This window comes from Akebia trifoliata, chromosome 5, assembly GCF_017979445.1.
Source record: "Akebia trifoliata isolate Shusen 1 chromosome 5, ASM1797944v1, whole genome shotgun sequence".
Lineage (NCBI taxonomy): Eukaryota > Viridiplantae > Streptophyta > Magnoliopsida > Ranunculales > Lardizabalaceae > Akebia > Akebia trifoliata.
The window spans coordinates 30,549,356-30,677,924 of NC_141379.1; the positions used below are offsets into that span (position 1 = coordinate 30,549,356).

Sequence of the window (128,569 nt, forward strand, 5' to 3'; positions counted from 1 at the left end):
TAGAAAATCAGGATCTTCTGGCTTTGTCAAGACAATCATTTTCATAAAATTTATAGATACATGTTTTGTCTTATATGAATTAAAATTTTCGAATTTGATTGATTTTTTGTGAGGATAATATCTATGGTGAGGATTATCATCACAAAAAAAATCAACCCATTACAAAACTTCGAACCCCATCAAAAGTGATTTACAAATTGGAGAATCGTGAATTATTGATTTTTACCATTAATTTGTAAATCATTTTTGATGGGATTAGAAGTTTCATATTGACTCGAAAAAATTCAAACTTTTAAAACTTTTAATCCATATAAGACAAATGTTAATTTCTAGCGATGGCTATAGAATGGGATCTTATCTATATATATATATGTACATATAAAAACATGATTTGATATGACAAACCAATTAAGGATGGTAAAAGCCTTCATTATCAACCAATACTCGATCAGATTCCTTCATATAACTAAAGGTCCAAAGGTCTGATTACGCCACTATCAAGATGCCATTCAATGACTTGAGGTTCTACTATGTGAACAACTTGGCATTTAATGAATTATGTGATCAACATCATAGAGGAGCGTGTCTTCCCATGTTACAAATCCATCACACCTAGTTTGGAATAAATGTTTCCATGCTTGATCCACGATTTGTTATAAAGTGGGTTGAGATGGGGAATTGAAATTTTTTTTTTATTGGGTGTTGAATGACTATTGGGCATAAAAAAAATCAATCGTATGATAGGGTCAATATGATCTTTCTAATTCTATAGATCAAACTTCTATTAATTGGTCAATGTCATTCAAATTCTAAACTCTGGGTTCATCTCTACTGTCTCATATGGAGATTTTCTCAACATAGAAAGTGGTGTGCCATACTACATATGACCAAAACTCTAGTGGTGTGGCAATATCAGTTCTCAAAATTAAAGTGATTGATAATATCGAAATTGTAGGATTTGGACAAATTTCATTGCAAATTAAAATTTAAGTAAGACAATAAAAATTAGGGTTTCAAATCCTTGATGAAAATGCTACGTTTAAGCGTTTTTGTGCTGGTCCGTCCAAATGTATTCCCAACTTCGATCTGTCTGTAGGTCCGAAAGAGTGTGCCACGTGGCTCTAATTGTCTGTATTTAATTTAAATTTTAAATTTCCTCCTTTATTTTCTAGTGTTTTTAGGACATTAACGTTAATCCTTTGTTTTTAGACAGAGAGAAAGAAGTCCTCTTCTCTCAACGTATTTTATTATTCTTTCCTTTTGCCCTTCTTTAGCTTTGCTGTCTTTTCGACCCCAATCTCTCTCTCTCTCTCTGCTCGCCTTCTGACCGAGGGAAGAAAACGGCGTCCAGAAGCCATTAGTAGCGAACGAGACCAGCTCTCTGTCCGTCGTCACTGGTATCTCCATTCGATCTCAAACGCCCACTTTTCCCTTATTTTATCTTCGCATGTATTCGTTTTCCGCTTCGATTGGTATTGGTTAGGGTTTATGGATTTATTTATGTGATTGGATGGATTTTTAGCCCTTATTCGATGTGGGTTTCACGGGAATTTGTATTCTTCAAATGGGTTTTCTGTCTTGGCTTCTGGGGGATTGTATTTCTTCTCTCTTCATTTAAAAAATACATGCTTTTTGATCGTAGTTATTGGTGGATTTCTGTTTCTAATTGTGGATTTTCTGATGCAAAATGGGTGTTTTATTTGGTATAAAAGAGATTTCATTTGAGAAATTTAGATGGTTCTATTGGGGTTGTGATTTCATTGATCGAATTTGGGGATTTTTGAAGAACTTGTTTGTAATCTGGTGAGTCAGGTGAAGGAGTGTGTGAGGGAAAATTGGAGGAGGAGAAGGAAATGGCTGGGAGTGTGAGTGAAGATTATGGGGTTGGGAGGTCGTCGACGATGGAGGGGATTTCAAGTGGACAGCGTTGCCAGTCCAGAGAAGCTCTGGCAGAATGGCGGTCCAGCGAACAAGTGGAGAATGGTACCCCTTCCACTTCTCCGCCTTTTTGGGACACTGACGATGATGATGACTGCAATGATTGTGGTAAGCTATGCTTTCTGTTTCCCCATCAAATTGTAAATTTTGATTATATTTTTATCTGTTTCACATTTACCACAAAATAAAATTAGGAAAAAAGGAAAGACAGATCGAAAAAAAAGTGGCATAGAAGTGGGTCTGAGTGTCTTTTTTTTTTTTTTGATCTCATCGGGTAATTGAAAGGACTTGCATTTTGAAAATTGTTTCAATAACTTGGTCCACAAGAGTTTCTGCTGATATTGTGCTTGATTCTCTACTTGTGTATTGCAACTAAGATTGCAACTATCTTAACTGCATATATGAACATATTAAGATGCATGTCTCCTTCAGGTGAGTCGTGAGGTTTTTTTTTTTCTTTCTCCAATTTAGTTTCAATTAGAAATGAAAAAAAAAGGTACTCAAAGAAGTCTCGCTTGAGTGTTTGGGAGGCAAAGACTGCATGGTTCACGTGGTTGGTGTGGAAGTAACAGGACATGTTATTAAGAAAGAAAAACAGGAGTGAGGAGTGGGAGAATGTTGCTCGGGCCTAGGGTTTGTTAACGTGTAAATATGATAGAATGTGTAATTTTCTTTTGGTTTTAGTAAAGCAGGTAGGTGTACCTCATCGGGGACAACTATTGAAAACTCAAAAAGGAGATTTTTTTATATGGTTAAGTATGAAGGTTAGTTTTGGAAAAAAGAAGAGCTTTTTAAAGATGAAACATACTGTAGATTGTGCTTTACAATGAATGGAAGAACGTGAACCTGCAGTTTGGCTTTGTTGTCATTTTGGATATCGCTGTTCGTACCTGTTCTACTGCTTTGCAGTCAAGTACTGCAACGCTCCTTCTTCATTACCCTTTTGCAAGTACCATTTGGTCCTATTTCTTCTTGCTTTTCCCTATATATATATGTATGTATTTCTTTATCAAAAAAATTTATGTATGTATTTCCTGGTATTGGTATGCTTTAAGTGTTAAAGCTAGAATCTTAAGGAACATCTTGCCGTTCACAATTTTTCGGGGCATCTAGAAAGAGAGAAATGCAGGAGAGAAAATGCAAATATTTGTAAAAGATTAATCGATGAACATGCACATCGAGTACATTCTCTTATAACATTTATACAAAAAGGTGGATGCTCCTTTAATGCAACCACCCTTTGAAGAGAGTGATACGTGGTTAGGTATGATTGATTGCAATTAAATAGATTAAATTTTTTTTTTTTATTGGTTTAAGTGCGAAGATGGGATTTTGATCAAAGTTGATGCAAGATGATGAGGGGAGATAAGAAAATTTGGGGAATTAGGAATATTGGTTTAGAATTGGATTATGGATTTGGGTAGGATAGGGTAATTTAATTATGATCTTGTACAAGTATGACCAGAATCCCAATGAAAATGGTTAAAGGCTTGTAAGGTAAGGAAAAATGGTTAAAGGCTTGTAGGGTAAGGAAATGATTAAAGGTTAAGAGAATGGAGAATGGAGAATGGAGAAAGGATTAAGGGTTGAGGTTTGTAAGTTTTAAGAATCAAGAAAGGGATTTCAAGAATCAAGAATTAAGAAAGGGGTTTCAAGAAATAAGACTTCAAGAATTAAGAATCAAGAATTCAAGATTTCTTGAAAACAATCAAGAAAACAAAATTTTGGTTTGGATTCTTGAAAGGATTAAAGGGTTTTTGATGGGTTCTTGATTTTTCACAAATAAAAAAAGAAGATAGATGATAAGAATAAAATTAAAGAAAAGAAAAAAAAATGATATTTACCTTGGAATCACTCTAATGATTTCCATGACATTAACCATGTTGAATGCACCAACATTCAAAAGAAAACAAAAACTTCTTGTTTATTCCATTTATTCTTTTTGTAAATAAACCCTAATACAATCTATAAATAAAAAAAAATCAACCAAGAATCCTACTAAAATTAAAATACCTAATATTTGTAACTTTCTCTCTCCTAAAATTTTATCCCTAATAAACTTAGTTAAAACACATCCTAGAGTTACCAAATTGTCCTTATAGTAAGCCCATGGGCCAATAAAACATGAAAATAAGCCCCCAAAAACATGAAACTGAAGCCCCTAAAACAATTAAAAAAAAAAAAAACTAATCTAAAATAATCTCGACGATAAATCTGGACCTAATTAAGTGAAAACCTAAATAATTACAAAATTTTCATCGGAACTGTTGACTATTGACTTGATTTGTGTTCCGCATTAAAAGCATTGTCGTTTATTTGGTTCAAGGCTTGTGAGGAATTGAAGAGGTGTCTATAATAGTTTGAGTTTGCCATTGTAATCCTTTTGTGTTCACCTATCGGGACCCTCCTTTTTGTGCATATCTTGTTTGTGAGCTTTGTTCATTGGTTGGTCATCTGGATCTTTGTTGACCTTGCCTTTGCATGTACAATTTTTTTTGGTATTAAAGAAATTTGACTTTATTCTTAAAAAAAGGTTTTTGTAATTCTTTACAAATAACTAGATTGGGAGGATGTTCAGACCTAATATTGATTGTGCTATTAAAGAATAATAAGCTTTATTGACTTTTTTAGACTATGCCTTCAACCGTTCCTAGTTAAACACTTTGTGCTTGTTATTTCATCAACTTATCAATGTTATTGTGTTAAAATGCGTTTTTGTGAGCTGATTTCACTTTTATGCAGGGCCAAAACCTTCTGACCTATATGGAAAGTATACATGGAAGATAGAGAACTTTTCACAAATTAGCAAAAAAGAACTTAGAAGCAGTGTATTTGAGATTGGAGGGTACAAATGGTATGGGTCTCTCTATTTCTAGTTTATAATACATCTCCTTTTCTTCAACTTGGTATTATTTTATTATTATCATGCATGTAATAAATATGCATATGTATGTATGTATCTGCATATATATATATATGGGAGCGGTTCGGCAGCCCTAAAGTTTGCCAAGTTTGGTGCCAAACATTTTTTGTAAATCACTTTTGATGGGGTTAGAAGTTTTGGAATAGGCTGATTTTTTGTGAGGATGATCTCTACGGTGAAGAGATCATCCTCACAAAAAATCAGCTCATTTTGAAACTTCTAACCCTAGTTTACAAGTTGAAGAATCGTGGACCGTCCAATTTTTGTAAATCACTTTTGATGGGGTTAGAAGTTTTGGAATAGGCTGATTTTTGGTGAGGATGATCTCCTCATCATAGAGATCATCCTCACAAAAAATCAGCTCATTCCAAAGCTTCTAACCCATATTTTGAAAAATGTTTGGCACCAAACTTGGCAAACTCTAGGGCTGCTGAACCATCCCCTATATATATATATATGAATGGATGTATATATGTATGAATGTATTTACATCATGCGTGCGTTTTTATTTATATAATTCACTGTAGTTAAAAGCTTTACCTATGCATTGCCTTTAGTGTTCTCCTTGCCTATTCCGGATCCCGAGAGCTCAGGCCCAGCCCCTAGTTAGTTGCTAAGTGCTAGGCGTTAAAAGAGTTGGCCTAGTTGTTGCATGCAACTTAAGTATAGTGTATCTTTTGCTTATAAAAGAAGTATAGCGTATCTTTTACACACAAGTAAAATTCTTATAAGATGAATTATAAATAGCTTCTGTAGTTATTTTCAGCCCATTTCTCTCCATTCACATTTTACAACGCTAGGTAAATTTTTATCTTCTTTATTTGAAGATAAGATGAACTGTGTGCAATAAAAAGTTGGTCATCCTTCTTTAAGCAGAATTTAAAAATGGGGTATTTCGGTATTTTTTTGGTAGTCTCTCATAGAAGACCACTGTCTAGGGGGCATGCCATCAAGTTTAGAGCACAAAGGATACATCAAACTCAAATATTCACTAAAGTGCGGACGGGTATGTCTAAAATATTTGAGGAAGAGTATGTCATCGAATTGTTTGGTAAGAGCATTAGAAGAAGTGGAAGTGGAAGTGGAGGAAGAAGAAAAAGTACTGGTTCAATACTCCTTTCTCTCTCTCTCCCCTCCCTATGGAGCTTTTTCCTTCTCAGCCGTTTGATTGATGGCGTGCATCAAGTTTTCTAACCTCAAGGAAGTTTGAGGCTTTCCATCAAACATACAAATGTGATGAGAGAAAAAACACCAGTGTCCTAGTGCTCGATATTGATATAGTAGAAGTCGACATTGGTTTTATAGGAGTCTATTTTTCTTTAAAATCCCAAAAAGTATCCTGCTGTCTTAGCTATTCCTTTGATGGAGAGCCTCAAATGTCGTTTGAGGCTAATATGTTCCTTTTTGAGGTTCTCCATCAAACTTATCTCTGAGATGAGAGGAAAGACACGGGTTTCCCAGAGTGATTAGTACATAGTTTCTTAGGATCCGTTTTTATTTGTAATCTCTAAGAGTATCCTCCTATCTCACTTGTTTGTTTGGTGAAGTGCATATTTATCATTGATTTTTTGAAATCTCTAGGAATGTCTTCGATTTCAACCATTCATTTGATGGAGTGCATATATATCATTATTTTGCTTTTTTTTTTCTGCGCGACCTTTACTACAACATTTTTTTCCACTTAAGCCGCACCTAGACCTAGGCCTCATGGGGTCCACTACCTAGGCCCTGCGTAGTGCTTTTAATAATTTCTCTCTCTCTCCCTCTCCCTCTTTCTTCTCTTATTTTTTTGTTCTTTTTTCTTTCTCTTCATTCTTTTTTCTCTCCTCTTCTATCCCTCTTTTTGTTTTGTTTTCTAGAGAGGGATCGTGTTTGTGCAACAAAGAAACAATCCTTTCCCTCATATATTTTCTATTTTAGGAGATGGATTGTATATGTTCATTATTGTACAATCTTTTTCTTTCTGTTTTTATTTTTTCACCCCTCTTTCTTCTTCAATTTATTGCTATTTTTTGATTGGTTTGTTTATTTAATTCCTCTTACTATCCAAAGAAAATAAGATTATGGTGGAATATGTTTTTATGTACATTTGTTTTGTTCATGGCATTCAACGAAAAAATATTTTTTCATAGTAATTGATGATTAGGCTACATAATTGTTCATCCCTTTTGATTGTATGACATAATCTACAGTTATGTGCTTTATTACTCTTTCCTTCAATTTTTTCCCATATCAAGCTTTTTCGTTAATTTTATGATATAAATTAAAGTAGTAGTGAATATGTTATAGATTATCATGTGGACTTTGATAGATGTTGCCAAGCATTTTTTTTACTTCACTGATGACAAAGGAACCCTAACCTTAATTTTACCAAGTGGTGGGGTGTACTGTCGACATTTTGATATCTTTATGGTTTTATTCTAGGTTTGTATGCTTTATTGTTGTTTTTTAGATAATTAATTCATTAGTATATTGAGGTTTTGCTTTATGTATGCATGGGAATGCATATACTTCTGATGCCAATGGGTATACTTTTTATGCATGGTGACAAGTGTAGATAACATCAAGGTTTGCTGTGCTAGTTACCTTTAGTTAAAATCTTATTGAAATTAATTTTCAGGTATATTTTAATCTACCCCCAAGGATGTGATGTCTGCAACCACCTCTCTTTGTTTCTTTGCGTTGCTAATCATGACAAACTTCTTCCAGGTTTTATAAATTTAACGATATTCAATCACTCTATGCGTTCAATATTCATGGTTCTCCATAATTAACATCTAATTTATTTTTTGATATAATTATAGTTGACATCATTAATCTTTCTTTTGTTTCTAACCATTCACAGGTTGGAGCCATTTTGCCCAGTTTACAATAGCTGTGGTGAATAAAGATCCAAAGAAATCTAAATATTCTGGTTAGTTGGTTATGCCCAGTTTTAGGTGCTGTAATGATTTTTTTTTTGGGGTAGGATAGGTTTATTTTGAAGGTGGTGGGTTCTTGATCCCAGGTCTGTGGTATCACTGTATTTAGATTTTACCACCTCAGCTAGTTTTGGTGGAGTTCCTTCTCTGTAATGCTTTTGGTTGTAATGCAGTTAATGGAAGTTTTGCAGATACATTGCACCGGTTCTGGAAGAAAGAGCATGATTGGGGTTGGAAAAAATTTATGGAGCTATCAAAAGTGTTAGATGGGTTTATCGTTGACGATACTCTTGTTATAAAGGCCCAAGTCCAAGTAATCAGGTGTCCCTTTATTTTCATTCTTATATTGATATTTACCCATTGTTTATGTTTCATATGTTCACTAAACAATGTGATCATTGTCGATATTTTTGTCCTACTTCTCTTACCTCCTTTTTGTCTTCAAAAGTTTAATGTTACTCTTTGGGGATTGCATTCTTCATTAGTGAACCCCGCCCTGCCCCTAATTTTTTCGCTGTTGGTACGCTCCTCTTTTTTTGTGCTGGTACGTGATTTGTTTTGATTTTCCATTATTCTATCATTTTGAACTCCTGATGTTTTGCTTGATCGAGGATAAAATTTAGAACTTGGAAGTTCTTTCCATTATTTTGTGGATTTGCACATAAGCATAGTCGCAAAAGATGACCCTTTGAAATTGTGTTTTACACCTTTGGCTAATAAAATGAGTACAAATGCATTTTTACGTTTTAAGCACTTTTTTTATTATTAACGTTTTAATCACATTTCTTTCAACAACAAAAAAAAAAAAAACATTTTTTTTGTGGGATAGGTGATTCATAAATATAGTTTAATATTGGATTTGATGTTATTTTTTTTTCTTGATAGTGTGTCATTTTGCTCAAAAGATATGTTATCAGGCATAAATATTCAATATATATGTATATATTGCTTACAATTATATCGAATACTAAGAACAAATGTCCAATGTATATAAATAATATTTTTCCATGGATGATGAAAATAGATGAATAATGATAATTGGCATGGGTTGCAATAGTGAACTATAATGATTAAAGCTGAGGTATCATGTTTCTCTTTCTGGTGGACACTTATCTTCTTTTGCAGAGCCCTTTGCAATCCATGTATATAATATAACTTGTAAGTTGAGAGTCATCTCCTTGAATCTTAAGTTATTATGGATACCTGGACTTCAGTGAATATGGTTTTACTTTCTATTTACAAGTAGAAGACTCTGCCTTGTCCAAACTATTTGGTGTGGCTGCATGTACCCTTTTGCAATTTTATTCTTTCCAGTGGCATATCTTATGTAGTGAAAAATCTCATCAAATGTTTCTATTTCTGCAAGTTTTGGATGTACACCTCAATGTGTTTCTTCCATTTCCTTTTGATACTTCTTTTCATCTTCTGATCTTTTACCGTGAAGTTAATCTTAGATTGATTGTCTAGTGGTTCCACAATTCATATCAAGGCATGAGCTTTATGCAAATAGCTTTCTAGTGCGCTGCCGGATGTGCAGCCAACTAGATATGACCTGATTTCCTTTTTGTTGATAAATAAATATGAATATATTAATAAGGGGATGATCTCAATGATTTATACACTTCATGTAGGTCAAAACATTCTACCAAGGATTCTTATAACATAAAAACTAACTTACATTTGAATAAAAGAGCCTTTATTTGTAAAACTTTAGCTTGCACTAACTCTTCTTTCTAAGAGACCATTTCATCTTTTGTCTTTTCTTTTCATAACCCCTGACAGACTCTGAAGGGCAGGTCACCATATCACCCTGTATCTAGAAGGAAACTACTGTATGCTTTGTATTTAATAGCAGACATGCCATTATTAAGTTTCGGGTTGATAATTGGATTTTGTGCTGACCCTGTTATGTAGACTTTTGTTTTTAACCACTGATTAGAGCTTGAGTGAGAACACTTGGTCTGTCAACTCTTATTTTATTTTATTTTTGATCGATGTCAACTCTTATTTTATGATTCCTTAGATTTATTATTACTATTTTACTGTATGGTTTTGCTCTTGAAATTGGTCATTAACTAATTCTCTTTTTTTGGGGGTATTAAAGAGAGAAATCGCACCGTCCTTTTCGTTGCCTTGATTGCCAGTATAGGAGAGAACTAGTTCGTGTATATTTAACAAATGTTGAGCAACTTTGCCGGCGTTTTGTTGAAGAGAGAAGAGGCAAGCTTGGGAAGTTGATCGAGGACAAAGTGAGATGGTCAAGGTAGTTTCTGTTTCATCTCCTGTCCAGTTTTTATAATTTATAAATTTCTAATCCTACTGGATTTATGGTATTTAGGAAAGGCATCTTGTAGTTGTTGGACAATTAATAGGAGCATCTCTTATATCAACCAGATTTTAACACGAGGATTGTGGGATCCATGATTTGGAACTGACGAGTCATTTATGTTACCTGATTATGGATGTGGGTGTTAGTCATGATATGATCCCAAGCATTGGTAGAATCCTATATCTTAGGCTGGCTCTTGGACATGACTATATTAAAATTTCTTTTAACATTAAGTCATTTTTTTTTCCTTGGTTCACTGCAGCCTTCTTTTGAATATTGTGGTTTAAAGGGGTATTTTTTGAGGGGTCTGTTTTTAAGTTGGATCTTATGTGTTTGTGGTAGGTTGCAATCAGTTGGTCCTTTCCTTCTTCAATTTTAAGAAAATTATACTTATAAAAAAAAAAATGAATCAATATTTTGTCTTTAAAAAATATTCTTTTAAATCTTACCTTTTTTTTGTTGACATAGATTCCATGCATCTACTTCTGTTATGCCATGTCCATATATGGTGCCAATTGATGGGGCTTTGTAGCAAAGACACAAGCATGCTTTTTGGCGTACGACTCTGACACGAAGTGTCAGATATATCAATCCCACAATCCTATACATTAGCATGTCTGAAAAGTTTATTGCATGCCGCCTAAAGATACTTTAGTTCATATTTGGATATTGGCTTATATCTGACACCTCAATATGATGTGTTGTCAAATGTGGAGAATTCGTGGAAATTGATTTCACATGGACTCGGGCTTTTGACGGGTCCGGTTAGATTCGGAGATTGTTTAACTTGATAGCTTGTTTCCTACCAAATTGTACCTCTTTCTGTTATTGCTTGCTTTGCATTGCCACTAGTCACCCAGTCCAACTTAGGTTTTTGTCTCTCTGGTCAGTAAGTTTTTGTTAACAATAACCAATTATTACTTGTCATGGCTGCAGTTTCCGTGCTTTTTGGTTAGGAGTGGACCAAATGGCTAGGCGTCGCATATCCAGGGAGAAAATTGATGTGATCTTGAAAGTAGTTGTGAAACAATTTTTTATAGAGAAGGAAGTCACATCTACTTTGGTAATGGATTCTCTGTACAGTGGTCTGAAGGCTCTTGAATGCCAGAGTAAGAGCGAGAAAGGGAGAGCAGAATTATTGGACACTTACGAAACACCAGCTCCTGTTGTTCAGATTGAGAAAGACATGTTTGTATTAGCTGACGATGTTTTACTACTACTTGAGAGAGCTTCCCTGGAACCGTTGCCTCCAAAGGATGAGAAGGGTCCTCAGAATCGTACCAAGGTAAGCAGTGGTACCATTGTTAGAGATCTTCAAGAAGTTTTTGACATATATTTGCTGGGTTGAGTTGTTTTCATCCCTATCTCATGTTTCTGCATTCTTGTGTCCTTTTATCAATACATTCCTACTTTAATTTGTATCCTATTCTATGTTGCTTTTTCTGAAAGATTTCTGTGGGTGTGTGCATACGGATGATTTTCATAACCTGAGCAAGGACCACACTCCGTTTTTTTTTCTTAGATTACGACTTATGGGAGCTGCAATGTTAATTGGACTAGTGGCATGAATTAATCGCCAAAAATAACCTCTGAGAATATAAGCATGTAACACTTCCTTGGTGTATATTTTTGTTAAGTCACTTCTTGATTTTTGATCAATTATTTAACCTAATATAAATAAAACTTAGAAAAAAAATATAATTATAAAGGAAGAAAGAAATTAAAGTGGTTATTTGGAAAATATTCAATCATAATCAATTGTTGCTTACTTGCTCGGTATTCATTTCTATTTTTCATCTTAAGATTTTTTTTTATTTTCTTACTTTTGTTGGATGTTTCTATAAGTTTATTTTATTGTAGAATGGATTTGGACAATATTTTGATGGTTGTCCTTTGTGAAGTTTGTTTATAATATGGTTATATTAGCTTAATTGCTAAATTGTAAATATTTTTATTCTATATTGCGCTGTAAATTGTCAAAGTTGCTTAAGCCTCACTTAGGTGATGAGCCACCGGATGCGATTCCTACTATTGCCTATTGTGTGCAAGTCCCAATTAATTACTACACTGATGGAGAAGAAGTGGATTACACTCTTATTTTCCTTCTTTTAAAAAAAAAAAAAAAAACTAAGAAACCCTTTGGAGCTTTTGTGCAGTGTGCACATTCACACTGTAGATTGAAAAGCAGGTTTTAGCTGTAAACATATTTATGCTGTTTTTCATATAACCTAGGTTTTTCATCTTTACACTTCTATTAACTCTACAATATGAGTTTCCTTAAGATTTTATATTTTAAAATATATTACCTTATCCTCCTTTGGTTTCTCTGAAACTTTTACCTTTCAAATGTAGGATGGAAGCTCTGGAGAAGACTTCAACAAGGATTCCATTGAACGTGATGAGAGGCGGCTTACAGAGCTGGGTCGGAGGACTGTAGAAATTTTTGCCCTTGCTCATATTTTTAGGTAATTTACTTGCCACATGTGTTTCTACCTCCTGAACTAAACATTGTCACTTTTCTAGTGGAACTGCAAATTCTGTACTTTTTGAGTATGGAGTATATCACTATGATGAAATCTAAGGTTTCGCCTTAAAAACCAGATCCTCCCTACTCTAGGCCCTGTAAGCAAGCTATGCCACTGAACCTTGATAAACATGTAGGAGCTTAGGCAGCTGCCTGCAATAACAATGCTGTCTAAGTGATTAAAAAAATGGATAAACACTTGTCTATCTCCATTATTAATACATCTAATCATGAAACTTCTTAGTTCTAGGGGGATTGATATATTTATTCTGTTGGCTTTGTTGATGCTAATTAGCGACAACCACTCAACTAAATAGAGATTCACAAGCTACCTTTTTATTTTTTGGCTGAACGAGTAAGGTTGCCTTTGACTTTGAGTTTGGGAAAATTAGGTAGGAAAATCTTTTATAGAGGCAGATAACATTTATGATTGCAGAAAAAATGTATCTCATTGCAGACGTTGCATATTACTTGCAATTTTGTTCATTTCCTTGGAATTAATGGGATTAAACGATCTTGCAATCCTATAACTGAACATTTTTTAGTTAAATTATATGGTAATCATGCGATTTATAGTATTTCAGCCTTCTATTTGACATGTAACAAGGTGATTTTCAATATATTTTCGTTGGTTGTTTTTTCTATTCCTTTTCTCTAACTACCCCAACTTATCACTTTCATGTTGTAGCAATAAAATTGAAGTTGCATACCAGGAGGCTGTTTCTTTGAAAAGGCAAGAAGAGCTCATACGGGAAGAAGAGGCAGCAGGGCAAGCTGAAAGTGAGCAAAAAGCAAGACGAGCAGCAGTTGAAAAGGAAAAACGAACTAAGAAAAAACAGGTTTAATATTCTTAATTAATTTTTCCTATTATTTTTGTGAATCATTTTTCGTTTTCATCTTCTATGCTTGATTTGTCGATCATGGTTAACACAAATGGAACTCTAGGGAGCCATTTTAGAGGCCAAGGGATTTAAAATAACCAAGAGTATGTGTAGTGCAACTTTAGTAATGGCACCCACGGAGAGGAATTGTCAGTTGAAAATGATGGTTTGGGAGTCCTCCAAAATGACCATTTTTGTAATCACTGTTTTATGATACACAAGGAACTGTAGGAGGACGTGCCTATAGAACTAGAGTTAGAGTTGGATGGTTAAAATGGAGGTGTGCTTTTAGAGGGCAATGTGATCAATGTATCCCCATCATATTTAAAGGAAAATTCTATAAGATGGCAATAGAATCAATTATGCATTCAGCTTATTGTTAGGCGATCAAGAAACAACTATTTTAGTCGATTGAGCATAGCAGGGATGGATGATTGGAAAGATTAAAAAAAATATGAAGATAGAAATGATTGCATTTGTGAACATATAGGAGTAACCTCTATTGATAAGTTAAGAGAAAGTTGATTGAGATGGTTTGGTCATGTGTAACGAGAGACGGTTACAACCTGAGCTAGAAGGAACGTGTTAGTTGAATGTTCTATAAGGTTTATGTTCTTACTTGTTTGCTTATTCATAGCCCATTTATCAATTGTTATTATTTATAAATCCAGGAAATGGGGTGAAGATTCTTAGCTTTTTTGTTAAACAAAGATCTTCAGTTCACATCTTTCTTTTGAACTCTTATTCCACTTTACTTTTCCTTCATTCTTCTCCAGAATAAACAGAGGCGGAGCAACCGCAAAGGAAAAGACAAAGGAAGTGATGAGAAGTTTGATGTAGCAGTACAAGACGAGCAGCGACATGAGAGTGCTCCTGATGAGAGAACCATAGAGGAATTCTCTGTGAAGCAGGCACTTTACGTGCTTGATAAGCCTGATACACTGGAAGATGTGTCGGACGTGTCATTTACAGGAGATGATGTTGAAAGACTTCGGCCTGATTTGGAAGACAGAGATGAGAGTCCTGTCAATTGGGATACGGATACATCAGAAGTTCATACCACCACAGAAGCCAGTAACAGTGAGTTGAGCGAACTACCTATACAAAATGGACGCGCTGAGAAGAAGAGCACTTCCATAATGGATGACAGCTCTTCAACATGTTCTACCGATTCGGTTCCGTCAGTAGTGATGAATGGTCCCTACAAAGGAAACTCTTTGCCTAACTACCGAAGCCAAGCATCATCGATCAGGTAATAATATCAAGCCTTATTTTTATTTTATGCTACTTGGCTAGAAAGTTAGTATGTATTTGAGCTTTGCATTAATTTTGTAGAGGAAAGAACCAGCGAGTTGAAGAGAGACGCGATCGAACTGGTTGGGCCCTTGAAATGGATAATCAACAATCTGAGCCTGTGATTGATGTAGGACGTGTACATGATGTGTCTGGAACTTGTAGAGCGGTTGGACCTCAATCAGAGGCCGATGTTCTCTGCTTGAAGGATCGAATACAATGGCTTGAGCAGCATTTGGTTGAGAAGGTGGAACGAGCATTCTCTCTTTTTCTTTATTTTCTAACAAAAAAAATATTTGGGACTAAAGATTACAGTCGGATGTAGGGAATTTTTTTTGTTTTTAATAGATAAAGATAATTCATATATAAAAAACGGAGGTCGAGAAGACCAACCAAATGATGGGCAAGCCGCTGAAAAAGACAAAAGAAATTACCCCATATCCACATTACAAACCCTCTCCCACCTAACTAAGAAGTCTTCAAAGAAAATACCCCTAAACTCTTTAAACCTTTTGCACCAAAAAAATAGCAACACTAAAACCTCCATAACCACCTCGTGCTCTTCCTTTGCTTTATTCTCGAACACACATTGATTTCTCTCCTTCCAAATCGACCAACATACTGCAAAAGGAATTAAATCCCAAAGAGTCTGCTTTGCGTTGGTGAAATACCTCCCCCAGTGGAGCCAACTCTCCACCAAAATCTTGACCAAGTTAGGCAAACACCCCACCACCCCAAATAAATTAAGAAAGTGGTATAAACTAATGATCATGGTCTTGCCCAGCACAAGGCACAATCAATTTATTTATTTTTCCTTTTTTTTTTTTTTTTTCTTATGTGCTAATTGCAAGGTTGCACGTACAATTCAGAACTCAGTTGCTCTTTTATTGTGTCGTCGTGTTGGATATGGGTCTGATTTGAAATATTTTACAGTTTCTGATACCTTATGGATTTCTTACTGAGAGAGCCTGTCCACGTGTTCTTTGAGGAGTTAGACATCTAGGGTTGCTGATGATAACGTTTCTGATACCTATGTGTACCATTTTGTACGAGGCATGCACATTTTTATTTTTAAAACTTTCAGGTGTTCAACTTTTGTTGAGCGTCTAGATGATGCAAGTCTTTCATCCCTAGAGGTTGGGTGTCCTCTATTTTGTTCTCTTTCAACGCGATCTTCCAGAGATGGTATGGGATTGACTAATGTCAAGAAATTGTCCAAGATCCAGACCAAACATTTTTTTTTCTTCACACCTTGAGGAATTTTGATTATTCTTTTTTCCCCATTTAGAATCTTGCATCACTTTTCAAAGGTCAAATTTTTATGGTATTTTGTTTTTTTATTGGTTCTAGAAGGATTGCATGATATACACATATCTAGCAACTCTCAAACTTCCTTAGGCGTTCCCATTTTGATCTGATGGGCTGTTCCTTGTCTCAGGAGGAAGAAGTTGTTACATTGCAAAAGAAGCTGGTCAAAGATCAGGTCAATGTTGAAAGACCCTCCAAGCAAAGGACAGAATCTGAAGCATCATCCCCTCAGAGCAGTCCCAAAAATCTGCCCTCAAACATGCAGCCAAAGCCTATGGCTGAGTCATTTCCAGTTAAGGAAACATCTTCAAACAGCCCTCGAAAAATGGAGAAAGTGGTTCCACCAAGAACTCCATCACCACAAATTCCTTGCACCACCAAACAGGATACTCATAAACCTGCAACTTCACCAAAGCCTGCGTTTACACCTGTCGAAAAGCCGACACCTCATCGAGTGCCCTTGATGTCAAGGTCCTCAAGCGCTCTTCTCGTTCCTGGTCCCAAGACTACTACTACTACGACTGTGGTTTCCATGGTTCAAACAGCACCATTTGTAGCACAGTCGTCAAGTGCAGCTCTACGACTGGGAACTGAACTGTCTCCAGCTACCCAGAGTTATGCTCCGCAGTCCTACAGAAATGCCATAATGGGAAAAACTATGGGTGCAAGCCCAGCTGGTTTCACTAGTTCTCCAAGTTCTGCCGTAAGTTCATCTCGCACACATTCTCAATCCCCTTCTGCCTTGGTATCTTCGTTGATGCTTGCACCTCAGAGCTCTGCAAGGAATGATCAAAGCTTAGTTGGGTCAGACTTTACTTTTGGTTCTGTTACTCCTGAAATTCTTCAGAATCAGCCTCATTGGCTAGAGTGGCCCCAACAAGATGCCAACAGCATGCAGAATCTTGATTTCTATGGTTCTTGTAGTAGTGGGTCCCGAGCGTTCTCAGCTGATGAGTTATCAGCCGGTGTGTCAGCTAACGTTCCGGTGCGTCAAACACAAGGGGTGGTGTCACCTGATGAGTTCCCACACCTTGATATAATCAACTACCTTCTTGATGAGGAGCACAGCATGGGCAAGACAGCAGCAGTTAAGGCGAATTCGGTCTTGAGTCCCAACAATGAGCACCACACACTCAACCGGCAATTTTCTTTGCCAGTAGATATTGGTATGTCAGCTGATGTGGGCCCTTCAATCGACGGTTGCAGGTTTGATCACGTGGAGAGCTACACTGATGATAGGATGCATCGAGTTTATGGCTCTTCCAATAATGGGCCTTTTGATGGGTATAGGGATGTGGTTCCACTAGTTGGTCCTTCTGGCTATGTAAATGGGCAGATTGATGGGGTGATTCGGAACCAGTGGTTGATGGATGGTGTTGATCTTTCTTTGCTTAGCATGCAAAGTAGCAGCGGTGATGGGTATCTATATCAGCTGCCCGAGTATTCCCATCCTACGTGTGGGGTGAATGGTTATACTGGTTTTCGGCCTTCAAATGGACACTACTAAGGAGTCATCATGATGGAGTTCAACATTCTATGAATAGGTCTTCATCTGTCAAAATAATGTATTTGAGGAAATTGTTAGTCTGAGCTTTGGAATTGGGGTTGTAATCCTTTGATAAGAAAAATGCTTTTATGAAGAGTGAATTCTGCTGTTGGTTCCACAGTTTGATTTGCTTGCATGTGTTCTTTGGTGGAAGTTAAAAATAGTAGATTTAGCTGGGACTAACCAAGAAAAGGTGTTCGGAAGCTCATGTGCGCCATTAGTTGAGTATAAATTAACCTAAACTACCCTATTGTTCTACATTTTTGACATTTGAGTGGTAGGTTTTAGGGATTGAAAACCAACACTCAAGGTGGCATTTCAATGTACTACAAATCTGCTCTAATTATGTTCAAATTTTGTTCCATCAGCACTTTTTTCAGGCTAGATGTCATCTCATTAGGTCGGTTCTTAGTCTAAGCAATCTTTTAGAAATGTTGTTCTCATTAGAAGTCACCTCAAGATTGGACCTCATATATTGCACACCCTGACTGAAAGTGTATGGGAACCATAGGTGTTTTCCTCGAGTTACGAGTGAAAAAGCATCTATGGTTCTTCATGTCAAGATGTGCTATACGAGTTCCAATCTTGAGGTCACTCCAGCCTGACTCTTGTGAAAATTGACTCAATACTGGCCTGAACTATTTTCTAAAACTTTCAAAAAGACGATTATAGATGAACTTGGTGATGAATAATGGTTCTGATGCACCAGTTGCAGCAGCAGCAATTCCAGGTTCTGGATCTGGCAGTGCGACCACTGCCACTAACCAAAAATTATTTCATTACAAGGGTTTAATACTTGTCGATCCAATTAAGTTATTTGCTACAAGGGGTAAGAGTTTTTTTTTTTTTTTTGCTAAATCAAAAGTTTTATTAAAAAAGAGCACCTTGTACAACAGGGGTAAGATTTACACTTAATTATATGCAGCAGATCAAGTTGTTTTAATGAATAACAGTCCTTTCAGATGAAACTAATATAATGCTCATTTAAAGATTAAGTGGGTATTTCATTTGTATTGTTTTTGACTCTTAATGATGAAATGAGTGTTACGGGTATTGTAAGAAATGAGTGGAATTGGGAAATGTAGCTCCAATAGGCCATAATTTGTAAGGAAAGTTGATTGAGATGGTTTGGAGATTCGCAACATAATCTGATTACAAACTCACTTAAAAAGAATTTGCAACTCAGAGGCTCTAAAAGAGTAAGAGGAAGATCCTGACAACCATGGATTGAGGTAGTGAGAGTAGATATGGCCACTAAAGGTGACAACTTAGCTATGTGGGTAAAGGCTTGTGGTGTATTGATCCTGAAACTTAGGTTCAAACCTCATTGAATCCACATTCACGTTGACTATTAACCACCCCTTACTCATATTCGAAACAAAATTTAATCATAACTTGTGATTAGTAAATGGAAAAGAATAAAAAAGACCCACAAACCATGGAGCAATTTGTGCCAAAACTCAGGAAATGAACGTGTACATAAGCAAGCTAATCACACAGTTCAGGTGAACAAGAAGTGACATGATCTAAAAATTCAAAATACCGTACATTTGAAATTTACAAATCCTTGAACTCAGAACAATTTACTCTTTATAGTACTACATCCTAATAGGAAGGTAAACGAATGAATTACCAGGAAATATTCCAACAGCCTATAGTTTACATCTAAGAGAAAATAATGCATCAATGGGGGAAGAAATCCATGACCCATGGAAGCTAAAAAAATGATTCATTTTTACAACATATAGAGGGAGAAAGCTGTTATCTCAATGTGAGAGGGCATTCCCCTTTTGTAGCACCCAATTATTACAAAAAGGAAGCAAATGAAACAGCTGTAATCCAAGGGAGAACATTGGTTGGCCCCAAGTCATCCAACGAAGTGGAGGCTCTATTGTGTAGTAAAGAATGTTGCCAAACAAGAATGTGATTCTACAGAACCCGAAGATAACTACATTGAGAAATGCATGCAGAAAGAGATACCGGAAAGCAACCTTTCCACATGAATGTAATGTGAGAGAAGTCTTTATTACTCAGCACGTGGCAACAAGAACATGAAGCCTGAATTCTCACGAATGAGCGGCGGTGGCTCAATGTCGGAGATATCAATCTGTTCCATCGACTTTGATATATCATCCACTGAAAATGGTATGCTGCACCATGGATGTCAGGAATGAGTTGGTAATTACCATATAGTTGAATTACATAAACTGTAAATAAAAGGGTAATTTTGAAGTCCCTCCGCGTTTGTTGAAAATTAGAGATACCTCCCCAGGTTATTGAACTGATGGCATACCCCAATACCAGTCTTCCGTGAGAGACCAATAAAAATAACCACAATACCCTCATCTTCAACTTCTGGCCAAAAACACTTGATTTTATCCCCAAAACCCCATTGTGTTCACCTCTCCAACCTCTAGAGTAAATTTTCTATAGTCTTCAATATCTTCCCAAAAACCCATACTCTTGTATCTCTCCAAAAGACCTAGGTTGCTCTCGAGGTTTGAAAAGTTGAAGGAGACGGAATTTTGTGGTTGAAGATGAGGTAAAGTTTTTTTACCGAGGCCGAATAGGTTGGAGTTTGGATTTTTGGGGGAAATTAATGGGTTTGGCAAGAGGTTGAAGATGAGGGCATTTAAGTCATCTTTAGTTAGTCTTTCATGAAAGACCAAAGCCAAAAGTGTATGTCATCAGTTTGGAAACTCAGGTGTCTATCTAATTTTCACCACAACCAGGACATGTACCTCAAAATTACCCTAAATAAAATGAAAAAGGTAACAGAACACAAAATCAGATGATTGAATCTTATGTCCAACCTTGAGTCGTCATCTAATAGAAAAGAATTGCTGACGGCATTGTTTGAATCTTCAGTCATCAACACCCTCATGTTCGATATGACCTAGTCAGAGATATCATATAGCAAAACTTACAATAATTAGGTGCTCTATATACTGAGATCTCAACAATTATCATACCCCATTATGACGATGATGATGAACCAAAATGGCATCCATAATAACTTACATCCGAGGACAGACTATGTGTTCCGTACTTGTCATCCCAGTACATTGTACTGATCCGGTATAGCTGTTGTATACTGAGCACCTATTGGAGAAGTGAAGCTGGGTGAGATCCAAGGAATTGCATGGCAAAATCAAAAAAATAAACTAACTTGGAATGGCTAACAATGCCAATTACCGGGCATAGGTCATGACTTATTTCGTCTAATGTCTTCTTTGGCTTCTGATGTATGACCTGGAACATAGAATCAAATACATGAAGAGAATTTCAACAATTTTTCCAACTTTTGGACAACATTAAAATGACAACTTTTCCAGGTTTTCTATATTTGAGAAGACGTACTGCGCTCTTCTGATGCTAATGAATATAACAAGTAATTGATGAAGGGCATTGAGAAGAACAGAGAAAAAAAAGATACCAAGAATCCGATAGCCTGTCTGATATGCTTGAGCTCATCCCAAGCTGAACCTGCGTACTGCATTTTTGTTTTCTGGTTTACTCAGCAAAACTAGAAAAAATGTAAGAACAATGAGTCAAATCACGAATCTCACTAAAATGAAGGTACCTCATCTGTTGCATTATAGCACCAAAGTTCCAGTTCAGCCAAACCGGCCTTGACATATTCACCATTACTAAACGAACAACACTCTCGCCTCAATAGAAGGCTGGAACCATAAGGAAGTATTAGTTTTTTTTTTATAGGTGGTACAAGTCTCCAAAAGCATTGGTGGACTATAGACACCATACCTGTTGAACAATTGCACGTTGATGAAAGAAAATATTTGTGTAAACACCTTACGGACTAAAAATGGGGGTACCTGAGAACAGAAAAGTACATAAAAATATATTTGCTGAATGATAATGAAATAAAACAAAAATAAGTCTCTTATTATGTTCAGCCGATTGGTTAAGGGGAGCAGAGCACAAGTCAGTAACTTTGTCTGAGCTAAGTACCTAGTAGACTCAAAGACCGTTAAGAACAAAGAAAATGAAAAACATAAAGGAGAAACCCAAAAAAAAAAAAAAAAAAAAAGATATTCCACTAACATGATTGTTTTTCAATGTGTGTAAGAAATTTCCAAGACTCTTCACAATTCCTTGCCAGTGACCAATCAAAGCTTGCTGGGCTGCAACACTTGCAGATGAACGGGGTGGTCCCTTAACTAAGCTTGCTCTTGATGTTCTTGGTGCCTACACCATCCAATTCAATACATGCACAATGGAAAGGAAGAAAAAACAGTGATCAAGAATGCGAGATAACATAAACATTACTCCTGCCAATGAAATGTCACTCTTTAAGTACATAAATTAAGAGATCGGATACCTGGATGCACAACCCAAGCAATGGGGAGATCTCTTTCTTCAGATTATCTCGGATCATTCCATAAATCTTTTCTACATATGCTGTAAGTTGCTGTTTGAAAAGTAAAGCAGGGTATTTGGCTTCAACTTGGCGCAAGGAATCTGCTCCACCAATCAACCCTCCATTGACAAAAGAAAGATTAACGCCTTGTGGAGCTCCTCGAAAACTCTAAAGAAAAAAACGAAGGTTTAACGTGGAATTTTAAGATGTTTTTTCATTCACATCATAAAAATTTCAGCAACAAAAAAAGAAACTCTTGCTTACCTGTGTCATCCTCCCAAATAGAGTAGCTGATGACGATCGACGGCGTTGTGGAGCCATGCCAGCTGCACCGCTTGCTTTTAGTGTGCGCTGAAGTAGCAACAACAATGTCGAGGCATTGGACAACCAATATGCTAAGACTTCATTGTTCTCCGGAGTCTTCAATCCATGAAATAACATTTGAATTCAAAAGTTGACTCCATATGGTAAAAGAAAAAGAGTATTTTAGAAATACCCCCTGTTAAATTGGTGATATTAGGTTTACCACCTTACAAAATGCAAGATTAGGTTTACCCTCCTTTGATTGTAAGTCATTGTGTGTCTTGATTTAATGGTGAAATTTTTATTTTTATTTCAAAATGCTCTTCAAATACTTAGATTACTAAATCAAAATTTGGAAAAAATAAATAAAACATTTCACCGTTAAATCATCAAGAAAAAGCAATGTTGACTTATGGTCAAGGAGGGGGTAAACCTAATATCACCAATTTAACAGGGGGTGTTTCTAAAATACCCAAAGAAAAACTTTAAAACACCATTTTAGAATGGTAGATAGTTCAAACAAACCTCAATAGCATGGCCAATTGTCTGAATAATCCGGTCAAAAACACTGGTACGCTCAACTTCGAATGATCTCCACTGGAGAAGGCATTTGTATATGATACATGCAGCAATTGGTCTGCTCCCTGTGAAGCCCAGATGTTGAGCGATACACCTAATGAGCAAGTCTTGATTCTCCTGCTGTTTCTCATTTAGTGATTTCTGTGGTTTCTCCTCTACCTCAGAAAGTTCCCTTGTGGTTGATGAAGCACTGTGTGGATCCTAACACATTTTCGGAGATGATCACAGGAGATAAAGTCAAAAGAAAGAAAGAAAGAAAGAAAGAAACACAATTTGATAGCAGAATATAATTGATGGTCCACGATTCTTCAACTTGTAAATTTGGGTCGGCAGTTTCAGAATGGGCTGATTTTTTGTGAGGATGATCTCCTCACTATAGAGACCATCCTCACAAAAAAATAGCCCATTCCGAAACTTATAACCCATATAGGATGAAACATGTTGGCAAAATGTTTGGCCCTCGAACGCCCCCCCCATATATATATAGATTGCTATAATTCTGAGAAAAATTCAACTCACTGCAGCTGTCTTCGTATCACCACCCACAATATGACCACCCTCATTAATCCGCTGTCAATTATCAGACAATACGAGCATCACCTAAAGCATCTGTGAGGTAAAAACACTTCAACTCATAATCCAACAACAATGATTATATTAGTACCTGAATACTTGATTTAGAGCGTCCTGAGAGGAACTTGTTATTGGGTGCCAAGGACAAAGCCTGCTGACGAAGAACTTGATTCTCTGATTCTAAGTTGGAAAGCTTCTCCTCGAGCCTATTTGAAAATACATGATATTAAAATAACAACGCCAGATAATGGAGAAGAGTGGCACCGACCATTTTCAAGTATAAAGATGCAAATGATGGCTCATTATTAGAGGGCCTCTTCTGACCTGTTTTTCTGAGGCTTAGCAACAACATAAATCTTGAAGCAAACATGCATGTCAGTGTTGGATATGGACATAACCATCCAGAAGAAAAACCAAGGGAATGCATGAACCTCAATATGCCGTAATATTTAATATAAATACAAAATAAGTATAAACATCTTAAAAATGTAAAATAAATAGTCCCAAAACAAGATAGAGAATCCTAGTTATAGTATTTTACCTATTTAGGAGCAGCTGCATGTTCAATCTTAAAATTTATTCTGAAATTAGTTCTCTTGTTTGATTTTCAAATACCAATTATTGTACTTATATCCTTAATAATATTTTTATTCCTTTACTTGTAGCCACATTTGTATGTGTTTAAAATCTAAGTCTACGTATCATAGTAGCTAAAGATTTAAAAGATATAGTTGTAGATGTTAGAAGAATAGATGATTGACAGTTAGATATAGCACTTGTAATACGGAAAGAGACAATTAACATACATAGTGTTTATGCACTCTGAGATGGATTTGAATAAATTATTGATGAACAACTCTAGCCAGACATAGCATACTTATTCTTATGCACCCCAAGCTGGATTAGAATAAGATATTAACAAACAATTCTAGCTAGACATAGTATACATGTTCACAAATATTTAAATGGAGAGAGGATATGCAAAATTGAGTAGAGGAACAAAATTTTCAGCTGACCCCAAATTCTTGGAGAAGATTTGATGATGACGATCAGATACCTTTGGATACGTGGTCAATTTCTCTCTTCAATTAATGGATGTGAGAAGCTTCACTATGTTATTTTACTTGTTTTAATGTTATTAGAGCATCAAGTTACTTCAAGTTGTTGTAAAATTTGTGATAAGTTGGTCCCATGCAATTAGGAATTTAGGATGGCTCTCATGTTACCCACAAGTAATGGATTGGGTAAGAGATATGCAAACCATGATCCAGTGGAAGTCCGCAAAAACCAAATCACTTCAGTGCCAGTCATCAACAACATCAAGCTATGCATGGCCTCGGTTGAAGACATATTAGACTGTTTCCTATTTTTTCCGCTTCCATGAGATAGGTAACTTAGAAGTAGACATGCAGAAACTGCTAACTGAACAATGTGAATCAAGCCAGCTGACCAGCTGGCATTGGGATAACTTAAAGCCTAGACTCGTACATACACATTAATCGTGACATAAGGTTTTAATTTGAAATAAAAGACTGTCTTCAATTTCCTAAATTAAGACCATATGTTGGAGACTTGAATAAAAACTAGAAAAGGAAAAAAAACGATGTCCAGTTAAGATGGCATATATTTAGGATTAATCCTAAACGAACACATAGGATTTGATAAAACTTATTTCAATCAACCCTATATAAAGTTAAAATTTTTTGCTGGAAGCCTGCACCATATCTGTATTTTGGCTAGAACTTATGTAAATATCACAGACATGTGACGGTGTCCGACACAGATACAAGGAATCTAACATGGTGCCTTCAAGAAACATGAAAGGCTGACACATCCATACATGTATTAGAATATTAATAATTTAGCTACATTTTACTGGCAGATACTAAAAATTGATGATAAGGGAAAAAATATGAATAGTAAAAGAAACATTTCCATACACCACAGAGCTGTCCAAGAAATTTAATTAGATTTCTAATATCAAACAACTACAGTTAAGCTTAGGAATTCAATAAATTAGTGTATAGATGATTGAACATACCATACCTCTTTTAGAAATCGTTTTTAATAGAAAAATCATTAGTATAAGGGTTTACACAATCTTACATGTCACGATGTGTAGACAAGAAGACACATTTTAATTTGTTTTCGACACGGCAAAAAGAAACCCCCCTAAAAGTACCATGTTGTTGTGATTGAGATTAGAACAATAAGGTATGCCTTGATTTGTGAAATCTTGGGCACGTTGGATTGAAGATTTCAAATGGTGCCAAATTACAGGCATCCAGATACTTTTTGACAGAGAAAACTAGCGCCATAAACATGGGGAAAGTATTGGACTGCTTCACCCTTAGCTCATCAACCATGGATTCCTTATGAACACATCTGCCCAACAACCTGTCTAGACTAAAGAATGAATAAACATAGAATCTAAAGGAGAGAAAGAGACACTGAATATTAGCAAGTGGATTAACTCTATCAGGTAGAACTAAGAGTTAGTTTAAACAGGAAAGGCTTACCAAAGGTAGATGAGAACAATGCAAAGCTGATGAAAGGGCACTAGATTGTGTTGCTTTATGCAGACCTTCCACTGGTACTGGTGTAGGAGGGGGAATGACATCTTTTTCTGCAGTGATAGATTTGCAAGGGCAGTGTAGTACATGGAAATTCGATAACATTGGAAAAACAACACAAACAGAATGGTTGCAATGTTTTAACCTATTAAAATTGTTGTAACTATTTGTTCTTTAGATATATAACATGCCCATGAGAATGAAGAGTGAACTAAGAACCTCATTTTCCTGCCCTATATACAAGGAAAAATCACTTGGTGGATTGTTCAAAATACTCACACATTTTGTTGTGGCCAATGAAATTTGAAATTACATGCAAATGGACGAGACACAGAATGATTAACTCAGAAACATGGACACAGGGTGACATACTCTCATGAATGGGTGGAGAAATTTGATGAATAAAATCTATAAACGTAGCAATGTTGCCCTAAAGAAAGCCAAGTAATTGAGTCAACCAAGAGTGCGAATAGTTTCCACCACATCGAGATTTTTAAAATTTTTTTTGGTAGATGTTAGACAAGAACATTGAGAAACATTTCCTTCGGAAAAAAGGAATTGTTTAGAGTAAACTAATAATACACTCCCTTACAATTAGCTTGTGTTGCTTACTTTCTTGTTAAATAAAAATGCACCATTTCCTTGTTTTCCCCCCTCAAGAACATGAGATTTTGAGTTCCATATGTAATGCATGAAATCATCTTCCAAAAGAAAAAATATATATGGATCTTCTTCTCTAAAATCAAAAGTGCATGGCCCCAGACATTCACTATGAATCAAGTCAAAAGGTGCATTAGGTAGAGGAACTCAAAGAAAATGGTAAATAAGAAATCTTTCCAAGTAAGAAGGTCCTATAAGCAATATAATGAATATTTTTAATACCAATCTATCCATTAACAATGCAAAATGTAGAATGTGGGTATCCTAGCCTACTAATGCCAAAGATTGTATATTTCAAAAGATTAGCATCTAAGCTAGAATAAGAGACAAAACAACCACTACAACAAATTAAAGGAGCAAAATCCATCAGAAAAAGTCGTCGAATGCCCCCTCCCGATCACTTTCCCAATTATCAGGTCCTGCACAATGCAACCATCACGAGAAAATAACATAATACAGTTATTGTCAACAAGTTGTCTTACTGAAAGAAGACCTATGAAAACTTAAAACATAATCAACATCACCTAAGGCAATGGAAAGATATGGAGAAATAGACAAAGAAACTGCAAAAAACGATGACATGGGAAGTTTCTCACTATTGAAAGTGAGATTATTTTTACCACAACAGGATCTCACTTGGGTTGGACTTCGATGATGAGTAGTAAACTATCATGTTCACTAATCATAGGACTAGGTGCACCCAAGTCTGAATACCAACTGAGAATGACACCATGAGAACTAGACTGACCTGAATTATGGGTTGGTGAAAGATCCTGAACTATCTGGCGAAGAGCATCAGGAGTGAGGGAAGAGACATTCGTTGGAGTTGGAACCAAAGTTTGAAAAGTGAAGGTAGCATCAACCCGATCATCTATATCAAGAGGCCCTAAAGTTGAATTCGAGTTTGTTGAGGTACACAGTAACATTTTCAGCTCTGAAACTTGGTTTGAGAAGCACTGAATCATTCTGAGATACACTAAATAATATACTATATTAGTCAGGTGACATGATGAGAATTTTCATGACATTTATTTGGGTATACTTGTAACTTTTTAATAAAATTAGAAAAGGTGGCCGAATAGTATGATCAAAACATGTTAAAAGGCTATGAATCTTGATCAAGGATGCTTGCTTCTTGGTTACAAAATTGTATTAGTGACATTATTTTTCCATATGGATAAGGATTCACTATGGGTGTGAAAACAATATTTAGAGCCCCCCTACGTTATTCCTTTTTCTTGCCCCATTATTTATTTTTATTTATGATAAATAGTCAATTTGATCCATCTTAAGTGTACTAAAGATGGGGTTGCCCCGGCCTTTGAGACTTTTCATAAGATGGTATGGACACATTTTCATGCCCATGTTTATGCCTTAAGATCCCAAAATGGGGAAGCATGAAACCTGAGATTTAACAACTACCTCCAGAAAATGAGACTGAATCCAAACAACCTACCTCTAAACTTGACAATCTATTGGCATCACACATGTCTTATTATTTGGAAGAAGGCATTAAAAACCAAGTCTATTCTTATTTCATTCTATTTGATCAATGCAGGCATACAAAGGTTCTAGGAGCAAATCGCCTACATAAATCTTGAAACGTAACATATGTACCTTTCTTATCCATCCTAGAGAGCTTGGCTATAAGTTTTCGTTCAACTACTCATCTTAGAGTTGTGCACTATTCAGCATGTTATTCACCAAATTTGTGATCTTCGTTCTACTAATCCTCTTTATCTGTCAGCATAGTCAAATGCAGATATGAATGGTCATCGTGGTTCTATCGGATGGGTATGGTTGTCTCAATGATCAAAGTTCACAATCTCAGTTATATAGTTGAATCATGTCTTTGTACTGGTAATCATTTTTATTATTATGAGGAAATTCTGTACATTTTTTTAATCATTCTTTCGATGCAAAAGAGTGATCATTATTTGTGAGCTAACTGAAGATTCTAGGCTGCCCCATACAAGAACGTAATACAAACCATAAACTAGAAATTCTGGCCCAGAAGCATTCTTATTAGGTTGGGCATGTGCTTGAGGATAATTGACTGAAGGTTTAATCATAGATTCGATAGACTAAAGAAGGGTTTTCAATGGTTTAAATTACTGTACCAGCCTATGTAATAATGACGCAACATAGATAGAGTTTCTTGGTTTGTCCAAGATATCGGCATGTCCTAACACATATCCTAACATGATGGGCAGTGTCACTCTTTATGTAAGGTTTCTAGAAATTGATAAATTAAAGAGGCCAATGTGTTCCATCCACCTTATTACATAATTGGGTTTTAAAAACCAACCATAATTCTTAATCAGTCTTCCCCCCCTCATGAATCTACTTATATTTATTAAATTATGGGATATTTCTATGGTATACAGATGTTTTCTTTTACTTTCCATATATTTACCTCCACATTTTTATTTTAAAAACCTTCAGCTTTACATTATGAAGAAAAACTAGAATTACAATACATGTGCTCGGACATGCCACTGTTTTGAGCTTCTCAAGGGAGTTAGTGCTTTTGCTTGTTTTTGTCATTGTTGCAAAGGTATTGTCTTATATTACCTACTCTAGAGCTAGCAATAATTACACTTGGTTAAGAAATTCAGGGATGAACTGATCAAATTATATTATATTTAACACCTCCAAAAATGAAGCTTGGTTAACCTGGAAACTGTGTAATCAAGATTTTCCCAAGCTTCACCTAGGAAAATCTCCGCCTAGGCAGGACTCTGAGTTCCTAAAACAAGGCTCGGACAGGCACTAGTACAAAAGTGTTTGCCTAGGCACGATGCCATTTTCAAGTGCCTAGTCTGGACATACAAAATCAGTGACATTTGTGCATATGCATAAGAGAACCCAAACATATATATACAGGTCTCACTATAAAATTTTATCAAAATTTAGTTCATTTCAGTCATTCAAATAGGAATATGAAGTCAAAACATTTTCAATTTATGCACCTTAATAACAAAGAAATAAATAATCTAAGTTACCATATTAAAATTTCCTGAAACAAACTATTGCCTAGATTTTGTCTTGGTCACTTCCTTGCACGAGGGACCCCTGTTGCATGGGTATCCCCCAATGTTATTTTTTTTTTTGGGAATGATTTTGCATCACTCTGCTAGAAGGGTGAAATACCCGTGTCAAACAGGTGTCAAATTACAATACTGCATAGAATCTAGAGAGAGACTTCCAGAATTTTTCTCTCTCTAGATTTTTTTCATTCCATATTTCAAGATATTGTGCATTATATCATTTCCATATGGAATTCTTTATTGTACAGATATGTTTTTATTCTCCTTCCATAGGTATGATACATATCGTAAGATTTCTCGTCACATAACCTATTATTATCTAAAATATAATGCCTAGCCCATGAAGGTTATATTACCTGCTAAAAGATTCCTGAAGTTGATGAACTTTTCCTTCTGCTTCTTCTAACTTCTTACGTCTTTCTTCATTTGATTCTCGAACTTCAGCACATTTCTTTTCAGAATCGTCTGCTCTTTGTTTTTCTGACTGCAACAAGGCCTGTTCATAAAGCCGATGTCAATGCTAACCAAATCAGGTGGCAGGAATCTCAAAAAGTATCTTTTGATAGAGATAACATATGCCAACACATATAGCAAGCTAAATATCCCACTCATGATTCACAAACTTGTACATTGCATGTGAATCCACTAACAACTCACACATGTCAGATTTCAGCTTCATCTTTATCCGGCGTAAAATCATCGAACCAACATGGGGAAGTAACATGCTTGATAGAATGCAATATAAATCCGAACGCAACCATGAATTATTTTCAAAACTTCCAATCCATCCCATATCATAATTGTATAAAATCTAGTTAGGTTTATGCTGATCAGATTTAAGAAGATGAACATAATCACTCCAGGATGTTAAAATATCACTTTCTGAAGTATCTTTTGGCCCAATGTGCAGCCTGACAATACTAATTCAAAGGAAATAGAAAATCAATCGATCCCATTTCGCCAAAACATTGTTTGGCCCTCATTTTGGGTGCATCCAAACATGCATCTAGGCCATATTGATATCTACCTTTAACATTTCTGTTATGAGAATAAAAAATTAGTAGAACTTGAGGAGTGACAGTGTACTTGATATTTAAGATGCAATATGTGAAGAGATTTCTCCAATTGGCAAAGCACTGAGCACCGAATTTCCAGGTAACAAATATCTTGAAGATGGGAAATGCAGGTACCATTTATAAGATTAAAAAGAATTACCTTCAAACTTTCCACTTCTTCTGTTAGAGAATCAATCTTTTCAGTGTCTTGGACAAGAACAGGGGTTTCTTTGATAACTGGAGGTGCTTCTTCAATGGCCTTCCGTGCAGACTCTCGCTCCCTGATAATCAATGCATTCGTTTCATCAACTTTGTTTTGCATAGCTTGTAGAGAGTTCTGCAACTTTGTTATCTCCTGTCCTTTTGCTTCCTCCAAGTCAGTCTGCATATTTGGCTTAAAACTTGGGTAAAAGCTAATACACATCAAGCATTAAATTTGAACATATAAGTTCTTTTGAATTAACAAGATAAGAATAAGGAGCTAAGAAGAGGAAGGAAAAAAAAAGTTGACATAATAATGAATAATCGAAGGCTGTGCAACTAAAAACAAATGATATCTACTTGAATGAAGAAATAGCCCATCCAAAATTGGTGGAGTAGCACAACAAATGGTGTGGTGTATGCCAATCATAGATCTGAGTTTCTTGCAGACAAAGAATACATCGAATACAAGTAATATCATGCATATAGGAAAATGCTAATCTACATATCATTTACATTACCCTTAAACGTTTTTCCAACTGCAAACGCCATGTGAGGTCCTCTACATGTTTTTCGAGCTTATCCTTTGCTTCTTTGAGAGCACCTGTTTCTCTTGCAGCCTGCACAATATCATAAATGCATAAAAATATTCAGAGATGATAGCCAATGATGAAGATATCAAATGAGTTTAATTCATAAAGTTTGGCTAATAACAAAATTGGATGCATCTTCATATAAGCTACTTATTGGGGGCTTGAGATATGATAAATGGATATTACAAAATGTCATACCCATGTCCACACAATGTGACACTGATAGTGGTTATGGATACCGCATGGAGACTTCTATGATACTTTTTTTTTTCTCATTTCTTAATTGTAATATATTATTTGTTGGTTAATTTCTTACAACGTTGATATCAACTTCAATAACAAATGTATAGGAATAGGGTCCTGGTGCAACCGTATGTCACCATAAAACAAGAATTCACGGGCAGGTTAACATTTTTTGGTTCATGGTTGCCCCTCCAGAATTGACTGGATTGTTTTGCAGTTGCTTGTTTGCCCTCCGTTGCTTGCAAATGTTTGAGAATCCCACAACTGCCAGCATTCATTATAAATGCAGTGGCAACTTTTGCAATTTTGCAGTGATTTACTAGCGTATGAAGCAGAGCTATATTGTATTGTCAAATCTTATGTAATAGACATAGTAATATTAAAGTTCCATTATAATTGACATGAAGAAAAACTAAGAAATGATGCCCCGCTTGATAAAAATAAAAAAATTGCTGGATGGTATCAAAATATATGGTGGGTTGCTGTATGTGTATTTATGTCCTTGATTTAGAGAAATGAACAGTTGTATCCCCTTCTTCTTTTTTGGATCAATAATATTTTTTTTATATATAATAAAAGCGAAGTATAAATATAAGGGAAAGGAAGGAAAAGTGAAAAAGAAAAAGAACATCACAATGGCCTCACTGAATCACTATATGGACCCTCTTAGATAAGAGCCTTTTGGGCTAGGGCATCTGCCTTTGCATTGCTGTTCTCATAAACCAAGGAAAAGGAGATGTACATGGTCAAGGTCAATTTTTTTATTACATGACCTAAATCTCCACATCCTTTTATTCCTTAGGCAAAGTGAGTAATTTTGTACATTAAATAGGAATGGAGTGAGTAAATGGTTTGATGAAAATCAATGGCATTCTTCAGAATATAAATTACGTGCTAGAACAGTGCTAACACCAGGTCACCGATACTTACCATTTTGAGCTTCCTAAGCTCCCTCTTGGCAATCCGTCCCCTCCATCTGCATTGAGAAACGACTGTTGCCCACTTGAGCTTCTTATGGTATGAGGATGCTCTATGACAACGCCATAATGTCTAGTAATATTTTTTTTTAAGAAAATAGAAAATCTTTGAGAACATAGCAAACAATAAAGTGTTTCTCCTAAGTAGAATAAAATAGTGTCAAGTTACTAACCTGAATAATGATGGCCACTTTAGTTTGCTTCCTAAGTCTAAACTCACTGAGAGCAGCCATTGCTCTTAAACCAGTCTGCAAGACAAGAACTGAGAGCCAGAGCTGGGTATAAGCCTTTCTGGTTAGGTATCTTCGCAAATTCTTTTGAATTTTAACAGTAGCTGCCTCCCTCCTCATGTGTCCATACAGTTTGCAAGCCAGTCTTCCTACACGTGATATAAAAAAAAAGTAAGAGAAAGAGTACCAAGCAATCAATAAATGCCCAAGAATACTTCTCCACTTAAAAATTCCAAAATTGCATTCCAATGAGTGGATGAGTCAAGAAATTCAAGGAATGTGCCAAAATAAGAAGTTGTTTCAGATGGAGTCACCTCTCCATAAAGATTGGACATGAATTGTAGATTTCCTTAATGCAATAAACTGTTGCCGAGCAATGTGTGTTCGTATTTTCCGCTGAATAGTTTTGGCCGCATTACCAAGTACCTCCGCTCTTCGTGCATCTAATTCAGCCATCTGACCAGCTCTAAGAAAAACCTTTGTTTGGCCTATCTGCAAAAATCATTTGGTGGACCCATTTTCAAAGATTAATATAAAAAATGTGTACTCCATGTTCGTATTAATTGAAGGCACACAACAACTTGATTAGAAATAATTACACAGAAGTGAATGGAAGATGCATGGGTGCTAGCAAAACCTGTTCGAAGCCTAGTAAACATATAACTTTGGACCAATTGGCCATCAAATTACCTGAAACCCAGTAAGCCCCTTTTTCTCTAGAATCTTCTTGCATGCAACTTTTTCATCATAGCTGTTAAGAAATGCAATACATTCAGAAAAGAGAATAACCAATCTAAAGTCAAATATGCATACCCCAAGAAGAACTCCATATAGACAATGTGTTAAAAACTAAAATATGTCAAAATCTTTCTACTTCATTTAGGGTAAATCTAAATGAGGGCACTTACTTTCCTTCCAGAACCTCTGGGGCTAGGATACCAAAACGATTTAGGAATTCAAAGAATGTTCGGCGAGTAGGGTATCCAGCACAACTGATTCTGATTGCCTCTAGAACACCCTACACCAATTATTGTTTCTAATGAACATAGGAGGCACAAACAGCAAACGGTTACCCGCTTGTATAAATTGGATTAAGAGTGCTTGATTTTCAAATTGTACTCACACCACAGCGCAATTGTTGCATGATGTTGACATTCTCAAATACACCGGGTTTTAAAAGATTGTTTGGCTTCACACATCTAATGTAGTGAGGCTCTGTTGAATTTAGAGTCTCCATCAACTGCTGCAGTTGGACCTGCATCAATTATCACAAAATGATCAGTTTACCGAGTAGGCCAGTGGAAAGGCCATTAACATGTCAATGGGACATGAATGGGTACATGATCAATGTTTTTCATTAGCCGTAGTTATTTTAGATAAAATCCACTATCAGTGTCTGCAAAGTAGAAAAATTGTACCTTGAAACGAGCACCAATGGAAGAGAATTTAGAAGATTTCATTGTCTCCTCGGGGAGTGAAGGGAAAAGACCTGCTACAAAGGAACATTTTGAAACACTCAACAAGTCTTGATGTTCAGGAACCACATAGTCTTTGTTTTTGTCGAGAAATTGATCAGCTTGATATAGGACCTGAAATGTAATATGGAAGTGATGATATGTAAATGCAACAGGAATTTGCATCACAGAACACTAGATTCCACAAGAATCAAACTCACCTCTCCTGCATAATGAGCAATGGTAAAATTGGTCCTAGACAGTTTTGGCTTGATAAACCGTTTGTGAACTTTGAATGTCTGATAAAGCTTTTGACAAAGAGTTTCATGCGTTGACTTTGGAAACATACTGTTAATACAACAATTCAATAAATAAGTGGTGGGAAAATTAATGCAGCATTTAAAAGAAGACACATAATTCCAGCATTTTCCCACATAATTTTGATGAGAATTAATATCTTCTAAGGTAATGCTCCTGATGAAGTGAAGTCACCACCAAAAGTCAGATCAAAGGTGAAGGAGTATAGACATACCAAGCTTCATCAAGAAGAGCAATGATTCCTCCTGGTTTCTGCAAATGAAATCATAAATGAAAAATCTATGAAGGAAAATAGAAACAAGATTTAAATTTTTGTGTGTAAAATCCTGACTAAGATAAGAAACTCATTTAAAAATCAGAAGTATATATCTGGATTGGCTGTAGTATAGAGGAGTTAACAACAATGTCATCAACTCATTAAAAAATGTTGATTTAAAAGAGAACCAGGAACTCGAGGATTATTTCTCCATCTTTGTAAAGATGAATTTCAGCTAGAATTCATAATGGCCCCAGTAGAAATTAACCAAGAGCTCCAGGTAATCAACTAAGAACAAAGCCTTTTTTATTCCTTTTTTGGGTGAGTGTGGGGGCTAAGCTGATATTAGGGAACACGACTGACCGAAGATATAGCTCTAGTTAGAATTGAGCACTGAAATACGGTTCATGCTAATGACCTCAATATTAAGGACAAGGAAAAGATGATCAATATATATAATTATAGAAACATATGAACATAAGTGCAAACACACAGATGGACATGTATGTATATATTATCAAAACATAATGCAAGTAAATAATATTTACGCCTTATCACTATATAATTGGAGTTGAGCAGAAGTAAATCCAGTTCGTAATTCCGATTCCAAGAGATATTACAGTGAAGGAGAAAGGAGAGGACCTTTTCAATAAGATCCAGGACATCTTGGTTATCAACAAATTCTATATAACTCCAGTCAATCTGCTCCTTTGTGTACTCTTCCTGCTCCATCTTGAAAACATGCTGAAAGACATAATGCACACTCTTAGACTAAGGTTTGATATCGAAGCTAATGTTTAACTGGAAAAGCATGATGTGATGCTTTACCTGGTTGAAATGTTGTTGCAGCTTCTCATTTGTAAAATTAATACAGAACTGTTCAAAACTGCATATGTAGAAAGTCGTAACTACTAAGTTTAGACAATAAAAAATGGCTATATGCAGTAACTTCAATATATGATTGCTGTTACCTGTTAGTTTTAAAGCTTTCAAAACCATAGATGTCAAGGACCCCAATAAGAGATTTTGAGTTAGGATCTTGACCAATCGAGGAATTAATTTTATCCACCAACCTGGAAATAATAAAAATCACGCACCCTCAAAATCTTGTATGCACCTTAATCTACTTGTGTTACTCATATGCAACAGAAACCATTACAATAGAAAAGGATTCATAGAAGAGGATCTAAATATATTTCTCCGAAAATGCCAGAACCTTACCAGTTAAACAAGCGGGAATATATTGTCTTTGCCAGACCATCTCTGCTAACTGTTGCACCAAGAGGATCAAGGCTTCTCTTAATAACTTCCTCTGGGGTTATCATCACACGTTTGCACAATGCATCTTCCAAAGCCTGAGGATCACACCTGAAATAATGATAGATATAAAAGATTACCAGTAAACAGAAGATGAAAGGGAACATGACCATTTTAGGCAGAATTCATACATGAGAAGTTCTGCTGTCATTTGAAGATGGAACTTGGATTTATCATCTTTTAGAACTGATGAATCAATTTCTTCTCCCTTAGCAAAATCAATATTGCCAAGATGAAGAATTGAAGCAACAACTCTGAAAATTGCATCCTGCATGAGAGAGAATAGAACATGTGAATGAGAAAAGAGTTCTAACTAGTTGTAATCCATAAAACAGTTAACATATGCATTTACAACCTTTCAGATCCATACAAAAGGATATACCTGTTCTTTCTCACTTATTCCAACAATATCCATAGCTCTCCTAGTGGCGAGGTAGTCACGGGCATCACTTATACCAACCAGGTCATAGCAATTTGATTGATTAAGATAATGAAATGACCTAGGGTTTCCCAACTTATATTTCTCAATATCCTGGTAAGTTTCACAAAGAATTCACAAAAAGCCATAATTAAAACTGTTATTCTTGTAATCACAAGAATGTACTAAGAAACTAGAACATCTAGTGACCGAGGAGATACTTACCTCTGGAGGTGCTGCACAAAGAAGGTAAAAACAATGGTAGTTGCGCTCAGGATCAGAAATTTGGCAAACACGAGACCTTTCGAGAAGATAAGTTCTGATGGCAGCCCCTGATATTCTTCCATGTTTATCAAATTGGATCTCAACAAATTTACCAAAACGGCTGCAACGGTATATTTTTGGTAACATCAGTAAGTGCACGATACGAATAAATTTTAGGAATCATACTGTTGTATATATATAAACTAGAGGTAGGTTTAACAATATTTGTATTGCCATACTCAAATAGTTAGATAAGGCACTGATTAAGAAGATGATTTGTGGCATAGAGGTTGTTTATGTTGTAATATGTCCATATTGGTAAAAATGATTTTATAAAATAGAAGTATGAGAAGCTATGGCTATGTGTCCATTAAACCTTTAACCAATAGGTTGGCAGTCTTGTTGCCACTCAATGACTGTAGACAATGTCAAGAGTCAAGGCCACTACAAAGCTCAAAAATACAATCCAAACTTTTGCTCATGGTTTCTTTGGGTTTTGAGAAGCCCAAAGACATTGGAAAATCAAATGTTGACACGGGTAAAAAAGTCAAAACTTCAATGAGACACCAGAATAGGCACAAACCAAACACATTATCACATGATATTTAACAATGACAAACCCAATTGAGATTTCTCAGTGGTATTTTGGGTAGTTTCGAGGCAGTATCGGGCATTCTGGTCAACTTTAAGAAAAACATAATTTTTGGCGTGAATGTAGCTAGTGGTTGGAGTTATTTGCAGCTTCGATTGGCTTTAGAGTGGGTGTTTTGCCGACTACCTACTTGGGCCTCCCTTTTGGCACACCCGATAGGAGTAAGGCTATTTGGGATCCAGTTCTAGAAAGAATGAGAAAGAGGTTGAGCTAGTGGAAAGCAAAGTATCCATCCAAAGGGGGGAAACTAGTTTTGATTAAGAGTACCCTTGCAAGTATCCCTATATACTTTATGTCACTTTTTTCCTTGCCTCTAAGTGTGAAACTACAAATGAACAAAATCTGTGGGGATTTTTTCTGGCATGACAAGGACAATAATAGAAAATGCCACATGGTGAGATGGAAGAAGATTTGCTTACCAAAACAAAGAGGCGGCTTGGGCATTAAATATTTTACTTCCACGAATTTGGCTTTGTTGGCAAAAAGGTTATGAAGGTTTGGGGTAGAGGAAGACAACTTATGGAAAGATGTGGTGAATCAAAAATATGGGGTGAAAGAGTTTGGGTGGAAAGTGGCGAGGGGAAAAACCTATTGGATGTGGGGTGTGGAAAGGCATTTTGAAGAGAACTCCCACTTTCCATTGGAGAGTTAAGTTCAAAGCGAGGAGGGGAAGCAGAATTCGTTTTTGGGAAAACATGTGGTGTGGGGAGACATCTTTGGAGGAGTAATTTCTGGATCTTCATGCAATCTCTACTAAAAGGGGAGGTCTATAGTGGAGTTCCTAGTGGGGGACATGTTAAGGTCTTGGGGTTTTTGGCTTCAGACAGAACTTTAATGGTTGGGAGCTTACTAGTGTGGGAAGGCCCTTGGAATTAGTCGAGGGTTTTACCATTTGCGAGGACAGGGATGATAGTATACGTTGGGCTAGCACGAGAGATGGTGCTTACTCGGTGAGGTCTATGTACACTATGGAGCTTCCCTCTTCCAACTCCACCTTCCCAACTTCTTTTGTTTGTAGTGTAAAGGTCCCTTCTAAGATTTATATGACAAGCGTCATTGGAGAAAGTCACCGCTTTGGATCAATTAATCAAGAGAGGTCTTCAAACCCCGAATGGATGCTTGCTATGCTTAAGGGAGGGAGAGACGGCGAACTTTTGCTCATTCACTGTGATCTTGCTCACGAGATTTGGGCTTATGTCTTCAGTATCTTCGATTTGAAGAGCTGCTTTCCGAGGTCGATCAAGGAGCTTTTTGTGACTTGGGGATCATGGGGTAACAAGTGCGAAACAGGTCCTTTGAAGTCTTACCCCGTTCGCCATTTGTTGGGAAATTTGGAAAGAGAGAAACAGGCGCATCTTTAAGGGGGAAGAGCTTCCGATTCATGATCTATTATTGTCTATTTTGGGTCTTTTGTTCTTTTGGGGAAAATTGTATAAAGTTTTTAAAGGAATTTTCTTTGAGGATCTCATTGTTAAGTGGGATATGGTTTGTAATTTAGAGGATGCATAAGCGGCTCTTGCTTCTTTCTGATAAGTTTGTACTTAGGGGTCATCTCGTCTCATTTTTAATGAAATTTTAACTTATCAAAAAAAAAAAAAATTTAACAATGCCAAGGTGCCTTCAAAAATCCCTATATGTAGACAGTCCTCAAAAATGTATTATTATATAATATTTAATTACAATTAAAAAAGGAATGAAATATAAGAGAAGTAAAAGGAAACATCTCCACATTTTCAAAGGCATTCAACAACTTAATAAATTTAAGAGTAAAGACCATAAAACAGCTGTAATTGTGGTGAGAAACTTAACATAGTGAGGATGGAACACAACAATACTCTTTTAGAAAAATATTTATATAAAAAGATTCACTAAAATAAAAGGTAACACTCCTATATACGTGACAGCATGGTAAAAAACCCGTCAAGTGTCTCACCTGGAATTGTTATTTCTGACGGTTTTGGCATTGCCAAATGCTTCAAGAACTGGATTTGACTGCAATGACATCAGGTAGGAGAAAAATCTAAGTTTTGACAAGAAATTAGAATCTGAAATAACCCATAGGGAAGCAAATTGAGAATCAGCTTATTTCAGAACTAGATTTAGGTCTCCCTGCTTACTTCTAGAACTTGTTGTTCAACAGTTCGTCCTTCAGTGGCAACGCGGCCACCCAAATAGGCAAGGTAGCGCATTAGCATTTTTGTGGTCTCAGTCTTACCAGCTCCGCTTTCACCACTAACCAGAATGGAGTTGCTTTTCCCCTCATTGATCATCGCTCTGTTTCAGTAACACCATTTCTATAAATTGTATCCATTCATCTATCAAGAAAGCCATATTTACCCCATAAAATGGGAAATATAGGATCACCTGTATGCGACATCCGCAACTGCAAAAACATGAGGGCTTAGCTCTCCAAATGGTGCTCCCTTGTACTGTTCCATCATGTGAGCATCATATATATGAGGCAATCTTTGGAATGGATTGATGGCAATAAGAATGTTTCCAGTATAAGTCTGCCATGATATCAAAGATTAGGACATACCAATTATAGCACAACCCTTAGTTGTGAGGATTTTAGCAAAAATTAACTCAAAAAAAGAAAAAAAAGAACAAGAACAAGAACAACAAGAAGAAAAGCTCACATAGATTTCATTAAGTTCATATCTAGTTGACAAATTCTGCAGGACTCCAGGTTCATGCAAATAAGATAGCTTTGTCATGTCATCCACTCCACCAGCAGGAGCTTCTTTATCCTTCGGATATATTCTCGATAAATTGGCAACAACCTGAATAATATCAAAGTAGCAAAAATTCATGACACAGCACTAATAATATTAACAATCAACACCCATGATATTTCGGGGTGTTAGCTTGTAACTTCAAGTCACACATTATTCTTAAAATTTTAAATTAACCAATACTCAGGATTTGAAACATGACAATTGGAAATGCATCTGAACCACATGTTTCTCCTTCAACTATGCAACTGTAGCAAGTAGGTATTGAAAAGTGTGTCCTTTTTATTTTGAATTTTTTTCTGGGTGCAGGGGAACGTAATGTAGTAACTCGTGAACTTGTACAAAAAAGTCATTTGGCCAGTGAATTGCATAAACTGGATTGACTTGTAAAGAGAAAATAATTTGGTTAGATTTATAAAGACAGAATAATTTTGAGAATATACACAGGCATGACCTTATTATGCTAGGCAAAATTTGACATTAAAGGGACAACTTGAGAGATCTAAATGCATATGAAGGCTACTTAATCTTCAAGAAGAACCATGGGAAAGAAGATTTTATTGTATAATTTGATATAGAAAAGAAAAAAGGCACTAGAGCAAGTGATATGAAACAATTATGGACAGAATCTCTTACCACAATGGGAAACCAGCACTAGGCAGCGAGGAAAAGAAAATGCAAATAGTGCCAGATATTGTTGACAGTGACAAGAAGAACTAGAAGAACATTGAACCTTTCAGATTATAAAACATAGAAACAATTACAAATGAATAAAAAGGAGTATACATGATATAATCTTTCATTTGTTCATTGCAGCATATCATGTTAGAATTAGTCTATCCGATTTGAAGCAGTTTAGCCAAGAAAATGCCCTTAAATGTTTCTGAACATGAGGAGGTTAAGCATCATGGGTGCAAACATACATGTTAAACTGCATGAGAATTGGCATCTTAATTTCCATAGGAAGTATTCAGGGAAATGAGAGCTTGATATTGTCGGCAGTCTATCATACCGTTTTCCCATTACTAGTTCGAATTTCAGCTTCCGCGCCATTAATCTTAGATACTTCTCCATCAATCCAAGCTAATGCTTGGTCTTCAACCCATACGTGAGAACCTACAATAATGTTCACTGGAGTTCCCTGAAGCAATCGAAATTCCATGCAGATATCAGGATATAAAACTGGTACATTGCAGTATATTTCTAAAAGCAACCAAAAACCAAACTTCAACATGCATATACAAATCTTTATAAGTTCAGGTATATATTATGAACATTCATTGAATACTAACTTGAAAACAAACTCCACATTATGCTCCCAACATGAACCACACAAATATGTGGCTAAGATACTGTAAATTGTCAAGTTCTAATTTCACAGAGCATGTTGAATGATCTTAGCTGCATTATTGGGCTGATTCACATCCTTTAATGCTTATTGCCACTGGATTTACTAATAAATTCAGGGTTATTATTTTCTCTTTAAGTTATCCCAACTTTTGAAAATCTCTCAAGGTAAATTCCGTCTATTGTATTCAAGTGTCAGAAAGGACATCCATGTCTTTTGTTCTACACCCTAGAATGAAGTGAATAAAATGCATGATCAGGATTCATGTTATGAGGTGGTGAATTTTGGCTACTAAAACAATTTCAAAAGTACCCCACCAGAGAAATTTTATTCCAACTTTCAATTTGTGTTCAAAATACTTAAAGAAATTAAATGACAGAATTACTAAATTTAGGTTCATGTCTCGAAAGATTCTTTAACTGGTTGGTTAGTTTCCCAATCATGAAAATCCGGAGTATGCTCGAGTTAATAGAAGAACAAAACAAGATTTCAAGTCAGATAAATAGGTTATCTGCCCAACCATTCTAATACAACTCTAAAAGAGATGGTCATACATACCTTATGCCATAGCTCATTGCAATCAAGTTTCTTCACTACGTGCCATTAACAATATTATACAACTGAATTAAATTAAATCTACACCAATTTTTTCTTTTTTTAAAGGTACACCCATTTCTTACTCATTTATCATCATCACGAAAGAAGGCCCATTCTCAAAGAGCTGCTATTGGAACCCCCAACTTTTACTTATTACTTAAAAATAAAGAAAAAAAAATAAATGGTTGAGAATTGAGAAAAGTTGGGTACCAATAGAAGGTCTCTCCCTCTTTTTTATTTTTTTGCTATATTTATATTTTTTGGGTTTCAGATTTTATATGAGTCTAATCACAATTGTAAACAAACAAGTGTTATAACGTTTTGTAATGCCAAGATAATAATTTGAGCCAAACCTTTGTAATGTTTGAACAGTGTCTTTTAATCTATGATTGGGGTGTGATAAATAATTAAAGAAATTGGAGTTTAATGAGTAAAAGTTGGGGTGCCAATAGCAGTTCTCTTCCAAAATTAGAAACCACGTGAAAATTAGAGCTGAAGTAACATTTAGTTGGGTGGTCCGGAATTTTCAAGTCGACTTTTCATGAGGTTATGAATATTGAATGGAATGATCTTTGGTGGGGTTGGTCTCCACTGTATGGACAACTAATTGTGCCATTGATTTGTTCAACATGAACTTGATGTGAGTCGTAGAGAGTAAAAGTGGGGGTAGATTTAACCTAAATTTATATTTAAAAAAATCTACCTTGCATAAAAGGCACAGAAGACATTAAAAAGATAAGTAAAAAACAGATTCAAACAAACAAATTCATCACATTTAAGGAAATTAGCGTAAGATCATACCGATCAAATTATATAAAAAAAAAAAAAAAAAAAAAAACACAAATTAAACCTGAATCCGAACCTCACATACCATTCTAAGCGTCGAAAAAAAGCTCAGCTGCGTAGGATTTATTTCTTAGTTGCAGAGTTAAGTAACAGATCGATTTGAAGCTTTTAGCCTCCAACATTCATCTGAAAAAACTACCTTCCTCCATAAATTGACCTAAAAAACTACAATTTACATAAAAGTAAAAGTCCATAAAATGATTCTTACTGAATCTGGGACCAAAAACTACAATTTCTTCCAAGATTTGCCAAAATTGTACCGAAATCCTTCGAAAAAGATGCTCGAAAACATAATTAAGGATGATAAATGGAAAAATATGATTAGGAGGAAAATAGAGGATCTGAAGGGACCAAAAATTTCTGTTTGTTATCTGGCGTTCGTGTTGATCAGTTTGTGGAGGAAACATTTCTTCAAAGAAGAAGCCTTTAAATTCGGTTTCCATTGGTGTCGCTCTCTCTCTTGTCTTCTCGTCTCTGCAAATTTCCGCCAAATTGTCGGAGATTCGTGGCTGCCAACTCTCTCTCTCTCTCTCTCCCTGCTATGTTTAGCACTTGAGGTATCCTCGGAGAACATAGTTTGATGAAGGTGAGAATTTGCTGTCCTTCGTAAACATCAAAATATTGATGTTTTCACCATATATGAAATCACTGATCGAATTAGTTTATATTATTAATGTAAGTGGGCCCAAGAACAACGTTTAAACGATATTATGGGGGTGACATCAAGTTTTTGTATCTAAGGTGAACAGCAAACTTCGTTATGTAGTCGTGTCGATTTATTTACGCGCGCTTCGCGTAATCAAATTCGCACTCGCAAACTCCCGCGGCCTGCATTAACAAATAACGGATGTGGTTCACTGGACAGCCGTCCAAATTTGCAACTATGGACTTACATCACCTTCTTTGCCACGTGGATAGATGACGTGGAAAATCTTGATCATTTAGTTGAGAACCCTTGTTTATATTTTAAAACATGTTATTTTTTTTCTATTATAAATTAGATTAATATGTGTTAAAATCACAAAATCACATTTTTTTTAATGAATCAGAAATTTATAATTATAATGTTGTATTATATACATAATGATTTTAAATCCCGTCACGCATGCCAAATGATTTGTTGGAGTCATCTCAATATCGTTCATGAGTGAGATGGATAGAGAAGACGTCTCACAACAGATGCAAAATCTTGTAGGACAAACAAGATAACTCGGACGATATTTTGAAAATCTTAGTCGAGTCAATAAAACTCATTTGAGCCAATGGGGATTTTGTATATTTTAAATAAAATAGTTATTTTAAAACAAAAAATTAAATATATATTATATAAATGAAACATAATTTTATCATTGAACATCCTCTAATCCACCTTATTTTTATAAAAAATTATAATTATTTTCATATAAATAAATAAGTATAAACTTATTTTGTCTGAGACAACTCGATTTTGTTTACGAACAAGAGGAGACATCAAACTGAGTTTCGAAACCATGGTGTAGAACCTCAGCTTCTAGGGTTCATGGATTTGATTGGACTTTAAAAAAATTCAAAAAAAAATTAAAAATAAGGGAAGCTTTTGGAGGCCCTAAAAAGTCAAATAAGGGTTTGAAGTTTTAGATTAGGCTGATTTTTGGTGAAGATGACCTCCTCACCATATTGATCATCCTCACAAAAATTCAGCCCAGTTCGAAACTTCTAACCCATATAATGAGAATGATGTACATGTTGGCACTCACAACCTTGATCCAACTGTTGGACAAGGTTTGAATCCAAAGCAATAACCCATGTTTTAAGATTGATTTGCCTCAACTTCGACCAAGATACAAACATGTTCTATAGTGTTATGTGACTGACATGTACTATTCAAACATTTTTTTAAAAGTTAGAATTAAAACAAAAGGAAACAAAACATGATAAACCTCAATATTTGGGTTACAAAGCAGAAGCTTACTAAGGGAATCAACAGTAAGAAATCAATTTGAATTTCATAAAAATAAAATGAAAACATGCATAATATAAGACCCAAATAAGGTAAATAAATAACCCAGAAAAGACGATATGATGAATGAGTGGCATCACCCCATATATATTCATTCTATAGGAACTAAGGATTGACCAGTCTAGTGCAGCAGAATCATCACCCATGACCTAAATCATGATGATACCGATGAAAGCACATAAATCATTTACTAAATAGCTCATAAATTTACAGGATACCCTATTCATATTTCATGCTTGAACAATAAACAAAGTTCTCAGTCTTAACTCTCACCGTTACCACAGATTAGAAGTTTCATTAGTAAACAGAACTTGTCTCAAGATCTAAAAACACTCTTAAGTTAACATTAACAAAAAGGCGACCATCGTCACCTTTTAGTTCCCCTCATTTTCGGTGCCTCCTTGGCTCCCTCGCCCTTCAACAGAACCAGCACTCCCCATATCTTGCTTGCTTGCAACTGTCACTCCCCTGCTTACGCCCTGCAATCCCTCACTAGTAGTGCTGCGGCCGAAATCAGGAAACCCAACAGACCCAAGTGCCCCATTCCCTCCCATACTGCCCTCGTTATGTATCATGTGAAGCCCATTGTTACCACCTGAACTCATGATTCCAAGCTGGCTATGCAAGGCTTGCTGTTGTTGCATTGCTGATAATGGTTGGGCATACAACATGGAGGATCGAGCGGCCATAAGTGACTGTGGCATCATTTGCTGGGCTTGCTGGTGTAGCATGTAGTGCGAGCCGGGTTGTGCGACAGAATTAGGGAACTAAAGGAAAAAAGATGGACTCTAATAAAGTGATCTCTACTAGAAAATAATAATGAAATAGTAGGTAAATATACATTTGGATAAAGAAACTTGTACCTGAGTGTGCATCGCTGGTGGTTGGGGTTGAGAATCAGCAATAGCAGCCAAATACATAAGGTTTCGTTGAAGTCTTGCTTGGTTCCTGCAATGGTGTAAAAGGAATAAATACTAAGGTTTTTTTTTTTTGTGTGTGTGTGGGGGGTATGCTGGACCTGACCCATGACCCAAGAGTTGCATTGCAATCTGTCCACCACTCATAGTTACAGATGGATTAAAGACTTTCTCAAGGGAAGGTCTGTGGCATATGTTATGGACATATGTTTAGTGTTAGTTGATGAAACTAGATAAGGAGTGAAATCAAAACTAGCACTTTGGGGGGTAAGTTATAAACTAAGGGTTTTAAGATAAGTAGGACAAAAACAGAATTCATGAGATGCAATTTTAGGAGGGACACTCCCATGGATGAGACACTAGTTATGATCAACAGCCAAAAGGTACCCCAAAGAGAGCAGAATTAATGAAGATATGACCTGTGGAATTAATAAGTGGAAGAGCTTTTCTGAAATATTTTGTACGGTTGTGTATCAGTCAAACTCAAGGAAAATCTTGTAAAGAAACAATTGACCAACCATGCTTTATGAGCTGAATGTTGGGGAGTCGAGAAACGTGTCCATAAAATTTGCGTAGCAGAGATGAGAATTTGAAGAGATGAGTGGTAAATCCCATCATCATCAACATCAAAAGCTCTAAAAAGGCAAGAGAAAGACCAAAAACTACACAAATGGAGGTATTTAAGGCTAAATATAAAGATACTGCATATGTGAAATGGGCACAAGAGGGCTTTACAAATCATGGGAAGATAATTTGGCCTTTTATCCCTTATACCTTAGTATTTGGAAGAAGAGAAACCATTATCGTTTCAATAAATTAAAAATGACTTCTCAAAACTTCAAGGAATTTGATTAAAGTTAATTTTGCGGCATAAGCTTCTCCAACCTTGAATATGGAAGGTAGAAGCTCTTGAAAGGCAATAGAAATCGTGACAGATTATTACGGTTCTGTTGGTAATTACAAATTTGATGGGATAACTATTTTATTATTTCACGTATAGAGTTGAGGAAAAGCCAAACTTACTCCGCACATTCGCTCAGTTTTCCTGAGTTCTGGTTCTCAAGAATCTTCAAAATCAGCGATTTGTTCTCATCCAGATACTGCATATGTGAATTCAACGTTGAATAGAATGAAAATGGTCGTTATTAAGTAATAAAAAGGGTGAAACAGATAGTCCATAAATGGATAAAATAAAAAACATTCAAAAATGACAGAAACAACTGCTTTACAGGAAAAAAAAATGTGAGCCGATCAAATCCTCGAGAAGAAGAAAGAGGCAACAGTTTCTGTCTGAAATAATCTCTGTTCAATCTCAATAACAACTTTCGAAAAGAGAATAATGCAACAATAAGATAACAATATGGACATATATAACTGTTCAAAGTTTAAACTAATGTCAAATTAAACTCACGACTAGTTCAATTTGCTGAAAATATTGATCTGAGATATAGCATACAAATATCATCAAAACTAGAAAGCCAAAATTAAATAGATAGAAGGAAATAAATTCCATTCAAACAACAAAACAAAAGACACATTTAAGGGGCCATCAGAAGTGACTCATTTTTAATGTTTATCAAACTCGGATACCCATTTTTGTGTGTTTCTCTTTTCAAATGGAGATTATTTCAGACACTCGATGCCTGCAAGAACAAGCTTCTTCAATTGTTCAATTTTTTAAGCTCTCGAGAAGGTACACATTTCTATTAATGGGAAATGTTAACTTGATGATGATGATTTTAAAGAATAAGTTGCATAATATTATGATGCATGAGATACATTGTATCATTGTCAATGTATCTCATCACCAATGGTAGGTTGTGATGGAGAATGATACATTTCATCATTAAGATATTTAAATTTAAATTTAAATATTAGGAGTGACTTAGGATAATTAGGATGTTTATTTTAGACTTACCTTTTATATCTTGGTTGATGTAATTTATAAATACCCTATTGAGTTCATGTAATAATCATTCAAGAATTATTAGTAAACTCTACAGATGAATATATGCAAACTCTAAGGGGTTAATCATATGTATAAGATATAATTCACAATTAAAAGTAATTTTTTTTATTATAAATTTAACAATATTACTTTTTTAAAAATTTAAAAGATTATTATAAGCATTTTTTTGGTCGCCTACATGTAGTTGCCATCACATAAACCACACATTATTATAGCCTCATCCCTCCAAATCGAAGCCCAAAACTTGTCTTAGATATAACTATTTAGTTAATACAAATGATCCTATCTGCTAATGCTTGTATCTCTTTAGTGTTTGTCAATAATCAACACTAAACAGAAGAAACAAACCCAACACAAGATATGCCTCTGAAGGACCATGACATATATGAGAAAATTTAAGCAATGGACAGATGACCCGAAACCTTAAAACTAAATTCCAAAAAAAATAAAATAAGATTTCGCCAAATTCACTGTCTTGTAAGAAGAAAATTAGCATAGACATCATGAACATGAGATGGACCAGAGCTAGACCCATTGATTACAGCCAACATCCCTATATTGGGCATTGTTGGCTGCAGGGGCAAGGGACAGATTTCTGTGGATGCCTGACTCCTTGTATCCATGGCAAATGGAAAATGGCCTTTCTGCTTTCCAAAAATGATGCCACTTTGTGGTGTAGACCATAGTGACAAAGTTCTCCAATTTTTTTTTTTGATAAATATGTTCTCCAATTTTTTAAAATGTCACAATTAATTCATGATTCGTTCAATCAGCAATTTAAGCCAAACTTAATCACAAAGCTTTGAAAAATACATTTTTATTTAATATGAAAAGTTGTAATTTTGTTAAATATATGAAATAAACATTTTTTTTATATAATTTTATTTTTCCCAAATTTTCTCTGACTTTGCCGAATTTTTTCCTCGTTGAATTTTCTCGAATCCCGACTTTGTCACCATACTGTAGACATACTATATACTTGATCTCATACTCCCCTACAAGTTGAACAGTTGGATAAGCTATTATCTTGGACAAGAACAGAGAAATTCCAGCAGCCAAACACAACCTCAGCTTCCATGAACTAGATGGATGCCATTATCATTATGGCCGAATCCCTCACAAATGTTGTTGGACCACTAAGAAACAGGTCCCATTTTTACTGCTAAAGCTTTTTTGCTTGAAAACAAACTATCCTAACTCCTAAGCACACCACCTTTTTAGCCACATTAAATCTTAAAAAGTTGGAACTTTTTTGGTTCAATGTGTACTCCAAGCACCAAACAAATGTGGAGGTGAACAAAAGATATAAATATGACAAACAGAACAAAACACAACTCCTTCATGGGTTCATGGAAATGCTTTAATATCTCAATTAGACCAAATTAAAATAACCAAGACCTCCAATTTTCATTTTTAATTTATCATCTTAGCAAAACAGTAATATATTTAATAGTTCCAAAGCTTACACATTTAAATTAGAAAGAAGTAAAAAAACACAGAATAGGGGGGGGGGGGGTAAAAGTGAGCGATAGAACCATCAACATCACAAACCCTAAAGCATTAAAAAAAACCTATATATATTATTAACAATAGAAAACCCTAAAAAATCAAACTAATATATTCCAAGAACAACACAACAGTTCTATTAAGAAAATAATTAAAGAGGAGCACCAAACCATGAACCAAGAATAACCCATTAGAATACAAGCTAAGAAACATCAAAACAACAAAAACCCATTAATTAAAACAAGTAAAATAAATTAAATCCAAGATACAAGCTTGATAAACCCAACTAAAGTAAATAAAAACATGAAAAGCTTGAAAACAAAAAAGGCCAATAGAGAAGTCATATGGAAAGAGACCTGTTGGATGTGATCCGTAGTGACGTTTGTGGTGTTATAGGATGCCATCATGGGTTGCATTTGCATAAGGTGCTGCTGCATTTCTTCTCTCTCTCTCTCTCTCTCTGGTATTCTCTACTAGTGTTAAAGATGCTTTTTTTGTTCTTCTTTGTTAAAGCTCAGAGACAGACAGTGAGAGGGGCTTTGGGTTTTGGCCTTTGGAAGGCTTTTTAGTTTATCACGCAAATATTTCTTAGTAGCTCACGTGGGTGGATGGATCGAGGAATCAAGAATTGAGAGAGAAGCAAACCTACGACCCAAATCTACAAATCAAAACATGTTTGTTGGTCTTTGGACGGCTTGGTCGGACATTTGGACACTCTGATGACGTGTGTTACTTAGCCATATAGCAGTACTGTACTGTAGTAGTTCTCAAACCTTATCTTCTTTTTTTTTTAACAAGCATTCTTATCTAAAAATAACTTCCTCAATTTACAACTACTTATTAAACCTTAAGGTGGGGTCATATTATTTCAGAGTGTAATGATTTTTTAACTCAACCTGACACAATAATTCAAAAACTCAGTGACGTGGTAAAAAATATATGATTCTTTGCACATGCCACGTCTGTGAGTTTTTAAGTTATTCTGTCAGGTTGATTTACAAAATCAACATTTTTAAATTGAAATGATTTTATAATTAAACCTGACACGATAATTTAAAAACTCATCGACGTGGCATATGCAAAGAATCATAGATTTTTTTACGTCAGGATGTATAACTGCACATCAATTGTGTATCCTGAAGCAAAAAAAAACAAAAAAAAAATTTACAATTCTTTGCACATGTCACGTTGATGAGTTTTTGAGTTATTAAATTGAGTTATATCAACTCTTTATTTCAAAAGATTAAATGTATTTAATACTCTTTTTTTTTTTTTATAAATCAAATACATATTATATTCTCTCTCATTTCAACACCACTCTTTCTCCAAAATTATCATTGAGTCCACAACTACATTGTCAATCCAACATTACAATCCTAAATTTCATCATAAAAGTCAGAATTTTTTTTTAATTAATAATTTCATCTTCTTCATCCATGTTTTTGGAGAGAATTGCTATTGAGAGGAGAGGAAATATTCTAAATAACAATTTAAAGAACTCAAGGGTAATACATGTATTTAATCTTTTGAAATGTTGTGAGTCTCACTAAGGTTTGTGAAGTAACAAATATCATCAAGTAAGGTTCCCTTGTCAAAATTCAAAGGGATTTAAAAAAATAAAATAAAATACAACATATGGATTTGCCCTGTAAATCTCTTAAATTATAATTATTTATAGAAAATTCTTCTGAAGTATTAGTTGTTAGATAGAAAATTCTTCTAAAGTATTAGTTGTTAGATATAATAATCATAGGTAGCATGACTTGAATTAATAGCAACAATATTTACTAGGTCATAGTTGTTAAAATCAACTTTATAGTTAATGTCAAGGTATTTAAAAGATTTAAATTAATAATCTAGCATTATAATTATTTTTTGTAATCGAGGTGTCCAAGCCTCTTAGAGCATCCTAATAATTCTTGGGCATGTGCAGTCCACTCCCCCAAATGCATTGGGTAATTTCTAGGATAAATCCTTGAGGGTAGTTTCGAACATGAGATCTCTACTTCTTGAGGTGTAGTCTTAGCCATCTCTCTAACTCTTTAGGGTTAATTTAGCATTGCAATATATTGCTTCATTTAATATTATGCCAAATCATTTTAATTTGTGATGTAAGAAATTAACTGATGTGGATATGCATAATCAATATCCACCCTTCTATTATTATGTATATAATATTTCTATAAAGACATAATTATCCTTTTTTCATTATAATATTAAAAAATTAATCTAACATAGATATTTCTTTAAATTACAGGTGTAATTTACACTTGTTTTCATCTCCACTGTTGGTCTAAACTTGAGCTTAGTGGAAAAAAATAAAATAAGCGGAACATCTTCTAAACAATAAAAGATGTAAAGAGAATTTAAAGATAATAGAAAAATAAAACAATTACTTTTCTTATTTTCAATAAGCCTAAGAAACAATGTGGTTCCTGTTGTTGAAAAGTGTGGAATATAATCTCTCTTACTAATTCCACCCAATAAAAATAGAGGAAGAGTTGGACTTTAATTACTTTCTACAGTTGGAATATTTTTCTACCATTAAATATTTTTTTTCTTAAATAATAATTTAACTTATTTGATTTGATTTTATGATCGTTATCTATTAATTAATGCTAATTTATATAATAAAACACAATAGTGGAACTCACATGTGCTACAGTTTTATAGGGGATAAAGCTCTCATCAACTACAATTTGTGAGATATACCTCCAACAAACTATAATTTTGTGGGGCCCACTTTATTTTTTTTACTTTTTACCTCCTCTAATTTTACTATATTTTCTATTTTACCCTTTTAACATATTTTATTATTTTTCATCATTTACCCCCTTAACCTCAAAATTTTAATAATACCCTTCTAACTTTAATTTTTTTTTTTTTTTACATTTTTATCTAAAAAGAGGATGCTTATGCCATATGCACAGGCGAGTTCTAATCTAAATAAAACATAATAGTAGGTCTCATTCTAGTTACAATCGTGGGTATAAATGTCACACTCCAGTTACAATAGAGTGGTCACTTTGTTGTCTTTCCTCTTTAGCCCTTTTAACTTTACTGTATTTCCTATCCTCCCCTTCATTTTTTAAATAATGTCTTATATAATAAAAAGATAAAAAGAATTTCTCACTTTCTTTGTCTCAAGATTTAGTCATAAACAACATTTCTCAAGGACAAGTTTTATCCTTTATCTTCTTCATCGTTTCAAAAATAGCATTAATTCTATTATCTTTCTTCTTCTACCATTTTTCAATATTATCCTTCTAACATTATTATTTTTCCTCTTCTAATTTGTCTCTTTTACCCCCCTTAACCCTAAAAAGGATGCCACACGACACAGACAAACTCTGTTCTAATCATAAAAAGTATTGCTCTAACGTATAAGGATAGTATAGTTGGATATATTTCAATATAAAATGATGGACCCACTTTATTATTTTATATGCATAACCATCCTAATTGGGTAAGGTGTTCTTTACAAAAAAAATAAAAAAATAAAAAAAGAGGATTGGGGGGGGGGGGGGGGGGGGGGGGGGAGAGAGAGAGAGGGATGATTGAGATATACCCTCCCTTATTTTTGAATATTTGAAATGAGCCATTGTTTTCAAACTCATGATATACTCCTTTGTTCCCCACTCAGAAAAGGAGCTAAAATGTCATTGTCTATGGATGTGTAGTCTTAAACTCATGACATACTCCTTGAAAAAAATACAAAACGGTGGATTTTTTAATATAAAATCAAGGATTTTCTTTAAGAGGTTAAAATATATTTTGGAACTTGTCAACCTTTTCTCCTATCATCAAGATTGACCTTTTACAACCGTTGAGATAAATGATTATAAATCGCCTATCTCCACATTTGAATATGATACATTGAGATCAATGATTCAAAATGTTCAATCAATGGTTTGAATGATTAATCTTGATCTCAATGATTTAAATTTGTCGTTTCATAGGAGAAAGGGTCATTAAGAAAAAAAGTTGTTTACCAATCAAATTGTTAAAAGTTACCGTCCAAAAACTCAGGGTGCATTTAGAAAAACATTTCTAATGCATGTTGATAAAGATTTACTCTATTGCAACACTAGCTTTTACTAAGAGCACCCCAAATCATGTGATATCAAAGAAGAATATAGTACACATATTCGATTGCTCTTAGTAAAAATTGGTGTGGCACTAGAATCTCTCTTTGTAAAATTCAACGAACCAACCACATGACAATTGCGTCCTAACGACATTGGTTTTATCATTATGTTTTTTGTTGGTTGGTAAGTTAACAAAAAACACTAACAATAAATACAACCGAGAACTCAGATTATTTCGTGTAATATCGCGAGAGGAGAAAACTGTGAAACGTTTTTTTTTCTTCCTTCTTTTTGGAATCCAGGACTGAAGGGTCAAATCAAATAATGAAGAGTAGTTGATGCTCCTGTTTTCCCCAGCATGACAGGTTGTTAGGGAACCTCTAGGAATTGCAATTCGATTGGCTTTATTATCCTCTCATCTCCCCTTTTATAAAGCTGGAGGGTAGGTGACATAACTCAAAAACTACTCAGTCACTAACTCACGAGTTAATTTAAATGTTAATAAAATATAATAAAAATATGTATTTTTGGTATGAGTGTTATTATGTAATGGGGATGATGCATCCATTCCTTTAAGTGTTAGCAGGCTCTTCTCTCTTTCATGGCACCTAATTTATATCTGCTTTGGCTCCAGTTTGACCCACATATGTGGGTGTGTTGAGTTTAATCCCTCAAATTTGTCAGTTGTAATTTATGTTATTTTGATATTATATAAGTTGTATATATGTTTGTTAATATAACAATTTTGTTTGTTGATAGTCCATCATGCTTGTCACATGTTGGAATGATGTCACACTTCTATCCTATCATCCTCCAATTCGAGATTTGTGCTTCATGGATTCGTGACTTTCTAGGAGTACTGGTATGAAGTCGTTTTTATCTCTAGATCTTGAATTAACACATAACTCAACTACTCAATCTTGTTTGCATTATTGCCCCTTGGAAGAGATCTTAGGATCTTTCGTAATTCTTTAGGGATGATGTTCTTGGGAATGTACTTTATCTTGGAATCACCCAACTATATATGTCTTAAAATTGATATATATATATATATTTCCATTCTCCCACATAACCGATAAGGCAGTCGATTTGAAAACAAAGGCATTTACGTCATTTTATATTAGGCTTTGCATGGATACCTAAGTCAAGAATAACATGTCATTAATTTGGAAAAAGAAACATAGATATCTCTAATATTGATCAAAAGGTGGAGGAGTATGTAAAAATCACCCAAAAAAACCAAATTTGAATCAGTAGCCTTTTGCCCTCAAAGGAATTAAGCAAATCCTTCAAGACTTTTTATAGAACCTCAAGTTTTAGAAACACCAACAAGTTTAATTTTGGATCTCAAAAAGACTGCCACTTGGCATTTTTGTGGGTGTGGGAGTGTGTGTATGTATATGCGTAGAACATATTGATCCACATCATCCACTCACTCTTCCTTCTAATTATAAAATAGTTCAATATTTAATTTTGGATAAGACTTCAGTTTCAAACCAAAGTCACTTCTTGCTGCGCTCCAATATAAACTACAACGTGAAAACCTATATTTTGATGACCTTAACCCGTCAAAATTTTCATTGTCATTTTTTTTCCTTGCAGTTGAAACCATCAAATATGGAGGATGGGGGAAATTTGATGGCTCTAAGTTGTTGACTTGGGGAACATAAAAAAAGGCCATTGGTTGTCGAAATTCAATTTCTAAAATCTCAATGCCCATTGAATTTTCTTGTCAAAAATTTTCAGTATTCACATAGTAATTATGTTATAGTAATGTTTTCAATTTTAATTTTTTTAATTTTTGGTCATTTACTATCACTATTGATTGTGGTTAGGGCTGTTAATCGACGAATTGAGATCGGGCTTGGATGAGACCTTACCTGACCCTAAAGAGGTGGGCCGTACCTAAATAGTCTCCAAAGCCTCATCTGATATAGGTCTGCTAAGCTCGAGCCTAACCCTTAATGGGTTGAGATTGATATTTGGGCACTACAAAAATATAATTCATGCCCTCTTAATGTTGTTTGGTGCTATTTTAAATCAAAATAATGGGTTAATCCCCATCCTAGTTGAACAAGATAGGAGGTAGGGTGTAGATATGTGATTTTTGAATTCGAAAATCACTTCTACGAGGATTTGAAGTCGTCGCCATTCCTTTTTATAAAAGACTATGAATGATCACCCGGAAAGTATTTGAGAAAAAAATGTCATTTTGGTATCTTAATGATTCTCGTACGGATTTGATTTATTGGTTTACCTAAGATCTAGATAAATGATTCGATTAGAGAGAGGGGAAGGTATTAGACACCCCTTTCCCTCCATCAAATGATGGTAACGTCGAAAGATTTAGTCATTTTCACATAAAACGAAATAAATAAAGAAAGAAAAGAGTCGAATGATTGACGACTTGTATCCTAAGAAGGGATTTATTATCAATTCAAATTATAGGGATCATCTCATTGAAAGATGGCGTAGCGGAAGCTTATGAAGAAGTGGACACTGCCTGTTTCTTGGAAAATCGTTCGAATCCACAAACCACAAGAGTAACACACTTGAATCCACGAGCTTAGAAAATAATATCTTAGAAAAAAAATATTCTTTATTGAATGAAAAGTTCCCCTTACAATGAAAAGAAACAACCTTTATATAGGCTGCAAAATCTACTTTTACTGAAACTATAACTTTAGGAAAGAAATAACTAAACTAAGGAAAAATACTAACAATTCCAAAAATAGGAAAATTCTAATTAAAAGAGTAAATCAAAAGTCTTAAACTTAAGCAGCAATCTAGTGAAAAGGACAACTCCAAACGACAACTTCCGAAATTAAGCAGCACATTATTGCCAAAAATAGCAAAATGAAGGAACTTGCTGGAAAAGCATCATAGATCCTGGCCAACAACAAGAGTATTGGACAACACATTGAGTTTAAATTACCCACCAAATTTCATGCAATCTGTTCTACATCAAAAGAGTTGATCCATATAGAAATCTAGCCTTGGGAATATACTTTTTGAAAAATATTGGCCAATGGTTGTGGGCCCATTCTCATGGGTTGAGAAGGGTTCAATCACTGATGGCCTTAAAATTAGTTGAGTTATATGAATTTCTTTTTTAGATAAAAAGGTAGTTAACAAGAGAAAATGTGAGTTAAGTAGAATGAGATTGAGAGAACTTTTTTTGAGTTTTTTTAGGGGTTAACAGTATAGGTCCTTTTTGATAGGCAATGAAGGGTATTTATAGGATTTGTGAGTTGCTTTTAAGGTTAGAAATGTCAAAGGAAAATGTTAGAAGATAATGGAATGAGGTGTAGGTATGAGAGAGATGTTATTTGGAGGTTGAAAAATGGGTATTTATGTAAGGTGATGGGAATGGATCATTATTGACCCTAATGAGTTGGACTTTTCTATCCATATGGGTTGAATGTTAGGTAGGGTTAAGAAGTGTTGTATTTGGTTAAGATAATGGATTTTGTAAGGGATTAGGTGGTTAGATTTTAGGAGGGTAGAGGAAATGGTGACATGTGTGCGTGTGTGTGTTAGGTGAGTTGATTAAGGAGAAAGGGTGTGGGTTGATTACTTTTTGATAGAATGATGGGGATATGTTATGACATGAGTGTAAGTTGATTTACTTTTTGAGGGTGATGATAGGGTTGGTTAGAAGAATTTGGAAGGTGAAGGGAGGTGGTGACAAGTGTCAGCCTTGATGATCAAGGATTGCATAGATCTTGATTGGTTTTGATCAAAAGTATGGATATGGGTGAGTGTATGGACTTTAAGTTTATAATTGATTGGGTTGGATTTGTGTTTTGATGAGTGTTTGAGTCTTAGGATTGACTTGAGCCTAAGGTTTGAGTTGGAGTTGAGTTGCATGAGATTATGATTAAGTTAGGGTAAGGTATTGGCTAATAGTGATGCTAAAATGGTTGTTAGGGAGTTGAAGATTGATGGGTTTTAGGTGAGTTTAGGACGTTTTCAAATTTAGAATTGGAGTGGTGAGAGATGGAGGAGGTAATTAAGGGCTTATGAGACTTTATTGTGGGTCAATGAGACACTAGGGGTTTTAGGACATTTTGATTTGATCAAAAAGCTGAATTTCAAAGATTTGGACTTTTTAGGCCATTCAATGAATTTTGCTAGAAAATTAATTTTTTTGGATCCTTTCGAGTGGGGGCTGTTCAAATTGGGGTGTCTACATAGGGAATGCATTTTTGTTATTTTATGTTATATTTTAACTATTTTTATCACAAAAACAAAAAAATTATATATAACATACAAATGTAGTACAGTAGCTATTAAATCAGTTCGGGCTGGACTTTGTAAAGCCCTACGCCATGTTTAATAGCATGAAAAATTTTAAGCCCATCTTACCTTGTTGGGCTAAATGAAGGCCCTAAAGCTTTTTTCTTTTTCAGATGGGCCAGCTAGCCCAAATTTGCAGCCCTAAATTTTGGTCAATCCTTAATTTTCACAACACATTGATCAGATCAGTCAGAGTGTGTAACCATCCAGCGACCATTTACCGAATCCACGCTTCATGCATGCCACGTGTTAGCAATGTAAGGATAATAGCTAGAGAGACTAAAGAGGGTGACCCACATGTTGGGGTTGGTAACACGTGTCATCTGAATATTGGAATGGGCCGGGTCAAACTTGTTTTATTGGATGTCTCATGTGTGTGACCATTTCTCCCAAATTACATTCTTTAACATGTAACATAAAAAGGTTGACAAACATAAACATGTCAATCAAGCTTCAAACATTCAAAGCTAAGGGTATTTCCATGAAACGTCCAAGATATTATTAAATAATAATTTAATTAAAACAGTAAAAAAGTTCAAATCAAAACCTTGGGTTAAGATTCAAATCCTATTTTCTTTTTTTAGATTTAGATCCATTCAATCTTTATTCTTGTTCAAAACCCGAGTAGTCAACAGTCAAATCCTAAATCCGTTATTAAACCTTAAAACTAGGTTTTATAAAGAGCTGTATATAAATACTCTCCCACACCTTCACAAATTAATATTACATTGCATGTGTCACCTTATAGTTTTGTTGATATTTGCAAACAAGATGAGGTTCTTAAGTATGGTTTTGGCAACTGTAGTTGTTCTTCTAAGTGTCCAACCACACAAAGCTAGTAGAGTCATGAAGGAAGAAGAAGAACAATGGATGGAGAGAGGCCTTGTGTTAGGTTCTCTTCAAAGGGGTCCTGTCCCTCCTTCTGGACCTTCTGGGTGTACCTATATCCCGGGACGCGGTGGACCCGATTGCCCGATCAAGGTAAAGAAGCTTGCTGGCAATATTTTGGCTCATGTTAACGCTTACCCACATCTCGTTGTGCCGTTTGGAGTCGCTATCAATCGGAAATGTAGCTCACCATCAACCATAATGGAAATCCATTGAAGTTAGAACTCTCAGGCATCAACTTGCCTAGAGAGTTTGAAAAGGAAGATATTACAAGTGAATCATGTCTTCAAGAACGTCAAAAACGATCTTTCTCTCTCTTGTTTATGTTTTTTTTTTTTTTTTTCAAACATGTATTTTATTATTATTATTATTATTATTATTATTTTAAATTTTTTGGAATTGTAACTTCTTGTGACATGTACATATGTTTCAATCTTACTTCTAAGATCTTCGTGTAAGGTGTATATGAACTCACTCCCAGTAACGATTGAAAGACAGAATTGAATGGTGGTGATATTTGAGATAGTGATTTTACGTTAAATTATTTTCATAAATAACAAGAAATATATATTTCAAACGTTTACGTAGAGAAAATTATGTAAAAGGTGAGAGGATTTGAGCTTAGCGATCTTTGCTTTCGTTTGTGTTGCCAAACTTCAATTCTTATTCGATGACTTGACAAGGATGGGTTGACAAAAATGGTTTTGTTGACTGAGTTGCTGTTTGAAGTTTGAACTGCTAACGTCATTGTATGTATACTTGTATATTGTATTTGACAGAGGAAGGTTGAGCGACGTAATTATGTCATAATCATAGTTTTAAAACTCATCGAGTTGACTCAATTTTAGACGAGTCAATTTGACTCGATAGAATTAATATTGAGGCAACTCTACATCTAGATTTAATGGAACTAACTTGCTGAGTCAATCATTAACTCATTAGACATAAAGAAAAGTAGGCAAGTCACCTAAGCTTGAGCTGTATTAAGACCTCATTCTTAGGTGCTGCTTGTTAAACTGAAAACAATATGTGCTGAATAGTATTAAACACTGAAACTTATAAGAGTTGAATTTAAGTACTAAAAAAGTTGTTTGTTTAGATGCAGAATCATATTTGTTACATATTGTTGAAATTGGTAAATTATATTTTTTACTTTTACAATCATATTATACATTGTTTGCAGGTTTCAAATGCCTATTTCTTATAAAATTAAAATACAATTCATTTTTAAACAATAAGTAATACTCAAAATTTCAATTTATATATAATAATTTTTATTTCTAAAAGCCTACAAATTTCAAATTAAAAACAATTTCAAAGGGTGAGATGAGATGTAATCTTGGGGGTAAACCACAAAAATTTGAGTCGTGCTGGGGTGACACAAGATTTACTATGATTCTCACAATTCTGACGTGGATATGCATACATAACCATAGATGGTTTTTACTTGTATTGCGAGAAAACACATCTATGGTTATGTGCACATCCCATATCAGACTTGTGAGAATCACAATAAATACCCTGTGTCATTCCAGCATTTTCCCTAAAATTTTAATGAGGGAGTTTTGAAAAAGACAAAGGTGTATTAGTATTTTTACATAATAAATGCTTGTCATTTACGTGATAAATGGTAAGAGGATTTAGTCTTTAAATTTAAGAATAACGATTTTCTGACACTCCTATGTTACATGTGCTAGAACCATAAATTATTTCCTCATGATACACAATTGCATATATTTATGGGGATGTACAATTGTATATTTTGATGGAAAAATCAATGGTTCTAACCCACGCCACTTCAGGGGGTGTCAAAAAATTACAACTCTAAATTTAAATTTCTTATTTGCAATAAATAGTTTGGAAATCAACGCAAACAAACATTTATTACGTAAAAATCTAATATACACCTTTTTATTTTTTATTTTTTATTATAGTTAAAGACAAAATGGGTAGAGGGTAGTGATAAGGGTCTCAATGGGTTAGTTCTGGTTCGGATCCTATAGAACTTGGAACCATAACCATTATATTTAGTTCGGTTTTAGGTTTGGTTTCACCATAAATGGAATTAGAACTGCCAAAAATCAAGGGTACCCATCAGTTCCGGTTCTCAAGAATCGAATGAGAAATTTTTTTTTTCAAATCATTGTAAATCTTTTTTCCTTTCAAAAAATTAACATATTATCAACATCATCATTAACTTAGTCATAGTTTGTTGTACCAAAAATACAGATTAATGATTTTTTTTCAAAACTAAAAATTTATCTTAGTTAAAAATAATAAATTTTTAGAAGATAACTCATTTTAAGCTCCAATTAATAATTTATATGAAAAATTGAAGAATTTTATATAACGTGCATTTATTTTAAAATAAAAATACCTTAAATCATCTATAGTATGAAAATAAATGACAAATTAAATCAGTTCTGGGTACCCGCAAGTTCCCATTGAATAGAACCTAACAGTTTCGATTTCTATCGATTCAGTTCCATTTTAAATTTGGCTTTAATCGATTCCAATAAAAAGGGAATCGGAACCAGGGTTTTCGATTTGGTTTCGGTTAAATGGGTAGCCATTGACATCCCTAGTCAGTACTTCACACTACGTGAAAACTGAAAATTTTGAATAGAAAATATGACGGGCTATGATTGATGAATTTTAGAAATTGAATTTTGACAGCTCTTTTTTGTCAAAATTGTTGATGTTCCCTAGTTTTGACGGCTTAGAGCCTTCAAATTTCTCCCATCCTCTATTAATTCTATACCAAAATAATTGATGCCTTGATCCATCAAATTTTATTCAATTCGACGGCTTTAGGCCATCGAATATGGGCTTTTTTGACGATGTATCACTGACTTCCTATAAGACTACCTCCAGCGTTATTTATGCAAAGAACAATCAATTTTCCTCAGGTCTAAAATCTCGTATCTTAGGGAGAAGTGTCGCAGAGTCCGTTTAGCATTTTTCTAGAAAGAATCTTCCAATCTTGGAAAAGATGATACCGGATGATCTGGTATATTCCACGTGGCACTCATGATGGTGGGTCAACCTTTCAAGTTAAGACCTCAATGGTAGACCAACTAGGTCAAGCTTTCAGGCGACATTGAAAGAATGTCTGATTCTATTCCGAGGATCCCTCCTTTGATACTGTTGTTGAAACTTGAAATCTGTATGGTCTTTACTTTTAGTCTTGTTCAAAAATCACGATTTACGTCTAACATGAAACTTCAAAGATTTTGCTGCCACACGAAAAATCTGGTTTTGAAGTTCAACAATGATTCTAAACAAAATATGTTGCACACTTCAAATTAAACTTAAATAATAGTATTTAAAATGTTATTTATGGCCTTTAATTTTAATGGGTACCCGTACCCTGGACTTAAACCCATGACCTTAGAGTTGCTTCGCAATTTGTCAGACCAACTGAGTGAGGTTCTAAGCCCGTTGTTTATGGCTATTTTGTAATGTTTTTCTCATTTAATTTTGATTTTCACGTTTAATTTTAAAATTGAAATTTCAAATTATAATTTATTCAATTTTATATTGTTTAAACCACGATTTAGTAATAACTCACAAATCTATAAATAAGTCCCTTCACTCATCAGCTCTATCAGCAAAACATCGTTCATTTTAACGCTTTTATTATAGTACTTTTATTTCAACATCAAATGGGATCTTGCAAAAGTAATATCTTCACAGTTTCAATCATTTTCATGATCATTATGTCATATTTCCAAACCCTAGAAACATCGAGACCTTTCTCTATCGAGGGGGATTGGTGGTCGAAGAAGGATGATATTGTCATCCAATCTCTCCAAAGGGGTCCTGTGACACCGCCCTTACCGTCATTTAATTTTGATTTTCATTTTAAAGCTGAATATTCAAGTTTTCCCATACTAGGAAAAGTTGAAATTCTAGAATGCTTTGGTCTTTGCCCCGTTTATTAGTTGTCAAACCATATGTATGTTGAAACTTATACTCTACGTTTGAACCATGACTTGGTAAAGATCATAAACATATATATATATATATACCTTCACTGCTTTATAGCATCAAACCACACTTCGTTCATCAAACTCCAAAACCTGAAATCCCGCACCAAAGAAGCCCTTTTTCCTCCTTTTGAAATGGGTTCTTGCGTAAGAAATCTTTTCACAGTGTCAATCATTTTTGCGATTGTTGTGTCATGTTTCCAAACCCTAGAAGCATCAAGATCTTTCCCTCTCCAAAGAGGTCCTGTGCCACCCTCATTACCATCACCGTGCCACCCCAATCACCCCATTGGTGATGGTAACTGCCCATCACCTAGACCCAAGAACTTTGCAGATCACCCCCATGTTGGATCACCACCCTTTCCCTAAATCCTCTTCAACTCTAAGAATGCTTGATGTCTTAATCTTCTTTGTGGGATGAGTTCAGTCTCTTTCAAAAATAAACAAAAGTTCAATACCACTATTTAAATTGGTGGTCATTGGTCTTTTTTTATCATTAATTTAATGGGAACAACACAATGGCTTCCTAAAATGGTTGCACCATTGTTGAGGACCCTTGCAATTGATGCTAAAATATTTGGTGTGTAATTATTTTTATAAGGGTATTTAATTACTTGAACTCATTTATAATGTATGAAGGTTCGGAATAAAGGTAGGGGTTCCTTCAACCCCATCCAAAAATAAGAGTACTATTGCTTTCTTGTATGGGGTTTATTTGTAAGATTCTTAATCAATAAATTTGGTGACTCTATTGAAATAGAGACTTGTAACTTTTTATTATTATTATTTTGCTTTGGCATGCCGCATGTACCAATCACCCTAGCACATGTTCAACATTTAAATGTATTTACTTTTATGTGGAGGGGCATATAAATATTTGAAGGTATAATCAGGGGAGCAAACCCAGTCACCCTTATCATCTCAACTAACCCATGATAGTAACCTAAACCTGAGATACAAGAATTATTAGAATTATACATCTCCTTAAAAGTTGAACGGACTAGAATAATTCTTACAAATTATGTTAATGTGTGGTGTTGCTGACATGTGTTTATCCAACTAAAACATTTGCAATAGTATACTAGAGAATTTTACGTTAATTGAATTTATTCTTTCTTTCTTATTATTCTTGTATTGTGTAAAACTTTATCTAGAGAGATTCATGAAAATAAATTCCAAAGGCGGGGGAGAGCTTAATGTACTTTCCTGATGTTGTAGATTACTCCATTGATTTCTGGCCTAAACACCCAAAAATAGTTTAAAAACTCAAATTAATATAAATCATCTATGAAATAGTCCAATCTCTCGGGAAGGTAGAGAGATCATAGCTATTTATTCTAAAACTCACACGAAATGGTAATTTATCCTTTATTAAATGTAGGAAGGCGTTGTCCCTAGATAAATACATCAATAATTAAAAATTAATTTTAATATAAAATTAAAAATAATATTTTATTATTAATATTGTTTTTTTTTTATATTTCCCTCAGGATACACAATTGCACATCCCCATAAAATAGATGCAATTGTGTATCCCAAAGAAATCTAGAATTCTTACACCTGCCACATCGGTGAGTTTTTGAGTTACCCTATCAAATTGAGTTAGAGAATCAGAGATCTATTTTGTATTCATCATAAATATTGTTTAAATTATGAAAAATGCTGAAATGACAAAATGTATTTACTGCGATTCTCACAAGTCTGACGTGAGATGTGCATATAACCATTGATGTGTTTCCTTGCGATACGAGTAAAAATCATCTATGATTATATATGCATCTCCAGGTCAAAATTGTGAGAATCACAGTAAATACTGTGTCTCCCAAGCACGACTCTTAAATTATTAAAACAATAGTGTTGGAGTGACTCAAGATCGACCTCAATGCACACTTGGCTGACGTGGAAGTGTGTACAGAATCATAGATGCTTTGCATTGAGATTTGAGTGAAAAGTATTATGGTTTTGTGCTCTCCTCCGCATCAGCAAAGTGTGAATTGAAGTCAATATAGCACCACTCTTTTTTGAAAATTGACTATTTTACAACGAATAATGTTTGTTTGACCTTCATTCACACTTTGCTGACGTGGAGGTGTGTACCCAACCATAGATACTTTGACTCCACATCAGCAAAATGTGAACTGAAGTCAATCTTAAGGTCACTAACACTATTCTTCTTTTATCAGAGAAACTCACAATTGATTGAAGCCTAATTTTATAAGACTCGGCCATACTTTTCTAAATATTTGACGAGTCATCTTGAATATCAGATGAGTCAATGTCTCAATTTTCCTTCTTTTCAATAGTGTAAAATCAATCGACTTCAACTTCAACGTACCCTAAATTGTAAGAAATTGTTCAACTCACTAGGCAACTCGTCCATAGAGTTGAGTTGAGCATTCAACAGTAATGATGAAATGCCACTTGTCCACACAACAATGGCCACTGTTGAAGAGAAGGGAAGGGAATGGATTTGCTGTTAACATTTGATAATGTTTATAAGCTGTTGAATGGGCAAGGTTTGTTATAAAATTTATTTAGACAGGAGTTTCGAAGGACATTCAAGTCCAATCAAAATTTTCTAGTTTTAAAACGAAGAGGTCAAGGACGAAACATGAGAGGGTATCATAGTCATGTGGGCTCAAGTTAACCCTTGACTTTTAAAGTCAGACTGTGATGTCACCTGAGGTCTACCCATGACTTATAAAGTCAATAGCAATTATTTTATTTGAAAACTATTTTTGCAAAAATCTAAAAGGGTGCGCGAGGGACTTTGGGTTGGATAAATTAGGTGAATTTCCAATAGAAAAGTCTAAATGTGGCTTTGATGCAGCTTTAAGAGAAAATTTGAAACCTAAAATTAAAGAAGAAAGATAATACAAAATGAAAGTAATTAGAAAAATGCTGGAATGACACAAATGGAGACACAAAAGTGAAAAAAAAAAAAATGATGTGGTGGCATGCATATAATCCTCATGATACACAATTGCATATATTTATGGGGATGTACAATTGTATATTCTGATGGAAAAATCAATGGTTCTAACCCACGCCACTTCAGGGGGCGTCAAAAAATTACAACTCTAAATTTAAATTTCTTATTTGCAACAAATAGTTTGGAAATTAATGCAAACAAACATTTATTACGTAAAAGTCTAGTATACACCTTTTTATTTTTTATTATAGTTAAAGACAAAATGGGTAGAGGGTAGTGATAGGGGTCTCAATGGGTTAGTTTTGGTTCGGATCCTATAGAACTTGGAACCATGACCATTATATTCAGTTCGGTTTCAGGTCTGGTTCCACCATAAATGGAATTAGAACTGCCAAACATCAAGGGTACCCATCAATTCTGGCCGGTTCTGAAGAATCGAATGAGAATTTTTTTTTTTCAAATCATTGTAAATATTTTTTCCTTTCAAAAAATTAACATATTATCAACATCATCATTAACTTAGTTATAGTTTGTTGTACCGAAAATACAGATTAATGATTTTTTTTCAAAATTAAAAATTTATCTTAGTTAAAAGTAATAAATTTTTAGAAGAGAACTCATTTTAAGTTCCAATTAATAATTTATAAGAAAAATTGAAGAATTTTATATAACGTGCATTTATTTTAAAATAAAAATACCTTAAATCATCTATAGTATGAAAATAAATGACAAATTAAATCAGTTCTGGGTACCCGCAAGTTCCCATTGAATAGAACCTGACAGTTTCGATTTCTATCGCTTCAGTTCCATTTTAAATTTGGCTTTAATCGATTCCAATAAAAAGGGAATCGGAACCAGGGTTTTCGGTTAAATGGGTATCCATTGACATCCCTAGTCAGTACTTCACACTACGTGAAAACTGAAAAATTTGAATAGAAAATTTGACGGGCCATAACCGATGAATTTTAGAAATTGAATTTCGACAGCCCTTTTTTGTCAAAATTGTTGATGTTCCCTAGTTTTGACGGCTTAGAGCCTTCAAATTTCTCCCATCCTCTATTAATTCTATGGTTTCAGCCTGTTAAAAACAAAAAAAATTCTACACCAAAATAATTGATGCTTTGATCCATCAAATTTTATTCAATTCGACGGCTTTAGGCCATCGAATATGGGCTTTTTTTGACGATGTATCACTGACTTCCTATAAGACTACCTCCAGCGTTATTTATGCAAAGAACAATCAATTTTCCTCAGGTCTAAAATCTCGTATCTCAGGGAGAAGTGTCGCAGAGTCCGTTTAGCATTTTTCTAGAAAGAATCTTCCAATCTTGGAAAAGATGATACCGGATGATCTGGTATATTCCACGTGCCACTCATGATGGTGGGTCAACCTTTCAAGTTAAGACCTCAATGGTAGACCAACTAGGTCAAGCTTTAAGGCGACATTGAAAGAATGTCTGATTCTATTCTGAGGATCCCTCCTTTGATACTGTTGTTGAAACTTGAAATTCGTATGGTCTTTACTTTTACGTCTTGTTCTAAAATCACGATTTACGTTTAACATGAGACTTCAAAGATTTTGCTGCCACACGAAAAATCTGGTTTTGAAATTCAACAATGATTCTAAACAAAATGTGTTGCACACTTCAAATTAAACTTAAATAATAGTATTTAAAATGTTATTTATGGCCTTTAATTTAATGGGTACCCGTACCCTGGACTTAAACCCATGACCTTAGAGTTGCTTTGCAATTTGTAAGACCAACTGAGTGAGGTTCTAAGCCCGTTGTTTATGGCTATTTTGTAATGTTTTCCTCATTTAATTTTGATTTTCACGTTTAATTTAAAAATTGAAATTTCAAATTATAATTTATACAATTTTATATTGTTTAAACCACGATTTAGTAATAACTCACAAATCTATAAATAAGTCCCTTCACTCATCAGCTCTATCAGCAAAACATCTTTCATTTTAACGCTTTTATTATATTACTTTTATTTCAACAACAAATGGGTTTTTGCAAAAGTAATATCTTCACAGTTTCAATCATTTTCATGATCATTATGTCATATTTCCGAACCCTAGAAGCATCGAGACCTTTCTCTATTGAGGGGGATTGGTGGTCGAAGAAGGATGATATTGTCATTCAATCCCTCCAAAGGGGTCCTGTGACACCGTCCTTACCCTCACCGTGCACCAACATACCCAACAATGGTGGTGGTCACTGCCCCTCACTTGGCTCAAAGAACTTTGCAGGGCACCCCCACATTGAATCACCACCCTTTCCCAACATGATCAATTTTGGCTCTATCACTGTAGCTTGATGTCTTGATCATCTTTATGGGATAATAGGTCTATTTTTCTTCATTTCGTGGGAACAGCATAATGGCTTCCTAAAAGAGTTACACCATTGATGAGAACCCTAGCAATATTTGATGTATACCATTTTTTTCAATAATAAAGGCTATTTAATTACTTCAAATCATTGATGATGTTTGTAAGAATAGTATTGCTTTCTTTTATATTATTTTTTTGTAACCTTCTCCTCTGCAAGTTTATATTTTGTTTCTAACCATTAAACCATGTTTTAAAAACTCGGCTCAGCATCTTGTCTCATCCATGTCTGATACCAAGTCGTCTCGAACGAGTTTTCCTATACGTTTGAGACATCTCATTCAAAAATTAAAAAAATGAACATGGAATTGTAAATTTCATCCAATACATTGACTTGTCTGTCCGTCTCGTCCATGCCTAATATCGAGACGATTGGCAATCTCTATCTTGGATGAGTTTTGAAACCATGCATTAAATACAAGAACCAAAAGTTAAAAAAAAAAAAAAAAAAAAAAAAAAAAAATCTAGAAATCATTAAAAGGCCCAGATCAAATGGTTAATTTTCTGTTTAGTATTTTTTATTGTTGTTTCTTAAGTAGAGTTATAGATCAAATGTGGAGTAGAGTTCTTGTTTGAATAGTCCTCGGTCAACCTTTTGAGCAATTTTAACTCTTTTCCAACAAAGTCCACCTGCCGTATTCTATTCCTGTAATTTCTTCAACACATATTGTTGAAAGTTATACGTTTTTTATTTTTTCATTAAAATCATGATTCGAGGCAAACACAAGACAAATGGCTGTCAATAGGAGGGTTCAGGTTGGACGAGTCGTGATAGATCTGTGCTCCTTAAGTCAATAGAGTTCCCGTGCCACCTCCTGGACCGTCACCATGCTCTTACATAAAACACAATGATGGTCCATGCCAATCACTAATTGGCTCAAAGAAATCTGTAGGTCAAGCCCATGTTGCATCATCGCCCTTTTCGGACACCGTTGTCAACTCTAGCACTGCTTGATTTCATATTAATCCCTAGAAGATCAGAGCTGATATCTAGGAAATCTGAGTTTTTCATCAAGTCCTAATGGTCATGCGATGACCTAGAAAAAATTGGTACGCCAGTTCTTTAGAGATTAAACTAGGGGTGTAACTTGGTTCGGTTCAAACCGAGATCCAAACCTAACCGATAATTGTGGGTTGCTTTGATTCGGTTTGGAACAAGTTGTGGCTTAGTTCTAGGTTTAGAAAATGGAGAACCAATCAATTTGGTTTGGTTCCCATTTGAAACTTGTAATGAACCAAACCAAGCCCAGAACCGAATCTTACAAAATAAATAATTAAGTTTAGTTAATTATATGAATTATTTTAGGAGTTAGGATATAGACTAATGACTTCTTTATGGATAAATTAATGATTCTTTTAATGAATAGATAAATGATTTATTATATAATTTTTTTTATTGTTTATATTTTCTATTAAAAATATGTCATTTTCAATTAAAGTTATAGGATATTGACAACCCATGGAATCGAACCAAGCCAAACCGACTTTAATTTGGTTCTGATTCTTATTTGGTGGAACCAACTTATGTTGGTTCGATTCCAATTTAGCCACAAACCGAACCAAACTAAACCGAGTTGCACCCCTAGAATAAACCCTATGAGTTCATAGTGGGGCCCACCGTTTTCTTGTAAAAAATTTGCCTCTGCTTTGAAGATGACAAGAGAAGATCTTTGTCAAACTACCTTAAATTTTCCTTCTTTACGACGGTGTAAAATCAATCAACACGGCCTTTTAGAGACTACATGTCTCGTATTTCAGAAGTCAAACTACATCCTTCCATAGTTTCAACTTTGAATTGTGACTTAAAAAATAAAGGGTGTATAAACTTTAACCACAAACGATATAGTTGTTAAAAAAAAAGAGGAATTATCCCTCATGAAATTATTTACAAAATAAGGCATTTATGTATTTTGGGAAATAAATTATTGACGAAAAACAAATATAGATTGGATGCAATAAATATAAATTTGTTTTTATACTCCTTTGGTATAATTAGAATATTAGGGTAAATGATTATTATTTTAATTTCAAATTAAAAAAAATATCATTTACACTAGTATTCTCATAATTATTTGAAAAATAATGGTAATTGTTAAAGGCTAGAGTAAAGGTATTCATCTAATATGATGTTATTTATTTATTTATTTTTAATTTAAATTATTTTGGTGTAGAATTATAAACTATGATTTAGTTTCATTTTGTAAATTATTGCCATTTTCACTCTTATTATTGTCCTTATTTGATTATAGAGGTGTCCATACCGGTAGGATTGACTAGCTGGGACAAGACAACTGGCATGTTAGAGCACCGTACAATGCCCACAAACCACATATGCCAAGTAAGGGGGGATAAATCCCTAAGAGTGGCCAGCTAAAGGGCTTGAATTCAAGACATTTCCCACGTGTTGCTTAATTTTTGTAAAGGGATGAGTTGTCATTTTCAGTAAATAAAATGAAGGTTTTTGGAATTTAGATATGTCAATTCATAAAACTTTATATCCCTTTTGGTAATTCATTCTTTCGTAAATTTATATATAAGTCTCTTCGCTCAACTTCTTTAGCATCAAACCTTGAAACCCTACTCTTCTCTTTGAAACCCCATATTCATAAACACATCATCTCTCATCAAACTTCAAAACTTGAAATCACCACACCAAAAAAATGATCTTTCTTTATTCGATAACAAAATGGGTTCTTGCAGAATAATTCCCTTTACAGTTTCAATCATTTTGGCGATCGTTATGTTATTTTTCCAACCACTTGTGTCTTCAAGGCCTTTTAGTTTCGATGGAGATCAATGGTTGATGAATAATGAAATTTTTTTTATTTTTTATTTTTTTATTTTTTTATTGATAAACTGGGGTTAAAGGGACCCCACCCTAAAACACTACTAGCGAGTGTAGGTACAGATTAAGTCTTCCTCAACAATTCTCAAAAGTTCAAGAGGAACATTACATATATCTTCAATAACGAAAAAACCCTCTGAATAAGTACTCAATTTTGCTAAATAATCCGTTGTCCGATTTGTTTCTCTCCACAAAAAATCAAACTAATAACTCACAAAATTTTGGCTCTGTTCTGCAATTTCCAGCAGCATTTCCTCATATTTCCATGATGAAACGATTTCATTCTTTATGCATTTAATAGAATATAACGAATCGGAGGAAATCAGAATACGATTCAGTCCCCTCACCTTTGTATATCTCATAACTTCTAAAATTGCTTGCAACTCAATTTGGATAATGTCATCTGCAGAAATATTGCTCCAGCCTACAAAAAGTAATGTAGCATCGCTATTTCTGTCAATAAACCCCAAACTCGAGCCTTGCACTGATCGAGCCCCATTAGTATTAATTTTCACCACATCCACCTCTGGTTTCGATCAAGAAATGAGCTTTAAATCTGAATTAACAATGGAGTAACAACAACTCCAATTGTTTAAAATCTGCCCATATACACGACTAAATCTTTCCTCAATCAATAAGCCATCAAACCAATTTTGTATCACCTCTCTAATATGTTTCAAAACAACTTCCTTTGGGGAATTAATTTCTACAAACACTCTCTGATTTCTTTTCTTCCAACAGTAGTAAATCACTATACAAAAAGAAGTATAAAGTAATTGTTTTATCTGTTTGCATTAAAATCTCACACTCTTAATCACCTGAATTTCCGCCTCTATTGAGTCCACTCCTACTCGAAAAATTTCAAACTTCTTCAAACACTGAATTCAGATCCATCTAGTATATGGACATCGAAAGAACAAATGATCATTTGTCTCTTGATGGCTATAACACAAATAGCATCGAGACACCCACTTGAATCCCCTCTTATTTATATTTTCCACTGTAAAAAGCCTCTTCGGAACCGCTAACCATGCAATAAAAGAAAATTTTGGAATACAATTACTCCAAATAATTTTCTTCCAACCAATAGACTCTTGCCTTTCACATAGCGCCTCGTGAGCTGATTTAGACGAGAATTGGCCATTTGACGTAAGTTTCCAAATTGTTCTATCCCTCATCAACATCTTAGGGATTGGTCTCTCTGAAATGATATCAATAATTGTTTGCATGCGATCATTATATGGTTTTGGAAACACCCACCTTCCGTCCACAATAAAATTATGAAGAACTACATTTAAGTCACTATCGAACTGATTTATAACTCGGTTGCCAAATCTGGAAATAATGCTCTCTTCTTGTAACCATGGATCCTTCCATATGTACATGTCTTCCCCATTTCCAATTAAAAATCGGACGTGCTTTCTAACAAATTCTCTCTCATTTAAAATACCTCGCCATGCCCAAGACACAATATTTGGGGGTTGCCACCTTCTAGACCATCGGAGTGCACCAATATTCCCAAAAGTGGTGGTGGTAACTGTCCATCACTTAATTCAAAATATTTTGCCAGCTTCAAACCTTTCGCCACGTCATCAAAATCTTTATTAGATGGAGATATATTGCTGAAATAGGATGATATTGAGATTCAATCCCTCAATGGAGTTCCCGTGCCACCTCCAGGACCGTCACCATGCTCTTACATAAAACACAATGATGGTCCCTGCTAATCACTAATTGGCTCAAAGAAATCTGTAGGTCAAGCCCATGTTGCATCATCGCCCTTTTCGGACACCGTTGTCGACTCTAGCACTGCTTGATTTCATGATCTTCTTTGTGGGATATATGAGTTCAGTTTCCATTTCAAAAGTAGTGAACAAGTTCAGTAACATGGACTATATAATTTGTGGGTATGGTTTTGTTTTTTATCCTTGCATTTGATGGGAAAACACAATGGCGTTCCAATAGATTTGCACCATTGTTGCGATCCCTTTCAATTTATTTGATGTGTGTATTTTTTATTATTATTTTTTCAATAAAGAAAAGATATGTTGGATGATGTTTGAAGGTTCCACGGTAGAACTTTTAGGAATTTTTATAAGGATTGTATTGCTAAATTTCTTTGATATGGTTCATTTGTAAGCTTCTTCCACCCCTTTTGCAATCAAATTAACATATAGGAAATGATGCGCAAACTTATCCCTAATTGATTGGTTGGGCTCAGACCCTTAGCTCAATTGATTTGACATGTTGCAAAGAAACTGAGGTCATACGTTCAAGTCCAAGCTCTTGTCCATAAAAAAAAAAAAAACAAAGAAAATAAGATTCCCGGTTGATATGGGTTTATAGACCAAAAGAGGATATTAGACGCAAAACCTGATTGATCACCCACTAATCACTAACCACTGAATTGAATTCCCGGTGTAGAAGAGAAAAAAATGTGCATTTTGTTACAAAAGCAGAAAAAAAAAATGCATTTTAGTCTCCCCATAACAACATGACTTGATGTGGAGCAGAAAATTTTGAGAACTTTAACAAAATAAAATTTAAAAACAGTTACTGTTGGATTTATATTGGGCTCTCAACGAATTACATCATGGAGCTAGGATCTTGTCTAGGCGGGGGCATGGATTTTATTTTTCACTGTTGTTATCTGTCGCAATAGAATATGAATCTTAATATTTTTTAAAAACTGAAAATCTGTCACACATCAATTCAACAGAGTACATTATGAACCTAACATGGGATAAAAAATGTTAGTTGTAGAATTTTTATTCCCTTATCGTCAAACAAGACCACCTAGGTATGGACATGGACCCAAAACATTCCACGTGGAACTCATGGACGTAGGGAATAAGTCTTGACCATGAGAGTAAAGGAACATGCAAGCCTCAACCCATGGGTTTAGGCTCCCCATATCAACATGACCATTGGGATGTTAGAGATTCCTAAGAAATATGTATCCCTAAGAAATTGTGTGTTCATACTTGGAACATCGAAATTGATTGCTAGAGAACCTGTATTTTTCCTTCAAATCTTAATAGTCGTGTTGAAGGAGACTAGAAAAGTTTCAAGTGTCAAGCTTTATAACGAGAAATGAAGAAGAAGAGGCAGTTGTTGGTAACAAATAGGAAGCGGATCCTCTGTAGCGCATGTTTCGTGTAGCTCTTTGTAACATTGTTTGTACGTTTGAAAGAGCACAACATTAGTGATAATAAAATCCTTCTCTCAAAAAATTGGGAGTATAGTAGCCGTTCATTTTTAAAGACGTGGATCTATAAAAAATAACTTATTATTTTATAAAAAAAATTAGATCTAAACAATAATCACATGTTATTTTTTATATTTTTTTTTATTATGGCTCTCTCATCCATGGAGAGAGTGCTACAGGGAACTACAAGAAACTTTCTTTACAGAGAAACCACTACTCCTTCATAACAAATAACAGTGTTAAGTTGTTAATTCAACATCATATTGCCACATGTCAAAACATTAGTCGAGACCATGAAACCACAACTTCATGACGATCTCGATTCACATTAGATTTCGAGTAGCCAAGTACTAAAATTCTCTTGAACTAAACTGGCGGAGAGACTTTGAAGCCTGGTATAATTGACTTAAAATTTTCTCGAGTTGACCTAGAAATTAGTTAAGTTGACTGAACTCACATGACATTGAAGTCGAATAAAGTTTTTAAAGTTTTAAAACGTAGCTATGGAGGGGGAAACATGGACTCACAAATTTGGTATGATTAAGATTTGATCAAGATTTACTTTCAAAAGGTGTACTCCTTTCTTTACATTTCGCTTTTTTTTTTTCCTTTTTCTAGAAAATTTGAAGCATTCTTCCACCTACCTTAAATGAAGAGAACTGCTATTGGCACACCAACTTTTAGTTATTACACTCACTACAGTAAAATAGGGCTATAGCGACGGTCGTGACCGTCGCTGTAAGTCCAAAATACCGTCGCAAATGCATCTAGCAACAGCCAATGGGGCCGTCGGTAGTCGTCGCTAATAGTCCCATCGCTAAATGTTATATCGACGGCCAACACAGAAACGTCGTTAGGTATATGACTTATAGCGACAGCCGCTATTGGCCGTCGCTATAGGGTAGTCTTTTTAAAAAAAAAATGGGTCCCGTTCAGCACCCTAAGTTTTACCACACACTTTAACAAACGTGTTTTGTCTTACATGGGTTAGAAGTTTTGGAGTGGGCTGATTTTTGGTGAGGATGATCTCTATGGTGAGGAGATCATCCTCACCAAAAATCAGCTCATTCCAAAACTTCTAACCCCATCAAAAATGGTTTACAAAAAATGGACGGTCCACGATTTTTCAACGTGTAAACATGGGGCTAAACATTTCGGAATGGGCTGATTTTTGGGGAGGATGATATTCTAATCATAGAGATCATCCTCACCAAAAATCAGCCCATTCCAAAACTTCTAACCCATGTAGGACAAAAAACGTTTGTTAAAGTGTGTGGTAAAACTTAGGGTGCTGAACATTTCCCAAAAAAAATTTATCCTTCAGCTACGGTTTTGGCTTGGCCGTCGCTATAGAAGCTTTTGAAGAAAAAATTTTAATTTTATACCAACCCAGTTGCTGAATATCGGAGATACCCCAATGTTTTGAAATAGATGACCTGGACCCCCAACTATCAATATAAAAAGACTCAAATACCCACTCTACTAGAGCTCATAGGGTTACTATTGCAGACTAATATAAATTCTCACAGAATCCAACTCACACATTATAAGATGGTCACCGGAATCCAACTCACGTGCACACACATACACACACGGGCGCACACATACACACATGCGCACAAACACACAAACATGAGCACACACACACATAAAATATTGTTCTTTTCTGTAAAAACACTTATTCATCAATAAATCCCTAAAAAATAGTGAAAAAAAGAGAGAGATACATAGAGTTAAAGATGAAGATACATGAAACTTTCAAATATTAATAAATTTAGCTCAAATGAAGTCCAGAAAGTCTCACAGACTACTTATAAGATACAAATAAGAAAAAATTGAAAGAATTTGAGAAGTTGTTACCCGGAATCAGTGGAGTAGTCATAGAGCTTTCCTTTACTTGAAAAGACAATCAAAGAAACATCAGCATCGCAAAGAACTGAGGTCTCATGAGCTTTCTTCATTAATCCTGACTTTCGTTTCGAAAACGTAACTTGTCGATTGATCTTGTTTTCAATCCGCTTCAACTAAACCTTACCTCTCCCCATTCTTTCTCTCTCTTACTCTTCTTTCTTTTTTTTCTAGAAATCTCACAAAGAGAGATTAAAAAAACATGGAAAAATCAAAGTGAAGGAAGAAAGTTTGCAATGTTTAATAGCATATACCTTAACAGTTTTTGCCATCAAACATCTCCATCAGTTAACCAAGTTTGCAATGTTTAATAGCATGATCTTCAAGGTGGGAAAGTAAGGTTATGGCACCACAACGAAGGTAGAAATGGGATTTGTATAAATACAAACCGGGCAATCCTCATATTTTCAGATTCTACAAATGGGTATCCTAATTCTTCTAGTATGAATTATACATCAGAGTCATAATGGGTTAACTGTAAATTCTATATGTTAATCTTGGTTAGATTGGTGTACGACTACAAACAGATCTTCTTAAGCATTAGGATCAACTTCCAAGTTCCAACTTGAAATTTAAGAAGATTGTTCAGGGTGGCGAATGTTAGTTACCTTGGTTGGTCATGTAGACTGCAACGTTGAACTCCTCAGCTATCTTTGTTAGACGAGAGAGCATCTGCGCCAGCTTTTGCTGCAAATTTGTGTGCGAGTCAGCAAATAGACAAGACATGTCATGAATTTCATAAAATTCAGAAAAATATATTGATGAACTAACTTGGCGCTCTGCAAGTTCACCTCGTCCAGTTAAATCCACTCGAAAGAGGGCGATGACTGAATCAACAATCTGCAGATGCAAAGATACATGTCACTCAACATGGTTAGGAAAACTAATTTGAAGTTTTCCATCAAACAGTTGAGATGGGAAATTACGCCTAGCGGTTCCCAAGAAAGTTTATCCCTTAGGACTGACCCTGGAAAGAAGTACTGATCTCTAGGAAATCTGTATTTTTTTTTAAATGTTAGATGGAGGCCTCTTACGAAAATAATACAAGTAATGACTCACCAGTAGTCTGAAAGGTTCTTCAGACATTTTGGCAGCCAGTCCAAGGAGCAGGTTGTACTGGTGCTCGTAAGTGTAAGCACGAGCATAGATGATCTTTAAGCATTCACAAGCAACAAACATCGTTAATGGTTTTACAGAGATTTTGATCTTACTCTGAGCAGGGCATCGCTTCCAGTTATGTAACCAAAATTCTGGGGGAAAATGAAAATTAGTTAAGACAGTAATGCAGATGCATACAGAACTGAAAAGAATCGCAAATTTAGCTTATAGTTTTGGAGAGTTTTGAGCTCTAACCACTATTTTTTCGGCCGCTTCACAGATCTTATCGACCTTCGCCTCCGATAATCCCTTTATACCAGTTAAGTTCTGCAGAAAGATCTTAATGCTTAAAAATCTGGCTAAAATTTTCACTGAAATTCCGACATCAAACTCAGAACTCTTTTTCACCTTTTTCGTGTGCATCATCAAGCCATTGCAGGTGTAGATCCCAGCATCTTGAAGTTTCTTGATATCGCCAGCATTGATTCCCTGTGCAATTACTGCAAAAGACGCAGAATGTTAGACAGAAATGCTAAAAAGAGAGAAAAATTAGTTGAAGTTATGCTGATTCGATTAAATGAAGTAAAATCTGTTGAATTTCTACGGATCCAGATCGATCGGATTAAAGTTCAAGATCTCCATCGATCAATGCAGTTTAAAGTGAAATTCTACTTCATAGGAAAGCTATATTGATTGAACTGGATTCCATGTGCATTTTTCAAGGTCTAAAGGGGATTTGGAAGTGTTGATGTTCTTCTAACCAACTTCCAAGAAGATTATCCATTTCCTTGGCGACACGCTTCATTGTGCTTATATACCCTTGAAAGTCCAGCCATTGGACACATGGAACTGCATCTGACACAACGAACACCCCCCGAGAGGTACATACATTCTGTAATAGCCCTTTGTACACCATCTTGGGCTTCTGCACTACCTAAATATTTCTTCCCAGCCATCAACATGGTGATCACATTCAAAGTAAAATCCTCGAACCACTTCTTCATCTCAACCTTGATCGGTTGACCTTGTAACAAATGAAGGTGACCTATAAATGGCCAAGCACCAGCCGGTTCTGGGGCTTCAATACCCTTAGGTTTAGGACGCTTAGTACTCTTTCTCCATATATTGTAGAAAAAGATTAGGGCAATAAGAACACCAGCAATTACTTGTGGAATTAGGAGAAGAAGAGCCATTACATTTACACAGGAAATTGATATTTTTTGGAAGACAAGCCTTTTCTTTTTTTATAGACAGAGTGGGAAACCTCAATTCCTGGAGTTGGTAATTTTATCCAACTCCTTGTTCTCTTTTTGCCATGTGGTATAATTTTGGAGCCCATTTATAAATAGATAAACAAAATAGAGAGACATACAAACAAGTTTACTCTAGAACTGAAATTAGATTTCTAATTGATTTAAAATAGAAACTAATTGCAATTTTCAACAAAATAAATTACTGACCTTCACGCTTTCCATGAAAATTCTCCTCTTTGGGTGAAGAAATTGGTTCGTTTTCAGCTTCTATGTTGTCTGCATTAGTCGAGGTGACTGATGCTTCTGAAGGTTTGTTTGGTTTTTCAATATCAATAGTATCTTGCTCTGCATTAATCCATTAGTAACTATTAGCACATTATGAGTTCTGATTTTAATTAGTTGTGAACTTGAAACTGAATAAACAGTTGACCATCATCGAATAACATACCTTGCAACCCAGACACATAGTTGTTGTCCATCTCATTGAAAAAAATTCAAAAACCAACTTATATGAAAAAAGTTGAGATGGATGAGTGGTTAAACCAGGGAAAAATTAGAATAAAACCTAATAGAGTCAGTTAAGATAGGTCTGATCATATGCAAAGAAGACTAATAATAACATCAATGAGAAGCCCTTTGGTGCAAGAAATTCTCTAAAGGAAGGCTGAGAATGATGTGGATGGCGATAGTAAGAAAATTTATGAACACACATGCCTTACAATCAGGAACTTATTCGAAAGATGTGAAAAATAAATTTTCAACTCTTAAATTACTTCAAGAACTTAGAAAATTCTTACACTAAAAAGCAAAACAGACATAAATAGTTTCAGTAGAATTGAAATCAAAAGCATCAGAAATAACAGATATTAGAATTATAATGCTTTACATTGGTCTACAAGCTAGAAAGGTGAATCTACTATTTCGAGAAATGACAATGAACTATCAAATTCAAGTAAATAGATTTACCATAAACAAAAAATAATAAAAAGCAGCTGCACATTGCATTTCGGGAAAGAAAAAAAAAATTTAACCATAAACTCACCTGAAATCTGATTTCGTCCCAAAATCCATTGAAATCAGATCTGAAGTACAATCAATAAAATCTTTAAAAACCTGTATTTCGGTGCTGAAACTCAACTGAGTTGATCCCCTCTCGATGTTAAAAACCTAGAAAATGAAATCAAGAGTTTAGGGTTCGATTGCTACACCGTAATCAAAAGTACCACTTTCTATGATTAAAATCTTAGCTATAAAAATGAGAAATTAGGGTTTTGGTTTGAAACTGAATCAAAAATTAAATTAAAAGTATAGAAATTGGGATTTTGGTTTGCAATCGAACCAAAATTTGAATCAACACTATAAAAATTATGATTGTACAGAGAGAGAGAGAGAGAGAGCTCAACCTATAGAGATCAGTGAGGAGTTTGAGATGAGAGAGAGATCGAGAAATCAGCATCGATGTCGAGTTTGAGATGAGAGAGAGATCGAGAGATCAGCGTCACAGAGAGATCAGCGTCGATGTCGAGTTTGAAGATGAGAGAGAGATCGAGAGATCAGCATCGATGTCGAGTTTGAGGATGAGAGAGAGATCAAGAGATCAACGTCGATGTCGAGTTTGAGGATGAGAGAGAGATCGAGAGAAGAGAGAGAGATCGAGAGATCAGCGTCAATGTCGAGTTTGAGGATGAGAGTCGAAGACATCAGCGTTGATTTTTGAGGGTAAGAGTGAGACGGAGAGATCGGTGTTGATGTCAAGGGTGAGAGACTGTTTCCGTCTGAGACGAGAGTGACTGAGTGGGTTGAGTTTTAGATGACTCTACAACGACGGTCAAAATATGACCGTAACTAAAAGTCGTCCTTATAGCTAATTTTTCCTGTAGTGACTCCAATTTCTTAAATTATTTATCATTCCAATTAAAGATTACATTACACTATTCAAACGTTATAAAGGTTTGGCTCAAATAATTTTCACTACAGCATAACCATCGTTCAACAATTTAGGCTCTTGTAATAGAAATCTTATTTTCAGTCATTCATTTATTTTCTTTATTTTTAATTAGGGTGTAATAAGTAAAAGTTGGCATGCTAATAGTAGCTCTACAGTGACGGTTTGTTTTGCACATACTCGTACTGTACTCACAGAAATTTTCTTAAAATCAGGTCACTTGGTGATTCCAAAACGTTGAATCCAAGAAAAGAAAAAGATTTCCCACCTTTGGTATGGACAGACATGGATCTGGTGCACTTCACGTGGCACTTATGAACATGGGTCACGCTTTTAAGTTACGACCTCCATAGTACATCGTTACCCCTGTCTAATTCTACTTCGACAATTTCTTCTTTGACAAGTGTTGTTGGGAAAGACATTTGATACTCTTCGTCAAACATTCTACGGTTGAGATGGGATTTCCCTATTAGGAATCCATGTTCGTTGAGTCTCAAATGTTGTTTCAGACTTACTCCACAGACCTACATGGGCCACGTATATAATTTAGAGAGATTTGCCGGACAGACCTATATGTTGCAGTTTTATTACAAAAACTCCCTTACTTAATCAAATTTGTTATTGAGCAAACCTTACTTTATGAATCAGACTAACAATATCAACTTAATAAGATTTCAAATCTTACTAAGAGTGGATGGTCCCATGGATTATCAACTTGGCAATCCAACATCACAATCTTCTAGATTTAATGGAAATACTCAGATTCAAGGAAAAAAAAATCCTTTTTATTTTGATCAAAGGTGTTGAAAATGGATGGTGGTCGAACTCCCAAATTAAAAATTAAAATTCGGCAATGAGAGTTAACATTTTTTTTGGAATTTTTTTTTCCAGAGTTCTTAGAATTTTTTTCCTTTATAATCCTATGACATGATCATGTTTTTCGATGTCAACAATTGATACAGTTAAGACCAGTATGTTAAGTGACAAAATAATTGTATCAAGCTGAGTTTTATGACGTGGATCCCCACTCTAAGGTTTGTTGGGTAACTAACTTAACAAAATAAGATTTGGTGGGTAACAACCTTCATAAATCTCTCCGTAAGTTTTATTGGCCCCTTCTTCATGGTTAGAACTTTGGAAGGCTTAACAAGAAATCCCTTTGGGGATTTTCTTCAAACATCCAGTGAACAAGCCTATTTATTTTATTGGGTCGTAAGCAATAGATGCTTAACATGTAACACCTTTGAGCTTTTTCTTCAAACACAAAGTGAATAAGTTTCTGCACAATAAATCTATTTTTCCTTCTTCAAATAAACATAAATAAAATCGTAAATATTAATAAAAAGGCATAGAAAATACATTAAAAATATAAACGATGATGGAAAAAAAAATAAACAATAGATGTTTAAATGTGATAATTTCATAGCTATAATGACAGAAAAAAACCCAAAAAATTCCCAGTTTGTCCTTATCTATATTCATTAACGTGGAAAAGAACATGTTAATTAACGTGGAGAAGATAGGAGTTCAGAGAAAGAGAAAGAGAACTCTCTATTTGATTTTTTTTTTTAATTCTGTGTAGTCGCCCAAATCTTCCAATAGAGGAAGGAAGAAGATGAAGTGTAAGAGCTGGTTCCAACGCAAATCTTTCAGCAAATCATCGTCGCTGTCACAAATTGTCAGTGAGTCATCGTCTGTTGTCGAGAGAGACAGAGAAGGAATGCGAGTTAGGGAGAGAGAGAGATGAGGAAGAAGACGAAGAATGAGAAGAGCAGATTTGTTTTTATAGGGATGTAAAAATAATTTTAATTACAATAGATCTGGACCGCAGATCTACATTAAATCAGATGGGTTCTATAGACACATAAAGCTACAATGTTTTTGTCTTATATGGTTAAAAAGATTCAGAATAGGCTGATTTTTTTGTGAGGACGATCTCTATGGTGAAGGGATCATCCTTGCAAAAAATCATCTCATTCCAAAACTTCTAACCCCATCAAAACTGATTTATAAAAATTGGGCGGTCTAAAATTTTTCAACTTGTAAATGTGGGGCTAGAAGTTTCATAATGGGATGATTTTTAGCAAGGATGATCTCCTCGCCATAGGGATCACCCTCACAAAAAATCAGCCCATTCCAAATATTTTTGCCCATATAAGACAAAACACGTTATAGTTTTATAAGTAGCTATATATGGATTAGGATCCGTATACACATAAAGCTACTCATAAAACTACAACGTGTTTTGTCTTATATGGGCAAAAATGTTTGGAATGGGCTGATTTTTTGTGAGGGTGATCCCTATGGTGAAGAGATCATCCTTGCCAAAAATCATTCCATTATGAAACTTTTAGCCCCATGTTTACAAGTTGAAAATTTTTAGATCGTCCAATTTTTGTAAATCACTTTTGATGGGGTTAGAAGTTTTGGAATGGAATGATTTTTTGCAAGGATGATTCCTGATTAGTTGTAAAGCTTGCAATAGAGATGCAGAGATAAAGATAAGAACTAAGACTTTGGGCAAGTCGAATTCGTTCCACAGGGACAACGAAGATTCAAAGATTTATTCGGTTAGAAACCAAAACAAAGTTTTGAAACAGATTGATTTAAAAACAGAATTGATTAGTAGAAACAAAGAAGCAAATAACAACTAATTTGTAAAAGAAATTGAAACTGAAAAGAAAGATTGAAAATCTAAGAGAGAGAGATTAGAGAAGTTAATCAAACCTTTACAATTAATCCATAATGTAGATAAATTCGGAATATAACTCAATCCATGGAGCAAGTCATTGCTCATGGATCGGACGGTGGAACAATTAAATCCTTAAGAGTAATTAAAAGATATTCATGAAAACACTAGTATGATTGAGATTGTCCAATTTATCTTCTAATTTTTCACATAGCTTAGCCATTCTTGAACTTATCTAAGTAATGGCTATCTAAGTTGGATCAGAATTATAAGTTGGATTACCTTAATCAGAAGAGAGTTTTCAGAATTAAAACATGTAAGCAAAACAAGAATTTAAATCTACACTAGAGGGATTAATTTGCTATGGCTTCCTTAACTTCTCTAATGAGAATTTAGCCAATCATTGCAAGCATTAAAATGGCAAAAATTAATAAAAGATCAAAGAACATGGGTGAAGAAGATGAAGATGATGATCGATTCGAATTGCTTCTTTTATAGCTCTCCCAACAATTACACAAACAATGAATGATTCCTCTTGATGTTCTCACTACACTCAAGATCTCACCCAAAGAAAAATTACAAAGAATTAAAGAGAGAAAAATCAAAAATTAGAGAAGAAGAGCCTAAGAGGGACCCAAGAGGGGACCCCTTCTTTGAAATCAACCCTGAAATTTATAATGTTTGTATTCGGGTAATCGGGGTGATTTGGTGGATAATTCGATTCGAATGGCCCAATCAGTTACAACCACCGAAGCTTCTGTAAAAATCTCGAGGATAAATTCCTCGAAATGACCGCGGCGCGGTGACGTGGCGCCCAAAATCCTCGACATTTTGCCGGATGCTTCCTTTTTGCTCGCATGTTGTAACAGTAATTGTTATTTCTTTTGTTGGTTTCCGAATGTGCCCTTTTCACCTGAAATTAGTAACAAATTATTGTTAGCCACATTAATTTGAGATTTAATAAAATTTATTATTATTTTAAGGGAACTAGTATTTATACGATGGTAATCTCGGTGAAATTACGGTCCCAAAATGATATTATTAGGACCTTATCAATTCCCTTACCACAAAGATCATTCTCACAAAAAATCAGCCCATTCCAAATCTTTTTAACCATATAAGACAAAAACGTTGTAGCTTTATGTGTCTACAGAACCGACCCTATATATATATGGGTCCCGTTCAATGACTAACTTTTTGGCAAAACATTTTTCAAAACATGAGTTAGAAGTTTTGGAATGAGCTGATTTTTGGTGAGGATGATCTCTACGATGAGGAGATCATTATCACCAAATATCAGCCCATTCCAAAACTTTTAACCCCATCAAAAATAGTTTACAAAAAATGGACGGTCCACGATTTTTCAACTTGTAAACATGGGTTAGAAGTTTTGGAATGGGCTGATTTTTGGCGAGGATGATCTCCTCACCGTAGAGATCATCTTCACCAAAAATCAGCCCATTCCAAAACTTTTAACTCATGTTTTGAAAAATGTTTTGCCAAAAAGTTAGCCATTGAACGCTACCCTCTCTCTCTCTCTCTCTCTCTCTCTCTCTATATATATATATATATGTATGGGTCAGGTTCAAGGGACATATGAGAAAACATATGTAAAAATAATGTAACATTAATAAATTTTCAAAATATGGGTTAGAAGTTTTGGATTGAGCTGATTTTTTGTGAGGATGATCTCTATGATGGGAAGATCATCCAAAAAAAAAAAAAAAATCAGTCCAATCCGAAACTTCTAACCCAAAAAAAAAATTAAGGGTGGCGAACGGGACCCATATATATATATAGGGTCCCGTTCAGCACCCTAAGCTTTACCACACACTTTAACAAACGCGTTTTGTCTTACATGGGTTAGAAGTTTTGGAATGGGCTGATTTTTGGTGAGGATGATCTCTATGGTGAGGAGATCATCCTCACCAAAAATCAGCTCATTCCAAAACTTCTAACCCCATCAAAAATGGTTTACAAAAAATGGACGGTCCACAATTTTTCAACGTGTAAACATGGGGCTAAACATTTCGGAATGGGCTGATTTTTGGGGAGGACGATCTTCTAATCATACAGACCATCATCACCAAAAATCAGCTCATTCCAAAACTTCTAACCCATGTAGGACAAAAAACGTTTGTTAAAATGTGTGGTAAAACTTAGGGTGCTGAACATTTCCCATATATATATATATATATGGGTCCCGTTCCCCACCCTAAGCTTTACCCTACACTTTAACAAACGTGTTTTGTCCTACATGGGTTAGAAGTTTTGGAATGGACTGATTTTTGGTGAGGATGATCTCTACGGTGAAGAGATCATCTGCACCAAAAATTAGGTCATTCCAAAAATTCTAACCCCATCAAAAATAGTTTACAAAAAATGGAAGGTCCAAGATTTTTCAACTTGTAAACATGGGGCTAAAAATTTCGGAATAGGCTGATTTTTGGTGACGATGATCCTCTAATCATAGAGATCATCCTCACCAAAAATCAGCCAATTCCAAAACTTCTAACCCATGTAAGACAAAACACGTTTGTTAAAGTGTAGGGTGTTGAACATTTCCCTATATATATATATATATGGAAATGTTCAGCAACAAACATTTTGGCAAAACATGGGTTAGAAGTTTTGAAATGGGCTGATTTTTGGTGAGGATGATCTCTACGGTGAGGAGATCATCATCACCAAAAATCAGCCCATTCCAAAACTTCTAACCCCATCAAAAATGATTTATAAAAAATGGATAGTCCACGATTTTTCAACTTGTAAACTGGGGCTAGAAGTTTTGGAATGGGCTGATTTTTGGTCTCCTCACCAATAATCAGCCCATTCCAAAACCTCTAAGCCATGTTTTGAAAAATGTTTTGCCAAAATGTTTGTTGCTGAACGGGACCCATATATATATATACCTTCCAAAGCCTGAAATCCCGCACCAAAGAAGCCTTTTTTCCTCTTTTTGAAATGGGTTCTTGCGTAAGAAATCTTTTCATAGTGTCAATCATTTTTGTGATCGTTGTGTTATGTTTCCAAACCCTAGAAGCATTGAGGTCTTTCCCTTTCGAGGGGGATTGGTTGTCTAAGAAGGATGTTATTGTGACTCAATCCCTCCAAAGAGGTCCTGTGCCACCTTCATTATTGTCACCGTGCCACCACCCCCAAACACCCCAATGGTGATGCTAACTGCCCATCACTTAGCAACAAGAACTTTGCAGGTCACCCCCATGTTGGACCACCACCCTTTCCCTAAATCATCTTCAACTCTAACAGTGCTTGATGTCTTAATCTTCTTTGTGGGATGAGTTCAGTCTCTTTAAAAAATAAACAAAATTTTAATACCACTATTTAAATTGGTGGTCTTAGGTCTTGGTTTTTTTTTTTTTTTCTGATTAATTTAATGGGAACAACACAACGGCTTCCTAAAATGGTCGCACTATTGTTGAGATCCCTTGCAATTGATGCTAAAATATTTGGTGTGTAATTATTTTTATAAGGGTATCTAATTACTTGAAATCATTTATAATGTATGAAGGCTCGGAATAAAGGTGGGGTATCTTCAACCCCATCCAAAAATGAGAGTACTATTTCTTTCTTATATAAGGTTTATTTGTAAGTTTCTTAATCAATAAATTTTGGTGACTCTATTGAAATGGAGACTTGTAACTTTTTAATTATTATTATTATGCTTTGGCGTGTGCCACACATAGCAATCACCCTAGTTAGCACATGTTCAGCATTTAAATGTATTCACTTTTACGGGGAGGGGTATATAAAAATTCGAAGGTGTGATTAGGAGAGCAAACCCAGTCGCCCTTACCATCTCAACTAAGCCCTGATAGTAACTTAAACTTGAGATACAAGAATTATTAGAATTATGCATCTCCTTGAAAGTTGAAAGGACTAGAATAATTCTTATAGATTACTTTAATGTGCAGCCTTGCTGGCATGTGTTTATCCAACTAAAACATTTGCTGTGGTATACAAGAGAATTTTATGCTAATTGAATTTATTCTTTCTTTCTTATTATTTTTATATTGTATAAAACTTTATCTAGAGAGACTCATGAAAATAAATTCCAAAGGTGGGGGAGAGCTCAATGTGCTTTCCCTATGTTGTAGATTATTCCATTGATGTCTGACCTAAGCACTGAAAAATAGTTTAAAAACTCAAATTAATATAAATCATCTATGAAAAAGTCCAATCTCCCGGGAAGGTAGAAAGATCATAGCTATTTATTCTAAAACTCACCCAAAATGGTAATTTATCCTTTATTAAATGTAGCAAGGCGTTGTCCCTAAATAAATACATTAATAATTAAAAAATAATTTTAATATAAAATTAAAATAATATTTTATTATTAATATTGTTTTTTCTAAAACTAAGCATATGCATATAATTCAGTCCAAGTTTTAAAGATAAAAACTAGTGAGATGGGTTTATTCCCTGTGAATGTTCGAAACTTGGTGAAGTCGTGGCTTACCTTGTTGCATGTTGGGATATCATGCATGTATTAGAAAAAATAGAAAAGAAAGAAAAATAAACAATTTAGTTGAGTTTCTAATTTGACTCCATGTATTTTTTATTTTAATTGTTGCCCAAATTTTATGAATGAGTCAACTCACTCATTCGAATCAAATCAACTAAATTTTAAGATACATAATATGGTAAAACCGGATCCATTCGTGAATGCTTGATAAACTTTTGAACGACTTGGTACCCAAGAAAAAAGGGCTCCACTATTGACTTTACAATTCTATAGTGGAGCCCATTTATGCAAGAGGTTGTTTAACATTGTAGTCCATTTTTTCTCAATTTTCCTTCTTTTCACTAGGTAATTTTTAGATTATTTCCCTCAGGATACACAATTGTACATCCCCATAAAATAGATGCAATTGTGTATCCCAAGGAAGATTTACGATTCTTACAAAAGAGAAAAGCGGAAAAAAAAAAATCAAAATTTTTGTTAAAAATCCAAAACAAATAAAAAATCATGGAGTCACACCGATTTCACTATTCTCAAAGCCAAAAGAATAATTAGTCTTTTTCAGCTAGAATACTATAACTACCCCTCATGTTTTTGAGTTGGTAAACTACTCGGAAAAACAGATGACAGATCTTCTCCTCCAACTCCATCCCAATAAAAGAGAGCTGCTAAGAACCTCAACTTTTAGTTATTACACCTTAATTTCTTAAATTATTTATCAAATAATAATGAATGCATGCGGCTTTGGTATGCAGCTGAGAACTGCACATATTTTGCTTGTGTATCCCGATGAAGAAGATCTATGATTTTGTGCCCTTGCCAAGTCAGTTGCATATCAAAACAGTGTGTGCATTCATCACGACTCTTATTTATCACACCTCAATTAAAGATTAAAGCACAATCTTCAAACATCACAAAGGTTTGACGATTAAATTATAAACTCAACATTACAAAATAATATAACATTCATCCAAACAATTTTAGCAGATATTTGCAATTACAATTACACTCAAATAAAATCCTAACCCCAAAAAATAGAAATTTAGCACACAAAAGAAAAAAAAAAAAAACCGAGAGAGTTTCTATTGGCACCCCAATTTTACTTATTTGAAATCATTCATTTATTTTATTTATTTTTAATTGGGGTGTAATTAGTAAAGTTGGGAGCGCCAATAGCAGGTCTCTAATAAAATGAGGAAGCTCTAGATCCAATAAAGAAAAAATTCATAACCTCAGCTTCCCGATAATTAAAAAAAAAAAAACTCATAAAAAAAAAACTAATCCCCACCAAAAAAATGAACAGCTCTTAAATTCAAGTCAACTTTTTCAAAACATTACAAGGAAGTGCTTTCCCTTGGAGAATTAAAAACTTGGTGGTAAGGAGTTTACATTTGCTGAAGGACATTCAATTGGAAGTTAAGCAAGTGTTTAGAGAGGCAAATCATGTGGTAGCTGCCTTAGCTTCCTTTGCTTCAAATTCTAAGTGTAACGAGCCTTTTTCTAATGTTGAGAGTCTTCTTTCTATAGCTCGACAAGCTTTTATGGGTGATCGGATGAATCTTTCATCTCCTAGACATTTGTAAAATTGTAAATTTTATTTTCTATTAAGGAAAGTTCACTTGATTAGCAAAACCAAAACTTAGAATCATTGTTCCTTAATTGGAAACTTGAAGGGTTCAAAAGTCAAGAATGATCATATCTAAAATATGTTTATGTTGCGCACAAATTTTTTGTTTTGGAAAAATAGTTTTCAAACTTAAATAAAAGTATAAAATGGTGATAATCTGACCACCCCATGTGGCACACTCAATCGACTTTCCTTATGTGACAAGTTTTGGAACCGTAGTTCTGTACACGTCGAGATACAAAATTGTACTTCCCCATAAAAATGTGAATCACGAGGGAACCATATATCCCAGGGCATACAATTCTATGGTTCCGAACTTATCACGTCAGGAGAGTCAATTCAGTGTGCCATGTGGGGTAGTCAGATTATTACGACTCAATAGTATATTTAGAATGTTAACTAAACTTGTAATTTTGTAAAACTTTTTCTCATTTAATTTTAATTTTCATTTTAAAGCTGAATATTCAAGTTTTCCCATACGAGGAAAAGTTGAAATTCTAGAATGCTTTGGTCTTTGCCCCGTTTGTTAGTTGTCAAACCATATGTATGTACAAACTTATATTATACGTTTGAACCATGACTTGGTAAAGATCATAAACATATATATATATACCTTCACTGCTTTATAGCATCAAACCACACTTCGTTCATCAAACTCCAAAACCTGAAATCCCGCACCAAAGAAGCCCTTTTTCCTCCTTTTGAAATGGGTTCTTGCATAAGAAATCTTTTCACAGTGTCAATCATTTTTGCGATTGTTGTGTCATGTTTCCAAACCCTAGAAGCATCAAGATCTTTCCCTCTCCAAAGAGGTCCTGTGCCACCCTCATTACCATCACCGTGCCACCCCAATCACCCCATTGGTGATGGTAGCTGCCCATCACCTAGACCCAAGAACTTTGCAGATCACCCCCATGTTGGATCACCACCCTTTCCCTAAATCCTCTTCAACTCTAAGAATGCTTGATGTCTTAATCTTCTTTGTGGGATGAGTTCAGTCTCTTTCAAAAATAAACAAAAGTTCAATACCACTATTTAAATTGGTGGTCATTGGTCTTTTTTTTATCATTAATTTAATGGGAACAACACAATGGCTTCCTAAAATGGTTGCACCATTGTTGAGGATCCTTGCAATTGATGCTAAAATATTTGGTGTGTAATTATTTTTATAAGGGTATTTAATTACTTGAACTCATTTATAATGTATGAAGGTTCGGAATAAAGGTAGGGGTTCCTTCAACCCCATCCAAAAATAAGAGTACTATTGCTTTCTTGTATAGGGTTTATTTGTAAGTTTCTTAATCAATAAATTTGGTGACTCTATTGAAATAGAGACTTGTAACTTTTTATTATTATTATTTTGCTTAGGCATGCCGCACGTACCAATCACCCTAGCACATGTTCAACATTTAAATGTATTTACTTTTATGTGGAGGGGCATATAAAGATTCGAAGGTATAATCAGGGGAGCAAACCCAGTTACCCTTATCATCTCAACTAACCCATGATAGTAACCTAAACTTGAGATACAAGAATTATTAGAATTATACATCTCCTTAAAAGTTGAACGGACTAGAATAATTCTTACAAATTATGTTAATGTGTGGTGTTGCTGACATGTGTTTATCCAACTAAAACATTTGCAATAGTATACTAGAGAATTTTACGTTAATTGAATTTATTATTTCTTTCTTATTATTCTTGTATTGTATAAAACTTTATCTAGAGAGATTCATGAAAATAAATTCCAAAGGCGGGGGAGAGCTTAATGTACTTTCCTGATGTTGTAGATTACTCCATTGATTTCTGGCCTAAACACCCAAAAATAGTTTAAAAACTCAAATTAATATAAATCATCTATGAAATAGTCCAATCTCTCGGGAAGGTAGAGAGATCATAGCTATTTATTCTAAAACTCACACGAAATGGTAATTTATCCTTTATTAAATGTAGGAAGGCGTTGTCCCTAAATAAATACATCAATAATTAAAAATTAATTTTAATATAAAATTAAAAATAATATTTTATTGTTAATATTGTTTTTTTTATATTTCCCTCAGGATACACAATTGCACATCCCCATAAAATAGATGCAATTGTGTATCCCAAAGAAATCTAGAATTCTTACACCTGCCACATCAGTGAGTTTTTGAGTTACCCTATCAAATTGAGTTAGAGAATCAGAGTTCTATTTTGTATTCATCATAAATATTGTTTAAATTATGAAAAATGCTGAAATGACAAAATGTATTTACTGCGATTCTCACAAGTCTGACGTGGGATGTGCATATAACCCTTGATGTATTTCCTTGCGATACGAGTAAAAATCATCTATGATTATATATGCATATTCATGTCAGAATTGTGAGAATCACAGTAAATACTGTGTCTCCCAACCACGACTCTTAAAATATTAAAACAATAGTGTTGGAGTGACTCAAGATCGACCTCAATGCACACTTGGCTGACGTGGAAGTGTGTACAGAATCATAGATGCTTAGCATTGAGATTTGAGTGAAAAGTATTATGGTTTTGTGCTCTCCTCCGCATCAGCAAAGTTTGAATTGAAGTCAATATAGCACCACTCTTTTTTGAAAATTGACTATTTTACAACGAATAATGTTTGTGTGACCTTCATTCACACTTTGCTGACGTGGAGGTGTGTACCCAACCATAGATACTTTGACTCCACATCAGCAAAATGTGAACTGAAGTCGATCTTAAGGTCACTAAAACTATTCTTCTTTTATCAGAGAAACTCACAATTGATTGAAGCCTAATTTTATAAGACTCGGCCATACTTTTCTAAATATTTGACGAGTCATCTTGAATATCAGATGAGTCAATGTGATTAACGATTTATAACCGTAGGCAGAGCCCAATATTTGTCATTCTTTTCAACGAAACTTACAGAAATCTGGAATCCACCAAGTATCACATGTATTGAATGGCATTCCTAATTTACAAAAGTACCCTCGTTAGTTACAAAACTACGCTGAGGAGTTGTGCGCAAAAAAATGACTCCTTTTCAACTGTTTGAATATATCAACATGCCATCACACACACACACTGTGTTTTTAGCAAATGTGGAATGTTGGTGTACTGCTGAAATTTACAACACATGGACGACTTGGTGGTCAATCTTAATTTGTTCAACAATTGTGAAATTTACAACACATGGACGACTTGGTGTTCGTTGAATCCTAACTTTCATAAACCCCATAAAACTATATATAAGCCTCTTCAATCAACTTCTTTAGCATCAAAAACCTGAAAACCTAATCTTCTATGTATTGCCCACACTTAAAGTCGCATCTTCTTTCATCAAACTTCTGAATCTGAACTCCCACACGAAAGAAACTGTTTTTTCTTTCATAGCAAATGGGTTCTTCCATAGGATATCTCTTCACAATTTCAATCATTTGGATGGTTGATGTCTTGATCTTCTCGAACAATTGGTGGGCTTAGGATTTTTATTTTTATTTTTTCCCCCATTTATCACGCTTGTCAACCCTTGCAATAGATGCAAAATGATTTGGATGTATTATTTTTAAATCATTGAATATGTTTCTTTTATATTGTTTACTAGAATGTTAGAACTTAGAAGTTTGTTAAATAGGCCAAAGATGGTACTTCTAAAGTTTCCATCCTTGTATACTCTCTCTCTCTCTCTCTCTATAATGACAACTTACCAATAAAATATTTACATGATTGTGAGAGCCTCTATTAAGAGATTGAGAGTTTCAAACTTGATTTTGCCAAGGGTAAATAAAAGTATAAAACAAATAAATATAATGATGATAGAACTAATAACAATCACCCTAGAAAAGATTTCATGAATAGGAAATATAAGAAGGAAACCTAAGAATAAAGTCCATCAATGTTCTAATCTTAAAAATATTAAACTAACTATTTTATATTCTAATAAGAGTTCATTTTGAAATAGTTTGTGATAAACTAAATACTGTCATTGGGTGTTCTTGACGATCTCCAGTGAGATTCCATAAAATAGAGAAAGGATAGGTACATCTAGTTTCCTAAGCACACAATTATCTTACTAACTTGATGGAGTCCTACTTAACATCAAGCGTGATTCAATGTATACCATACGCCTTTATTATTTCTTTTATTAGCTAAATAGGCAATGAGTATATTAAAGAATTACAAATCTGATTCGAGGTAGTTGAAGTCTATCGCCCGTAATATTTTTTTTCTTTCAATCAAAAGAAGGTCATTCGCTCTAGAGAAAAAGAAGCAGTACTTCTAAGTTCTAACTCCAAAGGAATTTCTTTCTCTCCAAAAATGCTAAACTGTCCAAGAGATTTTTTGTAATTAAAGAATTACAAATTATTTGGATCCATATAACTCTTAACTTGAAGGGATAGAGGCACTCCTTAAGCCATTGGCCACAAGCAACAAAAATAAGGGCCATTTAGGTTTAAAATTTCCAATGCATCTGCCAAAACTCTAAATTATGGCCGCCACCCCCGAGAATTTAACCACGAAAATAAGTACAAATTACATATTTCATCATAAGAATATTCTGCAACTCTTGTAGTAAAAACCGAAGATAGGAATTCACCTTCACTCCCTCTTAGGAAACTCCCAGCCCCTGTGAGGCCTGGGTTACTCTTAATTGCACCGTCCGCATTTAATTTCACCTAGTAAGTAAGAAGGTTTAACGATTTTAACACTAGACAAGTCCAATGAATTATAAGCTAAATTGAAGGAGCCCACTCAGCTAAGATGGTAAAGGTGTGTGGAGTATTTATCCCACGACTTAAGTTCAAAGCCTATTGAACCTACTTTCACGTTAACTAACCACCTTGTTTGCCTAGCAAAAAAATAGAATTACATGATAAATTACTTAAAATAATATAACTAATTATGCATCAAGGATATCTAACACCACAGCCTTCTAGATTTTATAAAAAAACTCATCATATTTAAAAAAAAAAAAAAAAAACCTGTTCTTTTGCCATTGAATTTTAATTTTAAGTTTGGGTAGTCAATATTGAATTTAAGTCAGCAAACTACTAAAAAGAACGTATGACCGATCTACTCCTACAAAACTCCATCATGATAAAAGAGAGCTACTATTAGTATCCCAACTTTTACTTATTACACCTCAATTTCTTAAATTATTTATCACATCTCAATTAAACATTAAATTACACTCTTCAAACAATACAAAGGTTTGGCGATCAAATTATAATCTCAACATTACAAAATATTATAACACTCGTTCAAATAATTTTAGAGTATGTTTGCAACTACAATCATATATTATCGTAGACCCAAAAAATAGAAATCTAGCAACCAAAAAAAAACCTGAGAGAGCTTCTATTAGCACTCCAATTTTTACTTATTCTAAACTATTCATTTATTTTCTTTAATTTAATTAAATTCGGGTGTAATAAGTAAAAGTTGGGACGCCAATACAGATCTCTAATAAAATGAGGAAGTTACATATTTAATTAAAAAAAAATCATAACCTCGGCTTCCCGATTAAAAAAAATTGTAAAGAAATAACTAATCCCCACAATTAAAACACGAAATCCAACAATCAGAATTTACTTAGGAATACGTGATTATGTGTAAATTATAAGTGTTTTTTTTTTCATGAGTTTATTATATATATATATGTGGTCCCGTTCAACACCCTACGCTTTACCCTACACTTTACCCTACGTGTTTGTCCTACATGGGTTAGAAGTTTTGGAATAGGCTGATTTTTGGTGAGGATGATCTCTACGGTGAGGAGATCGTCCTCACGAAAAATCAGCCCATTCCAAAACTTATAACCCCATAAAAAATGGTTTACAAAAAATGGACGGTCCACGATTTTTCAACTTGTAAACATTAGGTTAGAAATTTCGGAATGGGCTGATTTTTGGCGAGGAGGATCTTCTAACAATAGAGATCATCCTCACCAAAAATCAGCCCATTCCAAAACTTCGAACTCATGTAGGACAAAACACGTTTGGTAAAGTGTAGGGTGTTGAACATTTATATATATATATATATATATATATATAAAAGAAGGGAAATGTTCAGCACCCTAAGTTTTACCACACACTTTAACAAATGTTTTTTGTCTTACATGGGTTAGAAGTTTCGGAATGGACTGATTTTTGGTGAGGATGATCTCTATGATTAGAAGATCATCCTCCCCAAAAATCAGCCCATTCCGAAATGTTTAGCCCCATGTTTACAAGTTGAAAAATTGTGGACCGTCCATTTTTTGTAAATCATTTTTGATGGGGTTAGAAGTTTTGGAATGAGCTGATTTTTGGTGAGGATGATCTCCTCACCATAGAGATCATCCTCACCAAAAATCAGCCCATTCTGAAACTTCTAACCCATGTAGGACAAAACGTGTTTGTTAAAGTGTGTGGTAAAACTTAGGGTGCCGAACGGGACCCATAAAAGAATTTCTATCTTGAAAAAGATTACATAGGTTGACTCCACATGGCATTCGTGACTGTGGGTCACCCTTTCCCAAGCGTTAGACCAAGACACTGAAAGAATGTTAGTTATATTCGGACGACTGCTCCTTAATTTTAGTTTTATTTAAAAATTAAATTAAAATCATAATTTACGTCTTAGGAAAATGCTAAGTTGACTATAAACACTGCTTTTGACACTCAGCTGACATGGAGTAGTGCACGGAAACGGAACCAAAAATGCTTTCCTTTAGATATGAGATAAAAGCATCCAACGGTTCTACGTCTAATTCACGATGATGAAGAAAAATTCATCTAAATCGGAAAACCTCTTAGATAGATCCAAATTCGATTAATCGATCTTCTTAAATTGCTGCTTTGTCATTAAGACTTCACTCTCTTTAAAATCAATTTTGAAATGCAATCAAATTTCTTAAACACTGAGACCCAGTGTTGAAATTGGGATTAAACTTAGTATTAGAATTATATCAAAGTTTTCTTATAAATTCGGAGGATTAAAATGCAAATATTAAGATGTTCCAACTGAATGCAAATATCAGGAAACTATATACTTATTATTTAGTTTTTTTTTATAGTAAGCATACATTGGTCCAACTGAATTGAACCGGAGTAGGACCATATGGTTTTACCAATTTAATAAAGGGTCATGATCCATAGATGTGTGAAAAGTGAACTCATATGTTCACACATAATCCCAGCCATGTATATGTGAGATCCAACTGTTGGGACAAAAGATGTATCCCAAGAATATATTATGGATCTCTAAGATACATTGCAACCGTTGGATCTCATAAATACATGGTCGTGATTGTGTGTGTACATCTGAGTTCACTTTCATGAGTCTATGGATCCCAACCCTGTAATAAATATTTTGTCTTATCATCTATTCAATTTTAAAACTATATCCCATGATGATAATTTAACAACTTAGCTTCAACATTCCTTAACAGGAACCCAATGCAAGTTGTCTCAAAATTCGAGAATGTCAATATCTAAAATCTGTTGTACACAATTTTTTTGTTTTTGTTTTTGGAAAAAGAGTTTTCTAACATAAATAAAAGCATAATTAGAATGTTAACTACAGTTGTAATTTTGAAACATTTTTCTCATTTAATTTTGATTTTCATTTTAAAGCTGAATATTCAAGTTTTCTCATATGAGAAAAAGTTAAAATTCTAGCTATTGTGTGGGGTCTTTGCCCCGTTTATTAGTTGTCAAACTATATGTTCAACCTTATATTGTACGTTTGAACTTTGAACCATGACTTGGTAAAGATAATAAACCTATATATATGTCCCTTCACTGCTTTATAGCATCAAAACATACATCGTTCATCAAATTCCAAAACCTGAAATCCCACACCAAAGAAGCCTTTTTTCCTCTCTTTTTGAAATGGGTTCTTGTGTAAGAAGTCTCTTCACAGTGTCAATCATTTTTGCGATTTTTGTGTCATGTTTCCAAACCCTAGAAGCATCAAGACCTTTCTCTATCAAGGATGATATTGTGATTCAATCCCTCCAAAGAGGTCCTGTGCCACCTTCATTACCGTCACCGTGCTCCCACATACACGCCAATCGTCATGGTAGTTGCCCATCACTTAGCACCAAGAACTTTGCAGGTCACACCCTTGTTACATCACCACCCTTTCCCTACATCAACTTTGACTCTAGCACTGTTTGATGTCTTGATCTTTTTTGTGGGATGAGTTCAGTCTGTTTCAAAAATATAAAAAAGTTCAATAGCAGTATTTAAATTGGTTGTCATAGGTCAATGGTTGCGCCATTGTTGAGAACCCTTGGTATTGATGCTAAAATATTTGGTTTGTAATTTTTTTTATAGGGGTATTTAATTACTTGAAATCATTAATAATGCATGAAAGTTCGAAATAAAGGTAGGGGTACCTTCAACCCATTCAAAGAAAAGTACCATTGCTTTCTTGTGTAGGGTTTATTTGTAAGTTTCTTAATCAATAAATTTTGGTGACTATTGAAATGGTACCTTGTACCTGAGATACAAGAATTATTATAATTAGACATCTCCTTGAATGGACTAGAATAATTCTTTCATGTTACGTTGTGCGGCCTTGCTGACTCGTGTAACAGTGAGAAAATCAATTCTATTTTTTTTTTCATATACATTCAGCAGTAGTTAAATACACATACTAGATAACAAACATTTGTTTGAGATCCTAAAATATAGGACAATTTGAAACTGCTTCCTAACTCTAAGGAACAACTAATTTGAATGAATCAGAAACTAATGAGTTGTTACAATTTGTTACAATCCTATGACTTATGACATGCCCCCTCAAGATGGAGCTCGAGATAGAAGTCCAATCTTTGGTTTGAGATGAAGAAAGCGGGCACGGTGAAGAGGCTTGGTGAGTGCATCGACAATTTGATCTGCTGAAGATACATAACCAACACGAAGGACACCATTTTGTACTTGGTCCCTAATGAAGTGAAAATCGATGGCAACATGTTTCATTCGGGAGTGAAACATAGGATTGGAGCAGAGTTGGCTAGTACCAACATTGTCACAGTATAAGACAGGACAGCAAGGTAGTTGAACACCAAGATCAGTTAGGAGATAACATAGCCAGTTGAGCTCAGCAGCTGCATTAGCTACTGACCTGTATTCAGCTTCAGTGGAAGATCTTGCAATAGTTTTCTGTTTCTTAGAATTCCAAGAGACTGGATTGCGACCAAGATAGATGACATAAGCACTGGTAGATGAAAAATCATCCTTATCACCTGCCCAATCTGCGTCTGAATAGGCGAGCAAGTTCAATGGGGACTGGCGATGTATTTGGAGGCCTTCATTAATAATGCCACAGAGATAGCGTAATAGACGTTTAACAAAGCTCCAATGGTTAGTTGTTGGAGTATGCATGTACTGAGAGAGCTTGTTAACCACAAATGCAAGGTCTGGGCGTGTAATCAAGAGATATTGAAGGCTACCAACAACTTTCATGTACTCTGTGGGATCAGACAAAGGAGAGCCTGATTTTAACATCAGAAGTGGGCTGGTTGGAATGGGAGTTAGTACGGGTTTGGCATCACTGAGTTTATGCAAACTATCAAAACTCGAGCAGATGATATTGTTCTTCTTGGAGCCTCAATAGATGAAGAAGAAATCACAGACAAAATCTTAGATGGTCTTGGTGATGATTACAAAGAATTAGTCCGCGCTGTCCAAGCAAGAGGTACCTCTATCACCTTTGAAGAACTTCACGAAAAACTCTTCAATTTTGAAGCCTTTCTTCAAACAATCCCACCCGAGCCACACCATTTTCCAGCTACTGCAAATCCCACATACCGAACCAACAACAAAAATTGGCGTTCTTCTCAACCACAAGGCACTACCACGACCAACTGACGCCCATCCTTCAACTCAACCAGCCACCCACCTGCTGCAACCAAAGCAAGACCCCATTCATCACAAACAATTATTTGAAAACATGTGATGTCACCTGAGGTCTACTCATGACTTATAAAGTCAATAGCAATTATTTTATTTGAAAACTATTTTTGCAAGAATCTAAAACGGTGCGCGAGGGACTTTGGGTTGGATAAATTAGGTGAATTTCCAATAGAAAAGTCTAAATGTGGCTTTGATGCAGCTTTAAGAGAAAATTTGAAACCTAAAATTAAAGAAGAAAGATAATACAAAATGAAAGTAATTAGAAAAATGCTGGAATGACACAAATGGAGACACAAAAGTGAAAAAAAAAATGATGTGGTGGCATGCATATAATCCTCATGATACACAATTGCATATATTTATGGGGATGTACAATTGTATATTCTGATGGAAAAATCAATGGTTCTAACCCACGCCACTTCAGGGGACGTCAAAAAATTACAACTCTAAATTTAAATTTCTTATTTGCAATAAATAGTTTGGAAATCAATGCAAACAAGCATTTATTACGTAAAAGTCTAGTATACACCTTTTTATTTTTTATTTTTTATTATAGTAAAAGACAAAAAGGGTAGAGGGTAGTGATAGGGGTCTCAATGGGTTAGTTCTGGTTCGGATCCTATAGAACTTGGAACCATAACCATTATAATCAGTTTGGTTTCAGGTCTGGTTCCACCATAAATGGAATTAGAACTACCAAAAATCAAGGGTACCCATCAGTTCTGGCCGGTTCTCAAGAATCGAATGAGAATTTTTTTTTTCAAATCATTGTAAATATTTTTTCCTTTCAAAAAATTAACATATTATCAACATCATCATTAACTTAGTTATAGTTTGTTGTACCGAAAATACAGATTAATGATTTTTTTTCAAAATTAAAAATTTATCTTACTTAAAAGTAATAAATTTTTAGAAGAGAACTCATTTTAAGCTCCAATTAATAATTTATATGAAAAATTGAAGAATTTTATATAACGTGCATTTATTTTAAAATAAAAATACCTTAAATCATCTATAGTATGAAAATAAATGACAAATTAAATCAGTTCTGGGTACCCGCAAGTTCCCATTGAATAGAACCTAACAGTTTCGATTTCTATCGGTTCAGTTCCATTTTAAATTTGGCTTTAATCGATTCCAATAAAAAGGGAATCGGAACCAGGGTTTTCGGTTTGGTTTCGGTTAAATGGGTATCCATTGACATCCCTAGTCAGTACTTCACACTACGTGAAAACTGAAAATTTTGAATAGAAAATTTGACGGGCCATGACCGATGAATTTTAGAAATTGAATTTCGACAGCCCTTTTTTGTCAAAATTGTTGATGTTCCCTAGTTTTGATGGCTTAGAGCCTTCAAATTTCTCCCATCCTCTATTAATTCTATGGTTTCAGCCTGTTAAAAACAAAAAAAATTCTACACCAAAATAATTGATGCTTTGATCCATCAAATTTTATTCAATTTGACGGCTTTAGGCCATCGAATATGGGCTTTTTTTGATGATGTATCCCTGACTTCCTACAAGACTACCTCCAGCGTTATTTATGCAAAGAACAATCAATTTTCCTCAGGTCTAAAATCTCGTATCTCAGGGAGAAGTGTCGCAGAGTCCGTTTAGCATTTTTCTAGAAAGAATCTTCCAATCTTGGAAAAGATGATACCGGATGATCTGGTATATTCCACGTGGCACTCATGATGGTGGGTCATCCTTTCAAGTTAAGACCTCAATGGTAGACCAACTAGGTCAAGCTTTAAGGCGACATTGAAAGAATGTCTGATTCTATTCCGAGGATCCCTCCTTTGATACTGTTGTTGAAACTTGAAATCCGTATGGTCTTTACTTTTACGTCTTGTTCTAAAATCACGATTTACGTTTAACATGAGACTTCAAAGATTTTGCTGCCACACGAAAAATCTGGTTTTGAAATTCAACAATGATTCTAAACAAAATATCTTGCACACTTCAAATTAAACTTAAATAATAGTATTTAAAATGTTATTTATGGCCTTTAATTTTAATGGGTACCCGTACCCTGGACTTAAACCCATGACCTTAGAGTTGCTTTGCAATTTGTAAGACCAACTGAGTGAGGTTCTAAGCCCGTTGTTTATGGCTATTTTGTAATGTTTTTCTCATTTAATTTTGATTTTCACGTTTAATTTTAAAATTGAAATTTCAAATTATAATTTATTCAATTTTATATTGTTTAAACCACGATTTAGTAATAACTCACAAATCTATAAATAAGTCCCTTCACTCATCAGCTCTATCAGCAAAACAACTTTCATTTTAACGCTTTTATTATATTACTTTTATTTCAACAACAAATGGGTTTTTGCAAAAGTAATATCTTCACAGTTTCAATCATTTTCATGATCATTATGTCATATTTCCGAACCCTAGAAGCATCGAGACCTTTCTATATTGAGGGGGATTGGTGGTCGAAGAAGGATGATATTGTCATTCAATCCCTCCAAAGGGGTCCTGTGACACCGTCCTTACCCTCACCGTGCACCAACATACCCAACAACGGTGGTGGTCACTGCCCCTCACTTGGCTCAAAGAACTTTGCAGGGCACCCCCACATTGAATCACCACCCTTTCCCAACATGATCAATTTTGGCTCTATCACTGTAGCTTGATGTCTTGATCTTCTTTATGGGATAATAGGTCTATTTTTCTTCATTTCGTGGGAACAGCATAATGGCTTCCTAAAAGAGTTACACCCACCCTAGCAATATTTGATGTATACCATTTTTTTCAATAATAAAGGCTATTTAATTACTTCAATTCATTGATGATGTTTGTAAGAATAGTATTGCTTTCTTTTATATTATTTTTTTGTAAGCTTCTCCTCTGCAAATTTATATTTTGTTTCTAACCATTAAACCATGTTTTAAAAACTCGGCTCAGCATCTTGTTTCGTCCATGTCTGATACCAAGTCGTCTCGAACGAGTTTTCCGATACGTTTGAGACATCTCATTCAAAAATTAAAAAAATGAACATGGAATTGTAAATTTCATCCAATACATTGACTTGTCTGTCCATCTCGTCCATGCCTAATATCGAGACGACTGGCAATCTCTATCTTGGATGAGTTTTGAAACCATGCATTAAATACAAGCACCAAAAGTTAAAAAAAAAAAAAAAAAAAAAAATCTAGAAATCATTAAAAGGCCCAGATCAAATGGTTAATTTTCTGTTTAGTATTTTTTATTGTTGTTTCTTAAGTAGAGTTATAGATCAAATATGGAGTAGAGTTCTTGTTTGAATAGTCCTCAGTGAACCTTATGAGCAATTTTAAGTCTTTTCCAACAAAGTCCACCTGCCGTATTCTATTCCTGTAAGTTCTTCAACACATATTGTTGAAAGTTATACGTTTTTTATTTTTTCATTAAAATCATGATTCGAGGCAAACACAAGACAAATGGCTGTCAATAGGAGGGTTCAGGTTCGAAACTGTAGATCTGTGCTCCTTAAGTTAATGGACAGCCTAAACCGTGGGTGTTAGAGAAGTCCTGACTGAAACATTTAGAGAGATGCTATTGCCACACCAATTTCTATGTAAATCACCAAAATACACACAATTAGCAAGTTGGTGAGGCAATAGCAGCCCTCAAAATTTATCATGATAATGTTTTGGAAAAGGAAAATGCTTTCTGCCAACGTGAAAGTTGGGATGTTAAGGATTCCCAAGAAAAATGCATGTTAATCCCTAGAAGATCAGAGCTGATATCTAGGAAATCTGAGTTTTTCATCAAGTCCTAATGGACATGCGATGACCTAGAAAAAATTGGTGCAACTTGGTTCGGTTCAAACCGAGATCCAAACCTAACCGATAATTGTGGGTTGCTTTGGTTCAGTTTGGAACAAGTTGTGGCTTAGTTCTAGGTTTAGAAAATGGAGAACAAATCAATTTGGTTTGGTTCCGATTTGAAACTTGTAATGAACCGAACCAAGCCCAGAACCGAATCTTACAAAATAAATAATTAAGTTTAGTTAATTATATGAATTATTTTAGGAGTTAGGATATAGACTAATGACTTCTTTATGGATAAATTAATGATTCTTTTAATGAATAGATAAATGATTTATTATATAATTTTTTTTTTATTGTTTATATTTTCTATTAAAAATATGTCATTTTCAATTAAAGTTATAGGATATTGACAACCCATGGAATCGAACCAAGCCAAACCGACTTTAATTTGGTTTGGATTGGTTCGGTTCTATTGGCATTTTTAGTTAGGTTCTGATTCTTATTTAGTGGAACCAACTTATGTTGGTTCGATTCCAATTTAGCCACAAACCGAACCAAACTAAACCGAGTTGCACCCCTAGAATAAACCCTATGAGTTCATAGTGGGGCCCACCGTTTTCTTGTAAAAAATTTGCCTCTGCTTCGAAGATGACGAGAGAAGATCTTTGTCAAACTACCTTAAATTTTCTTTCTTTACGACGGTGTAAAATCAATCAACACGGCCTTTTAGGGACTACATGTCTCGTATTTCAGAAGTCTAACTTCATCCTTCTATAGTTTCAACATTGAATTGTGACTTAAAAAATAAAGGGTGTATAAACTTTAACCACAAACGATATAGTTGTTAAAAAAAAAGAGGAATTATCCCTCATGAAATTATTTACAAAATAAGGCATTTATGTATTTTGGGAAATAAATTATTGACGAAAAACAAATATAGATTGGATGCAATAAATATAAATTTGTTTTTATACTCCTTCGGTATAATTAGAATATTAGGGTAAATGATTATTATTTTAATTTCAAATTTAAAAAAAATATCATTTACACTAGTATTCTCATAATTATTTGAAAAATAATGGTAATTGTTAAAGGCTAGAGTAAAGGTATTCATCTAATATGATGTTTTTTATTTATTTATTTTTAATTTAAATTATTTTGTGCAGAATTATAAACTATGATTTAGTTTCATTTTGTAAATTATTGCCATTTTTACTCTTATTATTGTCATTATTTGATTATAGACGTGTCCATACCGGTAGGATTGACTAGTAGGGATAAGACAACTGGCATGTTAGAGCACCATACAATGCCCACAAACCACATATGCCAAGTAAGGGGGGATAAATCCCTAAGAGTGGCCAGCTAAAGGGCTTGAATTCAAGACATTTCCCACGTGTTGCTTAATTTTTGTAAAGGGATGAGTTGTCATTTTCAGTAAATAAAATGAAAAGGTTTTTGGAATTTAGATATGTCAATTCATGAAACTTTATATCCCTTTTGGTAATTCATTCTTCTGTAAATTTATATATAAGTCTCTTCTTTCAATTCTTTAGCATCAAACCTAGAAACCCTACTATTCTCTTTGAAACCCCATATTCATAAACACATCATCTCTCATCAAACTTCAAAACTCTAAATCACTACACCAAAGAAACGATCTTTCTTTATTTGATAACAAAATGGGTTCTTGCAGAAGAATTCCCTTTACAGTTTCAATCATTTTGACGATCGTTATGTTATTTTTCCAACCACTTGTGTCTTCAAGGCCTTTTGGTTTCAATGGAGATCGATGGTTGATGAATAATGAAGTTTTTATTTTATTTTATTATTATTGATAAATTGGGGTTAAAGGGACCCCACCCTAAAACACTACTAGCGAGTGTAGGTACAGATTAAGTCTTCCTCAACAATTCTCAAAAGTTCATGAGAAACATTACATATATCTTCAATAACGAAAAAACCCTCTGAATAAGTATTCATTTTTGCTAAATAATCCGTTGCCCGATTTGTTTCTCTCCACAAAAAATCAAACTAATAACTCACAAAATTTTGGCTCTGTTATGCAATTTCCAGCAGCATTTCCTCATATTTCCATGATGAAACGATTTCATTCTTTATGCATTTAATAGAATATAATGAATCGGAGGAAATCAGAATACGATTCAGTCCCCTCGCCTTTGTATATCTCATAGCTTCTAAAATTACTTGCAACTCAATTTGGATAATGTCATCTGTAGAAATATTGCTCCAGCCTACAAAAAGTAATGTAGCATTGCTATTTCTGCCAATAAACCCCAAACCCGAGCCTTGCACTGATCGAGCTCCATTAGTATTAATTTTCACCACATCCACCTCTGGTTTCGATCAAGAAATGAGCTTTAAATTTGAATTAACAATGGAGTAACAACAACTCCAATTGTTTAAAATCTGCCCATATACATGACTAAATATTTCCTCAATTGATAAGCTATCAAACCGATTTTGTATCACCTCTCCAATCTGTTTCAAAACAACTTCCTTTGGGGAATTAATTTCTGCAAACACTCTCAGATTTCTTTCCTTCCAACAGTAGTAAATCACTACACAAAAAGAAGTATAAAGTAATTGTTTTATCTGTTTGCATTAAAATCTCACACTCTTAATCACCTGAATTACCGCCTCAATTGAGTCCACTTCTACTTGAAAAATTGCAAACTTCTTCAAACACTGAATTCAGATCCATCTAGTATATGGACATCGAAAGAACAAATGATCATTTGTCTCTTGATGGCTATAACACAAATAACATCGAGACACCCATTTGAATCCCCTCTTATTTAGATTTTCCACTGTAGAAAGCCTCTTCGGAACCGCTAACCATGCAATAAAAGAAAATCTTGAAATACAATTACTCTAAATAATTTTCTTCCAACCAATTGACTCTTGCCTTTCACATAGCGCCTCATGAGCTGATTTAGACGAGAATTGGCCATTTGATGTAAGTTTCCAAATTGTTCTATCCCTCATCAACATCTTAGGGATTGGTCTCTCTGAAATGATATCAATAATTGTTTGCATGTGATCATTATATGGTTTTAGAAACACCCACCTTCTGTCCACAATAAAATTACGAAGAACTGCATTTAAGTCACTATCGAACTGATTTATAACTCGGTTGCCAAATCTGGAAATAATGCTCTCTTCTTGTAACCATGGATCCTTCCATATGTACGTGTCTTCCCCATTTCCAATTAAAAATCGGACGTGCTTTCTAACAAATTCTCTCTCATTTAAAATACCTCGCCATGCCCAAGACACAATATTTGGGGGTTGCCACCTTCTAGACCATCGGAGTGCACCAATATACCCAAAAGTGGTGGTGGTAACTGTCCATCACTTAATTCAAAATATTTTGCCAGCTTCAAACCTTTTGCCACGTCATCAAAATCTTTATTAGATGGAGATATATTGCTGAAATAGGATGATATTGAGATTCAATCCCTCAATAGAGTTCCCGTGCCACCTCCTGGACCGTCACCATGCTCTTACATAAAACCCAATGATGGTGTTTGAAGGTTCCACGGTAGAACTTTTAGGAATTTTATAAGGATTGTATTGCTAAATTTCTTTGATATGGTTCATTTGTAAGCTTCTTCCACCCCTTTTGCAATCAAATTAACATATAGGAAATGATGCGCAAACTTATCCCTAATTGATTGGTTGGGCTTAGACCCTTAGCTCAATTGATTTGACATGTTGCAAAGAAACTGAGGTCATACGTTCAAGTCCAAGCTCTTGTCCATAGAAAAAAAAAAAACAAAGAAAATAAGATTCCCGGTTGATATGGGTTTATAGACCAAAAAAGGATATTAGACGCAAAACCTGATTGATCACCTACTAATCACTAGCCACTGAATTGAATTCCCGGTGTAGAAGAGAAAAAAATGTGCATTTTGTTACAAAAGCAGAAAAAAAAATGCATTTTAGTCTCCCCATAACAACATGACTTGATGTGGAGCAGAAAATTTTGAGAACTTCAACAAAATAAAATTTAAAAACAGTTACTGTTGGATTTATATTGGGCTCTCAACGAATTACATCATGGAGCTAGGATCTTGTCTAGGCGGGGGCATGGATTTTATTTTTCACTGTTGTTATCTGTCGCAATAGAATATGAATCTTAATATTTTTTAAAAACTGAAAATCTGTCACACATCAATTCAACAGAGTACATTATGAACCTAACATGGGATGAAAAATGTTAGTTGTAGAATTTTTATTCCCTTATCGTCAAACAAGACCACCTAAGTATGGACATGGACCCAAAACATTCCACGTGGAACTCATGGACGTAGGGAATAAGTCTTGACCATGAGAGTAAAGGAACATGCAAGCCTCAACCCATGGGTTTAGGCTCCCCATATCAACATGACCATTGGGATGTTAGAGATTCCTAAGAAATATGTATCCCTAAGAAATTGTGTGTTCATACTTAGAACATCGAAATCGATTGCTAGAGAACCTGTATTTTTCCTTCAAATCTTAATAGTCATGTTGAAGGAGACTAGAAAAGTTTCAAGTGTCAAGCTTTATAACGAGAAATGAAGAAGAAGAGGCAGTTGTTGGTAACAAATAGGAAGCGGATCCTCTGTAGCGAATGTTTCGTCTAGCTCTTTGTAACATTGTTTGTAAGTTTGAAAGAGCACAACATCAGTGATAATAAAATCCTACTCTCAAAAAATTGGGAGTTTAGTAGCCGTTCATTTTTAAAGACGTGGATCTATCAAAAATAACTTATTATTTTATTTTATTTTATAAAAAAAATTAGATCTAAACAATAATCACATGTTATTTTTTATATTTTTTATATTATGGCTCTCTCATCCATGGAGAGAGTGCTATAGGGAACTACAAGAAACTTTCTTTACAGAGAAACCACTAGTCCTTCATAACAAATAACAGTGTTAAGTTGTTGATTCAACATCATTTTGCCACATGTCAAAACATTAGTCGAGACCATGAAACATTAGTCTTGAACTAAACTAGCGGAGAGACTTTGAAGCCTGGTATAATTGACTTAAAATTTTCTCGAGTTGACCTAGAAATTAGTTAAGTTGACTGAACTCAAATGACATTGAAGTCGAATAAAGTTTTTTAAGTTTTAAAACGTAGCTATCGAGGGGGAAACATGGACTCACAAATTTGGTATGATTAAGATTTGATCAAGATTTACTTTCAAAAGGTGTACTCCTTTCTTTACATTTCGCTTTTTTTTTCCTTTTTCTAGAAAATTTGAAGCATTCTCCACCTACCTTAAATGAAGAGAACTGCTATTGGCACACCAACTTTTAGTTATTACACTCCAATTTCTTGAATTATTTATCATTCCAATTAAAGATTACATTACACTATTCAAACGTTACAAAGGTTTGGCTCAAATAATTTTCACTACAGCATAACCATCGTTCGACAATTTCTTCTTTGACAAGTGTTGTTGGGAAAGACATTTGATACTCTTCGTCAAACATTCTACGGTTGAGATGGGATTTCTCTATTAGGAATCCATGTTCGTTGAGTCTCAAATGTTGTTTCAGACTTACTCCACGGACCTACATGGGGCACGTATATAATTTAGAGAGATTTGCCGGACAGACCTATATATAGCAGTTTTATTACAAAAACTCCCTTACTTGATCAAATTTGTTACTAAGCAAACCTTACTTAATGAATCAGACTAACAATATCAACTTAATAAGATTTCAAATCTTACTAAGAGTCGTTGGCCCCATGGATTATCAACTTGGCAATCCAACATCACAGTCTTCTAGATTTAATGGAAATACTCAGATTCAAGGAAAAAAAAATCCTTTTTATTTTGATCAAAGGTGTTGAAAATGGATGGTGGTCGAACTCCCAAATTAAAATTTAAAATTTGACAATGAGAGTTAACATTTTTTTTTTGGAATTTTTTTTTCCAGAGTTCTTAGAATTTTTTTTATTTATAATCCTATGACATGATCATGTTTTTCGATGTCAACAATTAATACAGTTAAGACCAGTATGTTAAATCACAAAATAATTGTATCAAGCTGAGGTTTATGACGTGGATCCCCACTCTAAGGTTTGTTGGGTAACCAACTTAATAAAATAAGATTTGGTGGGTAACAAACTTCGTAAATCTCTTCGTAAGTTTTGTTAGCCCCTTCTTCATGGTTAGAACTTTGGAAGGCTTAACAAGAAATCTCTTTGGGGATTTTCTTCAAACATCCAGTGAACAAGCCTATTTATTTTATTGGGTTGTAAGCAACAGATGCTTAACATGTAACACCTTTGAGCTTTTTCTTCAAACACAAAGTGAATAAGTTTCTACACAATAAATCTGTTTTTCCTTCTTCAAATAAACATAAATAAAATCGTAAATATTAATAAAAAGGCATAGAAAATACATTAAAATATAAACGATGATGGAAAAAAATAAACAATAGATGTTTAAAGGTGATAATTTCATAGCTATAATGACAGAAAAAAAACCCAAAAAATTCCCAATTTTTCCTTATCTATATTCATTAACGTGGAAAAGAACACGTTAATTAACGTGGAGAAGATAGGAGTTCAGAGAAAGAGAAAGATAACTCTCTATTTGATTTTTTTATATTCCGTGTAGTCGCCCAAATCTTCCAATAGAGGAAGGAAGAAGACGAAGTGTAAGAGCTGGTTCCAACGCAAATCTTTCAGCAAATCATCGCCGCTATCATAAATTGTCAGTGAGTCGCCGTCTGTTGTCGAGAGAAACAGAGCAGGAATGCGAGTTAGGGGGAGAGAGAGATGAGGAAGAAGACGAAGAATGAGAAGAGCAGATTTGTTTTTACAGGGATGTAAAAATAATTTTAATTACAATAGATTTGGACCGCAGATCTACGTTAAATCGGATGGGTTCCATAGACACATAAAGCTACAATGTTTTTGTCTTATATAGTTAAAAAGATTCAGAATATGCTGATTTTTTTGTGAGGACGCTCTATGGTGAGGGGATCATCCTTGTAAAAAACCATCCCATTCCAAAACTTCTAACCCCATCAAAACTGATTTATAAAAATTGGACGGTCTAAAATTTTTCAACTTGTAAACATGGGGCTAGAAGTTTCATAATGGGATGATTTTTAGCAAAGATGATCTCCTCACCATAGGGATCACCCTCACAAAAATAACCTATTCCAAACATTTTTACCCATATAAGATAAAACACGTTGTAGTTTTATGAGTAGCTATATATGGATTAGGATCCGTATACACATAAAGCTACTCATAAAACTACAACGTGTTTTGTCTTATATGGGCAAAAATGTTTGGAATGGGCTGAATTTTTGTGAGGGTGATCCCTATGGTGAGGAGATCATCCTTGCCAAAAATCATCCCTTTATGAAACTTTAAGCCCCATGTTTACAAGTTGAAAATTTTTAGATCGTCCAATTTTTGTAAATCACTTTTGATGGGGTTGGAAGTTTTGGAATGGAATGATTTTTTGCAAGGATGATTCCCTCACCACAAAAAATCAGCCCATTCCAAACCTTTTTAACCATATAAGACAAAAACGTTGTAGCTTTATGTGTCTATGGAACCGACCCTATATATATATGGATCCCGTTCAATGCCTAACTTTTTGGCAAAACATTTTTCAAAACATGAGTTAGAAGTTTTGGAATGGGTTGATTTTTGGTGAGGATGATCTCTACGATGAGGAGATCATCATCACAAAATATCAGCCCATTCCAAAACTTTTAACCCCATAAAAAATAGTTTACAAAAAATGGACGGTCCACGATTTTTCAACTTGTAAACATGGGTTAGAAGTTTTGGAATGAGCTGATTTTTGGTAAGAATGATCTCCTCATCGTAGATATCATCTTCACCAAAAATCAGCCCATTCCAAAACTTCTAACCCCATCAAAAATGGTTTACAAAAAATTGAAGGTCCACGATTTTTCAACTTGTAAACTGGAGCTAGAAGTTTTGGAATGAGCTGATTATTGGTGAGGATGATCTCCTCATCGTAGAGATCATCCTCATAAAAAATCAGCCCATTCTAAAACTTCTAAACCATGTTTTGAAAAAAAATTAGCCAAAATAATTGTCAAAATGTTTGTTGCTGAACGGGACCCATATATATATATGGGTCAAGTTCAAGGGACATATGAGAAAACATATGTAAAAACAATGTAACATTAATAAATTTCAAAATATGGGTTAGAAGTTTTGGATTGAGCTGATTTTTTGTGAGGATGATCTCTATGATGGGAGGATCTTCTGAAAAAGAAAATCAGTCCAATCTGAAACTTCTAACCCCATTAAAAGTGATTTAGAATGTGGACCGTCGTTTTTTATCAGTAATTTGTAAATCACTTTTGATGAATTTAGAAGTTTCTGATTGAGCTGATTTTTTGTGAAGATGATCTTCTCATCATAGTGACCATCCTCACAAAAAATCAGCTCAATCCAAAACCTCTAACCCATATTTTGAAAAAATTATTGTTTTTTCATATGTTTTTACATATGGCCCTTGAACCGCCCCATACATATATATATGGGGGCGGTTCAAGGGCCATATGTAAAAACATATGAAAAAACAATGGTTTTTCAAAATATAGGTTAGAAGTTTCACATTGGACTGATTTTTTTTTCGGATGATCTTCCCATCATAGAGATCATCCTCACAAAAAATCAGCTAATCAAAAACTTCTAACCCATATTTTGAAATTTTATTAATGTTACATTGTTTTTACATATGTTTTCTCATATGTCCCTTGAACCTGATTTTTGGTGAGGATGATCTTTACGGTGAGGAGATCATCATCACCAAAAATCAGCCCATTCCAAAACTTCTAACCCCATAAAAAATGATTTACAAAAAATGATCTATCAAAAAAATAGATGCAATTGTGTATCTCAAGGAAGATTTATGATTCTTACAAAAGAGAAAAGCGGAAAAAAAAAATCAAAATTTTTGTTAAAAACCCAAAACAAATAAAAAATCATGGAGTCACACTGATTTCACTATTCTCAAAGCCAAAAGAATAATTAGTCTTTTTCAGCTAGAATACTATAACTACCCCTCATGTTTTTGAGTTGGTAAACTACTCGGAAAAACAGATGACAGATCTTCTGTTTTTCCGAGTTGCTAAGAACCTCAACTTTTACTTATTACACCTTAATTTCTTAAATTATGTATCAAATAATAATGAATGCATGCGGCTTTGGTATGCAGCTGAGAACTGCACATATTTTGCTTGTGTATCCCGATGAAGAAGATCTATGATTTTGTGCCCTTGCCAAGTCAGTCGCGTATCAAAACCGTGTGTGCATTCATCACGACTCTTATTTATCACACCTCAATTAAAGATAAAAACACAATCTTCAAACATTACAAAGGTTTGGCGATTAAATTATAAACTCAACATTACAAAATAATATAACATTCATCCAAACAATTTTAGCAGATATTTGCAATTACAATTACACTCAAATAAAATCGTAACCCAAAAAATAGAAATTTAGCACAAAAAAAAAAAACCGAGAGAGTTTCTATTGGCACCCCAATTTTACTTATTTGAAACCATTCCTTTATTTTATTTATTTTTAATTGGGGTGTAATTAGTAAAACTTGGGAGTGCCAATAGCAGGTCTCTAATAAAATGAGGTAGCTCTAGATCCAATAAAGAAAAAATTCATAACCTCAACTTCCCGATAATAAAAAAAAAAACTCATAAAAAAATAACTAGTCCCCACCAAAAAAATGAATAGCTCTTAAATTCAAGTCAACTTTTTCAAAACATTACAAGGAAGTGCTTTCCCTTGGAGAATTAAAAACTTGGTGGTAAGGAGTTTACATTTGCTGAAGGACATTCAATTGGAAGTTAAGCAAGTGTTTAGAGAGGCAAATCATGTGGTAGCTGCCTTAGCTTCCTTTGCTTCAAACTCTAAGTGTAACGAGCCTTTTTCTAATGTTGAGAGTCTTCTTTCTATAGCTCGACAAGCTTTTATGGGTGATCGGATGAATCTTTCATCTCCTAGACATTTGTAAAATTGTAAATTTTATTTTCTATTAAGGAAATTAAGTTCACCTGATTAGCAAAACCAAAACTTAGAATCATGTTCCTTAATTGGAAACTTGAAGGGTTCAAAAGTCAAGAATGATCATATCTAAAATATGTTTATGTTGCGCACAAATTTTTTGTTTTGGAAAAATAGTTTTCAAACTTAAATAAAAGTATAAAATGGTGATAATCTGACCACCCCATGTGGCACACTCAATCGACTTTCCTGATGTGACAAGTTCTGGAACCGTAGTTCTGTACACGTCGAGATACAAAATTGTACTTCCCCATAAAAATGTGAATCACGAGGGAACCATATATCCCAGGGCATACAATTCTATGGTTCCGAACTTATCACGTCAGGAGAGTCAATTCAGTGTGCCATGTGGGGTAGTCAGATTATTACGACTCAATAGTATAATTAGAATGTTAACTAAACTTGTAATTTTGTAAGCCTTTTTCTCATTTAATTTTGATTTTCATTTTAAAGCTGAATATTCAAGTTTTCCCATACGAGGAAAAGTTGAAATTCTAGAATGCTTTGGTCTTTGCCAGTTGTCAAGCCATATGTATGTTCAAACTTATATTATACGTTTGAACCATGACTTGGTAAAGATCATAAACATATATATATATATATACCTTCACTGCTTTATAGCATCAAACCACACTTCGTTCATCAAACTCCAAAACCTGAAATCCCGCACCAAAGAGGCCCTTTTTCCTCCTTTTGAAATGGGTTCTTGCATAAGAAATCTTTTCACAGTGTCAATCATTTTTGCGATTGTTGTGTCATGTTTCCAAACCCTAGAAGCATCAAGATCTTTCCCTCTCCAAAGAGATCCTGTGCCACCCTCAGTACCATCACCGTGCCACCCCAAACACCCCAGTGGTGATGGTAGCTGCCCATCACCTAGACCCAAGAACTTTGCAGATCACCCCCATGTTGGATCACCACCCTTTCCCTAAATCCTCTTCAACTCTAAGAATGCGTGACGTCTTAATCTTCTTTGTGGGATGAGTTCAGTCTCTTTCAAAAATAAACAAAAGTTCAATACCACTATTTAAATTGGTGGTCATTGATCTTTTTTTATCATTAATTTAATGGGAACAACACAATGGCTTCCTAAAATGGTTGCACCATTGTTGAGGACCCTTGCAATTGATGCTAAAATATTTGGTGTGTAATTATTTTTATAAGGGTATTTAATTACTTGAACTCATTTATAATGTATGAAGGTTCGGAATAAAGGTACGGGTTCCTTCAACCCCATCCAAAAATAAGAGTACTATTGCTTTCTTGTATAGGGTTTATTTGTAAGTTTCTTAATCAAAAAATTTGGTGACTCTAATGAAATGGAGACTTGTAACTTTTTATTATTATTATTTTGCTTTGGCATGCCGCACGTACCAATCACCCTAGCACATGTTCAACATTTAAATGTATTTACTTTTATGTGGAGGGGTATATAAAGATTCGAAGGTATAATCAGGGGAGCAAACCCAGGAACCCTTATCATCTCAACTAACCCATGATAGTAACCTAAACCTGAGATATAAGAATTATTAGAATTATACATCTCTTTAAAAGTTGAACGGACTAGAATAATTCTTACAAATTATGTTAATGTGTGGTGTTGCTGACATGTGTTTATCCAACTAAAACATTTGCAATGGTATACTAGAGAATTTTATGTTAATTGAATTTATTCTTTCTTTCTTATTATTCTTGTATTGTATAAAACTTTATCTAGAGAGATTCATGAAAATAAATTCCAAAGGCGGGGGAGAGCTTAATGTACTTTCCTGATGTTGTAGATTACTCCATTGATTTCTGGCCTAAACACCCAAAAATAGTTTGAAAACTCAAATTAATATAAATCATCTATGAAATAGTCCAATCTCTCGGGAAGGTAGAGAGATCATAGCTATTTATTCTAAAACTCACACGAAATGGTAATTTATCCTTTATTAAATGTAGGAAGGCGTTGTCCCTAAATAAATACATCAATAATTAAAAATTAATTTTAATATAAAATTAAAAATAATATTTTATTGTTAATATTGTTTTTTTTATATTTCCCTCAGGATACACAATTGCACATCCCCATAAAATAGGCAATTATGTATCCCAAAGAAATCTAGAATTCTTACACCTGCCACATCAGTGAGTTTTTGAGTTACCCTATCAAATTGAGTTAGAGAATTAGAGTTCTATTTTGTATTCATCATAAATATTGTTTAAATTATGAAAAATGTTGAAATGACAAAATGTATTTACTGCGATTCTCACAAGTCTAACGTGGGATGTGCATATAACCATTGATGTGTTTCCTTGCGATACGAGTAAAAATCATCTATGATTATATATGCATCTCCACGTCAGAATTGTGAGAATCACAGTAAATACTGTGTCTCCCAAGCACGACTCTTAAATTATTAAAACAATAGTGTTGGAGTGACTCAAGATCGACTTCAATGCACACTTGGCTGACGTGGAAGTGTGTACAGAATCATAGATGCTTTGCATTGAGATTTGAGTGAAAAGTATTATGGTTTTGTGCTCTCCTCCGCATCAGCAAAGTGTGAATTGAAGTCAATATAGCACAACTCTTTTTTGAAAATTGACTATTTTACAACGAATAATGTTTGTTTGACCTTCATTCACACTTTGCTGACGTGGAGGTGTGTACCCAACCATAGATACTTTGACTCCACATCAGCAAAATGTGAACTGAAGTCAATCTTAAGGTCACTAAAACTATTCTTCTTTTATCAGAGAAACTCACAATTGATTGAAGCCTAATTTTATAAGACTCGGCCATACTTTTCTAAATATTTGACGAGTCATCTTGAATATCAGATGAGTCAATGTGATTAACGATTTATAACCGTAGGCAGAGCCCAATAACAGGGCGTCCATGGAATTTTGAAACTCAGAAACCGTGTCAATATTTGAAATCTGGAATCCACCAAATATCACATATATTAAATGGCATTCATAATTTACAAAAGTACCCTCGTTAGTTACAAAACTACGCTGAGGAGTTGTGCGCAAAAAAATGACTCCTTTTCAACTGTCTTGAATATATCAACATGCCATCACACACACACTGTGTTTTTAGCAAATGTGGAATGTTGGTGTACTGCTGAAATTTACAACACATGGACGACTTGGTGGTCAATCTTAATTTGTTCAACAATTGTGAAATTTACAACACATGGACGACTTGGTGTTTGTTGAATCCTAACTTTCATAAACCCCATAAAACTATATATAAGCCTCTTCAATCAACTTCTTTAGCATCAAAAACCTGAAAACCTAATCTTCTATGTATTACCCACACTTAAAGTCGCATTTTCTTTCATAGCAAATGGGTTCTTCCATAGGATATCTCTTCACAATTTCAATCATTTGGATGGTTTTTACGTTATGTTTCCAACCACTGGCATCGTCTAGATCATTGGATCAGTTGTCGAAGAAGGATCATATTTTGATTCAATCACTCCATAGAGGTGAAGTGCCTTCATCTGGACCGTCAACTTGCACCAACTTCAACGTACCTTAAATTGTATGAAATTGTTCAACTCACTAGGCAACTCGTCCATAGAGTTGAGTTGAACATTCAACAGTAATGATGAATGCCACGTGTTCAGATAACAATGGCCACTGTTGAAGAGAAGGGAAGGGAATGGATTTGCTGTTAACATTTGATAATGTTTATAAGCTGTTGAATGGGCAAGATTTGTTATAAAATTTTTTTAGACAGGAGTTTCGACTGGGTTAGCACTAAAACTCTCTATCGAATGACTTGGAATTTGGCCGAGTTAAGTTGACTGAACTCGAAGGACGACTTCAGCCAAGTCCAATCAAAATTTTCAAGTTTTAAAACGAAGAGGTCAAGGACGAAACATGATAGGGTATCATTGTCATGTGGGCTCAAGTTAACCCCTTGACTTTTAACGTCAGACTGTGATGTCACCTGGGGTCTACCCATGACTTATAAAGTCAATAGCAATTATGCTATTTGAAAACTATTTTTGCAAAAATCTAAAAAGATGTGCGAGGGACTTTGGGTTGGATAAATCAGGTGAATTGCCAATAGAAAAGTCTAAATGTGGCTTTGATGCAGCTTTAAAAGAAATTTTGAAACCTAAAATTAAAGAAGAAAGATATTACGAAATGAAAGTAATTAGGAAAATGCTGGAATGTCACAAATAGAGACACAAAAGTGAAAAAAATGATGTGGTGGCATGCATATAATCGTAGATAAAAAGCATTTACAAGTATGTGGGTGCCACCACATCATTTTTGTCACCTTTTTATCTTCGTTTGTATCACTCCAGCACTACTCAAGTAATTATATGCCTTGATTTGGCATAGAAGACGTGTTGCTAAGCTACACATGCATGCCACATCAGCCACTTTTTGGGGTTTTCTCCTGCATGTTAATTTAAATGACTTAAATCCCCTCATTTTCAAAATCATTTATAATTTTTCTTTTTTATCTAATCAACTTTATCTTGAATTCATTATTTTCAACTCAACTTTAATCTTTCATAGAATATCTTATTTGAGTATTCTATAAAATAATTTCATAATTTTCTACTTCTTTGATAATCTTATTTCATTATTTTATTAAAAATCAATCATCTTTGAATGTACTTTGACCACTATAGTAAATTATTTTTAGTCTAATCAACTTTTTCTTCTACCATTATTTCAATTCTAGCTTTAATATTCAGTGTAATACGCTAGACATTTTCCAACACGAGATCCAATTATTATTATCAATTCCCCAAAAAGCTTATCTTGCATTGAGATTTGTACTTTAAACATTGAAGTAGACAAATTCTCAAAGCTAACTATGCTGGTTTTGAAGATGAAAAATTAAGAGTTGAAGACGATTAATTTAAATGTAGAAAATAAAAATCAGAGTATCTAAAAGTAGAATTGGGAGGATATTTTGATCATTATTTTGTTAGAGTATCTCAATTATTCTTCATATTGTGAAGCAATAGTTTCAAATGTTCATGTTGCATGCATGACTTCATATAACCTGTATTATTATGTTCAACTTTGCATCAAACTTGGTCCACTGTATTTAAGTTTGAAATTAAACTATTTCTTTGAAATAAAGATGCATGTGGAACGGATTCTTGAATGGATGATTTGGTTGAATTTCACATAAATCCATGGACCAAATATATTATCAGCTTCTGTCGCATCATATATACTTTTAATTTCACATACAAATATATCAAGTTTAGCTTTCAGCCGACAAAACCAAAGAACAAAGAGATTCAGATGGACTCGGGGGATTGCATAACTTCTCACGCGGCTCCAAAACAAGACACTTAAGAAAAAAATTGTTCAATTAATGTTACTTCAAAGGGTTCACATTCATTTTTCAATTGAGGAGTATAAATTTTACAATTGTGTGGGTCCCAATGCGAGCAGATCCATTGATGTAAAGTGAAGTTGCTCCACCGAAAGTTCGCGCCATAAAAATTAATTCATATGTCTCACATGTTGGAATTTAGATGGTATTAATATCAAGTTTGCTGTTTTCCTTCAGCAGCAAAACGCCAATCCACCTCATCTTGGTTGTGAGTTGTGACTCGTGACTTGTAAACCGTGATGAGTTGAGCATGTACCTCAAACGGCCTACATTAACACGTGTCAGTCAAATGAGGTGTTAATGTCTTAATCTGAGTTATCAATGGAAATTTTCCACGTGTCCAATAATTCTCCTGGCAACCAATTAACTTCTTGTTGGACACGTGGTAGCGCTATATTGAATTACAGCTAAATACCATCATTCGATAACAGCAAATCCCTAGTCCAAAGTTTCGTCATGTATCACGAATGACAAAGACATTCCGGTCAAATTTTCTTTCTTTTAAGTAGTCAAATTCTGTGGTTAACTCTATATTGTTTGAAATACGACTTAATAAAATTCCATAAATCTATATATAAACTTCTTATAGCATCAAAACCTGAAACCATACTCATCCCTATAAGACCCCAAACTCAAAATACATCTTTCTTACATAAAATTTCAAAACCTCAAATCCCACACCAAAGAAACAGCTATTTTTTGTTCCATAGCAAATGGGTTCATACAGTGGAAATCTCTTCACAGTTTCAATATGCATCATTTTGGTAGTCTTTATGTCCTGTTTTGAACCACTTGAAGCATCAAGACCATTGGATTGGCATCAGTGGTTGAAGAAAAATCACAATATTGTGATTGAATCCCTTGAAAGAGGTGATGTGCCTCCTTCTGGACCCTCACCTTGCTCTCACTTACCCAATAATAATGGTGGTCACTGCCCACTTGGCTCAAAGAACTTTGCAGGTCACGCCCATGTGGCATCATCGCCCTTTTCCGAAACCATCGTCATTAGCTCTAACACTGCTTGATGTCTTTATCTTCGCTGTAGAATGATTTCAATCTCCATTTTAAAGTGAACAAAGTTCAAGAACACTATTATTGTTGAATTTTTTTTTTTTTTTGAATTATATATTGTGACCCATTGCAATTGATGCTAAAAGTTAAAAAATAATAATAATAATAATAATAATAATTTATGTAATTCTTTTTACTAGTAAAGTTGTATTTTAAAGTTCAGGATAATATGGAAACTTTTAGAAGTATAATACTTATTATATTTATTTCTTGTATATGTTTTCTTGTGAGTTTCTCACCTTCCTCCATCAAATAAACATAAAAGCAGCGATGCAGAATTTCAATGAATCAAATTATCGTCATATTGGATAGTTAGTAAGAGAGTTTTTCTTACTAAGTTGGCCAGCTTAGATTTTTAACTCAAACAATTAAATATATTAAACTTTCATGAATTATATTTTAGAATTTAAACTTTACAATTATATAAGGGACCGACTAGTTGCACACCACCCATTACCAATTGCACTCCATCACTTAAAAATTCCCCTTTGCACTCCATTTGGAGGATTACACTCCAAAAATAATAGAAATATTGCACTCCTTTTCCTCTTCTTCTTATAATAGAAAAACGTGGCCAACTTTGGATAAAATTACAATTCCGGCTCACCGTTCATTTTACTTACCAAAACGTGAACGATAACTATATCATAGTTTTTAAAGTGATAGTTTCGCAAGTTTAAAGTGACAATCTTGCAGATTTCACTACTTTTAGTGAAATCATCACTATACAAACCCAGTTATTGGGGGGTGGGGAACCAATGAGTTTGTCACTTGAAACCTGTGATTTCATGCGTTCACATTTTGGGAATTAAAATGAACAATTAGCCAAAATTGTAATTTCGTCAAAGTTTCTAATCCATCTCAAACGCTTAGTTGTGTCCAAAATGTTGAGTACCGTCAAGTCAACTCAAAATTCAATCGAGTATAGACAGCTAATTGGCTGAGTTTTCGAATCACAACTAAGGGTTAATTTTGAAGAACATGTTTTCAACGATGATTGTCTACCTCATCATCACCAGTTACAATCATGGTTTTAGATCTCAGTTTGACGTCTTGTCTTGTTCATTAACGAAACTAAGTTAATTGAATTAACTCATTGAAGGTATTAGGTATCACCCGACTTGGAAGTCGGTCTCTACTATGATCCACCAACAATGATAAGGTCATCTTATAGGGGCTAAGGTCAAAGATGCTAGGGCTAGGGGTAAATGGGTTTCTCATCATCGATAATTTATACCAAGTTGCGATGAACCAAATCCTAATTAGTGTTTTCTTGATGAACAACATTTTAACGCACATGTTTGAGTTAAAATTATCACATGTCACCAAGGAAACTATCAAGCCTTATTGATAGATAGTCCTGAAAAACTTGATTATTTGCTAATTATTTGATGTAATTCTAAGATTATCTTCTTGAAAACTAAACTTCTCATGATTGGTTAGCCGTTTTTTCTTTTTTGTTGTAACTTTCAAAAATCAATTCGTTCCAATGATAACAAATCCAAGGATTTGAACCCAAACTAGCATTGTCGAATCAGAAAAAATCCAAGCCCTTGATTGATACTTCAAAGGTACATAACCTTTGTGTGCCAAATGAAACCTATCCAAACGAATTTTTCTTTTTTGTCTATTAGCAATAATTGAAGACTTAACAACAATCCAAAATATTTATTCACCAAGAAATCAAAAGTTTTGAAAAACCTAGAGTTTTGTTTAATTATATTGAAATTGGTAAACTGAAACAAAAAAAAATCTAGAATTTCTTTTGATGACACAAACTCTTCAATCATAAGCAAATGGACATGACCTTCAGGACATGATAAAATGACGACAAAAGGAATATATATATATGTATGAAAATGTTCAGCACCCAACCATTTTTGTCTTACATGAGTTAGAAATTTTGGAATGGACTGATTCTTGGTGAGGATGATCTCCTCACCATAGAGATCATCCTCACCAAAAATCAGCCCATTCCAAAACTTCTAACCCATGTAAGGCAAAAATGATTGGGCAAATTGTTAGGTAAATGGTTGGGTGCCGAACGGGACCCATATATATATATATATATATGCAATTGAATAATGATTTAATTCAATTTGAAACTGAAATAGATCACGGGTTAATCCAATTTCTCTATTTCAAATTAATACTCAAAAACTGCCCAATAATTAGTTGAACCAACTATATTACGAAATCCGGCATAACCCCGTTGGACCACTGGTTCGATTTGATTTTTATAAACTCGTAATGTAACTGCACATCAGTTTCTTATTTTGTCATCTAAATTACCATAAATGTTAGTGTTAGCTTATGATTTCAAGAGAAATAAACAATTACCACGACACTCAATTAAATGTTACAATAAAATCTCACTCATGAGTTGGTGGATTACAAGTTACAACCGTAAATAAAAGAATCATGATAATATAACTTGGCAGGTGGCATACTTAAATGACTCTATGATGTGATAAGTTCAGGTACTGTAGATTTGAACCTCTCAAGATACATGATAGCACTTATTTTAAAAAGTGTATCTCAAGGTTTTAAAAAGTGTATCTCAAGGGAACCATGTATCCCAAGGCAAAAAGATCTACTGTTCCCAAATTTATCCACGTCATAAAATCTTCTGAATGTGCCACTTGGCGAATCCTGATAATATGACTCTAAATAAAATATTACAATAAAACACTCGTCCATAAGTTAGCAGATATCCTTAATTTTATTAAATTTAAACAATAAACCATCTCTCTTACCAAACTTTCATTATTTTCTTTACGCACTTCTTGGCTATCCAACTCTTGGCACTTCTACAACTATGCCAGAATTGTACTCAGAAGTCCAAACCCACACCCTATCGCAGCGAAAATCATGAATTCTGTACATGCCTTGCTTAATTAAAAGCACTTTCACTCCAGGATTCTGTATCTCTATAACCTTTTGTGCAACTTCAGCTTTTGCACCCAACAATTCAGGCCATTCTTGCTTCCCTGCAAAACCCACCATTAAACAGTTTCTCTATCATTTTCATAACAAATGGAAAATAAAAAACAAGTAACAATTATATAAAAAAAAGAACAAATACTACTTTTCTTAGTTTAATTTTATTTTCATGAAATTGCTTTGCATGTCATGTTATATTCTTAGGGCCCATTGAACTATGAATTGCTTGGTCTACCCTTTGATGCACCAAAAAAGTAGAGTGATCAGTGATTCTGATCTCTTGGATCTGAGTGATTTTTGAGTCATTTGTGAGAATGGGTTTTAATGAACAGCCCATGGGGTGGCTCTATGGTCTTGATGAAGGAGTCATGTGTGCAACGACTAGAGACCATAATTTGGATGATTTTTGAAGCATAGATCCACCAAACAGTGCACCAATTTTTTTATGCACAAATTTAGAATACATGTTTGTAAGTTAGCTTGGTCAATAGGATAGAGTGTATGAGAGAGAGAGAGAGATCACCAGAACAGTAGACAGCCATCGCAATACTATACTACAAGCAAATACAAGTAAGCTTGAGGTTGGGAGATGGTTGGTGGTGTGAAGTTATGAGGGTATTTATAGAAATAATTAAAGTTTGGAGTTGAAACACTTGTTTAAGATGTTTTGTCATGGAATGGAGATTTGTAAGGGTTTCAGATACAATGTTACACGTAACGTAAGGTAATTAAAACCTGTCATTAACTTTTGCTTGTCGGTGACGGATGATCAGAGTAATCTTCCTAATTCCTTCCTGGTCAGCTTTAATTCACAGCTTCTTACACCTAATATTAGGCCAATTAGATAGAGTCTGGACTCTAGAGGATTGAACACTCCTCCCACTCCTCAACACATGCCACGTAAGTCATAATCCAAGAAAATTTTAAAAATGAGATATTATAAGAGTCCGGATTGTATGCCCTCGGGATGAAGGACCAAAGTCCTCCTACACCCCAATACATATCACATAAGCCATTATAGGTTTAGTTAAACTACAAGAACTAGACCTTAATCTTACTACTACTACATTCAGATGGCATTTTTTTCTCTTCTCTTCTCCTGGCTTTACTCTTCCTTGTGAGTTGAGAGTTCTTCTAAGGATATGGGTATTTATAGAACAACATTGTGAGAGCTGATTCAGATGAAGTCGCAAGCCACTTTGGAAGGAAAGGAAGGGGTGCATTCGGTGAAAACTTGAAAATTCGACATGAAAAATTGACGGGCCAAGGCCCACAAATTCTAGAAATTGAATTTTGATGGTCTAGGATTGTCGAAATTTTTAATGTTCCCAGATTTGACGGCTTAGAACTATCGAATTTCTCTCATCCTTCATTAATTTGACAGTTTCGACCTGTTGGAAAAAGAAAATTCGACAATGAAAATTTTGACGTCAATTTGACTTCTTGGTCCGTCAAATTTCATGAAATTTGATGGCCCAAGACAGTCAAATTTGGACTTTTTTCACATTGTGGTGGATGCTATTGTTAGGTGTATTTTGACAACAAACGGATTTGGTGTTCAAATTTTGAAGTCATCTTCATCTACTTCTCTTTTTGTCCAATTATTTGGGCTCTAAGAAACATGGATCCCATTCCCATCTCACCTTTTAAAAATTTAGGCATATTTAAATATACCCCTCTATGTTTTGGTGAATATTTGTGAAAACCCTGTATTAAGCTGACAACATGTCCCCCTGATCTCGGTCTATTCTTGAAGACTGAAAGAAAATGACTTAAATACCCTCTCCTTCAACCTCTTGTCAAAAACTCCTGATTTTGTTCCTGAAATTTTGTCATCTTGATGCTCTTCAACATTTTTTCTTAACTAAATAGGCTCTTCAACCTCTATTACAAGTTATATTCAATCCATCATTTTGGACCTCATCACAACCTCTTGTAGAAAATCCTAGATTTTCACCAATTTACTTGTCCTTGAAGTAAGGTTTAAAGAGATGGAATCTTAAGGTCGAATGGTAAAAAAGATTTACTCTAGTGACTGAAGATTTGCTAATTAGGTTGAAATAAGTGCATGTGGGTCATTTTCAAGTTAGTCTCTCAGTGAAGAAAGAAATCAAAGGGTGATATCATGTCTGAAAACATAGGAGCATCTCAAATATTGAGCAAAACGTGTAGGGGGTATTACCTAAATCACCCAAGCACCTTTTTTTTGGACCTATGGGAATTCCTAATATATTGTTGGATTTCAATCTGAACAGACTGAATGCTGGGTCAGTCATTGAATTAAAATAGGTTGAATTTTTTGGGATATTACTTAAGTTTTGGTGCACACTAAGTTCCAACCTTCAATATTTTACTAAAGAGTGCTGATAATTGGACTTAGGCACGTGGCAATTCAATCGACTTATCTGACATGACAAGCTCGGGAACCATAGATGTGCTCTCTTTGGGACACAGAATTACGATTTCGCATAAAAAATACAGTTTTATATCCCGAGAAAAGCACATCTACAATTTTCAAGTCTGTCACATCAAGTAAGTCAATTGAGTATGCCACGTGCTTAAGTCACATTATCACAACTCTTTACTAAAACACATTGTCAAAAGAAAATTTAGGATGAGATAGAATTGTATTAGTGGAAGTGTAGGTCATATCTTCAAGGCCAATAATAAAGCTTTATCCCAAAGATTTGGGTTGACTGATTAAGCCAAATTTTTTTTTTTCTATTTCACTCTATCCAAAGCCAAATCTTCTACTATTTTGAGTAATTAAATAGAATACATGATATTGTAGTTCAAACATTATATTGGCATGACTTTTTAGCAAAACACAGTGGGTTCACATCAAGATGTATATATCATGCTTTTTATAAGGTTGATCTCTAACGAATGGATCAGAAAAAAAAAAAACTTAACTAAAATATCTCCTTAAGTGGTCTTAAAGAGTATGGTTATAGTAAAGAAAGTTGGGTTAAGAAAAAGGATCAGAGATTTGTTGTTTTGAGTTTTATGTGCTAAGCCGATGGACCAATGGCATGCCACCACATGTACAGAAAAACTAGTAAAATCCAAGCACTTAAACCACTCAAAAAATTTCTCCTGAAATTCACTCTCCACTAACCAATCACAATTGCTTTTTCAATACACGTGGCAGATTGTGATTGGTTCATCATCTTAGCACATAAAATTCCGAACAACAAATCTTTGTTCGAAGAAATGCTACTTAAGATGTGGAACAAAGATTTGCTTTTTCAAAATTTATATGATAATTAAGCCGAGGAACCAATGGCACAGTGCCCATGTGTATTGAAAAAAGAGAGTAAAATCCAATCTTTTAAGAGCATCCACAATGAATTTGTTAATAGGTCTGTTAGCATTAGACCCACTAACTTAAATTTAACTAAAACATATATCCACTCTAATGAACATGCTAACGTATGTTTTAAGTATGTCAAATGCTAATGTGTGTGCTAATTGTAACTAGCAGTTTGGCTAACCACATGAGCTTACTAATGTGTTTGGTTTTGAAAACAATGACTACTTCATAAGTTTATAATTTTAATATATATAAAAAATCTTACAGTTAGAAAAAGTGGTTCACATGTGTAGAGTAGTGTGTACATTGAATTTATTAAACTTGTAAAATAAAATTTCTTATTAAAAAGTTGCTAACATGTGATAAAGGTGCCAACGTGGCACCTTTAACATGTAGATTTTAACATCTTCATTGAGATACTCTAATCTGCTCATAAATTTAGTCTCCACTAACAAATCACTATTACTTTTTTAATACCCGCCATAGAACTGAATTAGAAGTATGCTTAAGAGGTATATGTCTCAAAGTAATCCAAGGGCTGATCAGGTGACTGTCCCCAACCCTCCTTTGATGTTAGTAACCCTCATCTCTTGAAGCTTCCATGATAAATTTTAGAACACTACGAAAATCTATAAATTTAAAGGATGATCGTCCACTTACTTATGCAAGAATGTATTAAATTAGTTTTTATATTTCAACATTAATAAAAATATTTTATTTTAATTTATTCTCCAAAATATTATATATAGTTGAATAGTTGGCCGAGTTTTCTAACCGTTATTGTTAATTTTCAAGCTCATTTGCAAAAGTTGACAAGTTGTGATTCATTAATTTTCCAAGTTGATTTGGTGACTTATTGGTGCTATCAAGTTAGGTGGCTGATTGTCCACAACAAAATCCAATAAAGTTGACTTTGAATTTTGAATTGACCCATGAGCATAGTCGCAAAATTCTCTGAATTAAAAAAAAAAAAAATCATAAAATTCTCCGAATTAATGGTAAGCCTACTAATTTGGCAAATTGAAGAATTAATAATCCTTTCTTTCAAGTGCCGAATAGCAAACTCCTTTGATTGGGCAAGTCAAGTTGTTAGAGATGCTCATCAGGTATGCCCATTAGTAGAGCTTGTTAGTTAAGCTCTCCAGGTAAGAGCATTATTATAGCTGTTAAAATCAGGTTTCTAATGGAGGCCCTTACTCAAGCAACAATTCTCTTTAAGTCAAGAAATTAGCGCTTTCATTGTTCAAAGTGGTATCGAGACCATTACCGAGATAGAGCAAGTGGCAAGCGACGATCCCTCAAGTAATCATGGAATACGGTACTAGTTTTACCTTTCACCTTCAAATTTTTAGTTTCTTCAACATTTAAGCATCAAGAAGAAGATAGGATATAGAAAGAGGTTGAATTCAACCTATTAGCATTTAATTTTTTCAAAAAAATTTCAATATCAATGGCATCCGATAAGAGCCATCGCATATTATCGTCGAATTTAATAGGTTTTCACGTAATAGAAGATGGTAGGTTTTAATAATAAATTCAATAAAATATTTTATATAATCTCTAAAAAAGTTTCAATTTTTTTACGAAACGTTCCTAAATTAACCGAATTGAACCCTCATCGAATTCGAACTTTGTTATTGTTGGAGTATGACTCAAATTCAATTAGGCTATGTCCAAATGTGTGTATTTTTTTTTGTCAGTCCAAGATAATTTAAGTTGGATTTGTAACTTATGTAAATAACCTACTTTGTGGTACTTTTAAAAGGATGGAGTTTTATTCTCTTTTATAAGAAATTTAGCTCCAAGTTTAAATTTTTTCTAGAGAAGAGAGTAGAGGAAGAGAGAAAATCTAAGAGAAAAAAAGTTGAGAAATTTGAAAAGATTGAGATTTAGAAGAATGTGAAGCTAATTGATAGAGGTGACTCCTTGTATCGATTTGTCCTATTTTTTTTCATAGTGAAGTCGAACTCCAATGCTCATAACTCCGTGGACATTACTTTTAAGTGAATCATATAAAATCTTGTGTTGTAGGCATTGTATTCTTACTTTTTCTCTATGTAATTATTTATCTTTTTTGCATTTACTATTATTAGTTAGATTTACTCTTTATTGTCATTATCAAACAAGATCTTGAAAAATGTGACATACAAGGTGTCTAGTGAAATACCCAATACGTGTTTCATTAAATTACTAAATAAACTTTATAAAGATGTTCACATACACAATAGTTACTATGCCGACGAGTTTCAAAACTATGGGATTTTATCTGATGTGAATTATTACAAGTTTTGAAATTCCTCTCAAAGATTTTCATAGTTAAATCTGAATTTGAAACTTTTGAGATCGTCATCCAATTACAAAGCCACAGATTGAAACTTGTTTTTTTAGAAGTGTTTGTGGAGGATTTTGATTTTGAAAATCTGATGAGTCCAAGAAATCTAAAGGGTTGTAATGTTATTTTGCCAATTAACATGGGTATAGATATCGTACGCTTGATTTGAGAGAGAGAGAGAGTGTGTGTGTGAGAGAGACCACCTTAAGATCATAAAAATGAAATCAATCACAATATTTTATTAAAGCCACTTTTATTATATGTTATAATGCATGGTTGGAGGATTTGAGCTCCAGTTATTCAAACATGATTTTGGCATGACTTCTAACAAATCTTGATAGAAGAAAATTATGACTTTTTTAATGCAAATGCCCCTGATTTTTGAAACTAATAACTAAAATACCTTCATAATATTTGACTTTTAGGATTAATTCCTCTTGTTTAAGGGTCATTACCACATT

At 34.5% G+C, this 128,569-nt stretch overlaps 3 protein-coding genes and 1 pseudogene across 6 annotated transcripts; 1 reads left to right on the top strand and 3 right to left on the bottom strand.

Annotated features, from left to right (window-relative positions):
• The first annotated feature begins 1,212 nt into the window (after window positions 1-1,212).
• LOC147402136 (TNF receptor-associated factor homolog 1b-like) lies at window positions 1,213-17,783 on the top strand. 2 transcript variants are annotated; one of them, XM_086443642.1, is made up of 13 exons: window positions 1,213-1,397; window positions 1,813-2,046; window positions 4,681-4,792; window positions 7,482-7,570; window positions 7,707-7,775; window positions 7,956-8,103; window positions 9,887-10,045; window positions 11,048-11,396; window positions 12,464-12,576; window positions 13,324-13,474; window positions 14,293-14,768; window positions 14,852-15,056; window positions 16,248-17,783. In XM_086443642.1, the coding sequence occupies exons 2-13, from the start codon at window positions 1,854-1,856 to the stop codon at window positions 17,622-17,624; spliced, it is 3,441 nt and encodes a 1,146-aa protein (XP_086299768.1). In that variant the 5' UTR covers window positions 1,213-1,397; window positions 1,813-1,853; the 3' UTR covers window positions 17,625-17,783. The 2 variants fall into 2 exon arrangements, with proteins under 2 accessions (XP_086299768.1, XP_086299769.1); XM_086443643.1 differs by having other exon boundaries at window positions 1,214-1,397; window positions 7,974-8,103.
• Window positions 17,784-19,185: 1,402 nt separating this feature from the next.
• Window positions 19,186-43,824, bottom strand: LOC147402137 (myosin-11-like). 2 transcript variants are annotated; one of them, XM_086443641.1, is made up of 38 exons: window positions 43,312-43,824; window positions 41,508-41,636; window positions 40,400-40,543; window positions 40,125-40,270; window positions 39,878-40,034; window positions 39,694-39,752; window positions 37,070-37,229; window positions 36,809-36,958; window positions 36,558-36,694; window positions 36,331-36,477; window positions 36,081-36,182; window positions 35,938-35,995; window positions 35,752-35,853; window positions 35,068-35,105; window positions 34,757-34,883; window positions 34,500-34,670; window positions 34,205-34,336; window positions 33,990-34,099; window positions 33,772-33,832; window positions 33,396-33,573; window positions 33,025-33,230; window positions 32,805-32,924; window positions 31,560-31,658; window positions 30,998-31,219; window positions 30,139-30,278; window positions 23,591-23,705; window positions 23,446-23,496; window positions 22,873-23,127; window positions 22,309-22,464; window positions 22,006-22,212; window positions 21,729-21,872; window positions 21,429-21,499; window positions 21,247-21,346; window positions 21,100-21,156; window positions 20,859-20,915; window positions 20,685-20,765; window positions 20,477-20,559; window positions 19,186-19,813 (listed from the first exon to the last, which is right to left on the bottom strand). In XM_086443641.1, exons 1-38 carry the CDS (start codon window positions 43,312-43,314, stop codon window positions 19,690-19,692), a joined length of 4,599 nt encoding a protein of 1,532 aa, XP_086299767.1. In that variant the 5' UTR covers window positions 43,315-43,824; the 3' UTR covers window positions 19,186-19,689. The 2 variants fall into 2 exon arrangements, 1 of the variants encoding a protein (XP_086299767.1); XR_015178811.1 differs by lacking the exons at window positions 40,400-40,543; window positions 41,508-41,636; window positions 43,312-43,824 and having other exon boundaries at window positions 19,770-19,813; window positions 20,636-20,765; window positions 40,125-40,283.
• A 1,624-nt stretch (window positions 43,825-45,448) lies between these two features.
• Window positions 45,449-50,408, bottom strand: LOC147402138 (GRF-interacting factor 1-like). Its single transcript, XM_086443644.1, has 4 exons — window positions 50,034-50,408; window positions 47,226-47,302; window positions 46,149-46,233; window positions 45,449-46,052 (listed from the first exon to the last, which is right to left on the bottom strand). Exons 1-4 carry the CDS (start codon window positions 50,112-50,114, stop codon window positions 45,660-45,662), a joined length of 636 nt encoding a protein of 211 aa, XP_086299770.1. The 5' UTR covers window positions 50,115-50,408; the 3' UTR covers window positions 45,449-45,659.
• Window positions 50,409-76,067: 25,659 nt separating this feature from the next.
• Window positions 76,068-79,059, bottom strand: LOC147402139 (meiotic recombination protein DMC1 homolog; annotated as a pseudogene). The gene is made up of 7 exons (XR_015178951.1): window positions 79,029-79,059; window positions 78,788-78,934; window positions 77,736-77,827; window positions 77,583-77,654; window positions 77,289-77,479; window positions 77,001-77,069; window positions 76,068-76,916 (listed from the first exon to the last, which is right to left on the bottom strand). The product of XR_015178951.1 is annotated as a meiotic recombination protein DMC1 homolog (transcript).
• Window positions 79,060-128,569: the final 49,510 nt, after the last annotated feature.

What these genes read in the sequence shown, in the direction of transcription:
- LOC147402136 (XM_086443642.1), top strand. Translation starts at nt 1,854, where the DNA reads ATGGCTGGGAGTGTGAGTGAAGATTATGGGGTTGGGAGGTCGTCGACG. An exon ending in AAAGAAATCTAAATATTCTG is followed by an intron (nt 7,776 to 7,955) that starts GTTAGTTGGTTA and finishes GTTGTAATGCAG; the next exon opens with TTAATGGAAGTTTTGCAGAT. An exon ending in GACAAAGTGAGATGGTCAAG is followed by an intron (nt 10,046 to 11,047) that starts GTAGTTTCTGTT and finishes TCATGGCTGCAG; the next exon opens with TTTCCGTGCTTTTTGGTTAG.
- LOC147402137 (XM_086443641.1), bottom strand. An exon ending in GAACTAGTAATGGGAAAACG is followed by an intron (nt 40,544 to 41,507) that starts GTATGATAGACT and finishes GATATTATTCAG; the next exon opens with GTTGTTGCCAATTTATCGAG. An exon ending in GTTGCGGATGTCGCATACAG is followed by an intron (nt 40,035 to 40,124) that starts GTGATCCTATAT and finishes TTACTGAAACAG; the next exon opens with AGCGATGATCAATGAGGGGA.
- LOC147402138 (XM_086443644.1), bottom strand. Translation starts at nt 50,114, where the DNA reads ATGCAGCAGCACCTTATGCAAATGCAACCCATGATGGCATCCTATAAC. An exon ending in AAACTGAGCGAATGTGCGGA is followed by an intron (nt 46,234 to 47,225) that starts GTAAGTTTGGCT and finishes ACACCATTGCAG; the next exon opens with GAACCAAGCAAGACTTCAAC. An exon ending in CACCAGCGATGCACACTCAG is followed by an intron (nt 46,053 to 46,148) that starts GTACAAGTTTCT and finishes TTTTTCCTTTAG; the next exon opens with TTCCCTAATTCTGTCGCACA.